Below are 144,179 nucleotides of genomic sequence, written 5' to 3'. Positions count from 1 at the left end.
ATTTGGAATGGTCGAAAACCAAATTGGGTCCAATCAAGACCTTCTTCCAAGAACACGGTAAAAGCGGTGCCGCTATTAACAGCGTATCTGTTTTGTCTTTAGTTGTTGTAGCCTTGATTGCTATGATCTTCCACTAAAGAGATTTTTAGCAAATTATAGGATATTTGAATCCTGTGTGTTTGGGAGAGCAACAGTATTTTTGTTGCTTTTTTACGTCTACAGAAACTGTAGTTAACGTATTGTTATCTAATGTATTATAGTTAATTAATAAATTTACCTAAATATAATATTTAAAAAAAATAATGTTTCTGTTTTACTTTTTTGAAAGCAAGTTGATGAACACCATGAGATGGGCATTGAAAATATTTTAATTTAAAAGTTATGTCCCGTTAAACTTTTAGCAAAAATTGGCTTAAAACTAACCTTATTATGTAAATGCGATTTGTAAGAAATACTTAGTTTCTATTTAGTTTAAAAATTGAACTTGAAATGGAAGTAAATAGTAAAGTATACGATTTAAGATAAACACATATAGAGAAGATATAAAAACTTCTATTTGCCATATCATGGGTTTCTATTTTAAGACCCATATGTGTGTCAATCGTACAATTTTGTCTTTCTATTGTAACGTGCAACTTTAAAGTTCAATAACATAAAAGTTTGTTTGAAGTTTGCAACTGGAAATACGATTTGCTCTAACAGTGCCGAGGATATACCAAATAAGACGTGCTCTTAGGTACACCATAAGCAGCAGAGATGTGTAGAAATTATCGAAATACAAAGCTTGGCTCATAAATTTAGAACTTTTTGGGATAATCTAACCAGTAAGCATTTTTACTGGCATTCAAGTTGAAAACAAGTGCAATTCAAGCCTTAAACCCAGTTTCAAGCAATTGATTTAAAGTTGTGTTACACTTTGTATCAATAGTATTCTCGTGTGAAAGAGAATCATAAGTTCAAGTCACATACTATATATTTTATTGTTTGAATAATATTTATTTTTTCAAATATTTTTCAAGTTTAAAACATAATTATATTTCAATTCAAGTCAAATTCCAACAAAATTTTCAAGTGCTTGAATTTATAGCGCTTTTGTAATTATTAGGTGATTTCATAATAATACGATTACTTTCATACAAACAGGAACTACATATATTTATCGAAAAAGTAAATACACACAGCTTCAAAAGTGAGTAAACACCACAAATTATTTGAAATAAGTTGTTGAAATAAGTCATGAAAAACCTAATTTTTTTACAATCTTGACATAAATCAAGCTAGTGACAATAATAATCTTGACATAAATCAAACTAGTGGCAATAATAAAGGGTGATTCTTAAATTAGACTTTTTCTAGTAAATGATAAATGAGAAAGAACTATGGTCTGTAGGATTTTAATTGTGAAGAGTGATTAACAATTTATATAACTTTTTATAACAAGGTGACCGCATAAAGTCAGCTGTTTCTTAACCCTCCGTTAGTCGCAAACATTTTTTTATTGTAAATCCTCTAAATTTTAACCTATTTTTTATAAAACATATATTTTTACTGAAATTTTATTTTGATTACTCTTTTAAATATTTTAATTTAATATTGATTACTCTTTTAAATATTTAGAATTTAATATTGTTTCTCATGGCAGAACAAGCAAGGTACAATTATTAAAAAGTACGTTCTCAATTATACATTCCCTATAACGTCAAACAAAAGAAAATTAGAAAAAAACAAAACGAAATGTCTAAGACAAAAATAAATTAATTAAACAAATTTTTGTGTATTTATTTTTTTCGTGAAATATTCAATTCAAATTAAATTTTTTCCAAATAAATATGTGTTAGTTTTAATATATCGTGCAAAACATTGCGCAAACTAAATAAAAAGTGATGAGAGTAAATGCGTTATTTGACGTTGTAGGGGTAAATATTGAAAACTCTTCCTAATAATTGTACCTGGTTGGTTCTACCATGATTGTTTCTATGTTTACGAAATAAAAAGTGAAGAGATTATTATTTTCAAACGCGGCTTTTTTTATTGATATCAATTTGATACATTGCGACTAGTCTCAGTTGAAAATGATTGCGGCTAACGGAGGGTTAATGCTCCGTGATTTAATGTAACTCTTCTGTCAAACTTTGTTTATGTTTACACTTGTTATTGTAAATAAAAACAGCAATATTTTAATTCGCCTTGATTTTGACATTTCTTCTACATTTAAACAAAAACAAAATGCCTTTTTTTTCTCATTGTTGTATTTGTTTCCCATTTCAAGGTACACAGTGAGGGAGAATCAAATTTTTTTGGAAATAAATCTGGCATTTCTAAACGACTGGTTCGCTCGGGATAACAATTGACATGAGCGTAGCCAAGGAATATTCGAGTTTAAGTTATTAAAATGGGCTCTACAAATTCTCCAGGGACGTGTTTAAAAAGTTTTACCTATCGAAGGTACTAGGGTGATCGGCCCGGATTTTAATAACCGGTTATAACCGATTTTTCGGTTTTTTTGAAAAGCTCACATTTCGAATATCGAAGAAACCGGATTTTTCTCCTCGAATAAACGGGTTTTTCTAAAAGTGTGTTTTTATGAGTTTTAGTGTATTAAAATCTTTAAAAATATTCAAAATCCAAAAAACTTTTAAAAAAAATACTCCAACTATTTTAGAAGACTTTTTATATTTATAAAAATATCAAAGCTTGAAAACTTACTCAATGCTTTGTTAACTACATATACGTCCTACAAGTGCACTGAGTGAAATATCATTTTCAATGTTTAGCTATGTATATAAAAACAAAGGAAACAATTCGATATAATCCAAAGCATTTAAACTGTGTTTTATTCCTATGAGATTGTTTTAACCTTCATAAGGTCTTATTTTTTCCATTTTTTTTTTATGTGCTGTTTTTCGATAGCGAACGATTGCTTTGAGTGGACGTTTTACATGTATTTTGTTTTTGTTACAATAACAAAACACATGCTAAATTTCCACTCAAAGCACACGTTCGCTATCGAAAAACAGCACATTAAACCAAACGTAGTTGTTGACTTTTGAAATTAAATAAAAGTCGTAAAATATCAACCACTCATTTTAGAAAAAACTCAATTTTAATTTCAAATATCTTAATATAATATCTTAAGAAAACAATAGCTTTGGTATTTACAAGGGGAATCCCAGTTTTCATACAAATATAATGTTCAGCAAGTATGATGAAAAGAGACGGATATATGTTAGTGCTACCAAAGCTCTGAAAACATTTATCTTAATTGTGCGTAACAAAAATTTAAGATTTTAGCTCCAGGTCCAATTTGACCCAATGACCTTAAGTGCAAAAACATTTATAGATATTTATTTGGCAGATTTGTGTTTCTAAAACGCAGTTGAAATTAAATAAAATTCATAAAATTTGATAGATAAACCAATTACTTTTAGAAAAAATTCAATTTTAATACATGTATATTCTTTAACATAAGAATGAGATCTTTAATATAAAATAAAACTTATTTTCTTTATATTTCTAGACGTTTTAATATTTTGCCAAAAAACCGGTTAAACGGTTATTATTAAAAAAGCGAATCCGAAACCGGTTTATATTAAATTGCTATTTTTCGAAGAAACCGAAAACCGGTTTCTAAAAAATGTCGAAGAATCGATCACCCTAGAAGGTACCCTACTTTAAATACTCCTTGGCTATGCTCGCGTCAAATTTTAGAGACGCCAGAATTATTTAAAAAAAATATTGATTCTTCCCCACTGTGCGGTATTTGTGTTCCTAATTTAGTTAAGTGTGTGAACTGTCAATTTATTGTGTAGCACTTTTGGATGAGAGAGAGAGTTACTACTTGTTACACAATAACCTATGCGACTAGAACAAATACATGGGTATTCTAGGCGAAAGTAGACTGTATGATAGCTGATCCAAAGTAGTCAACGCATGACAAATCACATGCCGGAATAAGTTAAAAATCAGTTTCTTGCAAACAACCCATTCTCCGACTATGATTACTATCAATCTTTCGGATAGCAGCCACTATAGATCAGTAAAATAATACAGTTCTAAATCCCTGATTAAATTACTAGATCTTAGCTTAAACTTTAAACATTTTATATACAATACAATGCTTGGTCAACTAGTACGACTATAAGACTGATTTGGCCGAGTAGACTGATAAAAACAATTAAAAAATCTCAAAGTAATATCAAGCGACAATTGATTCGCCAATACATTACTTCCGGTGGATAAAATATTTTTTGTCTAAAGTGCAAAGTTCAAAGTGCCTACACTATAGATTACATACTTAGAAACACTAAAGTGACAATTGATTACAAAGAACTCATGCCTGTCAATTTGACACTGTCATAAGACCCAAAAATATATAAATTGGTTGCAGACAAGTACTTAAACTTTACTATAAATTACTAACGAAATTTAATACATTAACTACTTGAGAACTGCTGGGTCTAGATAAATATGGGGACTTTTTTCATAGTATACAATAAAAGAGTTCAACAAAATAATTTCCTAGTATTACCAAAAAAATTAGCTAAAAAAGTGTTATCGCTTTCAGTACAAATGCATCATAGTCATAACCACCGATAAAATGTCAATTTATTGTAGATTACTAAATGTCATAACCATTTCTATAATCTAAAATAAAAGAGAACAAGTAAAATGTTCACTAGTTCAACTCTTTACACGAATACTAATATCAATTGCAGTGGTGAACTACCATAAAACAGCTAAAACCGTTATCTTTTTTCATACAAACTAACATTTAAAATTATTATTTATGTACTCAGATAATAATTTATTTTATGAATAATTTGTATATGAGCCATTATCAAAAAAAAATTGGGTTAAAAAGTGGACCCACATTTCATGAGTCTCTATAGCGGTTTTAGAGCATATTTTTTAAATTTTAGTGGTTTCAATACTCCCATTTCAGCATAGTTCCGATATCTAGAATTATTACAATTATAAGTAAAAATTAACTGATTTGCTTATATCAGTTAAATATATTCATTAAAGTTAAAAATGTTTGGCAATTGCTCATATAATTTGTATTGCTAAAGTGTTAATTTTCTTATAAATAGAACTTCTGCAGCGACAAAGCATTCAGTAGGCCTACAAATTTCGGCCACTTTGAATACCCAATTCCGTGTTAAATTCAAAAGTGAAAAAAGGTGTGTAAACGTATATAAAAATAATTTAATAATTAAGATATGGCAAATAGCTATATTACACACAAAAGTTAACAAAATAAAGTAATAAAATTAAACAGAAAATTAAATTATATATTACAGAATGTCTCATATATATATCGCTACCATATTGGTAGCATGCTTATGCTTGGCATATGCTGCTCCTTTCGCTGAGGAGGTTGAGACCCCCGTACCTGCCGCTGATGTTAACTATCGTTTACCTTTAAATGTTAAGCCCATCAATTACAAAATAACCCTCCAGCCTTATTTAGACGAAACTCATCCTAAGGCTTTTAAATTCGATGGTGAATGTTACATTGAGCTGCAAGCTCTACAAAACACCAAAGAAGTTCAATTGCACATTAAAAATTTAAATATCACTGTAAGTGAATACTACAAAAAGGATACACCAGCAACGAAAAAAGCTTTGCCCACAGCCACACCCAATAGCTTAACCGATATTGTGGTCTACACCTTAACTGAAGAGCTACAAGCTAATGTATCCTACATTTTCCATTATGTTTATACTGGTAGCATGGATGATGATATGCACGGTTTCTACCGCAGTTCTTATAAAACCGCCAAAAATGTTACCAAGTAAGTGAATAGAGACTCGTAATAACAAACAAATACAACAAGCTAATTCACCACTAAAATTTTCCAGATGGCTTGGTTCTACCCAGTTTCAAACAAATCATGCCCGTCGTGCCTTCCCCTCTTTTGATGAACCCAAATTCAAGGCCACTTACGATCTTTCTTTGACACGACACCGCAGCTTAAAATCTACCGGTCCCACTCGCCTTATTGAAATAAAACCCAATGGGTAAGTACCTGTTTCTCAACCGTTATCCTTTCAAGATGAATCAATGATATAACTTCTTTGCAGTGACTATATAACTGATGTTTATGCCACTACTCCTAAAATGTCTACTTATATTTTGGCCTTCATTGTCTCTGAATTCAATGATCGTTCTGATGGTGAGTTTGGTGTTTTAGCCAGACCTGAATACTACTCTCAAACCGAGTACATTTTTGATGCTGGTAAGAAGCTTCTTAAAGCCATGGACGATTACATGGGAATTCCATACTACTCCATGGGCGATGATAAAATGCATTTGGCTGCTATTCCCGATTTCTCGGCTGGTGCTATGGAGAACTGGGGTCTCTTGACCTTCAGAGAACGTGCTTTACTCTATGACGAAGAACACAGTACCTTGAGTTCGAAACAATATATTGCCTCTGTTGTGGCTCACGAACAGGCGCATATGTGGTATGGTGATTTGGTGACTTGTGATTGGTGGAGTTACACCTGGTTGAATGAAGGCTTTGCCAGTTACTTTGAATATTTCGCTACTCATATGGTAAATTAAGTCTTGAAAGTCTATATCAGTTTAATTGTACTAAAATTTGTCTCCTTTCAATACAAGAGACAAAACTATAGTCATAATAATCCATTCGCTTTAATATATTTTGTTTGCATATTTCTAGGTGGATAGTGATTTGCGTATGGATCAGCAATTCGTTGTCGATTATGTCCAAACTGTTATGGGTATGGATGCCACAAATGCCACCAATCCAATGAGTAACGAAGACACCCACACTCCAACTGATTTAGGTCGTATGTTCAACAGTATTTCATACAATAAGGGTGCCAGTTTCATTCGCATGACCAAATACATTTTGGGAGAAGAGAACTTCCAAAATGCCATGACAGATTATCTTAAAACACAGTAAGTTTAATTTCTGATGCAATCACTTGTTTCCAATTTAATATGTTAAACATTTTAGCTCATTTACCAACACCATTCCCTCGGATCTCTTTACCATTTGGAAAAAGTACTGGCCCAGTAACTATACTCAATACGCTGACAATTACTTTGCCTCTTTCACCACTCAAGTCGGTTACCCCGTTGTCACATTTAATCGCACCAGCCCAAGTTTTATAGAAGTCACTCAGAAGCGTTTCTTGTTGAAGGATTTTGATACAGCCAATTCTAGTTTAACGTACACAGTTCCCATTAGCTTCACAACAAGTGTTAAAAATAATTTCGTAAACGCCAGTCCTAGATTCTTCCTTAGAGAAAATACCTTCACAATTAGAATAAGCCAGGATGTTACATGGATTATTGGCAATGTTCAAGAGACTGGTTACTACCGTGTCAACTATGATACTAAAACATGGCATCATCTACAACGCAACCTCTATACTGAAAACTGGGATGGCATTCATGAATTGAATCGTGCTCAAGTTGTTGATGATCTGCTTAACTTGGCCCGCGCTGGTGAAATCGAATACAGTTTGGCTTTCGATGTCCTTGAATATCTTGAAACCGAAACCAACTACTTGCCCTGGACCGCTGCATTCAATGGCTTCAGTTATCTAACCATTCGTTTGGGCACCGATACACATGACTTTGCTCGCTACATTCGTTACATAAGCAACAAAGCTTACAATAAGTTGGGCTTCGAGGAAAAGAAAGACGATACTACTTTAGATATCTACAATCGTGCTAAGATTCTAGCTTGGTCCTGCAAATTCGGCCACACTGAATGTATCGCCAAGGCTAAGTCATATTTCAATGAAAACTTGAAGGCCAACCCCGTTCCCGTAAATATTCGTTCTGTCGTCTATTGTACTGCCATGCGTGAGGGCAACGAACAAGATTTCAACAAGCTCTACAACAAATTCAAAACCGAAACTGTTGCCACAGAGGAAACTTTGATTTTGAACTCTTTGGGTTGTGTCAAGGATAGCAAATTGGTTTCCAGATTCTTCCATATGATTGCCTCCGATGAGGTGCGTCGCCAAGACAAATCCAAAGCTATGTCCAGCTTGTACACTGAAAACAATGAAAATGTTGAACCCGTCTTTGATTTGGTCGACCAAAATGTTGAAAAGCTAGCCGACTGGTAAGTGTTATTTTTCTTAAAATATGGCATTTTCTTACATTATTTCTTTTCAGTATGGGTGATTATTCTTCTGTTGCTACCGTCGTCTCCAACATTGCTGGACGTTTCACCACCGATGCTCAACTACAAAAACTAAAGGCTTTCAATGCCAAACATAAGGATAAATTCGGCAGTTCAATTTCCACTTTGGAAAATGCAGTGAAGACTGTCGAATTCAATTTGGATTGGTCCAAAACTAAATTGGGTTCAATCAAGAGCTTCTTGCAACAACACGGTAAAAGCGGTGCCGCTATTAACAGCGTATCTGTTTTGTCTTTAGTTGTTGTAGCCTTGATTGCTATGATCTTTCACTAGAGAGATTTTAGCAAATTACAATATATGATATTTGAATTCTGTGTTTTTGAGAGATCTATAGAATTTGCTGTTGGTTTTTTACGTCTACAAAAACTGTAGTAAAAGCATTGTTATCTAATGTATTTTTAGTTAATTAATAAATTTATTTATTTTTTACTTTTTGAAACTAACAGTTTTTAAATAGCAATTTTTTATATGGTCTTACAAATCTTTTTATCAAAGCTCAATAATCACCAATTTTACTGTATTTTATTTCATTATTTGCTTCAGTGTATTTATTGCCCGAACTGGTAATTCTCCCCAAAATCACCACTTGCTTCAGAATAAGCTATGCGACTGGTTATTGTAGCATGACCTTGGCGGAAGTGAACTGACCTTACATAGATTATAAACGAGTTTAATAGCTGATTCAAAGTAGTCAACGCATGTTGAGTAGTTGAGCAGTTGACTCATGCTCAGGGAACTAACGTAGTAGTTATATCCGGTTTCTTGTAAATAATCTAATTTCTGTCGACTTTTTATAGGCTACAAAAAGACAGTTAATTTAAAAATAACAAATAGTCCAATAATTGACAAACATTGGCATACAAGTGCTAAATCTTCCCAGTAGGAAAAATCGTCGTAGTCGACATTGTCTTGGACGATTTATGTAAGACATGTCTTATATCAAAGACAATTGATTACTAGATGAGCGACAATGTCTTGAATGTTGACGAGAAGTTGAGTGACATTGTCTTGAATGTGGTCATCTGTTAACTTATAACCGAACTTTTCATTGTTATTGTGTAAACATCAAACTGAGCTCTCTTTTAGTCGTCCATGATTTTTGTGACATTTATTCGAAAAATTTATCGACGAATATATATGGGGCATTTCATGTCAAGTGAAACAAATTCCGATCGGGATTAAATTTAGACCAAGGTTATTTCTATTGGATAGTAACAGACACAATTTTACAACAAGATTGGTAGAGAACTCTCTGAGTTAGAGGGGCTCAAAATTTGACATTTTGGCCATGCAGGTGTTTTTTCTTATACATGTAACTATTACCTATTGCAAATTTGTCCCAAATAGTTTAGATAGCTCTTTCTTCAATCTTTCGAAAAAAAATTTTTTTAATATTTTTTTCCGAAATCAAAAACTTTTTGACTTTTTTTCAAATAAGCTTTATTTTAAGAAAAGAAAAAAAGTTTTTGATTTCGGAAAAAAAATATTTTACAAAAAAAATTTTGTAACCCATAACCCTGAAAATGAATTTAAATGTAATTGTAGTTCTTCCTAAAAAAATATCAAATGGATGTTGACACGTCAAATTGATCCCTATTTTTAGCACTTTTTTACTAAATCAGAAACCACGATTGGCTTTTCGAACTAGCAATTTTATCTCCGAAGAATGATGATGTCAACAAAATAAACCATCTTCGCTACCCGGCGAAGTCCTCAAGTACAAATAGATTGATACAGTTTTAGATGAGAAACAAGCTATCAACTATCCAATACAGTTTCTTAACTCTTTGGAATCATCTGGAATGTCACGAAACAATTTAACTTTAACATTTGGTTCACCGTTCGCTCATTCGCAACTTAGCCAATTAATAGAAAGCAATTTCAAAAGAGCTTCCAACACAACTGGTAGGAAAGCAGTACTCGGTTAGCTCAGAACTCGGAATATTTGGTACGAAAAGTTAAAGCCAGTGCAGGTTTAAAAACATACAAGGCTCAAAAAGTTCCTGACAGGCACTCTGCTAAAAATTTAGAGGCCAAAGACTGAGCACGGAAATTGAAGTCAAATTTTATAAAAAAAAATATACCTGCTGCATAATGGATGACGAAACGTATGTCTTGGAAAACTTTTCGCAGCTTCCGGGTCAATATTTTTATATTGCTTGTGCTCGAGAGAATGTTGTAGAAAAGTTTAGGACCCAAAAGCAGAAAATTTTTTCAAAAAGTTCTTGGCAAGTAATATGTAGTTGCGGCAAAATAAGCCATAAATTTGTTACAAAGTGCTCTATAAATACTGAAATGTACATCAAGGAATGTTTGCAAAAAAGGATGCTTTTATTCATAAGAGTTCTTAATATGTCCAATTATTTTTGGCCTGATTTGGCATACTGTCACTACGGTATGAAAGTTCTTGAGTGGTACAAGAACCATAATGTGGTATTTGTACCAAGAGAGGCAAATCCTTCAAACTGCCTGGAGCTAAGACCAGTGGAGAGATTTTGGGCTGTTGTTAAAAGATAATTGCAGATCACAAAAATGGTGTCCAAAAGTTTGGTAGATTTTAAACAGAGAAAAACTACCTGTTCGAACAAAATGACAGAAAGCTCTATAATGACAGAAAGCTCTAAAAAAATTAAAACTGTAAGTTTAGTGTTTTCATTTTTATTAACATATGTATGTATATTAAGATTTTTTCGATCTCAGTCCTTAAAAAATTTCGTTTATTTTCGACAAATAAACAAAATATGTTTATTTTTTTAGCATAGTAGCACAGTAGTTGTCTATATTAATAACAAAGTAATCCAGATATAGATCAATAAGAGGTCAGAAATCAAGGTCGTGGTTTTTTGATTATATCTCAGCCTTTTGGATGTCGTTTTTCTCGGTTTTAAATAGCAGCCAAACCGGGACTGAGCTGATATATTGATCTATGAATCATATATGTAAGTTATTTGGGGATTACGAAAAGTTGATTTCAATACACAGACGGACATGGCTAAATCGAATCCGCTAACTATAACGATCCAGAATATATATTATGGGGTCGCAAATGAAAAATGTAGAAATTACAAACGGAATTTCAAACTTATATATACATATCGATGGCTTAATATAAAAAAGGCGTAACTAATTTTTTGTTTTCAAAAATATCAATGTAAAAAGGGTATATTAAATAACTTAATTTAAATAAAAATAAATAAATTTTAAATGAGAAATAAAATGTGAAGTCTCTTCTTTTTAAAAATTATGTACATTGAAACTTTTCTTGAGTTTAAAATTTTATGGATTTTATTAAGTTTTTTCCTTCTCCTGTAAAGTAACAAAAAATCGAGTTACGCCTTTTTTATATTAAGCCATCGATATATACCCTTGTAACTCATGGTGAAGGGTATAAAAATTAAACAGACTTCACTTCAGATCACAAAGGGACACTAAGGACACTAAGCATTGATTCTCCATAACTTGAATACTCTCTAGAGTACTTACTTTTGATTATATGGGATGTATAAGGTAGCCAATTGATTTCTTTTTGATTTACAAAGGGCACATTTATGTGTCAAATGTGCCAAAAATATATATAAAATTGAGTCAGCAAATAATCAATCATTAATGAAATTGATACTGATGGGTGTAGATAAATATCGGGACTTTTTCTATAATCTATAATAAAAGAGAACAATACAATCTTTGCAATAGTATTAGCAGAAATCAGCTTAAAGCCTTATCGTACAAATGCATCATAACCATACTCACAGATAAAAAGTAAATTTATTATAGATTAATAAATATTAGAACCACTTCAATTATCTAAAATAAAAGGGCACAAGCTAAATATAAGAATTGATCAATAGTACAACTCTTTACAATAATACTAACACTTATTGCTGTGTTAAACCTCAAATCAGCTAAAACCGTTATCACTTTTCATAAAACCCAACAATAAAAACTATTATTTATGTATTCAGATAATACTTTCTTATACAAATAATTTATATATGAGCACTTCCCAAAAGTGCTAATGTAGTAATTCAAAATTCCATAAGTTTAACGATTTAAAAAAGAATTTCGAAAATGAAGAGGTTTTTTAAATTTTTTGTTTGTAACACTGTAACTTCCCAAAACTTCCCTTCTTATTCCAATCTAATAGCCTATTTTTCGGGCTTCACCTCGTATTTAATACTCAATTTCCGTAGCGTCGTAGAAAGAGGTATTACTTCTAGTTGCTAATATAAGTTTTTTTTCATTATTGATAAATATTTTTGGGAATTGCCCATATAATTTATATGTAGTGTTGCTAAAGTGTCCATTTTCTTATAAATAGAACTTCTTCAACGGCAAAGCATTCAGTAGGCCCACAACTTTCGGCCACTTTGAATACCGAATTCCGTGTTAAATTCAAAAGTGTAAAAAGGTGTGTAAAAGTGAAACAAAACAATATTTAAAATTGCATAAAAACATATTATAAAAAAGGAGTAAAACTAAAAAAAGTTAATTATATTTTACAGAATGTCTCCTATATATATCGCTACCATATTGGTAGCATGCTTATGCTTGGCATATGCTGCTCCTTTCGCTGAGGAGGTTGAGATCCCCGCACCTGCCGCTGATGTCAATTATCGTTTGCCTTTAAATGTTAATCCCATCAATTATAAAGTAACCCTCAAGCCTTATTTAGACGAAACTCATCCTAAGGCTTTTAAATTCGATGGTGAATGTTACGTTGAGCTGCAAGCTCTACAAAATACCAAAGAAGTTCAATTACACATTAAAAATTTAGAAATCACCTTAAGTGAATACTACAAAAAGGATACACCAGCAACGAAAAAAGCTTTGCCCACAGCCACACCCAATAGCTTAACCGATATTGTGGTCTACACCTTCACTGAAGAGTTACAAGCTAATGTATCCTATATTTTCCATTATGTTTATACTGGTAGCATGGATGATGATATGCACGGTTTCTACCGCAGTTCTTATAAAACCGCTAAAAATGTTACCAAGTAAGTTAATAGAGACTCGTAATAACAAATAACTACCACCAATATAATTAAAATTTTAATACTAATCCACAATTAAAATTTTCCAGATGGCTTGGTTCCACCCAGTTCCAAAGAAATCATGCCCGCCGTGCCTTCCCCTCTTTTGATGAACCCAAATTCAAGGCCACCTACGATCTTTCATTGACACATCACCGTAGCTTAAAGTCTGCCGGTCCTACCCGCCTTATTGAAATCAAACCCGATGGGTAAGTATTTCTTTTTCAGCAGTTACCATGGCAAGATTTATCAATGATATATCATCTTCTTTGCAGTGACTATATAACTGATGTTTATGCCACTACTCCTAAAATGTCTACTTATATTTTGGCCTTCATTGTTTCCGAATTCAATGATCGTTATGATGGTGAGTTTGGTGTTCTAGCCAGACCTGAATACTACTCTCAAACCGAATACAGTTTCGATGCTGGCAAGAAACTTCTTAAGGCCATGGACGAATACATGGGAATTCCATACTACTCAATGGGCGATGATAAAATGCATTTGGCTGCTATACCCGATTTCTCGGCTGGTGCTATGGAGAACTGGGGTCTCTTGACCTTCAGAGAACGTGCTTTACTCTTTGACGAAGAACACAGTACCTTGAGTTCGAAACAATACATTGCTGCTATTGTGGCTCACGAACAGGCCCATATGTGGTATGGTGATTTGGTGACTTGTGATTGGTGGAGTTACACCTGGTTGAATGAAGGTTTTGCCAGTTATTTCCAATATTTTGCTACTCACATGGTAAGTTAAGACTTGAAGGTTTATAACAGTTTATTTGTACTACAACTTGTCTCTCTCCTTGAAACAATGCAGTGCAGAATATATATATTTCTTCCTTAAATCCCTTACCAAACCAAAAACTCAAGATCAAAGATAATTCGGCATTTGAATTATATCTATCTACAAGAGACAAAACTATAGTCGTAATAATCCATTCTTACTTACATATTTACTTTCATATTTATAGGTGGAGAGTGAATTGCGTATGGATCAACAATTCGTTGTCGATTATGTTCAAACTGTCATGGGTATGGATGCCACAAATGCCACCAACCCAATGAGTGACGAAGATACCAACACCCCTGATGAGTTAGGTCGTATGTTCAACAGTATTTCATACAACAAGGGTGCCACTTTTATTCGCATGACTAAATACATTTTGGGAGAAGAGAACTTCCAAAAGGCCATGACTGATTATCTTAAAACACAGTAAGTTTTATTTCTGACTAAGATAGAATTTATAAAATCCCTTTGTGAACTTTATTTCTTTATAAATATATTTATTAATTAATTTACATATTAATTCTATTCAACACTTTAGCTCATTTACCAACACCATTCCCTCGGATCTCTTTACCATTTGGAAAAAGTACTGGCCTAGTAATTATATTCAATACGCTGACAAATACTTTGCCTCCTTCACCACTCAAGTCGGTTATCCAGTTGTAACATTTAATCGCACCAGCGATACCGAAGTTGAAGTCAGTCAGAAGCGTTTCTTATTGAAGGATTTGGATACAGCCAATCCTAATTTGACATACACAGTACCCATTACCTACACAACAAGTGCTGAAAAGGACTTCACAAATGCCAGTCCTAAATTCTTCCTTACTGAAGCTCCCATCAAAGTCACAGTAAACAAGGATGCTACATGGATTATTGGAAATGTTCAAGAGACTGGCTATTACCGTGTCAACTATAATACTAAATCATGGCACCAAATCCATCATAAATTATACTCTGCTAACTGGGATGGTATTCATGAATTGAATCGTGCTCAAATTGTTGACGATCTCCTTAACTTGGCCCGTGCTGGTGAAATCGAATACAGTTTGGCTTTCGATGTTCTGGAATATCTTGAAACCGAAACCCACTACTTGCCCTGGACCTCTGCATTCAAAGGCTTCAGTTATCTATCCATTCGTTTGGGCACCGATACATATGACTTTGCTCGCTACATCCGTTACATCAGCAACAAGGCTTACAACAAGTTGGGTTTCGAGGAAAAGAAAGACGATACTACTTTAGATATTTACAATCGTGCTAAGATTTTGGCTTGGTCCTGCAAATTCGGCCATACTGAATGTATCGCCAAGGCTAAGTCATATTTCAATGAAAACTTGAAGGCCAACCCCGTTCCCGTCAATATTCGTTCTGTTGTCTATTGTACTGCCATGCGTGAAGGCAACGAACAAGATTTCAACAAGCTCTACAACAAATACAAGACCGAAACTGTTGCCACCGAGGAAACTTTGATTTTGAACTCATTGGGTTGTGTCAAGGACAGCAAATTGGTTTCCAGATTCTTCCATATGATCGCCTCCGAAGAGGTGCGTCGCCAAGACAAGTCCAGCGCTATGTCCAGCTTGTACACTGAAAATAATGAAAATGTTGAACCCGTCTTTGATTTGGTCGACCAAAACGTTGAAAAACTAGCTGAATCGTAAGTGCAAATATAATTGCTATTTTTCTTAAAATGTGAAATATGTTTACACAAAATTTCTTTTTCAGTATGGGTGGTTACTCTGCCGTTGCTTCCGTTGTCTCCAACATTGCTGGTCGCTTCACCACTGATGCTCAACTACAAAAACTAAAGGCCTTCAATGCCAAACATACGACCAAATTCGGCAGTTCAATTTCCACTTTGGAAAATGCTGTGAAGACTGTCGAATTCAATTTGGATTGGTCCAAAACTAAATTGGGTTCAATCAAGAGCTTCTTGCAACAACACGGTAAAAGCGGTGCCGCTATTAACAGCGTATCTGTTTTGTCTTTAGTTGTTGTAGCCTTGATTGCTATGATCTTCCAATAAAGAGACTTTAGCTAATTATGGGATATTATGATCGTATTTAAGATAAGTAGTGAGAGAGAGTTAGATAATTTGAAAAATAATTTTGTTGGCTTTTGTTACGTTTACATAAACTGTAGTTAACATGTTGTTATTTAATTAATAAATTAACCTAAATATTATATTAAAAACATTTTCGTATTTGGTTTTATTGGGATAATCATATTGTGCCTAATCATATTGTGGCTGGCGGCAGTTGATATTTAATCGCACTTCAAATATGTTTCGATAACTAGTTTTTTATTGAAACGATAATAATAAATCTAATCTAAATGTGGAATGTCAACAGCTTGTTAATAATACTCGCACACTCTGAAATGATATGAAAAGCAGTTAAAACTCATAAAAAGTAGTTTCTAGACATGATTACAAGAATGAGTGATGAATGAAATTGTATTGTTCTTAGCTGGTTATAATACTTTTCATTTATTGCAATCATAAAATCACTTGTATAGAGTTATTGGCTATATAGTTAGATATAGGTAGTATATGTACATGCGAAAGTTCCTAAATTTATGAAAAGTCATTTAAAAGGAAAAATGAGTTGACAGTTTTTGGTTTCAAATTTAATCGCCGTATTCTTGGTATAGATCTTCTAACAAATATGATAAAACAAAGCAATTTCACCCATAACTATTGAATTTTGTTGTTAAACCTATTTTAATTACGTGAAATTCACTCACCAAAAGACAGGTGTAACATAATTATGTCAATATCTAACATAATTTTTCTTTACCTGCCACTTGAACCTGAAGGTTTTCGGGAAAAACGTAATACATTAAGCGAGTTTAAAGTTCAAATGTTTGAAAATTCCAGAATTTTCATTATTCTACAGAAAAGTGTCATGTATTTGTTTGAGAATCTCGATGAAACTTACATATTTAAAAAACATTGCTAAATTGCTTTTTTTTCCTCTTTAAAAATCCATACTTTAAAACATGTTAATCAGATGGTTTTTTAAAGCCACTTTTGATACTTTAATAATAAGGAGGGGAAATGGTTTATTAATAGAGTGGTACCAAAAGCCTATAGACATAATCATTAATCCTAAAATAATTATTTTTTGTCTAAAAATCTTATAGATAGAATGTCAACAATAAGTGACACTGATTATAAATAAAGAATATTGAAATAATTTAAAATAAATGGGCGATAGATAACACAGGGCAACAAAATCGAAAATTTTTTGCAGACTTTTTAAAGCACTACACAATTTGATGTATTGTGGTTCCAGTAGTAGAAAAATGGTAAAAAAATTTTTTGGAAAAAATATTTTTCTAAAATTCTGAATTTTTTCAAATGTTTCTCCACATAATTTATATTTACTTTAAAATTGTTAGTCCGATATTATTGAAGTAAACTTAAAAATGTTCAAATTTACATAACCTTTAATCCGGTTAATCATGCGTTTTAATCAGCTCAGTAGTTTCGGAGTTATAATAACAAATTGAAGCAAAAATATATTTATTTGAAAATAGCAAGTTTTTGTGTTTTAAAAAACTCATGAAAAATCGAAAACGGCAGAACTTGTTCAGGTTTATTACTTTGTCGCAAAGCCGCATAAATAGCAACAAAATGAAATATCGAAGATAAAAATCGATTAATTCTTTTCGAATTTATTCACAATTAAGTGAATTCGCTCATTTTCACAAAATTTAACTTTTTTGTTTGATATACATAAAATTGAGTAGTTAATGATCTTCTTTCGATTGATTGAATGTTGAAAACATTTTCCCCGTGCTATGTACAATTTTTTACGTATATATTGCGTATTAATCAGATCAGTAGTTTCGGAGTTATAATAACAAATTGAAGCAAAAAATATATTTTTCATGTAGAAATATCCAATTTTTTTGTTTTAAAAAAATCATAAAAAATCGAAAACGGCAGAAATATAAACAGATTCAAGTTATCATAAATTATGTGGAGAAACATCTAAAAAAATTCACAATTTCAGAAAAAAAATTTAAACAAAAATCTATCCATAGAATTAAAAAATTTTACCATTTTTGTACTTAGGTAACCATGATGCATCAAATCTATATAGTGGTTAGTGAAACTTTTTTTTGCAATTGACCTGTGTAATAATTTCCCGATTCACCTACTTGTAAATTAATAAGAAAATACAGCAATTAAAAGCAAAATACAGACACATTTTCTGAACCTAAAATCTATAAATTATTAAGTTATGAAATACCTGAAATATCAAAAAGATTAGAAAAATCTAATATGTTTGATAATAAAAAATATAAAATGGCTCATAAAATGTATAATACAAAAGGTAGATTATTCAGCAAAGTAAAAGATAAAATATATAAGTTAGAAATGTCAAATGTTATTTATAAAATACCATGTAATGGAAATGATAATGGAAACTGTAACAAAATATATGTACAATAGGCATAACAAAGAATTAACTAAGAACTAGAATAGGTGGATACAAATCAGATCAGAAATTCAGAGACATGTCTTCACAAAAAAAACAAGTTTATCATCTCATTGTGCTAATTTAAATAACGCTATGTCATTTTGAAGGGTACATATCTGTCATTTATTCTCACTTAATTATTAAACGTTTTAGTTTAAAAAAAAATATTTTTTTTTTTTGCCTCGATAATGTCGAATTTTGTACCCATGAAAAAAAGTGCAGCTGAAGCTCATAGTGAAAGTGTTCGATCGGTTTCAACGCTCGAGAGATGGTTTGTGGGGTTCAGAAGTGGCAATTTTGGCACAGAAAACAAAAATCGCCCATGCCAACCAAAGAAGTTTGAAGACCAACAATTGGAGGCATTACTCCATGAAGATTGTTGTCAAACTCAATAAGAGCAATGCTATTGGCAGCTACTCAAGCAGCACTTTCAAAACGTTTGCGAACAGCAGGAAAATTGGGTACCATACGAATTGAAGCCGACAGACCTTCAAAGACGATTTTGCATGTCTGAAATGATGCTTAAAAGCTTTAAAAGGAAATTATTTTTGCATCGAATCATTACTTGCGTTTAAAAATGGATAGAAGCGTAAAACATCGTATGTAAAGCCCAGTCTATCAGCCGAATCGACAACAAAGCCAAATATCCATGGCGCTAAGGTAATGCTCTGTATTTGCTGTTACCAATAATATTCCATCAAGTTGCAAAATCTGTTAAAAACTATTTAGAAAAAAGTCGTTTGCCTCACCCGCTTTATAGTCCAGCTCGTGCCCCGTCCGTCTACTATTTGTAGATATCTGGGATACGCTTCACTTCAGACACAGTATTCGAAATTGGCTTGATTCGTTCTTGGCCTCAAAAGATGAGCAGTTCTTTTAGCTAAGTTTGAAAAGGTCATAGCTAACAATGGCCAATGATTTGAATAAATTTATACTGTACAAATGTTTCAAAATAAAAGCTAAAAATTTAAAAAAATTCCGCATTTAATTTTTTTTTTAATTTTAATAATATTGGAAATAAAAACAAAGAATATTTTATAACTGACCTCAAGTTCAATTAAATTAATAAAAAAGGTCGAAAAATGAGACTAAAAATATTTATATGGGGTTTTATGTCAAGTGAACCAACTTTTGAAAACGATTTTGCAAAAAAAATTCAAAAATTGTATGTCTTGACTTACAAAATATATATTTTGATAGATACCCACATCCGACTAAGCGACCAAAAGGGTCTTCAAGAAAAGGCCTAAAAAGGGTCCATTTTGGAAAAAAATCCACTAAAAGCCCACTTTGAAAAAATGTAAAAAAAAGTTTTGGATTTCGGAAAAACAATTTCAAAACTTATTAGTTTTTTTTTAATTTTTTTTCGAAAGGTTGAATCAGGGCACACTTAGAAAGGTGACTGCGATGAAACAGCTGATTATTTTTTTTATTCATTTTGAATTGTCAATTGTTGTGGCGAAAAATACAACAAACCCAAAAGCAAAAACAACAACAGGCAACTTTGACAGTTCACCTACTTTTTAACAAAAACAAAGTACCTGTTGTTTTTGTATTGTTGTAGTGATGCAGTCACCTTTCTAAGTGTGCCCTGGGTTGAATAAATATCTATCTAAACTATTTGAGACATATTTTGCTAAGAACAATATGTAATAAATTACATGGATGAAAAACCCCTCTAACTCAGAGAGTTCTCAATCGATCTTCTTGAATAATTATGTCTGAATTACTATCCAATAGAACTAGAACCTTGCTGCAAATTTCATCCCGATAGGAAGACATCGATTTCAAAAGTTGGTTCACTTGACATGAAACAGTGATTTTGAAACAAAAATTTATTTTTAAAATTCAAAAATATAAAAGTTCAATTGACTAAGATTTATTATTAAAAAAAGTTTGGCAAGCCATTCTCTACGCTATTTTAAATATTTAAAAATGTTTTTGGTAGACAAATTTTCTTCCCAATTGAATAAATTTGCAAGCCTAAAAGTATGCAATATTTATTATATATACAATGCCAAAACAAAGTACCTATTCTCAGTTTCTAAGCACTAAAGTAATAAATAAATTTTTTGATTGCAAACACACTTCGATATTGATTAAGGAATTATAGGAAATTTGCTTAACGCCCCAATAATTTGCACACTTTTCCAATAATTTCAGACATTTTAAATTTTGTACAAAACCATTTACCGATAATGTTATAAAACTTATAATCACACCACGGTGTTTTAATAAAATGATCGCATTGCTTGTCTGCAAAAAAAAAAATAATAAAAATATTTTGTGTATATTTTGAATTTTGAATAATTAAAAGTTTTGAAACAAATTCTAATTACTAGATGCAAATATTCATATTAAGAATGTGATGGAAGAATCTGCAACAAATTCAAGAAATTTTTATAAATTATTTGAAAAGATGATTTGAATTTCAAAAATGATTATTAACTTAAAAAGTGTTTTTAAAATAGATAAATATTGATCATTTTATTTTATGCCGACATCTTGTTTTCTAGCTTTCAAGTGTTTGATTATTTTGTTAAACTTTAATCCCAAAAATAATTGTCGTAAATAATAAGCTAATAAACACAGTATAAATTGGAAAATTAAATATAGAGATTAGATAGATTTAGTACATTTTGTATACATTGATTAACCTGCCTAATATTAAAAATTACTAAAAATTATCACGTCCACATGCCTTGAAGGAATTGAATGAGAAATTTGAGAGTTTCAAAAAAAGTTTATATATATGTATGTAATATAGCTAACAAAAACTTTAATTACTATGTAATGAAACATCACTGAGAAAAAACATGGTTGTGGTAAACATAATCTAAGAGCAACATATTATGATAAGATTTATGACTGTAATCAAACAATATTATTATCATAAACTATCATATTAAGATAAAATATAGATGTAATATGACATCAAAATTAATCATATTATGATCCAAAGTAACCATGTTATCATTAGAAGTTATTTTTGGGAATACAAAATTAAATTTCAATAGGTTTTGTTTTTAATAAATTCCCAATTTAAATATTATTAATAAATAAGACTATAGAGCGTATGAGAATTCGGATAATGTCAACATATAACATCATGAGAATTCGGATAATGTCAACATATAACATCATGGGTACTGAAGATTCGAAAGAGATAATTTTATTTTTTAGGTTTTCGGATAATTCAAAAAGAATTTTCTTTCAAAAAAAAATATAAATTCAAAAATCGGTTGGAGGTACATATTAAAATCTCCTCCAGTCCACATTTAAAGTAAGATTCTATAATTCTTTTTACTATTTACTGAAAAGCGTTGGTCGGACAAAAGTATCCCATCAAGGATATCGATTTTTATACCCTACACCATTATAATGTTTTTGTGCTTATGTTTGTAACGCTCAAAAGTATACCAATCCAAATAACATTTAAAACAAATAAGTTTCATATATTTATGCCACCTTTTTTTATGATAATCGGTCCATAATTAAACATCTTAAAAATATTCGTCATATATAACAGCACACTTCCAATAAAAAGCTAAAGATACACAAATAAAATTATAGAGCGAATGAGAATTATAGACACTCAAACTTTATAAATTTATTCAAAGTATTGGCCATTTTTAGCTATGACCTTTTACCATCTTTTTGGCAACATATGGATTCAGAGCCAAAAGAACTTCTCAACTCTTGAGGCCAAGAACGAATTAAGCCAATATCGGATACTACGTTCCAAAATGAAGTGTATCCCAGAGAGAGCAATCTGCTTCGATCGAATCAAGTAGTCGGATGGTGCAAGTTTTGGACTATAACGCGGATGAGGCAGAACTTCCCAAGCACTTAATTTTAAATAGTTTTTAACAGATATTGGCAACATGTGGCCGAGTGTTGTCATGATGGAATATTACAGTTTCATGTCTGGCAGCATATTCTGTGAGCAATCGGTGTGCTGCAGTGGCACTTTTTTCCAATTAAATAAGTAAAGCAAAACTTCCCACATATGACGCTTTATAGGCAAACAATTCTACAAATAAAACTTTGTTGTTAACATTTCAAAATGACATATAACGCATTTTTAAGTCGTACAGCCAATAGTGAAAATAAAGCCTAGTTTTTTGCATAAAATGGTTAATTTTAAAATTCCTTTTTTTTAAATGGAAAAAAATCCGTAAAGTTCAAATCGTACATAAACATTATAATAGTAATTCTTTTTGGCTTTTATTCTCGTATATGAGGAAAATCTAAATTTTTGGAGAATCGTTGAAACTGAATTCAGATGGATTGTATTTCTTTTGTGTCCCGAATGTGACACATACCGGTAGACCATGAAAAAAACCGTTCGACTCTGAAAGTTATGATTAGGGGCGGATTTTTATGCATTTATTATTGGAAAATATGCGCCTAAAATATGCTTCAAAAAGCTCAAAATATGACCTAAACATTCTATAAATATGCACTTAAATTTTTGTGCAGAAACAAAAAATAATTAACTCTGGAGCGCGCAATGTCCAAAAAATATAAAACAGTACTCCCAGCAGTTAAGACTTTTTAAGTTAAACCAGGAATTATATAGTTAAATATAATAAATAATTGTTCTTCTGTGAAAACAATGGTAATATTAATTATAATTATAATTAATTATAGCTTGGTTTAAGGCTTGTTTAAAGCCATAATCTTTTGATTATCTATCTTACGACTTGACTTTGAAAATCGTTAATATTTAGATCGTGCTGTAAAGTAGCACCCAACCTTAAGTTTCATCTCCAAATAACCAAGCAATTAAGCAAGTAGTAAATTTGTCCCTTATAGACAGTAAATGTTACTAATGTCTGATCCCATCCCATGTATCTAGCGTAAAGACAATTTCTCTTAAGTGTCTCTAAGTAATCTATAGTGTAGTGCAATTGTCCCTAAGAAATCCAAAATGACAGTGTTAAAATAACTAGTCACGTAGCTAGTTTTTTAACTAGTTGTCACCCTAAATGATAAGTAAAATGTTCAGGTCAGTCTCTTAGAACTGCTGGGAAATGTCTGTCAGTAGCGGTAATTTGAAGTTACAAATAACGAAATCACTTATAAATCGAAATTGAAATGAAAACAAATATGAATGTTTTCGACACATTTAATGAATTTTTGATACATAAAAAACTCTAAACTTTTTTGAAGCAACATTTTTTGAAATGATAATTTTCAATTGCTGATAGAGTAATGAAGACGACTTATGTGCTGTTTTTCTATAGCGAATGAGCGTTTTGGGTGAACGTTTTACATGTATTTTGTTTTTGTTACAATAACAAACAACATGTTAAATTTCCACTCAAAGTACTCGTTCGCTATTGAAAAACAGCACAATAATGTCAATTTCTTGAAGTCGAAAGAAGTTATAAGAAAATATGCATTATCAATAAAATATGCAAAAATATGCTGTAACAAATCGATGCCATATTACAGCAAAATGTGCGATTCTGATAGATAATTAGTCTACATTGTATTTGGACGCTCGAGAAAAACCATGCATTTACATATAAATCCGCCCCCTAGTTATGATCATGAAAATTGTATTGTAACTTACTTATTTTTTTTAGATCTATTTTAAAATTAACAAGTATGAAATAGAGTATCATCTCGATCATCCTTGTTGTGTATCATCTTCAGGATAAACAATTTTCAATAATTAAAAATGTTTGTTATATTATTTTAATTATTCAATTACAAAAATTGGAACAAAAGTTTATTAAAAGAAATACAAATATACATATGTAACAAATATGCTTCAAAATGTGCATTGGAAAAAAATTTAAAATTACTACTTAACTGATTTTTAAAAATGGGAAATTTTCTAACAAACAAATCAAAATGGTCCAAATAGAATTTACTTACTCAAAACAGTCTAATCCCAACTTAAACTCAATTAACAAGTAGAATTTAATCCATATTGTTTGAATAAATTGTTTTATAAACAATAAAATTCCCCGTTTTTATTTGATAAGTAAGTTCTTTTTTTATTATTATTGTTTTTATTATTCGAAAAAAACTCAAAATTTCACTCATTTTTATAAACACCAAAAATAAAAACAAATCGAAAACTTTCATGTTTTATGGACTGATTGAGTCATATTAATCTAATCTTATGTTGATTATACTAATATATATAAAACAACAATTTCTTTCTATATTCTTAATTAATTTACTTGGTGAATTTGACAGTGAAACAATATTTAGTTGACTTCATTGTAGCGGAGAGATCGCATGTACTGCTACCAGTCTCTCTCTTTCTCGGTTCTATCGGTTCGCTGCAATGGGGGCCGGTAAATTTTTAATATTATTGTGTCTGCTAACGGGGGGTTCACTAGCCCAAGAATATCGTTTAAATAAAAATATCATACCCGATTTGTATGACATACACATCAAACCTTATCTGCGTTTGGAAGACGCTGACAAACAGTTTACATTTGATGGCGAAGTCAATATAACACTGCACGCAGTTGTAAACAATTTCAAAGAGATTACGCTGCACAAAGATCTCATTGACATACTCGATGTAATATTGTACGATGCAAATGGAAGGATTGTGCAAAACATAGATAATGAATCTATGGTTTATGATAACAAAACACATAAACTTACGATAAAATTATCTACGTCTTTGGTGTTGGATAAAAGTTATACTTTGTACTTTAAGTATCAGGGACAGATACGCAACGGCAAGGCGGGATTTTATAAAGCCAGCTATGATAATGTGAAGTAAGTTAATAACGTTGTTTTATTAAATAATTGGGGTATTCACATGTTCTTCTATTAGTCATAATAGTTGTTGTGTTTTAAACAAAAAAGTATTGTTTTATGATAAAACAATAAACATAGTTCAAATCAAGAGCGAAAACTAGAAAAAAAACTCAAACAAAAAAATTACTCAAAATAATCACACATACGAGTGTTGTTTTTGTTTTCACATAGTTTTTTTACTAATACATTCTGACCACTTAGGTTTCTGACAACTGAGTTAGGTCTTTGACAGGAGAGTTTCCGCTCTGTGTATATTATCTATGGTTCAAATAGTCTTTTTAGTTTAGAACTTTTTTGTTTGAAACACAACCAAAATTTTATTAAACTATCATAATATATAAGGACATTATGACAATATGACCAAATAGTAGACAGTGTGAAATATTTAAACATGTGTAGATAGGTATTTATATTAAAAAAATATTTGTATCAGATATTTAAATTTGCATAGCATACCGGTTTAATGGTAAAACAACAAAACAATGTTTGTAGACCGCAGAGTCTAAATCTCACAATATTTAAAAATGCTATTCCCCTGCATTTTTAAATATTGTGAGATTTTATATTTCGGAATAGAAAAAATCCTAAATCATATTAAGCGAATCTTAATACAAAAAAATCTATACTTGAAGGAAAAAAAATATCCAAAATATGAGCGAGCGATCCTTTTTTAAGGATTTTAATTTTTTGAGTTTTTTTTTATAAAAATTCGATTTTTGGTCAAAAATATGAGTGACCACAGACCGAGCTCCTTTTTTCGATTAAACGCATATTCACAAAGATTTTAAGGATTTTAGATTTTTTTTTTCATATGAAAAATCGTTTTTTTGTCAGAAATATGAGTGATCACAGATCGAACTCCATTTCCCGATTAAACGCTTATTTACAATGTTATTAAGGATTTTAAATTTTTTTGGTTTTTTCATACGTAATATCGATATTTGGTCAAAAATATGAGTGATCTCACATCGAGCTTTTTTTTCATGATTATCCGCTATTTACAATGTTATTAAGTATTTTAGGTCAGACCAAAAATCGATTTTTCATATGAAAAATCCAAATTCCTTAATATCTTTGTAAATATGCGATTAATCGAGAAAAAGAGCTTGATGAGTGATCACAGATCAAGCTCCTTTTCGTGATTAAACGCTTATTTACAATGTTATTGAGGATTTTAGATTTTTTGAGTTTTTTCATCGATTTTTGGTGAGCAACATGAGTGATCACAGATCAAGCTCTTTTTCTCGATTAAAGGCATATTTACAAAGATATTAAGGAATTTGTTTTTTTTTCATATGAAAAATTGATTTTTGGTCAGAAATATAAGTGATCACAGATCAAGCTCCTTTTCGTGATTAAACGCTAATTTACAATTTTATTGAGGATTTTAGATTTTTTGAGTTTTTTCATCACAAATCGAGGTCCTTTTCTCGATTAAACTCATATTTACAAAGATATAAAGGAATTTGGATTTTTTGGTTTTTTTCATATGAAAAATCGATTTTTGTCAGAAATATGAGTGATCACAGATCGAGCTCCTTTTCTCGATTAAACGCTTATTTACATGTTATTAAGGATTTTAGATTTTTTGGCTTTTTCACATAAAAAATTTAAATATGAGTGATCACAGATCGAACTCCTTTTTTCGATTAAACGCATATTTACAAAGATATTAAGGATTTTAGATTTTTTTGTTTTTTCATATGAAAAATCGATTTTGGTCAGAAATATGAGTGATCGCAGATCGAACTTCTTTTCCCTATTAAACGCTTATTTACAATTTTATTAAGGATTTTAGACTTTTTTAATTTTCAATATGAAAAATCGGTATTTGGTCAGAAATATGAGTTATCACAGATTGAGCTCCTTTTCTTGACTAAACGCTAATTTACAATGTTATTAAGGATTTTCGATTTTTTGGTTGAAAAATCGATTTTTGGTCAGAAATATGAGTGATCACAGATCGAGTTCCTTTTCGCGATTAAGCGCTTATTTACAATGTTATTAAGGATTTTAGATTTTTTGTTTTTTTCATATGAAAAATCGATTTTTGGTCAGAAATATGAGTGATCACAGATCGAGCTCCTTTTCGCGATTAAACGCTTATTTACAAAGATATTAAGGATTTTAGATTTTTTGATTTCTTCATATGAAAAATCGATTTTTGGTCAGAAATATGAGTGATCACAGATCGAGCTCCTTTTCGCGATTAAACACTTATTTACAAAGATATTAAGGATTTTAGATTTTTTGGATTTTTCATATGAAAAATTGATTTTTGTCTTATGAGTGATCATAGATCGAGCTCCTTTTTCGATTATATGCTTATTTACAATATTATTAAGAATTTTATATTTTTTGGTTTTTCATATGAAAAATATATTTTTGGTCAGAAATGTGAGTGACTTTTTTCAACTAAACGCATATTTACAAATACAACAAATACAAATAACCGCTTATTTACAATGTTATTAAGGATTTTAGTTTTTTAGAGTTTTTCATATGAAAAATCGATTTTATTATGAAATATGAGTGATCACAGATCGAGCTACTTTTCTCGATCAAACGCTTATTTACAATGTTATTAAGGATTTTAGACTTTTGGTGTTTTTGATATGAAAAATCGATTTTTGGTCAAAAATATGAGTGATCACAGATCGAGCTCCTCTTCTCGATTAAACGCATATTTGCAAAGATATTAAGGAATTTGGATTTTTCATATAAAAAATCGATTTTTTGTCAGAAATATGAGTGATCAGAGATCAAGCTGCTTTTCTTGATTAAACGGTTATTTACAAAGTTATAAGGGATTTTAGATTTTTTAATTATCTCATATTAGAAATCGATTTTTAGTCAGAAAATTTTTAATTATTTTAGATTTTTGAGTTTTTTCATATGAGAGGCTTCCCTTCTTGTTATTCTTTGTTCTTTGATATGAAAAAATAACCTTAATAATACTTTTAAAAATACTTTCAGTTGGTATGGCATAACTCAATTACATAGAATCGATGCACGCACAGTATTTCCTTGCTTTGATGAACCCGAATTTAAGTCCAAATTTCGTATGCATATAAGTAGACCCAATGGATACAATTCAGTCTTCAATACTCGTTTAGAGAAATCTACAAACGATGGGTAAGTAAATTAAATTCCCCTAAATCCTACAAAATACTTTTAAGAAGATTCGTTTTATTTTAAAAATATGTAATTTTATAACTATTCAGCAACGATCGTTCTATTGACCATTTCGAAGAAACTCCTTTAATGTCCACATATTTGGTGGCATTTTTGATCAGTGATTTTGAGTCTCATGGCAATGAGGATTTGAAAATCATAATGCATTCGAAATTTAATAATAAAACCAATTTCGCCTATGAGGTGGGTATGAAAGCTTTGGCGACCTATGATAACTATACACAGTTGCCCTATAAGTCGCTAGGTAATGCAATCATGCAAAAAGTCGGTTCCAATCATTTTCCCCACAGTGGTATGGAGAACTGGGGTTTGGTTATATACAAGTAAGTTTAATATTTAATAAAATATAAAAAGAAAAAATTCTCTACATTCCCTTGTTATAACAGAGATTCAGCTTTGGCTCATGAACCCGGTTATACAGATGGTTGGTCCAATAAGCAATACACCGTAGGTTTGGTGGCCCATGAAACCGCTCATATGTGGTTTGGCAACAGTGTGACTCATAAATGGTGGAGCTATTTTTGGTTAAATGAAGGCTTGCCCAATTATTATCAATATTTTCTGGGTCACGAAGTAAGTTATAGTAGTAGCTGGTACAGATCTAAATAATTTTCATTAATTATTTTCTTATTTTAGATGTATCCAGAATATGAACTAGATAAACAATTTCTTATCAATGAAATTCATTCGGTATTTGATATTGATGCTACTTATAATACTCAACCCATGACTAGTCTGGAAGAATCCATTAATACTCCTTTGGAAATTGGTTCAAAATTTAGCGATATTGCTTATTCTAAAGGTGCAGCTGTTGTGCGCATGATTAGCAATTTAATGGGCAAAGAAAATTTCGATTTGGCCATAAGAGATTATTTAAAGGAAAAGTAAGTTAGAGATGTTAAATTTTAAACATTTAACTTCAAAATTGTTTTTATTACAGCCATTTAAAGACCACTGTGCCCGAAGATCTTTTCAAACATTTCAAAAATCATTGGCCTTCTGGTCATATGGTGGACTTGGATGAATTTTTCAAAGATTGGACTGAACAAGTGGGTTATCCAATGGTTATGGTATCGATTAGCCCCAGTGGTCGTTTTTCAGTAAGACAACAACGATTCTTGTTAGATCCCAGTGATGGTAGTAATGCTTCCTTAAGATATACCATACCTATAACCTTCAACAATGATAGAATGAATGATTTTACAAACCTAGTGCCCAAATTCTATTTAACTAAGGATCAAGATGAAAGATTATTCGGTAACGCTGCCCATCACAAGTGGTTTATAGTCAACACCCAACAATCCAACTACTATAGAGTTTTCTATGACTTGGATATATTGCGAGAAATTTGTAAAGTTTTAAAGGAAAATAATCATTCAGGTATTCATATCAATAATAGAGCCAGCATGGTCGATGATCTGTTTACTTATGGTCGTATTGGTCTTCGTGGATACGATGAAGTTTTGGAATTCATGGAATATTTGGCAACAGAAACAGAGTACTTACCCTGGCAGGCAGCTTTTAAGGGCCTGGATACTGTGCATCAACGTTTGACATTGGCCCAACAAGACAAATTTAGCGGTTACCTGTTTGAACTGCTCGACAATGTGTACAAGAAGTTGAAGTTTGAAAACTCCAATGATACTGTCTTGGATGTGTACAATCGCAATAAGGTTATCAGCTGGCTTTGCAAATATCATCATGAGGATTGTAATAATCAAGCCCAAAGTATATTCCGCTTACATTTATCAGCTAACACCAAGCCAACTCCTGACTTTAGGGAAACTTTATATTGTACGGCTGTACGCAATGATAACTCTACTATTTATGGCAGTTTAAAGGAAATGTTTTTAAAACAAGAACTGGCTAGTGAAAAGGAAAAAATCTTGCGTGCCCTGGGTTGTACAAGATACTTTGTTCAAGCTCAATATGAATTTTTATTGACAAATAATGTTGCTGCAGATTTAAAGGCAATTGGTTTAAAGGGTTTATATAGCCAAACTTCTGAAAATATTATAACAGTATTTCATTTAATGATTGAAAATGTTGAGCAGTTAAAAGAAGCGTAAGTATAACACTTTAATAGAAAATTGTTTTTAAATAAAAATTAATTTTTTGCTTTCCCTAGCTTACAATCTTGGTCCAGTACTGCCAGCGTCATAAGTGATATTGCCAATTATTTAACCACTCAGGAACAATTGACCCTATTAAAACAGTTTACCCAGGACAAAGGCCATCTCTTCGGTACATCCGTTACAATTTTACAAAATGCCATTCAAACAGCCGAAAACAATTTCAAATGGTCTAAAACACATTTGACAAAATTGATCAGTTATCTTACTCTACGTAATGTTGAATATCGTCTAACCAAGGATATTATTCCCGATTTATATGATATTCATCTTAAACCTTATCTCAAGCTGGAAGATGATGTCAAACAATTTACATTCGATGGAGAAGTTAACATTACGCTGCACGCTGTTAAGGGAAATCTTTCAACGATTACTTTGCACACAAATTATATAGACATTTTGGAAGCCTTACTGTATGATGCTGGTGGCAAGATTGTGGAAAATATTAACAGTGGCAATATGCTTTTGGAAACCGTAACCAATAAATTGACTTTATATTTAACCTCTACTCTGGAGGTCAATACAAATTATACTTTGTATTTTAAGTACCAAGGAGAGATCCGCAATGGCACGGAAGGTGTTTTTAAAATTACTTATGATAATGTCAAGTAAGTTTAGGAACTATAGAGCCATAGATCGGAAACTCTCCTGTCAAAGACCTAACTCAGTTGTCAAAAACCTAAGTGGTGAAACTCAACACAACACTCGTATGTGTAATTATTTTGAGTAATTTTTGTGTATGACTTTTTTTATAGTTTCCGATCTATGTGTATTTATCCATGTATAGAACAATATTTATTTCCATAGAGAAATACACATAGAGCGGAAACTAGAAAAAAACTCAATTTAAAAAATTACTCAAAATAATCCCATATACGAGTGTTGTTTGTTTTCACATAGTTTTTTTCACTAATACATTCTCACCCCTTAGATTTCTGACAACTGAATTAGGTCTTTGACAGGAGCGTTTTCGCTCTATGTCTATTCTTTCGGCTATATTTATGACTATGCTGTGTAAGCTTTTTTAATTTTATTATTTCATAACATTTATTATTTCAGTTGGTACGGCATAACTCAGTTACATAGAATTGATGCTCGCACAGCATTTCCCTGTTTCGATGAGCCTGCATTTAAAGCAATATTCCGCATGCACATAAGTCGCCCCAAGGAATATAATTCTGTATTCAATACCAGGCTAATCAAATCCACGATTGAAGGGTAAGTTTACATTTGACACTAAAATACATGTAATTGAGGAGAAAATTTAAAAATTTTGGGAAATTGATTTTTTTCTAGAAGATTTCAACACAAATATTATAAAAATATACAAAAAATAAATTTGTAAAAAAATTCGAAAAAGTACCTTTTGTTATGCGGTTCCTCAATTTATGCATTTAATAATTTTCTTAATTATTATTTCTAGAACCGATCGTTTTGTGGATCATTTCGAAGAAACTCCTTTAATGTCAACATATTTAGTGGCCTTTTTGATCAGTAATTATGAGTCTCATGGCAATGAGGATTTGAAGATCATTATGCATTCGAAATTTAATAATAAAACCAATTTTGCCTTTGATGTGGGCTTAAAGGCTTTGGAAGGATACGATAACTTTACACAATTGCCTTATAAGTCTCTGGGCAATGCGATCATGCAAAAAGTTGGTTCGCCAAATTTCCCCCATAGTGGCATGGAAAACTGGGGTCTGGTTATATACAAGTAAGTTGTTTTAATATTAGCTTTGTTTCACTACTTGCCAGATAGGAATTAAATTTGAAAAATTTAATTTTGTTGTTAATGCAAAATATTAATCGCAAAATTGTCTAGTTTCTGTAGTATTCTAAAAAAACCGTAATTACATTAAGTGCGCTAAAAACTACCTGTACACAGAGAAGACAGATTCGTAGTAGCAACCGAATTTGTTGCCAATCGAATGATTCTGCCTTAGTGACCGAATTTTACAGTTGTGGCTACAAAATTTTAAAAGTGGTAACCAAAGTTTGGTTGCATAATCCGAAATTCTTCTTTGTCCACTGATTTTCTGTTGCTAGAACCGAAAAATTCTATGTGTGCAACCGAATCATTCGATTGGCAACAAATACGGTTGCTATGTATTACGAATCAGTTTTCTCTGTGTATTAATAATTTTCTCAGGCTTATATCTTGCAACCAGTTCGGAATTTTGATTTACTCTCTGAGGCAAAGTTGTAGTCATTGAATTTAAAATGAAAAAAACTTCATCTTTAAGATCAAAATCGCAAAAAACTTTAAACAAAAATCGATTTTTGTTCACCTTTTTCCCCTGTTCAGCTCTATATAGCAAACCGTTCAAAATTCAAGGAAACAATCAACTACAAAAATTTACCTAAGATCTAAATAAACAACTTTCTAGAACATATCAACTTCCTAGGAATGATTCTTAGCACCGTTAAGGTAAATCAATATAGGTTAGATTAGTGTTTTGGGCCATAAACTATTAAATTATTATAAACTATAGCATACTTTTAGGCAGCTTTCTGCGATATTGATTTTGAAGATGAAGTTTTTTTGATTTTATATTGTTACGTTTTAACCTTTTTAAAATGCTGGTTTATTTCCTTTAAATAAACCGGATACTTTTGATTGCAAATAAAAGCCGTTTAGTAGTTTGAAAATTGTAACAACTCTTTATTTATTTAAAATGTACAACAACAGAATTAAATAGTCACTCAATGTTTTTTTATACACGTTTATAAATTCTCAGAAATACAGACACTTTATAATGTATACGAATTCACTTGAAAAATACAGCACACTTTAAGGCACTCAGTTGATGTTTATTCAAATAGCGTCTCTGATAAACTGACTCACGACTGCAACCTCTGCCACTATTTATAACACTGCCATCTGCACTCGAATATTCTAGATCTTACTAATACATACACCATCTGTGGTGTACTTTCTACAATGTTCTCCCTGCAGTTCATTGCACTAGTTCCGCTACGTCGAATTCGTTGGCCACTAAGAACTACTACTAGTGAATTTTCAACCCACTCGCAACGTTATTGACTGGTGAATTTAACACGGGGATGTCATTGCAAGTGGCCGATTGGCACACTCTGCATAACACTTCATTATTAAATTCAATAGTGAAAATACTCCAGCATTTGAGAAAAAAAGAAAAAATAAACTTTTCTGAGAGCGGGGTTGAACACATAACCTCTCGTTTTCTAGTCAAATGCTCTAACCACTAAACCACAGAGCTGTTATTTGTACTGCTCTCTAATTGTTATTAAGAATAACATGTGAGTCTACTCTCTATTTTTGCATTTTCTACATCATCACTGAGAATGAAAACACAAACGGCCACATTCAGCATTACATGTGGCCATCGAAGTGGTATATTTTAGAAGATTTTATTTTTCTTGAATTTATTTTCAAAAACTAAAGACAAATATCTGACTATTGTTTATTACTGAATATGCTGGTGAAATGTAGTGCAAATGATAATCATTTAACTACCACTTTAGCAGCCACATCGAACTAGTTAGTTGTACAAGTAGTAATATAGCTAGTGCAAGGTTTCCAATTGGCACTTTTCAAACTACTGGGCTTTAACTGAATATTCGAATTCGAATACAGCGTTGCCAACTTACAATCAAATCAACTGAAAACTTTTATTTAATAATGCCCACAGATATGTTACAGTTTGCTATTACAGCACTGTTATTTGAAAGCATTATGCTACTTTTAAATCAGCCCTTAAAATCGTTATATTTGAATTCAAGTACAATTTCGTAACAATATGTTCACAATTTTTGTTCTGTATGACAAGGGCTAAAACTTTGCCTCGGAGAGTAAATCAAAATTCCAAACTTTTTGCAAGATATGAGCCTGAGAAAATTATCACTTTTTGCAAAAATGACACCGAGGCCCCAAATCTTTGGGTGCATAATTTTGGCCAAAACTGGGAGACACTGATCTTTTTTTTTTTTGTTGGTATTTTCTTCAAAATTACTATCCGTATATGGTTATTTTTTTCGTGTTAGTAATGAAAACATAAAAGTGGAAAATAGAAGTGCTTTTTGACTGTCAAGTAGTGTTACTCATTTTTTTTTTTTTAAAAAATGCTAATATTTAAATTTTCTGAATATTGCAAAAGGGATTCCGTTTTGGCTCACGAACCCGGCTATACAGACGGCTGGTCCGATAAACAATACACTGTAAGTTTGTTGGTACATGAAACTGCTCATATGTGGTTTGGCAATAGTGTTACTCACAAATGGTGGAGCTATTTTTGGTTAAATGAAGGCTTTGCCCGTTACTATCAATATTTTATGGGTCATGAGGTAAATGCTAGAAAATCACAAAAAAAAAACTAATAATTTTAGTGTTCAACTTAATTTTGTAGCTGTATCCTGAATATGGATTTGATAAACAATTCCTTGTGAATCAAGTTCAAATGATATTTGATGTTGATGCTAACAATAGTTCTCAACCCCTAACAAGTCTAGAGGAATCTATAAATTCTCCCTTGGAAATTGGTGAGAAATTTAGTAATATTGCTTATGCTAAAGGAGCTTCCATTTTGCGTATGTTTGCCAATTTAATGGGTAAAGAAAATTTCGATGCAGCCATTCAGGAATATTTAAAAGAAAAGTGAGTTCAGTTAAACTTGTAAAAAAAACTTTAGTAATATTTACTTAAACTCTTTCCCTATAGCCACTTGAAGAGCACAGTACCCGAAGACTTATTCAAACACTTGAAAAAGCATTGGCCCTCTGGACATAATGTTAATCTGGATGAATTATTCAGAGATTGGACTGAACAAGTTGGTTATCCCATGGTTATGGTATCGGCCATTAATGGTAGATATTCTATAAAACAGCAAAGGTTTTTAATGGATCCCAATGATGGCAGTGATGCTGCCATTAGATATACCGTACCCATCACATTCACCCACGATAAAATGAGCGATTTCTCAAATCTTACACCCAAATTCTATTTGAGTAAAGCACAGCCGGAAAAGGTATTTGGAAATATCAATCCTCATAGATGGATGATGGTTAATATGCAACAGTCAAACTATTATAGAGTTTTCTATGATGATCATTTGTTAGAGAGACTGCGTATCGCTTTTAGAGAGAACAATTACTCACGTATACATGTAAATAATAGAGCCAGTATGGTCGATGATCTTCTTACATTTGCTCGTGCTGGTCTTAGGGGCTACGATGAGGTTTTGAATTTCTTGGAATATTTAGCTAATGAAACGGAATATTTACCCTGGCAAGCAGCCTTTAAGGGTTTTGATACTTTGTACCAACGTTTGACATTGGCTCAACATGATAAATTTGGTGACTATCTATTTGTAATCCTTGACAAAGTATACACAAAGTTGGGCTTTGAAAACCATAATGATACTGTTCTAGATGTGTACAATCGCAATAAAGTTATCAGCTGGCTTTGCAAATATCATCATGAGGATTGTAATAATCAAGCCCAAAGTATATTCCATTCACATTTGTCTGCAAATACCAAGCCAACTCCCGACTTCCGGGAAACTTTATATTGTAGTGCTGTACGCAATGATAACTCTACTATTTATGGAAGTTTGAAGGAAATGTTCTTAAAACAAGAATTGTCTAGTGAAAAGGAAAAGATCTTGCGTGCCCTGGGTTGTAGCAGTTATCATGTAGACAACCACTACTATTTTGTATTGTCTAATAATGTGTCTGTGGACTTGAAAACAATTGGATTGAAAAGTTTATACTCACAGACCCCAGGAAATATTATGACAGTGTTTAAATTAATGACAGAAAATATTGAGCAGTTACAAGAAGCGTAAGTATAAATCTTTAAAAATTTGAAAAATTACAAATATTTAACAAAGTTTTACTTCAAATTTTACTACTAGTTTGCAAAGCTGGTCCACCACTGCCAACGTAATCGCTGAAATTTCTAACTATTTAAGCACACAAGAACAGCTAATTATGTTAAAACAATTTACCCTTGCCAAAGGTTCTCTATTTGGAACATCTGTTAGTATTTTAGAAAATGCCATTAAAACCTCTGAAGGCAATTTGAAATGGTCTAGTGCTCATTTGGACAAATTTGTCGGTTATCTAAGTGATAAGAAACCTGTTTACCGTTTATCTAAAGATGTCATACCAGATCTATATGATATTTACATCAAACCCTATTTTCAACAAGAAGATGCTGCTAAACAATTTACCTTTGAAGGTGAAGTCAATATAACCCTGCATGCTGTGGAAAGAAATATTAGAAAGATAACAGTGCACAAAGACTATATCGATATTTTGGAAACCCAACTATACGATGTCAATGGAAATCTTGTAGAAAAAATACAAAATGAAAATATATTGTACGAAGACATTACTGATAAGCTAACAGTTTATTTGTCCCAGTGTTTGAAGGAGAATGAAAATTATACTTTATACTTTAAATATCAAGGTCAGATACGTAGCGGATTAGCTGGAGTTTTCAGAGCCACTTATGATAATGTCAAGTAAGTTGGAAGATTTGTGAAAGATTCTTATTTATTAAGTTTTTCTTATTATAACTTTTTTGTAACTTTTCAGTTGGTATGTTCTAACCCAATTTCAAAGAATTGATGCTCGCACAGCATTCCCCTGCTTTGATGAACCCGAATTTAAAGCGAAATTCCGCATGCGCATAAGTCGTCCCATAGAATATAGAGCTTTCTTCAATACCAGAGTTATTGGATTAGTTAATGATGGGTAAATACAATTTTTAATTAAAAATTATAAATTATTAAGCATAGATGACCACTGGGTAGCTAACTGAGACACAACTAGATAGAAAACTAACATATATTGCCACATATTTCGTTATTGTATCATCTATGTGTGTGAAAAGTTAGAAATTTTATATAATTTGTATATCCACCATCAACAAAGATGGGAATATATTGATTTTTTCATTCTGTTTGTAATACTATTTTGTCGCAGACCCATTATTTATTATTTATCCTCATACGATTCTAAGGCGATCTAGCTATGTATATCCGGTCGTCCGTTATATGTTTGTTCAAAACACGATAGGTTTGATAAGGTTTGTTTGTTATTGAAAAAGGGCCATATCGGCCCATATACAGTTTGAGGAGTAATAAGTATGTGTGTTGATTATGCGGCTATCCTGATAAAATTTTGCACAAATTAGTTCTAAGTATTCGGAAATTTATACCAAAATCGGTCAACATTTGTCCCTAGTCCACACAAAATATCCCCCTCAGAAAATAACTAGAAGATTCATTATTTCTTAAAATATCGTGATGAAATATTAGACAAAAATAAGTTTTATATGAACCTAAATCTTTGTACCAATTTTTGTGTGGATCGGTCCATAATTGACCCTACCCCCCATGTAACTTCTATATCAGGTTACACCAATTTTGATTAATTATTATTCAAAGTATTGATCATTGTTAACTATGACCTTTTCCCATCTTTGTGGCAACTTATGGATTCCGAGCCAAAAGAACTGCTCATTTTTGAGGCCAAGAAGAAATCAAGCCAATAGCAGATACTCTGATCCAAAGTGAAGCGTATCCCAAAGAGAGCGTTCTGCATCTATCGAAACAAATAGTCTTCAGACCGGGGGTAAGGTCTAGACTATAAGAAGGGATGCAAAACTTTCCAATCACTTCATTTTAAATAGTTTTTAACAGGTATTACACAATGTAGCCGAGCTTTGTCATGATGGAATATAACGGTTTCATGTCTGGCCGTTTTTCTGCAAATGCTCACTTCAAACGAATCAGTTAAGTTCGGTACAGGTTCCCTGTGATGGTCAAAAATTCAGCAGCTCATAATAGATAGGTCCAAATAAAGAGCATTACATTAGCGCCACGGATATTTGGCTTTGGCTGAGCCGATTATTCAGCGCAAGTAATGATTCGGTACAAAATTATTTTTTTTATGGCAACATAAATGAACATTTTATGGCAGCATTTCGGAAATGTAAAATCCCCTTTAAAGGTCACTCGGCTTTAATTCGTATGGTACTCAATTTCCATGCTTTGGATGAATACTGCTGCTCGCAAACGTTTTGAAATTGCTGCTTGTGTAGCTTCCAATGGCTTTTGTAGAGTTTGACAACAATCTTCATGGAGTACTGCCAATTGTTGGTCTTCAAACTTGGCTGGCCTGGGCGATCTTTGTCTTTCGCATCAAAATCACCACTTCTGAACCGCACAAACCATCTCTCGCTTGTAAGTTATGTACTTATGTACAATTTTGTGAAAATGAGCGAATTCACTTAATTGTGAATAAATTCGAATAGAATCCATCGATTTTTATGATCGATATCACATTTTGTTCCCATTACATAGGGCTTTGCGATAATTCAATAAATCTGAACAATTTATGCTATTTTCGATTTTTCATGAGTTTTTAAAACACAAAAATTTGCTATTTTCACGTAAAAAATATATTTTTTGCTTCAATTTTTTATTATAACTCTGAAACTACTGAGCCGATTGAAACGCAATATTTATGTGAAAATTATATAGTATATAGCATGGGGAAAATGTTTTTATAATTCAATCAATCGAAAGAAGAACATTAACTACTCAATTTTATGTATATCAAACAAAAAAGTAAAATTTTATGAAAATTAGCGAATTCACTTAATTGTGAATAAATTCGAATAGAATCAATCGATTTTAATAACAGATATCTCATTTTGTTGTTATTATATGTGGCTTTGATATAAAGTAATAAACCTGAACAGTTTCTGCAGTTTTCAATTTTTCATGAGTTTTTAAAACACAAAAATTTTATATTTTCACGTACAAAATATATTTTTTGATTCAATTTGTTATTATAACTCCGAAACTACTGAGCCGATTAAATCAATATATAAACGTATTAAAGGTTATGTAAATCTAAACTTTTCTATATATATTTTAATAATATCGGACTAACCCTTTTTGGAAACGTCTAAAAAATTCACAATTTTACAAACAAAAACTTTAAAAAAAGTTCTCCTAAGAATTTAAATTTTGGACCATATTTGTACTTGTGGAACCACAATACATCAAAATTGTGTAGTGGTTTAAAAAGCCTCTAAAATTTTTTCTCGATTTTGTTATTTATTATTAATACTTATTTGACCATAATTTACTCTCCCTTTTCTAGAAACGGCCGTTACACTGATTATTTCGAAGAGACTCCACTCATGTCAACATATTTGGTGGCATTTTTAATTAGTGATTTTGATTACTTCGGTTCCAAGGACTTTAAAATTATAATGCATCCGAAATTAATTGGTAAAATCAGTTTTGCCTTCAGGGTGGGTGAAATAACCTTACATGCCTATAAAACATACACCCAAATCCCTTATAAGTCCCTAGGCAACTCGATAATGCAAATGGCTGGTTCTACACGTTTCCCGCACAATGGCATGGAGAATTGGGGCTTACTAATATACCAGTAAGTTGAAATAATTGATATTTATGAACATGAATTTAATTGCAATTTCTTATAGTGATACTGTTTTGGCTCAAGAACCCGGCTACACAGATGGTTGGTCGGATAAACAATACACCATAACTATTTTGGCACATGAAATTTCCCACATGTGGTTCGGCAATAGTGTGACATTTAAATGGTGGAACTATTTCTGGTTAAATGAAGCCTTTGCCCGCTACTATGAGTATTTTATGGCCCATGAGGTAAATTAAAATAAATTGTAAATTTTGTGATAATTTTTGTAAAAATTTAAACTGTTTTTAGATGTATCCCGAATATGAATTAGATAAACAATTTACTGTCAAACAAGTTCAACTTATATTTGATAAAGATGCAACAAATGATACCCAGCCCTTGACTAGTTTGGAAGAGACGATAAATACACCTGCAGAAATAGGTTATAAATTCAGTGGTATTACTTATGCCAAGGGAGCTGCCGTTGTGCGCATGTTTGCCAATTTAATGGGTAAAGAGAATTTCGATCAAGCCATCAGAGAGTATTTAAAGGAAAAGTAAGTACTAATTTAGCAGTAAATTTCTTATGAAATGATTTAATTTCTTTCAAGTTTTCAAAATATTCTCTAACAAAACTGATTAATTTCCTTCTCTCCACAGCCACTTAAAGAACACTGTGCCCGAGGATTTATTCAAATCTTTGAAAAACCATTGGCCCAAAGATCATAAGGTAGACTTGGATGAACTATTCACAGATTGGACAGAGCAAGTGGGTTATCCCGTGGTCACGGTATCCACCAGTCCTAGTGGTAGATTTACTTTAACACAAAAACGATTTTTATTGGATCCCAATGATGGCAGTGATGCCTCCTTAAGATACACCATACCAATCACTTTCAACAACGATATGAGAACTAATTACACTGATTTTACACCCAAATTCTACTTCAATAAAACACTTGAGGAAGTGTCATTTGGTAATACGGCCCATCATGATTGGGTCATCATGAATACACAGCAATCCAACTATTTTAGAGTTTTCTACGAACCTAACCTTCAAAAACAATTGCGCATAGCTTTCGAACAAGATAAACATTCGGGCATACATGTCAGCAATCGAGCCAGTGTGATTGATGATCTGTTTACATTTGGTCTGGTCGGTCTTAAAGGTTATGATGAAGTTTTCGAATTTATGGAATATTTGGCTACAGAAACTGAATACACAGCCTGGTATGCTGCTTTCAAGGGTATTAATACTGTGTATGTACGCTTGACTTTGGAACAACACCAAGAATTTGGCATATTCTTATACGAAATGCTCGACAAGGTTTATAAGAAGCTGGGCTTTGAAAATTCCCATGACACTATTTTGGATGTCTATAATCGCAACAAAGTTATCAGTTGGCTTTGTAGATATCATCATGAGGATTGTAATACTCAGGCCAAACATATATTCCACTCCCACTTGTCCGCTAATACCAAACCATCACCCGATTTCCGCGAGGCTCTATACTGTGCTGCTTGTCGCAATGACAGGGATGCTATATATGGCAATTTGCGGGAAATGTTTGAGAAAGAACAGTTAGTCAGTGAAAAGGAAAAAATCTTGCGGGCCATGGGTTGTACACGTTACAATGTAGAGACACACTATGCATTTATATTGTCAAATACAGTGCCCCTAGACCTAAAGGCTACAGGTTTAAACAGTTTATACAGCCAAACACCAGAAAATATAATGACAGTATTCAAGTTGATGACCGAAAATGTTGAGGAATTAGCAAAAGCGTAAGTATAATTTAAAAGCTTTAATTTTATACCTAAATTATTATGTCATTTCTCAATTCTTTCTAGTTTGCAAAGCTGGTCCACCACAGCTTCTGTTATCAGCGGTATCTCCAACTATTTGACCACCCCGGAACAATTAAATATGCTGGAACAATTTACCAAAGAAAAAGGTCATCTCTTTGGCACTTCTGTTATAACATTAGAAAATTCCATTAGCTCAACAGAAGTTAATCTTAAATGGGCTGGCGCAAATTTGGATAAACTATTCAATTATCTCAAACAACGCCACAACAGTGCAGCCACTATGAGTGCAGCCTTATTTTTAATACCCCTCTCGTTGATAACATTACAAATGTTTATGTAAATTAAACCAAAAAAAAAATTTAAAACGAACTCAATTGAAACTGCTGCAATTATGCAAAGTAATGTAATTAAAATGAAACTGTATTGTAACGAAGTGCCATAGAAATATTTCGTATAACGTAATGTAATTATTATTTAAATGAAAATGTATTGTAAATTTTTTTAAAAAAAAGTGCCATATTTTTAAAGAAATAAATATATTAAGGGTTTAATTTGTAGGGATAAAATATATAAAAATAAAAAAATTAACTAGAAATATTCAAAAATAAACTTAATAAAGGATGTTTTTAAAGGATAATAGAACTTATAATAGGGTTAACTGTCAAACGAACTGTCATACTGCGCTCACTTTTTGGCATTTATGATCAGTATACTCTGGCCTATCATCATGAATTGATTGACGCTTGAACAAAGCTTCCAAATTATCCAAATTTACTTTGAAAATTACTCATCAAGTCGCGCAAGTTATAGACGACTTGAACAACGTTTCCAAATTATCCAAATTTACTTTGAAAATTAGTCATCGAGTCGCGCAAGTTATAGACGACTGTTTTATCGCAATATTGTTTCCAGCGATGATGCTCATTTTTCGATTAATATTGCCATATTGCCGCATATGGAGTGACACCAATCCACAGCACACCCTACAGACTCCATTACATCCAGAAAAACTAACCTCTTGGTGCGGTTTACCCGCTGGTGACATCATCAGACAATATTTCTTCAAAAATTATGCCATAGCTTGCGTTATGGTCAATAGAGATCGTTACCGCACCATGATCAATGATTTTTTTGTTTGAAACTATGGATGTGGTTTCAACAGGATGGCGCTACGTGCCAGCCATCGATTTATTGAAATCAAAATTTGACGATAACTTGAAATGGACTTTTCACTTGGCCTCCAAGGTCGTGAGATTTGACATCCCCCGATTATTTCAAGTTATTCGTGATCGAAAATTGGCCCAAGATTTTACGCGCAGAACAGACGTGGTGGTCATATTCCCCTATAGACGCTTCCACAGACAGAAGGGTAAGGACCCAGAATACACTGCATACTTTTTGGTTCTACGAACAATATTTCGATATGTTACAAACGGAATAACAAAATCAATATTGGTTGTATTTATATATAATTTTGTCATTTATTCTCATTAAGTTATTGAACATTATAGTGTAAGAACAAAGTTTTTTTTTTGCTTCGAAAATATCGAATCTTTTACCAAGGAATCGTCCTATGCGGGAAGTTTTGCATTATTTGTTTTATTTAAAAAAAGTGCCGCTTAAGCACACCAATTGCTCTATGGTGAATGTGTTCCAATGGTTTCAACGTTTTTGCGGTTCAGAAGTTGACACGAAAAATAAAGATCGCCCAGGCCACCTAAAAAAGTTCGAAGACCAGTAATTGGAGGCATTACTCCATGAAGATTGTCGTAAAACTCAACAAGCGCTTGCAAAATCATTGGGAGCTATTAAAGCTGCAATTTCAAAACGTTTGCGAGAAGCAGGATTTATCCAAAAGCAGGGAAATTGGTACCATAAGAATTGAAGCCGAACGACTTTGAAAGACGATTTTGCATGTCTGTAATGTTTTTTGAACGCTATAAAAGAAAATCATTTTTGCATTGCAAAATGGATCCATTACAATAACCCGAAGCGTAGGAGATCGTATGTGAAGCCCGGTCAACCAGCCGAATCGACACCAAAGCCAAATATGCATGACACTAAGGTAATTCACTGTATTTGGTGGGACCAAAAGGGTCCAATCTATCATGAACTGCTGGAATATGGCCAGACCATCACATTACTTTGTCTACCATATTCGCGTTGTATAGAGCGTGTTGCTTTAACAAATCAATGATATTGTAGTACAAAATATTTGATATCCCTTTTTAATTCATCTGATTTTGAATTTTTGAAACGTCAAATTTGACAACTGTATACTTTGTGAGGATTGGTCACATGTTGCAATACCTGAATAAAGTGGTTGCGAAGTTTTGCCTCATCTGCTTTGTAGTCCAGACCGTGCCCGTACGACTACTATTTATTTCGATCGACGCAGAACGCTATTTGGGAATACGCTTCACTTTGGAACTTGTTCCTTCTTGGCCTAAAGAGATGAGCAGATCTTTTGGGTCGGAATCCATATGTTGCCAGAAAGATGGGAAAAGGTCATAACTAACAATGTTTTCAAATAAAAGCTAAAAAATTAAAAAAAATCCGAATTTTTAAGTCATACACCCAATTAATATAGATATTGTTACGTTTTTACCTTTTAAAAACTGGGGTTTATTTCCTTTAAAATTTAAATATATTTAAAGTTTAAATATACCGGATACTTTGGTTTCAAATAAAAACAGTTTAGTAGTTTAAAATTGTAACAACTCTTTATTTATTAAAATTTACAACAAGAGAATTAAATAGTCACTCCCAGAAATTCAGAGAGACTTTATAATGTACAATACAGTTGATTATAACTCTAACAGCGCTTATAATAAGCTCATTGACGACAGCATAGGTTGTTATATACACGCCATCTTTCGTGAACTTTCCACAATGATCTTAACGGACAACTACTATATTCGAATTCTAGAACTTTCGAAGTTAATATTCAAAGCTTAAACATTCAGTGTTGCCATACTTTCAATGCTAACAACCGCATGCTATCAACATTGTTGATATGTAGAAGCTTCTACTTATGGAAATGTTTATACACACGATGAATGTTGCTGGCCGTTAAATTCAAATCGCTAATACAAATTCGTAACAGTATTTCATTATCCTAATTGTAACTGATTTGTATTATACACAATTTGAATAATTCTATAAAGTCATTCTCTTTTAAGGAATGAATTTAATAGTTTTGAATTACAAAAATGAAATATTATTAATATAAATAATACTTGGAATAGTTGATTAAAATATCAAATTTGGTTTTGAAAATTGAGTTAAGAAATAACTCTTTCAAACTTTTGAAAAAAAAATCAGGAGAAAGTTCAAAAATGTCTTACGACCCAGTATTTAAAAAATCAAATTATATTACATTTATTGAAACAGGCAAGGCGAATAAACTTTTAATTCAATAAAATATATTTCTAAAAATCTCGATCTCATTGGAATTTAATATAACCCATTTTTATTATATACAAGAGTCGCGTAAAAATCTTAGCAAAATAACTTATGTGGTTTCGTTTTATATTACCAATTCTTGTGTTAATAATTGTTGCTATCTCAATATTATTTATTACCTTAAAATCCACTGCAAATTATCGTTTAAATAAAAATGTAAAGCCTCTTAAATACGACATACAAATTCAACCTTATTTACTATCAACAGATGGTCCCAAACTATTTACATTTGAAGGCGAAGTGAATATAACTTTACAGGCCACAAAGGATCTGATTAAACAATTTTCTGTGCACACAAATGAAATTAATATTAAATCTATAAGATTATATGACAAATTCCAAAATGAAATTCAAAATTTTAAAGACAAAGAAATGATTTACAATTCCTTAAATAAACAATTGCACTTAAATTTGTTGGAGCCTCTGCAGTGGGATAGAAATTACACTCTATATATCAAATACTCGGGAGGCATACGTAATGATTCCTATGGACTTTTTAGATTTTCTTATGATAATCTGAGGTAAGTATGTTGAGTAGGAGGTTTATATTTAATAAAAAATATTTACTTATTTGCTTTTAAAGCTGTCAGGCTTTAACATTATTCCAGCCCCTTGGAGCTCGTTTGGTGTTGCCATGTTTTGATGAGCCCGAATTTAAAGCGAAATTTGGCATGAGTATCATACGACCTCGAAACTACAAAAGCTATTTTAATACTAAATTGTTAAGAACAGTAAGGAAAGGGTGGGTAATTAAATTATTCAAAATCTATAAATGTATTAAATATTAAAAATTATTCCTCTTGTTTAGCATTGATTATGAAATGGATTTATTTGATTATACCCCTTTAATGTCTTCCTATTTGTTGGCCTTTATGATCACTAATTATATATCCTATGGTGATAATGAGATACAAATGATTACTGCAACTGAGCTGATCAATGAAACCTACTTCTCTTATAAGGTGGCTAAGAGGTCAATACAATTTTATAATAAATATTTCGCAGTACAATATAAGCAGCTGGGCAATTCCTTAATGCAAATATCATTTACAAATAAATATAAGTATTTAGCCTTGGAAAACTGGGGTCTTATAGTGTTTCGGTAAGCTCATTACTTATCTTAGTTTTTTTTTTATTTTAAACCAATCTCTCTCTCTTAGGGATTCTATAATTCTACAAGTTCCTGATTATACAGATGGCTGGATTGACAAGCAAAAATGTATTGGCACCATAATACATGAAATGGCGCATATGTGGTTTGGCAATAGCGTAACACTTAAATGGTGGAGCTATTTTTGGTTAAACGAAGCATTTGCTCGTTACTATGAAATTGTTATAGCAGATCTAGTAAGTTTAAAACTTAGTATAAACATTTCTGTTATTATTCATTTGTGAAGTTTTTAAAAATTTTAGTTATATCCCTCTTATGAATTTGAACAACAATTTGTCGTAAATAAATTGCATTCGATACTTGATATTGATGCTACATCCGATAGTCTACCTATGACCAGTAATGAAGAGAGTGTAAATACTCCATCTGAAATTGCCTCGAAATTAAATCGTATCACTTACGATAAAGGAGCTTCCGTATTACGCATGTTTAGTAATGCAATGGGCAGAGATAATTTCAATATGGCCATGAGAGATTATCTTAAAGAGAAGTGAGTATAGTTAAGATAATCTGTAATTGTGAAATGGTAGACGATAGAAGATGTGTTAAACTTTAGAATTGTGACCTTATAGACATATGTAGGATGAATCAGGGTTACAAGGCCCCAAATCAGGGAATCTACTACACCATTTTCAATTGTATTTCAGAAATTCCAAATATATTTCAAAAATGTTTAATTGTATTTCAGTAATTACGAATTGGACTTCAGAGATTTATAATTGATGTACTAATGGAGCCTTTTGAAATATTGGCGTCGATTCGGTTTATTCATTTTCTTCGCATGTAATGATTCGTTGCGAAAATGATTTTCTTTTATAGCATTCATGAATTATTTCGGACATTCAAAATCGTCTTTCGGCTTCAATTTGTAGGGTACCAAATTTCCCTGTTTTTGGATGAATCTGTTTTGAAATTTCTGCTTGAGTTTTATTTTTAGAAAATTGATTTCAACAGACAGACGGACATGGATTAATCGACTCCGCTATCTATAAGGATCCAGAATATATATACTTTATAGGGTCGGAAATGAAAAATGTAGAAATTACAAACGGAATGACAAACTTATATATACCCTTTTCACGAAGGTGAAGGGTATAAAAAGTATTCACCAACCACTTTTTCCGCCAATTTTTCATCAGTGACAAATAAGATTTGTCGAGGTCATCGAAATTGATATTTTTTGTGATGAATTTATATAAAACAAGTATTAGAGCAATATTCGGCTGTGCCGAATCTTATATACCCTTCACCAAATTATACTTTAAAATAAATTTGTTTAAATATTTTTGGCAAACTAAATTTAATTTTTTTTTAATTGTTTTTCAAAAATTTTTTTTTTAAATTGTTTTTTAATTTTTTTTAAAAAAGTTTTTTCCAAATTTTTTTAAAATTTATTTTTTTTAGTTTTTTTTTTTTTTTTAAAAAATGTATGACAAATAATATTTTTTGATGAAAAAAAAATTCAGGTTAAAAAATATTTTTCCCGATTTTGACCCATTGTAGGTCCAACTTACTATAGCCTTATCTACATCGTTGCAATGGACTTTGAAATATCTATCATTAGATATCCATATTGTCTATATTAATGACTTAGTAATCCAGATATAGATCAAAAATGGGTCAAAAATCGAGGTTTCCCGGTTTTTTGCTCATATCTCCGTTATTTATGGACCGATTTTGTTGATTTTAAATAGCAAACTTCTCGAAAGCATGTCTGACAGAATTATTGAAGATTTGGATCCCGAAGATATCTGGGGTCTTCAGAAAACTGATTTCAACAGACGGACAGACGGACATGGCTTTATCGACTCAGCTATCTATATACATTTAAGTTGAAGTAAATGTTTTTGATTCTGCTTCATTTATACAGATAAATCAATTGCTATAACAATTATTTTTCATTTTAATTCCTACAAGTCACCTAAAAAATACTATACCCAAAGATGTATTCAAATATTTAAGACGCTATTGGCCCAAAACCCACAAGGTAAATTTGGAAATATTCTTTCAAGATTGGACACAACAATCCGGTTATCCTATGCTTATAATATCCACAACTAACCAAGGTGAATATCTCTTAAAACAACAACGTTTTCTAAAAAATAACAGAAATCTAAAGCATTCATCTTTAACCTACACCATACCAATAACCTATGCTACTGATAAGGAAAAGAATTTTGAAAATTTAACACCTAAATTCTATTTTAATAAAACTGTTTCACAACTAAAATTTGGCAATGTAAACCAAAACAAATGGTTGATATTAAATCTACAACAATCAAATTATTGCAGAGTCTTCTATTCTTCCCTATTGTTGGAAAAACTGCGTGAAGCTCTCATGGCTCACAATCACTCGGATATACATGTAATTAATCGAGCCAGTTTGATCGATGATCTTTTCTCGTTTGCCAATATAGGCCTAGTGAGTTATAATAAAGTCTTTTACTTTATGGAATATTTAGCTAAAGAAACTGAATATTTACCTTGGAGAGCAGCATTTAAAGGATTTAATAGTATCTGTAAAAGATTTAGTGCTGAGCAGCATAAACATTTTACTGTATTTTTATTTAAACTTCTCGATCTTGTTTATGGAAAACTGGGTTTTGAGAGTAACAATGATTCAGTTTTGGATGTCTATAAACGCAATCACATTATACAATGGCTTTGTAAATACCATCACCATGATTGTAACATCAAAGCCCAATATATATTTCGCTTACATTTATTGGCAAATACCAAACCTAATCCTGATTTTAGAGAAACTTTATATTGTGCTGCCTGCCGCAAAGGTAACTCTGAGATTTATGAAAATCTAACCCGAATGTTCCTGAATTATAGTTTAATTAGTGAAAAAGAAAAGGTTTTGCAAGCCATGGCTTGCTCTCAGCACAATGTTAAAATGTTCTATAAATTTCTATTGTCAAATAATGTTGCTTTAAACTTGAAGATCATTGGCTTGAGAGGTTTGTTTAGCCAAAATTTTGAAAATATTTTGCCTGTATTTCAACTAATGATTGAAAATATTGAACAGTTAGCAAAGGCGTAAGTAAAAAGTTATAATATTTATTTTAATTGAAATTTTTCGTAATAAAAAATAAATCTTTTAGTTTACAGGAATGGAGAGTGGCAGCTTCAGTTATTTGTGACATTTCCAGTTATTTAACTACTAAAGATCAATTGTCTATGTTAAAGGATTTTGTTAAATACAAAGGAAGTTTGTTTGGTAAATCTCTCAAAATTTTAAAGCAATGTATTATAACTGCCGAAAAGAATTTAAACTGGTCCAATAAATATTTGTTAGAACTATTCACTTAAATAAATTATCTTTAAAGTAACCCCCTGTCTATACTTGACAAATTTTTATCATGATAAACGTCAAAATGGTTGTCAAGATAAAAAATTATAAGGTATTAGTATTATTGCTTCGTTATGACAAAATTGTTAGTGCTTTTGCTAACCCTAGGTCTCCACGTAGCAATATTTATTGCTGCAATTGTCAAATTTGATTGCGTCAATGAAATTTGCGAGTGTAGACCGCAAATTGCCATACGTAGCAATCCATTGCGCAATGATTGCTCTACTGATTGCCTGAGTAAAATTTCTTCTTTCTATGATTCGGTGCGATTAATTTATACATATTTAATTTATTTAAGTACCAAAAGTAAAAAAACAAAGAAATTAGTGAAAAAAAATCATGCAATACAAAATATAAGCAAAATACACTAAAGTTTTTCATAGAACTTTTCGCGTTGAAAATGTTGTATTTGTGACGAACGTTTTCTCCACCTAAAGCAATCAGCAATCACTCTGCTGTTGTTCTGCCGACGTTATTGCTTGAGCTTAGCAATAAATATTGCTACGTGGAGACATGGGGTAAGACAACTTTGTCTTGGCAACAAATGTCATTTATTGTTATGATAAATATTTGTCAAGTATAGACAGGGGGTAAGAAGCGATATCAACTGATTTTGAAGCAATATTGATTATTTACATACGTTATTTAATAAAAAAACGATGACAATCTGATAATTTTGATCCGTTTATGTAAAATTGTTACATTTTGTGGGCTGCTTTCAAATCAGCCCCCAAAACTAGTTCTCTAGGTTTTATTTCTTTCTTATGCAGTTAATAATATTAATCCAAATATCTTTAAGTTTTGACCTTTTATTACAATTATCATGTTTCAACATGCTTGAACAAACAAGCACTTACATATAAATCTAAACTCTATTCTATGTTCCTACTAATGTGTGATATTTTGCAACACAGCAGCATGTCCTACTCGTACTCGAATGTAATGTCATTTTCTTGTACGTAATTAGAGAAACTGGGGAGGAAAGGGTGGAGAAAAAGAACGAATATTGGCATTAATGTAGATTGAATATCACACAGTGATTTCATTCAAAAATAACTTGAATTAAAAGTCCTCCAAAAACTTTATATATTCAAAAACAAACTTTCCAAAACCCACAAAAATGTGTTATAAAATTCAAGCAAGATTTGAATTTGTCATCCAAAAAAAAAACAGTATTGGGCCGCCTAGATCACGAGATTTAACACCATTTATAACTTACGGAATTTTATCAAGCAAATATTATGAGATCAAACAACGTCAAGGAATAGCTCTATGGAAATCTGTCATTACTTATTTGTTTAATTCAAATTCAGTTATTCTTATTTAACTCCAAGTTATATTAAGGGTTAATTTTAATTTTTGTGCTTTTATTGCAAATACTAGACTTTTTGTTGTACTTTTCTTAAGTTTCACCAAAATCGGGTCGAAAATAACATTTCGCTATCTTTCCATTAGAAATTCCAAATATTGAAAAATTTTACCTTCACAATTTAAGTTTTAACGATTTCCAATTTTAGTAAAACTTTCAGAGTTTATTTTGAGTTATCTGGACTATAATATTCTGAATAAGTTCTACTTAAAATTCCTAACAGTAAGGAAATTGATCTCATTCGCCAAAATATGGTCAAATAATTTGTTTTTTTTTCGAACATTGCTAAATTTAAATCGCAGGTACGGAAGAACTATAGGAGATATTTTCATAATTTTATATATTTTTATTCCCTATTATATTCTCAATAAATCCCAAATGAGATGATCAAAAAATTCTGAAATTTTTAAAAATTTGAAAATGGAGTTTTGAAACTGCCGTTAAAAACAAATAAATTTGTTTGGTCATTTTAATATTTCTCAAAATATGTCAATTTTGTTCCTATATTTCATGTTCTAGTGTCCTGAGACACGTTAATGGCCTGGGGAATTTTTAATAACTTTAACATTTTTAACCAATTTAGAAATAAACCTTATTAGAAACAAACCTTATCAAGAGAGAGTATTTGTGGGAAATGTCTGAAGAAACAAAACCAAAACGTTACGATTGGAACATACTGTTACGAAATTGCACTATCAATTTGAATTTAACGATTTTAAGACGTGGTAACCTTAAGTGGAACCTTCTAGTTTTGTCGGTTAGATAATTCATGTAGCTTCTAGAATGTGGCGATGTGTGTATAAATAGGTACAGCAAGTTGCAGTCAGTTTTTAGTTTATCATAGGCGCTGTTAAAGTAGACATCAACTGCATTATAAAGTGTGTAATATAAGTGTGTATTAAAATAGTGATTATTTTATAATTGTTGTATAAATTTAAATAAAGATTTGTTACAATTTTAAACTACTAAACTGCGTTTATTTGCAATCAAAAGAATCAGGTTTATTTAAAGGAAATAAATCAAAGTTTTTAAAAGGTGAAAACGTAACAATACAATTATTTCCACTTTCGTATAAATTCTATGACAGATCTGGGACCGTATTATCTCATTCGTGATCGAATGAGCAGCTATCGTATCGAAAAACAACTTCTATATCGAAATTATAGTAAAATGTACTAATTTTCTTGCTCGTTATCCAATGCCATTATCTAAAATAATAAAATTAGGACCAGTTTTACTCGATATCGAATGCGGTAATTCGGCCCCTGTATATTTTTATTCCAAATTGGAACATTTTATTAAAAAATAATTTCTGCATTCATTTCTAGAACATTGTGAAACTCAACTTAAAACGAAAACCTTTTAACTACTAAAGATCTAGGAAATAGTATATGCAATAGAGTTAGAATGATTTTCCAATAAATAATAAGTCCCCTTTTACAATGCAGAAATTGAAAGGCAGACATTTTTCTCATTCTCTTTTGAACTAACCTAAACCTGTGTAAAACACACTTTACCTCTTCAACCCCTTGCCGACAAACTTCGTCTGTCTGCCTTTCAATTTCTGCATTGTAAAATGGGTCTAAGAACAAGTTAGAAAGTATAGTCGTTCAAGTCCAACCGTTTTCTTTTAATTAAATTAAAATGTCGTTGGCGATTGAGCACATAAGTTATAGCGCTTTTAAGAAGCGTCTTCTGACATTATTTCGAAATAATGAAGACTAAAAGTCATTTTCAGCGATTTGACATTTTTTGTGCGATGTATTAGAGCTATGGCCTATCAAGGACCGATTGTCAAACAAATTTAGTAACATAATTACATATTTGATGTAAAAATAATTTTCGGAAGTTCTATTACTGGTGACATTTGTATGGGGGCTAGGTGAAAAAATTGGCCAATTTCAACAGGTTTCGTCCCTTGGTCGAAAAAACGCATTTACCAAATTTTATCGAAATATAAATCGTCTCAGAAAGTGATTCTGAGTCGATCGGTACACTTTAAGGTGGCTCTAGGGTGTGTAGGGTATAAAAAATGGAAATGTGAAAATTACTCTGAAGATTTGACAACCAAATCACTGTACAGCAAAACTTGCAATATGCTTAAAATCACAACCAACACTCTTGGAATACAAACACTAATAAGGGTGATCATTTTTTATTAACACAAAAAACATGTTGTCCATTAGTTTTAAGTTTGTTCGGTTGTTTGTTCCTCATGTCCTGTGAGTGTGTATGAGCCGGAATGAGTGTGTTTGACCATAGTTAGTCCCTAAACACTTTTAGGATATAAAAGGCTTAAAATGGCCAATGAAGTTTCTTTATTCGTCTCAGATTGTGAACTAAAGTCAAGTTGTTGTGGCGGTGTGTGTATGAAAATTTGAACAAAATTAACAAAAAAAAAAAGCTTGTGATTAGTTTAAGGACAAAATAAAATAGTCCCTTATTTTACTAGCAACCAAAAGTAAAAAACAACATGTTAACAGCTTTCGGTTTAGATGCTGATGGAAGATTTTTTATCTGTGTCTGTTGCTCCTTGCTGGTACTCATGCTGCAGTACAACGTTGCAAAAGTCTCGGGAGACAATGCGGTGGCAACTGTTAATGGTAATTAGTTTACAGAAAGAACATTTTTATTGTATTTAATTAAATCTAGGCTATTCTAAAGATATTTCCCATATTGGTGATGATTGTCAAGTGACGCCTGTTATACATGTGTTACAATATCCCGGTTGTGTGCCCAAACCCATACCATCATTCGCCTGTGTAGGACGTTGTGCCAGTTACATACAGGTGAAGAATACTTAAAAACTATGAATTAATTTGGGAACTCTAATCCTTAATTTCCTTCACAGGTCTCCGGCAGTAAAATCTGGCAAATGGAACGTTCTTGTATGTGCTGTCAGGAATCTGGCGAACGTGAAGCCGCCGTTTCTTTATTCTGTCCCAAGGCTAAACATGGTGAGCGTAAATTTAAAAAGGTCTTAACTAAAGCTCCCTTGGAGTGTATGTGCCGGCCTTGCACCTCCATTGAGGAATCCGGCATTGTGCCACAGGAAATTGCTGGCTATTCCGATGAAGGACCTTTAAATAATCATTTCCGTCGCATTGCGTTGCAGTAAAATCTATAACAGATATTTGTCTGTTCTTCTCCTTTAAAAAAATTGCCTTAACTATAAAACTTCTGTTTGGGGATGAGTTTTTATGTTTAATTTTTTTTATATTTTTAAGAATACAGAAAAAACAACTGTAGAAGAATTATGTTTAAATTAAATAAAAATTACATTTATAATTGATTTGATAAAGTGATGATTTGTTTATGTCAACCAACTAAAAAAGTTTTAGAGCGAAAATAATGAAAATATATGATACCACCATACGTAGATGACAACTAGATAGCTAACTGATACATGCTAGTCAATAGGTACTTTCCAGTAAGAAATATCAAGTGACTTTATTTAAGAGAGTAAAAATAAATTACTCTAAATCTGAAAAATAACCAAAAAAAATACGCGAACAACAATTTGTAAAATTGAGTTGTATTTTATTTACAAATCAATTTAAAACGTTAGTTTTGGGTTATTTTACTTATTTTCTTTGCAAAACTTGTAAATTGAATTAATTTAAAATTTTTATTTTAGTTTACATTTGCAACCATATGTTTTAAACATATTTTTTATGTTGATATTTTTTACTGGACAAAAAATGTCTAGTAAAAAATATCATGTTATCTATCTACGAACTGTCACTTTTAACACTATCTTGCTCTCTCGTTACAAGTTTTTAAAAGTAAACGAACGGAATCCCGTAACTTCCAGTGATATTTTGTACAAATTATTAGAAATTATCAAGTACGCGAACACAACTAATGTTTTTTCTTATTTGTTTTGTTGTATTTTTGTTTGACAATTTGTCTCGTCTCTATGTATAATTCTCTATGGTTTTTAATGTTCTATAAGCGTTGTACCAATATCCATTAAAAACTCAATTTTTTTGGTCGTTACGTCCTTTTCCATTTCAGGTGACGATATGATTAATTTTGTAAACACATTTTACCCTACTTCAATGTTTAGGTGTGTGTGATGAATAAATTTGATTAAAAAAAAACTAAATACCCTGAAAGAAACCTGGGGACAAGTGTCTCCAAGTCACCAGTTTTGTCGACTATTTTGGAAGACGACTCTTCCATCTGTTATGAATTCATACCATTTCGTTTTTTAATTTGTTTAATACAACGTCAAATGTTAACAAAATTTGCAGTTTCATTATTTACATCTACTTTAGAAAAGTACCAAAAGTGTAGATTAGAATTACTAAAATGTACTAGTGAATAAGTACCTAGTCAATAGTAATATCGTCAGCAGTAGACTTCCAATGACACGCACATGTTAAATGTCTATTACTACGTTTATACGCACGGCTTATTCGCAAATAAAAATATTGCAATTAGAAAAAAATGCCGCATAAACAGTGAATTAATTTTTTATTTGCGAATAGCTAACTCACGAAAACAACTGATTAACGACACTATTTGCAAATAAGATTTTAAGCATTGCCATATGTTTTAACGCTTTTAGTTTATTAAGACGATTTTTAAATATTTCATTGCGTTTTTGAATTACTTGGATTGCAAGACGGACAAGAGTTTTTGATTCTATAATTTTTACATTTAAAAAAATAAAAAATGTATCATATTTTATTCAATAAAAGAGCTACCAAATAATTAAATTTTACCATCCGGCATCTCATAAAAACAAGAATTTTCCGTAACTAATGTGACATATAAACAGTGAGTTAGTTACTTGCAAATAATTTTTATTTGCGAATAGGCTACGTATAAACGTAGTATATAGTAAATAACATTGGGGTAAAATAAGTCACTAGTACTGGCTATTGACACAGTCACCAGTACTAGTGGAAGAGTCGTCTTCGTTGACAATGTCGCTAAAAAGTCACCAAAATAGTCGACAAAACTGGTGACTTGGAGACACTTGTCCCCAGGTTTCCTTCAGGGTAACCACAAACAACTTTTACTTTTGCTATAACTGGAACTGACTCGACGCAATGCTAAAACAAATTTAACTCAATCAGTCCGTTAGCAACTCATGTTTATCATACGTTTTCATACTTCAAAGTTAAAAATAACCCAACTTTTGTACTTTGCGCTGAAGTTGGATGTACTGATTGTAATAATCTGAATATACATACATGTATTTATCTGCGGCTGCCCGTTCGCCAAAAAAAAACATACATCAACACATCAACTACGTTGTTCATGGAAAAATCGTTTTTTTTCAAATTTTGTAGACAGTGAGATTTCTTTTTGTTTTTTTTCACTTATCCGCTTAACATTAGCTAGACGGGTGCTGCCACCTACCGGTAGTTTTTGAAACAACGTTTAAAACATAAAGTTGCAACCCTGTCTGTGGATGATGTACGTTCAGTGAAACTGCCAGCAGCTGTTTAGTACAACCAAAGGAGTTGCCATAACAATAACGGATAAGGTAATTATTTTGAATACTTTCTTTTTTATGTCCACAACAAAATGTTTATATATCTCGTATATATTTCTAGACGAATTCGGCATTTCAAAATTTAAATATTATTTACATACAGTATGTTATTTAAAATAATATACAGTGCATTCGCGATAATATTAACTAATTAAAACCAGGCCAGTTCACTTTTCCAAGACTGTTCATATTTGTTAATGGCATCTAATTCCCATCTACATCTAGGGAAGTCCAAAAATTATTAATCAGTTGAATTAGAATTTAGCCACTACCCTGTTGATTTATATTTCAACTCTGTGTAGATAAATAAAATACGTTAAACAGACAAAAATAAGATGTTCATATTTTATTAAAAAAAAGCTCTAAAATATGAGTAGCTTAGTTCACTAAGTTCATATTTTAGAGTACCCTATGGAAGTAAAATAATAAATAAAATAGTCTTTCCAAAGAAAACAATTTCATGAACTAAATAATTTATTACCAATATGATAATCAGAAGAAAATTTCGTCAAAATACCCACCAATATTAATTGTTTGGATTAATATTTACCGCCTTATTCATAATCAATTTATATAATGTTTATTAGCAAAAAAGTAAGGTAGCCGTTACTCCTAAAATATCTTTCAGCGCAACTACCGTTACCGATCGTAAATTCTATAAGTAGTTTATTATATAAAAATACATATTTTTATTTTAATAATTAGGTTTATTGATATTGACAACATTTCAAAATATCGTCATGTCAACTTATTTTTAATTTTTCAAAATTTTATTAATAATTTAATTTAAGATGAAATTGCCGTTATAATTAAAATACCGTTATAAAAATAAGAACAAAAACCGTTAGCCACAGTTTATTAAGATATGCAACAAATGACAGTTGTCAGAAAAGTTTTAAATGGTTTCAATCATAGGGTAACATAGAGACGAGACGTAATTGTCAAAAACCTATCTCTCACAACAACAAAATAGATTCTAGTCAATGTATTTTGTTGTTGTATCAAACATATTTTTTGTTGTGTTTTTGTTTGACAAATCGTAGTGTCTCGTCTCTATGTATAATTCTCTATGGTTTCAATATTCAACGAGTGTGAAATATATTTGTCTGTCTTTTCAAACCACAAACATTTTCAAATTTTCTTTTGTTATTTTTCTATTTTCATAATGCTGAAACCAGCTGATTCATATCTGTATAATTTTTGCCGTTAGCGCTAAATTACCGTTACCGAAATAACTGCAAACTTTAAAATGAATAAATTTAAAATTTCATTAGCACAATGGTAACACTGCTGATATACAACCTTGTGTTTGTTTGTATAGTTTTCGCAAACAAATAAAAAAATTTTGTTGTTTTTTTCATCATTTGTTTATGAATCGTGAATGAAAACGGACGTGTGTTTGTTTAATAAGATTAAAAATTTCAATAAGAAATTAAAACATTTCGATTAAACTGGAAAAAAGTGCAAAGCATAATAAGAAAATATATAAACAAATCCAGAGGCGGCCTGTTAAGCAAAATCGTTTAATTTGTTGTTAATGTAAATATTTTACAGCTGTGTGTGAGTGCTGCAGCGAGCGGGTGTTTTTTCGTCGTGCAATCCCAGTCGCCAACGTCGTAGTCGTCGCTGCTCTTGTCTTGTTGGTCGTTTATGTTGTGTGTAGTTTTTTATTGTTGCCGGAGTTCATGTGAATGTGACATTTAATAAATAAAACAAGAAAAATTAAAATAAAAAAAAAATAGAATTCAGTTTAATGTATATTATATTGTTGGTGTAATTACATATTTTTTGTACGTTATCATTGTTGTTATTGTTACCAACTTTGGTGGTGGTGTGAAGCGTTTTTGTTTGTTTATAAAGAGCTAGAAAATCTTACAGCTGTCACCAAGATATACTATTTTTCTACTAAATAATAATTATTGTTTGAGATGCAGCCGCTGCATAAAATATAAAGCAGTTAGTGGTTGTTACACGCACCTTAAGTGAAAAATTAACTAAATGTTATACAAAATCAATTTTGATTAGAATAGAACAAAATTACAAAATAATGAAAATAAAATATAAACATTACAAAATCTTGGCCCTATGTATTTTCCGGTAACTTTGTTTCCATAAAATAAATAAAGAAAAATAATACTTGGAAGCTTTAAAAATCACAAAGCAAAACGAAGAAGGAAAGAACGAAAAAATGTGCCAACAACTTTACCTGCCTCAAATACAACAGCAAGAACAAAATACGACACCACCACCATCAACTACTCTAGGCCAGTTAAAACAGGTTAGTCGTTGCCGCAGTCATCAAGAACACCATTATTACAACAATCATCACCGTCACCATGCACAGACGTTGTTACACAAATCTCAAGAGTTCATTTCGTCAAATGACCAACATCACAAACACCACCTACGCACACTTCTATTGAGGAATATCGGAAACATGATAGCAGTACCTGTCCGCTGGCCGTCTCATTTGTCATTTATGTTGTCCAGTGTTTTGCTACTGTTATTGATAAATTCCATTCATGTTGTCCAGTCACACAATTGTCAACATCTTCATCCCAAGGCTCATGAGGTACGTTTTTTTATTAGAATTTGTGTGTGTATCTTAAGAATGGTTAAATCAGTAAACAATCTATTGCTACTTACTAACCCACCACCACCCAACCCATAACGGTAAAATGTCAACTAGAGTTGCCAAATGCTTTTTAGCCATGAGATGGATTTCGAACATGTTTTAGAGAAATTTGAGTATAACATTATATTTTGATTTAAAAAGAACAGGAATATATTTGAAAAACCAATTTATTGATATCTATACCAACCGCTCATATTTATATAAAATTTTATACAATACCTATGTCAAATGCTAGATAAATATAATTTTAAATTCCACCGTTTGTACCGTTACAACGAATGTACGATTACATAGTTGATATTAGAAAATTTCACTTACCGCTTTAGAGTCGTTAGCTGAAATTAAAAAGAAAATAGAAAATTATTTCAAATTAACTCTGCAAAAAATAAGTACAAACTATATAGTCAAGAAGTTAGAAAGTTGAATCGGCAAATATAGGCCCTTCAAAAAACTTAGACGGGACATTTTTCTTTACCACTTTATGTAAATTAAACGTAAATACACAAAAATGTATAATTTATTTGTATAAAGATATTTTTCAAAATAGCGAAATAAGTAAAAACCGGTCAAAACTAACGCAACTTTTGTTCTTGTGTCACAAAAGTTTATCTTTAGAAATTTTGTTCCATGCGTCCAGAATACTATTAAAAATTGTATTTTTGTTCGTCCTAGAATTCCTTTTTATCTTGCGATCAATGATGCTCTAAAGATTTGCAATAGAGTTAAGGTCAGGCAATTGAGCTGGTCACGCATTACTATAACTATTGATTCCTTAGCAAGTTTCGAAATATGATTTGGGTCATTGTCATGTTGAAAAACCCAAACTAGAGGCATGATTTCTTTTGAAAAAGGCAGCATTACAAACTTGTATAAATATATAGATAAATTTTCTGTTATTTGGTGAATTGATCCAACTCCAGCGTATGCAAAACAGCTCCACACCATTATGGAGACTCCATCTGTTGCTGTACCTTTGCAAAAGCTAACCTGGCCTTGCCAATTTTTGGAGAAATAAACGGCTTCTTTGATGGTTTCCGAACACATAAACCTGCTTCTACAGCTTGTGATAACTCTCTTATTTTACCGAATTATTATTCTAGAAATCACCGATTTGCATATTGAAAACTTTTCGGAAATTTGTTTTTGTGATAAACCCTTTTGATACTCATTTATTATTTAAGAAAAAGTAGAGTACTTGTATCTAGCCATTTTACCTTGTATCAGGCCATAGCTACCCCTGTCATAGTAAAATACAAAAAAAATTTAAAAGGATTTTATAAACAAAATAAATGAATATCATTAATAACGGAATTTCTTAGTAGAGAAAAGGAGGCAGTAAAATTTAGTTCTTCTAAATTAGTTTTCCTATAATTTTCTCATACGATATTAAAATAATTTCAAACCTTACTTCAAATATTTATTAAAAATAAAATAAAAATTTGAATTATACTATTTTAGAGGTTAACGTAAATGTTTTCTGGAATAACAAATTATTTGCAAAATTTTGTTTAAATATAATTTTTTAAAACAAATAAGTTTTCTTTTCTTAACCCATTTTTTTTAATACATGCTACAGTATGCATTTTTCAATTTAAATTCAATATTTTATGTAAATTTTAGTAATCCAACTTGTTTATAATTTCATCACGCTCATTTAAAATTGCAAAATATATTAATATTAATAACTTATAATTATGCGAAATATTGTATAAATATTAAGTGTATTCATAATAGTATGAAAAGAGGGCTAACATTGGAAACTGCATAAAACGCCTTCAATATTTATATGCAGGGTTTGTAGTCAATTCGACTAAACAATTACTTTTCCAAATCAAAAGATTTGCTCCAAATTGTCATCGATTTGATGTTGCATATTTTTTAATATTTTACAAATTGTATATTTTTGTATATTATGGATTTATGCGCATATAATTTGCATATTTTAAGATTTTTCAAGTTTAATAAAAAAATTTGGCAAATTAAAAAAAAATAATAAATATTTATGTACATATGTATACAAATTAAAATTTAATTCATAAAAATATGTATTATTTTTGTAAATATATTACATTTTAAAACCCATTTATTTCTATATTTACGCATTTATACGAAAAAATGCAATTCCTTATATTTTTGAGCATATGTATGTATTTTTCGATTTACAGTGCATTCCTTTTTTTAGTGCATGAGAATCTCAGTCCTGATTTTAAGCAAATAAAGATCAGCTATTTTCTTTCTGATTTCAAAATTTTTTTAATTTTCTTAAAATAATTTATTTTTTATTGGGTGTATGACTTAAACATGTGGGATTTACCAAATATAGCGTTTGAATACGGTTTTGTGTAAAAGAACTTACCAACAATGAATCATATGCGGGAAGTTTTCTTCAATTTGAAAAAAAAGTGCCGCAGAGTTGAGTTCCATCCAGCGATTCAGAATTAGTTATTTTAACAAGAAAGTTAAAGTAGCCCTGTTCAGCCAAAAAAAATTGGAGGCATTACTCCATGAAGATTGTTGTCAAACTCAAAAAGAGCTTGCAAAATCATTCGGAGTTCCTGAAGCTGCAATTTTAAAAAGTTTCTGAGCAGCAGGATTCACCCAAAAGCAGGGAAATTTGATACTATACGAATTAAAGTGTAATGAAAGTGAAAGACGATATTGAAATGATGTTTGAATGTTATAAAACAAAATAATTTTGGCACCGAATCATTACTTGCGATGAAAAATGGATCCATTATGATAACCCAAAGCGTATGTGAAGACTGGCCAAACAATATCCATGGCGCTAAGGTAATACTGTGAATTTGGTGGGACTAAAATGGTCCTATTATTTATGAGCGGTTAAAATCTAGACCAGACCATCACAGGGAACCTATACCAGAATACCGTAATATTCCATCATGACAACGATATGTTGCAATACCTGTTAAAACTATTTAGAATGAAGTGGTTGGGAAGTTTTGCCTCAAACGCTTCATAGTCCAGACCTTCCCCCTCCGGATTCTATTTTGATAAATGCAGAACGTACGCTTCACTTTGGAACAGAGTATCTGATATTAGCTTGATTCGTTGATACTTTGAATAAATTTATATTGTGCAAATGTTTCAAAATAAAACCTAAAAATTTGAATTTTTAAATGTTTTCTCAAAGAAAAGTGGGGAAATTTTTTTTTTTTAAACTTGTCTTCCAATGAAAGAAAACTCTTTCATTTTAGGTTTAGGGAATTCTATAGAATTTTAGGATTGAATTTAAAACTTCAATAACTTGTTGGCAACTTTGATAAATGCAAATTGCAGTAACCTTAAACCAGTGATGTTCATCCCATACAACAATTGTTTAAAAAATTTAAACACATTTGTTACGCTCTTTTAAAGAGCGTAATAAATGTCTCATTTTTTCAGAAATTCAATAAGCATTGTTGTTGGTTGGTTTTTGGATGAAGCATAGCAAACACACGCGTTTCAATTACAATTGAACACAAAAAAACAAAGTTAAAAATAAATAAAAAATTTTAGAGTATTTCGGCCGTATAATGTATATTCTTTCATTTCCATAAAATTTAAATTATATTCATTTAATAAATTGGTTTTATTTGACAAAAATTCTAAATTCAAACTTTCTTCATTTTGTTGTTATTTTAAGTGTTTGACATTATGTTTGCTGGGTAGCTCTCTCCCCAAATATCTTCATTTTTATTTTTGAACATCACTGCCTTAAACAAGTTGTTAATGATTTAGTAGAATAATGACATTTAAAAGGAAAATTATTATAAGGACCTTTTATTTAAAAAATATAAGTAAATATTTTTTAAAGTTAATCTGAAACTCTTTGAATTTTTTAATTAAAAGACTGATAAAATTTTTCTAAAAAAGCAGGGGGATCTAAATAAATAATGTTCTTAGAACCTATCAAAAATGCTTAACAAAAATTTAAAAAAAAAAATGAAACTAACAGAGTAATACATATTATATTTTGTTGGTTGTTGTGGGATTTTATTTTTGTGATTAACCAAAAAATATACAAAAAATTAGATAATTAAAACCATATTTTGTTTGTGGGCAACAAAATAAATCAAATGAACTGAAGGAGAATGTAATACAAAGCTATTTTTTGATATCCATCTGCTAAATGATTTGTATGATTATAATTTTGTGCGAGTCGTATTTCTATAAAGAAATAATAGATGTCATTAGACTATCATTATTGCTAAATTATCTTGGGTTTATCTTCAATTTTAGAATTATTTATTTTAGTTTCTTCTCAAATTTTGTAATTTTATGACGACAGCAACGCGACGTGTTTGCTTTTATTTATTTTTATTATATTTTTTTTTTGTTTGTTTGTTTTACTTGTTTTATGTAATTTGTGCCTGTTGTTGTTCTTGTCGTTGGAGTTTTTGTATTGTATTTATTCACGTATTGTATGTACTTTGTGTAACATTAATATTACAACAATTGTGTAGTTTCGTTGTTGTTTTTGCTGCTGGGAAGGAGTGTTATGAATTTACTTAGTTTGCTGTAAATCATCAAAATCCAAAAAACCAACCGATCAAGTTGGAGTATAAAAACCAGTTTCTTTTTTTCTAACTGACTCCTCGTATACAAGTCTGCCAGAGACGTGAGTGAATATTGTACATTTATATGCTGATTTAAGTACAAGTAATTAATTTTCAGAAAAAAAAAAATAAAATAAAAAAATTGTATATAGTATGTAATTTTATGCGATTTTGTTTCTACAACATGTACTTATTTTAGTTACTGCCAATAAACCGCAACAAAATAAACTCTTTTTTTACTATTATTTTTTAAATTTTTTAAACGGGCAAAACCAATCAATGCAAAATACTATTCATACTTGGTATTCTATAAAGTCATTGAAAAACTATTAATGTTTTTTATATATATTTCTTCTTTTGTTTTCTTCTAAAGGTCTTTCTATGTCTGTATGTATATACCAGTTTAGAGATAACAAAATGAATAAAATCAGAAAATTATAAAAATATTTAAATGACAAATTCTATTGTTCAAATAACAAAAAAGGAAAAAATGCATTATTGGTGTCGAATTTGAAAAATAATAGTGATTATTCGATTTTATATTTTTAACCAAAATTATTATTCTCAAATATTTAAATTAAAACCTTAGTTGGATGTTTTAATTTTATTTATGTTAGAAATTTCCGTTTTAGATAAAACAGCTGATATTGTATAATTACACTTGTTTGTGTTTCTGCCAAATGTCAAAACATAGGTGTAACTTCAGAGCAGTTTTTTTTGTTATTATTCTGTTTACATAAATATAGAGATAATGATCAAATTGTTTTGAATTTTCATCTCGTTGTTTATGGTTTTTTAAGAGTGTTTATAAAAAAAAGTTTGAAATTTCGGTTTTTTGTGAACCGTTTAATTTAAATTGTTGATTTTTAATTAACTGATTAATCCCGGTTTTATCACTCGGTTAACCGGTTTTTAAAATTTTATAATAAAATGAATAAATTTTTGCTGTGATTTAAAATCTAAAATCTTTCGATTCAAATTGTATAAAGGTTAGCGAAAAAGATATTAAACGATCATATAGACTCTCTAACGAGTGCAGTGTCTTTCAGGCAGAGATCATCCCGATCTGCAAAGCCACAGAGTGTATAGCACAAGTCACTCTGTAGTGATTATTTATTTGGAGAGTCTGGCAGAAGTTAGGGTTTTGAAATGTCATTTAATACATTCTAGCTTAGTGGAAGTCTGCAGGAGAGCTTTCGAAGAGTTGTTGGGTACCAGGACACTGTAACATCCAGGGTAATTAGGATCAGATGAACTGGCTTGTCATGGATCTGACATAAACCATGGTACTAGGGATCGGGGTGTATAACCTCCAATATGTCACTACTACAGGCTAATATTTGAAAGATTCCGTGACTCCACCAACCAATCCTAGAATAGTAGGACGGATTGTCAAGTGTACAAGGCCTTTTGGTGAAAACTGGATGCAAAGGCAACCAAAACGCTAATTGGGTTGAATAGGTGAATGGAATTCGAGTTGGAGTGATAACCTTTCACTGCTCAATTGGTTAATGAGATAATGGCACACAAGATTTTTGTAGGATGTGTGGGAATGTAGGGGAGTTGGAGACAGTAAAGCACATTACGTGCAACTGCCCGAGACTATACAGACATAAACGTAAATGGCTAGGTAACAGATTTTTGGATAAATTTTGAGAGTGTTGCTGGCTGTAAATTGAGAGACATACTAGGTTTTATCTGGGTAATATTTTGGCTATTCAAAATACGAATTCAAATCCATTTGAATTTGTTTTTTCCTCTTCATGCTGATTTGGATTTTTCTCTTTTTGTTTCTCCTTTTGTTATCTCTAAAACACTAAATTTCTTTTTCCCTCTTTCAGGAAGGGCACACTTTTTCTCTTAATAAGACTCTACAAGGGAATCACAATGGACCTTATGGTCTCCGAGTGGTCATATTGACTGATTCGTCAGTAGTGTCCATATCAATCGATTGATCTTCTGGATTACACCAGACTTAAAGAAAACACATGATTGTGGTGACCATAAATAGCGTCATATTGTGATTGCATTTTATGGATGCTGTCAAATTTCGTATATGACCATAATATTACTAATGTGTATCATCAAATATCATAATATCATCCTATCTAACCACAGTTTTATAATACAATACCATATTATAATACAAGAAAAACCATAAAATGATTGCACCACAATATTTTAATTTCACCTCAGGCATAATATGGTTATGTTGAAACATGATAACTGATATGATTGTTGTAGCACAACCATAACATGGTGGTATCAAAACAACCGTAATATGATTAAGCCTAACCATATCGTGATTGCAGATCATCCATAACTTGTTTATGTAAAAACATAATAGGGGACCAGGGTTTTTATTCCGGGAATTCCGGGGACAAATTTCCCGAAAATTTTGCCAATTTTTCACTACCCGATTCCCGGGATTTTTAGTCTGGATTCCCGGGAATTAAAAACTGACGAAACTACAAAGAAAACAAGTTAAAAAAATGTTTTTTTTTACAGTTTTTCGTTTATATCGGGGGTTTTCGAATGAATTTTCGAAAAAGCATATGTAAAACTGCGCGAACTAGAAATAAAGGTGAATAATCTTCAATGTCAAGATTGACCGGTGCGAATTATTCCAGAAAACACTAGTAGAACAAAGGTATTATAAAAATTCACCTTTGAATCCAATAATATGGAAATTTTCGAGATCAACATAAATTTTATCTCTTAACTATTCAGTTAAATGTATTGAATTCATTCCTTTTACAAGAAGGCTTAAGCAATTTTTTTCAATTCATTTTGAAAATGATTAAAAGCTAAATAAAACTGAATGAAGCAAAAACATTTAACTCAATTTGAATCAACCAAAAATTTAATCATTCAAAGTTTGAATAAATTCTGATTAATTAACTTCAAAATTAATTTAATTTAAATGAAGCTTAGATAGGGAATGGATTTATGAAATAAAAGGCTGACATTTTTTAATTACGGATTAAAATTTTAGTGAATTAAGCTCAAATTGAATTAATTAATACGAAGCTCTATATATAATGATTATAACACTAAATTTGTATATGAAATTTTGCTATAATATTCATAGATTACATTATTATATATTTCGGGAATATTCGGGTACCCGGGAATGTATAGAAAAATTTTACCGATTTCCGGGAATCAAAATAGGTCGGGAAATTCAAAACCCTATAGGCGACCCATAAAATTATTGGGCCCAACCATATTGTAATTGAAGCTCAACCATAATACGGTTATAAAAAAACAAGTTATGACCATATTATGGTTGTAGCCTCATGACAGTGTGATCATGTCTTTTCTCTGCTTGCAGTCCCAGTTAACATTATTAACTGTCCCTTCAGTGTCCTGAAATGCCACTAATGAATACGATCTATAGCTGGTCATATTACAACAGAGAATTATAGTGAATAGCATGTTTTATATTTATGCCAACCACTGCTCTAGATCATCAAGTCAATACTTAGGCAATATTTAAGTAAATAGTAGAGTAAGATAACTAAATTTGTGAAAACAAGAACCACTTAGACCACAGCTAGCTGCGCCACTGTACACGTATGAAATGTTACAACAGTAAATCCAGCCCTATAATACTCAATTAAGTTCACATTTGACCTTTGTGGCCATTATCAATTTGTAAAAATGCCAATTAAACATGATTTCTCAGGCAATTAGCAGTTTTTATACATTTCCTGCTGGCCTTTCCTTTTTCCCACCAGCAAAACTTTTTAATGTGTTAAAGTTAATTTGAAATAATTCCAGGCCATAAAACTATAATTTTTATATAAAAACTAGAAAAACATAACAAAAAACTATCAAACAAACAATTCATTTCATATTTTACACTTTTTGAATAAAATATTAAACAATAAAAATAAATAGATAAAATAACATTGTATCTGCACTTTCATTACCTGTATGATTTTTATATCCTCGTTGTGAATGAATTTCTTTTAAATGGCTTTCATAATTAAATAAAACCTGTTGCATCGTTTTGAACATTGAGACAATAAATATTTTGCTACGTTTTTTTCATCTGTTTGCATTTTTTAAAATACAATATAATCACTGATGTTAAAGCATTTGTTTGTTTGGCTAAATGAAAACGAACAAAATAATTGTTAAATCAAATGTTGCTTTAACAGAGCAAATTAAAAAAAAAAAATCAAAATCATGGCAAATGTGTATATTTGCACTATTTAACCTGCAGGTTCTATATATCAAGGTAGTGTTTTATAATTTAAACATAATTACGATTAAAAATTAAATTTAAATTGAAATTAGATGAAATTGTAGTCATTAAAATGAAGAGTTAAGATGTTGCCCTTGAAACAGATACATTGTACATAAATTGTGTGTAAAACAGAATTTGTTAAGAATTTCTGCTTGCAAATGCCATCTGCAGAAGTTGTTGATAAATAGTTGCACCCTAAATTAATAGTTACAAAATTTAAAGTTATTTTTTTTACTATTACAATATTAAAGTACAATATTAAAGTTCAATCAATAAAATTATTGAAAAGCAGGTCTGTTTGATTTCTTTTTATCGTTCTATCTCTTATATATAATAAAAAAAATATGCTTCTATCTTAAAATGAATAATACAATGTATGTATAATGAAACGTATAAAATAATGTTCGAAAACAAACAACAAAACTCAAACAAGAAACAATTTTATTGAAATATTTATTAACAATCTCACCTTAACAATCAATATATTTCATATTAGACACTTTTGGGATTTACTGTCAATAAAAGAAATTGTTTGTTAAAAATTTGCATCTAAATGAACATTAAATTTAATGTTTGTTTCTAAAGAAAAGATGAATTTAAGTAGAAAGTTGTTCTACTAGTTTATGTGTAGCAATTTAAACATTTCGAAAACAAATATTTGGGTGATTCAAATGGTCTGCTATTAGGTTGTATTGTCATAATGTCCTAAAATATTATGTTAGTTTAAACAAATTGTTGTTGTGATTGCTTATTTTATAACAAAACCATGAACATAGTTCAACAAGTTTTATTAGTTTTTATAACTTTTTTGTTTGAAACACAACAAAAATTTGTTTATACTAAAAAAATATTTTAGGACATTATGACAATACGACCTAATAGCAGACCTTTTGAATCCGCCAATTGTAAATATTTTTAAAATAAATAAACAAATAAATTTATTTATTTATTTAGTTTTAAATAATAAAAGAAAAATTACAATTGTATTGTACACAGAATTTGTAAGATTAATTAATGTAAAAAACAGCTTTTTATAAATAAACTATTGGACGTTAGAAACGTTTGTAGTTTTCAGTTGCAAGGGGGACAGATTGTTAGAGAAGGGAAACATTTGTTTGCACTTCAACTCAAAATAATTTATAAAAATAAATTTTATTTTTTAATCTTGTTGTACATATAAATGTAATAGTAATTTGTTTTGCTTGAATATTAAGTAAATTATTTAGTATTTGTGACTTTTAAAATTATATTCAAAGAATAACAAGTAGTCCGACTCTTTGACAACAGTACGTAACTCTATATATGTGTTAGTAAAAAAGTACCTAACTCTAAACATGTGTTAGTAACTTGTTGGTACCTTTTAAATTTTCTCCAGGCAACAGAGTTTTATAAAAATGTACTCTGAGCTGTACTTTAAATTCTACAATGACAAAAGGTTACATGACAGAAATTCCAAAAATAGTTTTTCTTGATTTGTGCAAAATATAAACTTTTTAACAATGAAAGTGTGCTAAAAGTGTTTTAAAACAAGTAAGAGAAATATATTCGTCTGTGCCGAATCTTATATACCCTTCAAATTATTCTTTAAAATACAAATTTTAAATATTTTTATGTAAAAAAAAATTTGAATTTTTTAAAAAAAATTTTTTTTAAATTTATTAGTGAAAAAATTCTCACTTAGTTATTGAACATTATAGTTTAGACTACAAAGTTTTTTCTTGCTTCGAAAATTTTGAATTTTGTACCAACAAAACTTCTTTAATTTAAAAAAAAGTGCCGCTGAAGCACACCCATTGCTCACCAAAACTTTTGGTCAATGTGTTCCATCGGTTTTTATCATGAGGTCCACAAAAAAGTTTGTTCTAGGTATATTTATCACCTGAAAACAGTTTCCTATATGTTTCTTTCAAAAGGAACCTGTCATTAAAGCACCATTATGATGGCTAAATCAAGTGTCTCAGACTTTCAACTTTATGCTTCAGTGTATCTTAGTTGAAACAACAATAGTTTTCGATGCCTAAAGAAGATATTGAATTTCCTGATGGAGAATGCTTACAGCTACCTCGTGTGGAGAGTATTTTGAAAAATAAGTTAATATTGATGACGATTTAAATTAAAATGGTAGAAATCCTAAAATTCATTAAAAACTCAAAATCACTTTTAAGTTCTTTTATCTTGATTAAATTAAGTTTCATAACCAAATACTTATTCATAAAAAAAACTATTGAAGCTGGAATATATGTATGTACATCAAGGCAAATTTTCCATGGAACACTTAGACTACGTTCAACTTTGCGGTTAAACAATTTATAATGTTCAATTCTTTTCAAGTGTTAAATGACTACATTTGTCATTTATCTCTATTATGAGATTAACTTTAATAAATGTTCATTTAATTCATTTAAGCTTTTTTTTCGTCTTTTCATACAACTACATTAATACTTGAATATTCTTCACAGCCCCACTTTTCCCTTCATACTTTCTGTCCCTAAACTCTTTTAGTATCATTTACTTGTAGACAAGACAGTTTTGTACGAGTATTTATTTATTGTTATTTAGTAGATTTATTATCTTTATCTTTAATTCATAAGTTTGTGTTGTGTGTTTGTTATCATTGTGTTGAATTTTATTTTATAATTTTTGTCATCTTGATTACTTGATGAACTCTAAGTTTTTTTTTGTTTTGTTTATTATCAGGGCTGAGATTTTCATGCACTAATAAAAATATGCAGAAATATACGCTAAAATGTAAAATATTCTCAAAAATATGCATTAATAGAGAATTATACACTGAAACTGGAAAAGAGAAGAGAGCGTTCTGCATAGAGTTGCGGTTTCGGTTTTAATCGAAACCGAAACCGCGGTTTTTCAAGGCCTAAAACCGACAATTATTCTTCGGTTTTTACTTTTAATTTATTTTCAGTAGAAGAATTAAAAATTTAGAAATGAAAAACAAACTTTTTCATCCAAGTATTTCCTGAAAAAAAAGAATGCAAAGTGTTTTTAACAAAGACTTTGTTATTTTCAAATATCCAATAAAAGTATGGAGTACTGGCTGACCCGGTGCGCTTCGCCACCCCAATTAGAAAAAAGAAATAGTACTATTAAGTCTCCTTTTGTGAATTAATAATAATTCAGGATAACATGTCTCTAGTTTCAAGTTTATTGGTTCATTGTAATGTGGATACTAGCTCATTCGAAACGTATTATTAGAATTAAATAATAACTAATTTATTAAAAGATAAAGTACCAATTTTCCACAATTGAACCCCCGTCATGTTTGAAATCAATATTATAGAAAATTCAAAAAGTACCATTTTGAAGAACGAAAAAGTACTCCTTAGTTTGGTTTAGTTCTGCTTTTTTGGTATCATAATACCATTGAGACCCTATTCTTGATTATTTCTTTATTGAGAAGGATATTAGCCAACTTTAATGTATATAAGCTAACTAATTTAATATATTAAAAAAGTACAATTAAAAGAAAATGTAACAATTTTCCTTTAACCTCTTGGACACCCATCAAGTTTGAATTTCAAATTTGTTAGCTTTTCCCATATTATCCACTGATTTTGTTTCAATAACACTTGATATTTAATATTTTCAATTTTTTAAAACCGCGATTTCGCGAAATCGCGGTTTTTAAATTCTTTGGTTTTTTGGAAACTCTAGTTCTGCATCGATCGAAACATATTGTAGTCTAACGAGGCAAGGTCTGGACTATAAGGAGGGTGAATTTTTTTTATCACTAATCAGTAGCATTCGGTGCTGGTTCCCTGTGGCTGACTATCATGGTCTGGCCAGATGCCAGCAGTTCATAATTGATCCCAATTCAGAGCATTACCTTAGCGCCATGGATATTTGGCTTTGCTGTCGATTCGTAATGAATAAATTTTTCATCGCAGGTAATAATTTGATGCAAAACTTATTTTCTTTTATGCCGTTCAAGCATCATTTCGAACATGCTTATTCTGGGCGTTTTTCTGCCAATGCTCGAATTTGTTGCGTTCGGTACAGATTCCCTGTGATGGACTGTCAAGATTGCAGCAGCTCATAATAGGCCCTTTTGGTGCCACCAAATAAAGAGTATTCACCCTTATTCTACTTGGCGTCGTCGACATCGTCGTCAATATTGAGTCAAAAAATGGTATATGTTACGCCGATATCGATAACAATTGGTAACTTTTGACAGCGTTTTGTACTTTAACCCGACTTATAAAAGTATAAAATTCTGTCAAAATTTACCAATTGTTATCGATTTCGGAGAAACACATACCATTTTTTGACTCAATATTGACGACGATGTCGACGACGCCAAGTAGATTAAGGGTGATTATTTGGCTTTGTTGTGGATTCAGCTCGCATAGGATCTCTTACGCTTCGGTTATCAAAATGGATCCATTTTTCATCGCAATTAATGATTTGGTTCACAAATTATTTTCTTTTCTAGCCTTCAAGCAGCATTTCAGACTTTCAAGGTCTTTTAGCTTCAATTCAATTCAAATGAATCCTGCTGCTCGTAAACGTTTTGAAATTGCTGCTTGAGTAACTCCCAATGATTTTTGAGTAACTCCCAATGTTGAGTTTGACATCAATCTCCATGTAGTAATGCCTCCAATTCATGATCTTCACTTCTGAACCGAGCAAACCACCGAGCATGAAAATCGCAGCCCTGTTCATTATAAAAGAATACGTGAATTCAAACAAATCAAATGAAAAGAACAGAACAGAACAAAACAGAAAAAAAAAATACAAGTCTCTCCCTGTCTCACAATCAAGCAAACGAAATTGAAACTGAAATTGTATACATATTTAAATTATTACTTATAACTTTTTGTATTCTTCATGTGGTTGGATGCAAATGCAAATCAGAATGTGGATAGATGTTCTTTTAAATTGATAGTGGGTTGGAAGAATTCAATTAAGCCACAGAGATTGGACATCTAAACATTTCTATTGCAAAAAAAAAAAACAAATTCATGACAATAAAGATACATATTTATTGTATCAAAAACAAAACAAAGAAATAGTTTAAATGTAAATATGTAGCCAACTGTTTGTATAAACTTTCAATTTTACTTAATTGATTTTTCCATAAAAAAGTGCTTTAAAATTCCATTCAATAAACTCGTTTGGCATAATAAATCACTAAACTATTTTTAATGCGGAAAAAAATGTTAAAAGTAAATTTTGGTATTAACGCCGTTAGCGCCTCTTTATCCGGAGATATTTTGTTTAGAGTAAAAAAAGCAATTTATATTTAAAACATGTAAACACTTTTGGTTTTGTTTTTATTTAGGTTCCCTAATAAGTTCTATTTCTTAAATTATAAGTAAAATGTATGATTTCTTCTTAAAACTAATTAATAAAAAGCAAGGCAACGTTAGCGCTAATTCGAAGTAGCTTATTAACGTTAATTGCAAATTTTTTAGTAACGGTAGCTTAGCGGTGACGGTATTTGAGCTGAAAGAGTATTTTAGAGGTATCTGTAGCAAACCCTGATAAAAATTGTGTGAAATTTAATTTAGAGCAAATTCCTCACAACATCTTAATTGGTTGTTAACTTAATATGTTATCTCTTAAAAATCTGTGCCACTTACTAATAGTTACACTAGACTTTTGTTTTTTTTTTTTTTAATTTCCTTAATCCGTAATTGTGTTAAATTACTTTAAACATTTATATCCCACATATATTTTATTACAAACAAGACACATTCATTGGTATCTTCTTTTAATGGTTGATTTATGTAATATGGTGATACATACTCATGTCCGTACAGTCATGGCCATATAAATAGCACACACATTTATAAAAGTTTAATATAATTATTCAAAACTGAAAAATATATATGTATAAGCTTTCAAAAAGTTTATTACAAATACTTTAGTTCTGTTGTTTAAATTATTGAAAATATTGTAGTTGAAAAAGTTTAAATTAATTATATAAGTAGAAATAGAAAAAGACTTAGAGCATATTAAGGGAAGTTGAATTAATTTTGCGTCCAACCATTATCTAAAAACATAACAGCTGATATGATCATATTGTGGAAGTAGCACAATCATATTACGGAAAATTTGTGATCATTTCATGATTATAAATATGAAAATATCTTGTCATAGTTATCATAATTTAATTGTAGTTAGAATTTTCACAAACACATCTTTCAATATCAATGATATTGCTAATCATATAGCGACAACCATGTAGGGTAAAAGGGGGATCATTCGCCATAAGGGCACATCTACCAACACCGAATAACTTAAAAACCGAGTAATCGATTTGGTTACATTATCAAATTATGTTTTCGTTAACCGATTATTTATCATCCCTGAAAGTTGGAAAGTTTAATTTTACATATGATGTAAGGTAGACGCTATTAATGGCTTTTCAACAATCTTTGAAAATATTTCAGCGTGTGAATTTTTTGTGCTAACTTCTTTAGTTTTTGTGATACAAAAAAGATATTGTTTGGTGATAGCATGTCAATAATAGTGAACAATAAGTGACAATAGGTTTTTCGACAATTTAATTTAAAGTACGAAAAAAATTTATATTAAACATCATAACTTCCCCTGGGGCACATTCGGCAGATACAAGGAATCCCTTTGATGTAGAGCAAAATTTTAATAAAATATAGAAAAATTCAGTCACAATTTCTTTAATTTTTTTTGTTAAGTTATATGAAATAAACAATAAATATCTAGTTTATTAACTTTGATTTGTGAATTAAAGAATAAAACAGTAAATTACGTTTATATTTTTTGATTTATTTTACAAATGACAAATCTGCCCCACCCCTTTGACGTATTTACCTCATGCGTGGGGTGGTTTCGCCGTTATTGGTCAGTGTAGAAATGTTAAAAAAATATGTATATTAAGATGAGATAGGCGAGATTGAAATGATCAAAACTAAAGCCAACATATCTAAGTATCCGAAACAGAAACAAAAGGACCATACGCCTCAAAAATAAAGTGGCGTATGGTCCCCCTTCTACCCTACATAATTATAATAATATTAATTAAAACATTATTGGGATTTTTGTCAGTGCCGGATCTTATAAACCCTTCACCAAAATATATGTTAAGATAAAAATAGAAAATTTTTGTTTAAAAAAAAAATTATTGGTAAACAAAAAATGTGGACAAAAAATTTAAGTTTAAAATTATTTCTACCGATTTTGATATACATGGGACTTTTGAAAATCTGAGTATTTTTTTACCCAACAATGTAAATAAATTTTTTAAAAACTGGAAATTCTCGAATACCTCTTTTAAAGTATAAGATTCGGTATAGCCCAATATAGTACTCTTTTAGTTTTCAAAATTTTATTATCCCGGTCCTGAGTGGTTTCTAAATATTTCTATAATATCTAAAGTTATTATTTTGTTTATTAATTACAATTCAAATCAAATGGAATCTTAAACAAAATCAATCGAATAAATATAAAGGGCCTTAAATTTTTCGCTCCCGTTCCTGTACTTGCAAAAAGCTAAAATACCAAAATGTCAAGCGGGTCACCCGGCGGATTAAACTAACTCGAGTACGTGTTAACCGTTTTTTAGGTTAGCTCTTGTTTTCGAGATATACCGATATTTCGAAAATGGATGGACTCAAAAACGGTATAGCTTATAGAAAATCGTATTCTAGAGATCAAAATAAAAAACTTTGCCCAAGTAACCATCCATACCTCTAAAATTAATTCTGATGTTATTATTTTATTTTGACCCAAATTTCAAATTTTGAAAAATCCAACTTTAATATGAAAATGAGCGAATTCACTTAATTAAATTCGAAAAGAATCAATCGATTTTTATGATCGATATCTCACTTTGTTGCCGTTTTCGATTTTTCATGAGTTTTATAAAACAAAAAATTTGCTATTTTCACGTAAAAAATATATTTTTTGCTTCAATTTGTTATTATAACTTCGAAACTACTAAGCCGATTGAAACGCTATATATAAACGTATTAAAGGTTATGTAAATCTCAATCTTTCCGTCACATATACAATGAACGGAACTACATGTTCAATTGCTAGCTAGCGTTTCCAAACGAGTTATACCAGAAAATGTAGACCTTGTTATGACGACATCATAGAGCCGTGCGAAATTGCTCAGACTTGAGAGCAATAAAGATTTCAAAGAATAATTTTTTTCAGTTTCTTTTCTATTATTAAGTTGTATTAAAAAAAAATAAACTCCAAAACGACCATTTCGCTGATTGTTTCATGTAAAGTTCCAAAAATGATTATGATTTTTTTTAAATTTTTGTATGGGGACCCCCCAGTAAAGGCAAAGTTTCTTATTTTGATCCCTAGAATACGATTTTCCTTGTCACTTGGGCGATTTTTTGCGTCCCTACAAATCGACTCGCCCTAGTATACATTTGTCATTCCGTTTGATAGCGAAGTCGATGTAGTCATGTCCGTCTGTCCTTCTGCATGTTGAAATCAACTTTCCGTAGCCCCCAAATAACTTATATACATGATTCATATGCCAATATATCGGGAATTTCCCGGCTCGGTTGCTATTTAAAATCGAGACAATCGGCCCATAAATGGCAAATTTTTTTTTTATAAAATTTTGTTCACTAATAAATTTAATTTATTTTTTTAAGTTAAAGAAAAATTTTGCCATAAAATTTTTTTCACTAATAAATTTAAAAAAAATATCATTTTGAAAATTTTTTTTTATATTTTGAATTTTTTTTTTTAAATTTTTTTTACCTAAATATGTAAAACATTCCTATGGAATTTTCTAGTAAAATAAAAATTGGATAACAGTAGCTACTGCCAATAATATGACGAATGTTAATGTTTGAATTTGAAATTATATCTAGGAAAAAACTAATCATTCGAAAATTCTTTAAAAATATTGGATGTAACTTTGTAATGCTGTGGAAAACTAATTAAATAATTTAACAAAATAGCTAAATATTTGGAATCTACATAAAAGCAATAATTTAAAACATTAATTCTATTTCCGGTTTCCCTGCTTTTCTCAGCTGTCATCGTAGCTGATTACAAAACAAATTATAATTTGCAATTACGTATTACTAATAAGTATTTCATAAAGTGTCTTCAATGTGTACTATTTTTATATATTCATTGATTAATTGCAGTGTGTATAATGTTTAATAATTAATTACGTATGTATATTAATATGTTAAATGCAATAGTAATGAATGATGTTGACACATGTTTTAAATAATTGTGCTATCTATATTATCAAGGCTGTTGCGCTTGTTCATAAATAACTATGCCTACAGTTGTACATATTTATAAACACAGGTAAATGTTTATCATTAAGAAATTAACTATCCAACTAATTAAATTGAAATTTTGTTCAGAAAACAAACAAAAATATTAATTATCATAATTTAGTCATACTCTTTGAATGTCCGTCAGCCAAACGCACATAAAATTAAAATATGTAATGACAAATTTTTAGTCTCAATTGTGTTGACTTTTCAAACTTGTATGTAGGTAGGTATGACTCTGAGTGTGTTATGGGATGATGCAGTTGTTGCTAAAATTGTTTGCTGTAGCTGTATGAAGTAACACTAACCAAATTATGTAGCCAACGGCAACGGCAACAGCCCAACTGGCAATGAGGTAACAATTTGACAATAATATCATAATAATATAGTCTATCTCTCCATAACCATGCACAGTCGCAGTCTCAGTCACATGTACGTACTACACAACCCATATAAATGAAAGTTTAACTGTGACGAACTAAAGACTCAAACTAAACTGGCTAAAACACATCGAGCAACAAGAAACATAACAGCGGCAGCAGCTACTAACTGAAGTAAGGCGGTGTTGAACTTGTGCTCTAAACAATAAAATTGAAACCTAAACAACATAAATACAACCCGATACCATGCGGCCATATCAATCTACACCGCAACACTTTATACCCCACATACACGAAACAACAAAACAGCTGACGGTATTTCAAGTTTTTCTACTATTATTTATAATTTATTTTGTTGTTGCACTTACTTAGTTTATTAACTATGGATTGACGGCAGTAGCAGCAGCAACCGTAACAACAATAACGAAGAAACAAACTTGGCAGGCAGCAAGTTTTAGCAGCAGCTGCGGCTTTTAAAGTTTGAATATAAAATTAGTATCGAAGTCGTATGAAAACGAAAGTGAAAGCATTGTTGTTTGTTTTCAGAGTGTTGATCGGTTATTGGCAATGATTTAAAGGAATTGATTCTTTGAAATTTATAAATTACACCAAAAACAAAAGTTTTACATCAACCTAATTCTCCAGATCAGACTTTCAGTGAATAGTTTTTGTTCTGATATATTCAGACGTTATATATCTACACCTAATGGTTATATCCTTCAATATAGGTAGGAAATACTAGCTGTAATTGGACATTCTAAGTCATACATTCCATTCGGAATGTATTTCGATTCCGAGTTAATATTCCGATCAATTTTGCTTTAACATCTTCAGATTCTACTAAATTTTGTTAACGCTAACATTTTTATCATTCTGTTTTTCCATTTTTAATTTGACAACTTTTTGTTTATAAAAACCCAAACTGTATTTTAGGAAACGAAATTAATTAAGCAATTTAGAAAATTCAAAAAATACAAACTAATATTACTTTGAAAAGTAAAAGGAATTCATTAAGAAACAAATTTTGTTTCGGTTTTCTGAAGAACCGAAATTCATAATTTCTTTCGATCGAAATTTAGTGCTGCCTTCCAGACGAGAAAGATTGGTTTAACACATGGATTTTACACCAAGATCTAATAGGAGCTGTAGTGTAGTTTCTGGCGTCTTCTCAGAGGATTATGAAAGGGTTTACTAATGATGTTTCAGATGGAGATAATAACGATCATTATAACATACATGTTGTACAACAGATATATTCTCGTGAATAAAAATATTGTTCTTAGTCAAGCGTCACACTTCTGTAGTTTAACTCGAATTTTGTATCAACGAATCGAATGATCTTAGTCAAGCGTCATATTTCCGTAGCTTAACTCGAATTTTGTACCAACGAATCGAATGATCACCAAAGCTTATGGTGAATATGTTCCATCTGTTCCATCCAAAAGCAGGGAAATTTGGTACCATACGTATTGAATCCGAGAGACCTTGAAAGACGATTTTGCATTGTCAGTAATGATGCTGGAATGCTATAAAAGAAAATCATTTTTGCACCGTATCATTACTTGCGATAAAAATGGATTCATTACGATAACACAAATAGTAAAAGATCCTATCTGAACCCGGTCCACCAGCCGAATCGACATCAAAGCCAAATATCCATGGCATTAAGATAATGCTCTCTGTATTTAGTGGGACCGAAAGGGTCCTATCTGTTATGAGCTCTCTCTTGGATACGCTTTACTTTGGAACAGAGTATCTGCTATTGGCTTGATTCGTTCTTGGCCTTAAAATATGTTCAGTTCAGAATCCAAAAATCCTCTAAAGGAGTATTCTGAATTTCATGAACCAACATTATTTTTTTGAGTTATAATATAGTTAAAAGTATTTAAATAAATCTTAAGAAATTGTACATAATTTCATTCATCTAATTCTGCTCTCACTATATTAAAGTTGAAAAACGGAAAATCATTTTAAAGAATCCATTACTTGCTGCTACTGTCTGTCAGTTGTTTGATTGGTCGGTATTGTTTGCTCGTTGCATGTATGTGCTTAGCTCTGCTTACAAATAAACAATTGTAACCAAATAAATAAAAAGAAATATTAAAACTGAATTAAAAAAAATTCAAGCAGCAAAAAAAACAGTTAGGTGGAAATTTGTAGTAGAGTTTATTAAAACGCAATCAAACAACAAACATGCAATATGGAAATCCATACCACATTCATATTTTTTTTTATTTATTTGTTTACTGATGATTTGTTTTCTTTCTTGTTTTCTTACAAATTAATGTGGTTACTTTTTTAAATCGTATTTTACACACTTTTTTTAATTTACTGACTGAATAACAGAGTGACTCACTGAATTGTACAAGAGTTACATCTTTTGCAATTTTTTGTTTCATACCTGAAAAAAATGGAACATGACAATTTCCGATTTTCAAACGAGTGAGTATTTGTGTGTCATTGTGTTGTGTTGTGGACTAATAATCCTAATTAAGCGAGAAAAACAAAAATTATCCTTTAGGCCTCCATATATAGAAAATACTGGTTGAGAATTTATGTAAACATAAAGTAAACTATTTACATGTACGAGAGTAGACGTATAAGTAAAGGAAACAATAATTCTTAATCAAAATATAGGGTTTCGCAAATTTACGCAGGATTTAAATCAAATATATATGATTTGATGATGAAGAAATTAGGAAATATGACCTTAAAATAAAATTGACTGTAGAAATCATTATTATGAACCGAAATAACAATGTGACTTTTACTTTTTAAACATAATTTCATTCAAAAGTTGGCTGCGCCTACACTGTACACGGTCCATTCGTAATCGGAGAGACATTTCAAAGGTAATGAAAGTGTTCACAGTCCATTGCTCTTAAATGAATATTTTTAGATATATTGGAATATTGAAAAATATAGAACAGTTTTTTGTTTTTTTCTCCATTACCCGTCTTGGGAGCACAAAGCATCTCCATATTATACGATTAGTTTTTTATCTCATAATTCCCATGTAAGATTGCACTCCTAGTTATTGGAGTATCGCGCGTCTCCATGTACGATGTTCAAATTAGATTCAGTTTTATTGTTATTTTATATCAGATTCGTTAAACGGTTGTTGTTCCAGCTATGTAGATAATTGGTCTGCTGTAGCGGGTCCTGCGATACATGTACTATGTAGCCATAATATCCAGTCTGTTGTTATTTTTGCCTAGTATCAGATTGGTCTGCTGTAGCTGGTCTAGGATAATGGGGCTGCCATCTGTCGTTGCCTAGAAACAACGCCCTTTTGTGTATTTGGTGTAGTGGTGGGGAACCTTGCTAATCTTTGATTCCTAAAAGAAATAATCTCTTGGGGCTAAATCCGGAGAATAGGGCGGACGGGGAAGCATTTCGTAGCAAAATCCATGAATTAGACTACGCAGCCATCTTTTGGAAAGCTTTCTCATACCCAAGTGATCATTGAAAATTTAAACCACTGAGATGCCTATGGCTTCCACAATATCTCTGCACTTTCAATCTCCTATCAACACCATATCGTGATATTTTTCATTATTTCGGGTGTACGAAATAACGTTCTGGGCGTCCAGAACGTTCGGCATCTTCCGCGCTTGTACGGTCTCAACGTAAACGACTTTTTTACCATTGAAATTGATGGTGCACAGTTCCTATAGTATTTATCAAGCTTAGCTTTTATTTGATTGGAGGTTTTTTCCGCAAAAAATATTGCTTAATGAGCAGATGAAATTCACCTTTTTCCAATTTCTCCTCAAGTTACCTCATAACTGCTATTAGAGTATCCAAAACCGAAAACCGGTCAACCGATTTTTTCATCTTGGTAAACTCCACCGGTTTCGTTTTTTTTAACTTTTCGGTTATTTGACAAACCGGTTTTTGTAAGAGGGTTAACGGTTTTAATGAAATATATTTTCTAAAGCTCATTCAAACATATTTATGAAAAACTTTGATACCATTTTTAAAAGTATTGATTCATTTTATTGAAAATTATAGCATTTGACAATATTTCGTAAAAGATATATTATAATTGCATAAAGATAGAGCCTTAAGAATTCAGAAATCTTAAATTTCCGAAGATTAAATACACAATTCTTAACACATTTCCTATTAGCGTCCACAAATAAAAATAAATTTAAGGAGACCTATTTCATATTAAAAAAAAATTAATATAAACCGGTTAACCGGTTTTGTGGAAGACAGACCCCGAAACCGTTTAACCGGTTTTTTTTAAAAGACAATAATCAAAACCGGTTTTTTCAAAAACACACTTTTTCGGTTAAACTGGAAACCGGTTTTGTAAATTTGCCGGTTTATTTTTGGACACTCTTTCTGCTATCAATGGCTCTCAAACACAAATGTTCAAATTTTGCCAGGAGTCAACTGACAAATGCCTGTTGACAGTGCAGTTAAGAGCGGACTTATTGACACACCCTCCATCATTACCGCAAATTTAAATTTCGATGGTGAAAATGCAGTGTAATGGTTATGTTTCAGAAACGATTTAGAGTTTCGCTATTGCTTTATTTCAAAGAAGATGTATTCTAAAATATTCCTCGAATTATTGTAAGAGGTTCTAGTAACAAAATTTGATGAAAGATGAACGAGAACTACCATTTACATGTAGCCTAATGGGCTAATAAACAAGGTATAGATTGATTTTCTGACAAAAAAATCACTATTTCTTCAATGGCCAGTTTTTATTACAGAATGTTATACCATCGAAAATTTATATTTACTTCTCGCTAATAAGAATTATGAAAATGGATGACAAAAATTCGAATTCAAACGCTCCAAAATATTAGTAAACACAATAAATAACATAAATTCTTCAGTCATAGAAATAAGAAAGGAAGAATAAAGTTTTTTATAATTAATTTGTACGTTTTTTAATAAATTAAAAAAAAGTGCGTACAAACGAATGTCTGGCCAAAATTTTTTAATTATAATGCTGTCAAATGGTTTTTTATAAAAAATTATGCAGAAGTCCGTCCTTATAGTTTCTTTAAAAATAAGATAAAACATGTATATACAGATCACTGTATATTTTGTAAATCTTTACGAATGAATTTAATAAGAATTGTTTAATACATTATTTAATAATTTCTGACTGGTCATAATTATTACTTTGAGTTTAATATACCAATTTAAATAAATAATTTAAATTACACAATTAATTAGTCATTTACTCACAATAAACCTAAAATTTTAGTTTAAAACCTTGTTAAACAGATTAAACACTTGAATAAATAATTGCCAATTTACTTGGCAAACTCAGAAAACTTTTTTTTTAGATTATCTAATAATTAAACAAAATTTTTAAGTAGAAAATTGTAACTAAATAGTTGCAAAATAATTTAATTGTTTTTTAACTTAATTTTCAAACATCCTACAAAAAACACATCTATCTCATTTATTTGATCAATTAAAAATAACAATCATTAGATGTGTCATTATTGTGTTACAATTACATTCACTAGGCGGTATATGAGTTTAAACTTTAAAGTATAAATAAATATGCTTTCAAAAACACTTACATATTTGTGTCTGAATTTGTTTAAAAATAAATTATAATGTCATGTTAAATTATAATTTTTTCCATATTATTATTATTTTATTCACTCACTGACAAGACAATTTAAAGAAATTAGCACCCTCTTTTTTTGAGTCAAATAATAATCGTGTCGTATGTGTACGTCTGTCTGCAAGTGGTAAGAAAAAAAAACCCATTTGCGGTTTTTGGCCCGCATTCAAAATTGTTGAAATATGAAGAGAAATGCCTGTATGACTGTTAACAATTTCATATTTACAAATTCATTAATTTTTTTTTGTATGTTAAATTATGAAATATGTTTGTAGCGCCTGTAGAGCATAACTAAGCATAGCTTTAGCTATTTTTTTTGTTCACATTCATAAATATATTCAGTTTTATATTTTTATGTATTGTTTGTAAATCACAAATTCATAAAATAATTTGACCCATTATCTGGTTTGTTGCTCATGTAATAATAGTGATTTTTTTAATTTTTGTTTTTACCTTTAGTTATTTTGTAAGACATTTGATCAAAAAAAAGGTTTCTATTATTTCTATTATTGGTATGCAAGTACAATTTTCAATTATTTTTGCACTCTATAGTATGAAATGAATAAATAAATATTTATTTAGATTGTATTTTCTCTATGGTTAATATGTATGTATTTACCTTTTTGATTGTGTATAGCGAAAATATTATTTGCAAATAATGATATATATTTCTGTGATGAGGTTTGTACAACCGCTCTATAATGATCACATTGATCATTTCCCATAAACCTATCTATAAATAACGTACAATCTCTGTGATGTCATCGTCTCCTAAAAGATTTGACACTTTCAATAGTGCACAAAGCTCATAAACTCGATTTATGTTCTATATTAGGTCGAATGTGTTTGCAGGAAATGCTTTTGGGCAACATTCATGCAAACGTCGCTTTGTATCTGGTACCTAATACAGTGCACTCGCGATAATATGAATTAAAACCAGGCAATTTCACTTTTGCAAGATCGTTCATATTTACGAATGGCATCTAATTCCCATCTACAGCTAGGGAAATCCCCAAATTATTATGCAGTTGAATTAGAATTTAGCCACTACCCTGTTGATTTAGATTTCAACTCTGTGTAGATAGATAAAATACGTTAAAAAAAACAAAAATAAGCTGTTCATATTTTAAAGCTTTTGTTCATATTTTAGAGTAGCCAATGGAAGTAAAAAGTGTTCATATTTTGGGGTGTTCATATTATCGCGAGTGCACTGTATTGCTATTTTTACATTTAAAATATGACAAATCAAAGATGTTTGATTCTTTGGCATTAACTTTACTCTTAAGATGATATGAATAGAATTCTAAGTAATTTAAAAACAGACAGAAGAAAACCATATCTATGGAATACTTGAACACAGTGCAAAGTTCCTGAAAAAATCCATCCGATGCAACCCTTATGGTCAGGAAAGAAACTCAAACGTAAATTCTCACCAAATCCAAAACGAAATTAGCTTCGAAACTACTACAAGACAAATGTCTTGAACACGTCAAGAGCAAGCGCTCTGTTGCTCTTGAAAATCATTCTTTGGATTAACAAACTAACGACATTGGAATGATGTAAAGAGAACTCAAAATTTTCAGCATTTACCCTAGAGTTTCCAAAAAAAAAACCGAAGAATTTCAAAACCGCGGTTTCGGTTCCCTAATTTCATCAGAACACTTTTCCTTGTGGTACCGAAAGAACAGTGAGACGCAGCTCGCATTGCTACGATGCTCCAGCGAATCAATAGAGTTGGATAGCCTACTGTCACCAATAATGACATTCGCCCTCTACTGTACGCGATCGAGAAGCTCCAAAATAGACTTTGGTGATTGTGGGAGTTGTATTCGATTTTCGGTTGGATATACATTAGAGTGACAGCCGATTTTTTTTTTTTAGATTTCAAAGAGTGCCGGGTGGAATATTGTGACACTAGGCCTAAATGTTAAGTGCTGAAAATTTGAGCCAAATCGAGCAACGATTTCTGGACGCGCATCGAGGTCAAAGTTCAGATATATGCAAAATTGTACTGTTAATATGGAATAAATAGGTGAAACTCGTTAGTTTTCTGCATTGTTTTCTAGAAATATGTAGATTTATTTATATTAATGAATATTACATTAAAAAAAAAGTTTTGGAAATTAACCCTGTATCTCCTTTGGTTCAAAATGACCCAAAAACTGTATTATCGCCAAAATTAGAGAAAAATGCAAATTTTTCAGTTTTTGAAAAAAATTTGCTACTAAATAAATACTTTTGCAATTGAATGCAAAAGAATCGAAATATGTACGTAATTATCGTTGTAATGAGATATAAATGACAAAATTTGATTAAAAAATGTTAAAGTTATTACAAATTCGCCAGACCATTATCGTGTTTCAGACCACTTGAACAAAAAATTTAGAAACAAAATTTAGATATTTCGAGAAAAATTAAAATAAAAGCTCATTTTTACTTAAAATATGTCCATATTTACTTGTATATGAGTTTTTGTCTTCGTAGGATACCGTTAACCTATTCGCAGGTATGGCCAAAAAAAATAATTTTTTTAACGGCTGTTTCAAAACTCCATTTTCAAATTTTTAAAAATTTTGTTAAACAAATTTCAGTTTTTTTCGATCATCACATTGGGGTTTATTGAGATCAAAATAGGGAATAAAAATATGAAAAAATTATGTCAATACCTCTTACAGTTTTTCCGTACCTGCGATTGAAATTTTGCGTTTTTCAAGAAAAACTAATTTTTTGTCCATATTTAGGCGAATGAGTCCAATTTCCTTACTGTTATAAATTTTAAGTAAAACCTATTCATAATATTATAGTCCTTGTAATTTTAAATATGTTCTGAAAGTTTTACTAAAATCGGAAAACGATAACCTTTGAATCGTGAAGGTCAAATGCCAAATTTTTCAATATTTGGAATTTCTAATGAAAAGATAGCGAAATGTTACATATTTTTGGGCCGATTTTCATGAAACTTGAGGAAAATATATATTGGGGTCTAGCATTTACAACAACAGTGCAAAAATGAATTTTAACCTTTAAGAGGACTTGGGGTCAAAACGGTTGTGTTTTTCTTGATTTTAAAAGTTGAGAATAATTTGGACCCCAAGTGCTGCTAAGGGTTAATTTCCATTTTAGTGCTGTTATTTTAAATTCTGGACTTTATGTTATATTTTCCTTAAGTTGCATTAAAATCGGCCCAAAAATATATAACATTTCGCTATCTTTTCATTAGAAATTCCAAATATTGAAAAATTTGACCTTTGACCTTCACGATTTTAAGGTTAACGTTTTCCGATTTTAGTAAAACTTTCAGACCATATTTAAAATTACCAGGATTATAATACTGTGAATAAGTTTTACTTAAAATTTATAACAGTAAGGAAATTGGACTCATTCGCCTAAATATGGACAAAAAATTAGTTTTTCTTGAAAAACGCAATATTTCAATCGCAGGTACGGAAAAACTGTAAGAGGTATTGACATAATTTTTTCATATTTTTATTCCCTATTTTGATCTCAATAAACCCCAATGTGATGATCGAAAAAAACTGAAATTTGTTTAACAAAATTTTTAAAAATTTGAAAATGGAGTTTTGAAACAGCCGTTAAAAAAATTATTTTTTTTGGCCATACCTGCGAATAGGTTAACGGTATCCTACGAAGACAAAAACTCATATACAAGTAAATATGGACATATTTTAAGTAAAAATGAGCTTTTATTTTAATTTTTCTCGAAATATCTAAATTTTGTTTCTAAATTTTTTGTTCAAGTGGTCTGAAACACGATAATGGTCTGGCGAATTTGTAATAACTTTAACATTTTTTAATCAAATTTTGTCATTTATATCTCATTACAACGATAATTACGTACATATTTCGATTCTTTTGCATTCAATTGCAAAAGTATTTATTTAGTAGCAAATTTTTTTCAAAAACTGAAAAATTTGCATTTTTCTCTAATTTTGGCGATAATACAGTTTTTGGGTCATTTTGAACCAAAGGAGATACAGGGTTAATTTCCAAAACTTTTTTTTAATGTAATATTCATTAATATAAATAAATCTACATATTTCTAGAAAACAATGCAGAAAGTTAACGAGTTTCACCTATTTATTCCATATTAACAGTAAAATTTTGCATATATCTGAACTTTGACCTCGATGCGCGTCCAGAAATCGTTGCCCGATTTGGCTCAAATTTTCAGCACTTAACATTTAGGCCTAGTGTCACAATATTCCACCCGGCACTCTTCAAAATTTTAACAAAAAATTTTTTCCATACAACTGATTGTCACTCTAATATACATAGGTAGTGTAAATAGTAAGGAGATCAGATGGAGTGAAGTAATTCCTACACCGTTTCAGAAAACCGAGGCACATGCATGCTTCTTTCGACACTTGAAAAATGTATTTAGACCAATTTAGACGGAAATCACATTTTATTACAATGGCAAGAACATAAAGAGCGTCTGATTACACAATACAGATGAAGCAAAATGGTCTGTCGTTCGTTTTTGTGTCTTGCGAGCGTTAAAAGCGACCCTATTCGCACGAAACCATTGAAAGATTGTCACAAGGTCCCGATTAAGGGAATCATTCAGGTTCTTCCTCGTTGCTCCAATCTCCAAAAGCCTTTGTCTATAACTGATTGACTATGAAATGTTGCTATCATCTGCAAAAGATTAGATAGGGATGGAAGTTTGACGTAGCAGGTCGTTTAGAAAAATAAGGAATAGAGTAGGAGTAGGAACGGAGCCTTGCGGTACCCCTGAATTTATATTGAACTCGTTTGATGAGATCCTATCCATTACAAATCGTATAGTGCGATCTCTGAGAAAGCTCGATATAGCTACGATGGGATGGGCGACATCTGCGGAATCTGGTAGCTGGAAATCTAGATCACTGCTTGTTCGAAATCCAGGAGATTAAATTCCACATATAAAGATTTCTATAAAAGTTGTTATAATGAGGGGCAAGTGGAAATTATTGGTAGTATTCTCTGCACCTGTACGCCTTAACGGATCAGATATTCGAGATCAGTGGTTGACATAAAGAGAACGTATAACTTGGTTTATAATATAATTTTATTCACTTTCTTTCTCTGTTGTAATCTAACAAGGTATTGATTGTGATTTTTGTTTCGTTTTTTTATAATTTTTATGAACTTTATTGTTCAGCTATGAGTGCCGATCACTGCTCTAGAAGTATGAATATTTTCGTTCTTACAATGGAATGGTTGACTAGTGACACCCATCCATCATCGACACTATAATATTTTCCAATAAATCAGATTGATCTCAAACCTTACCAATCCTCCGCTCTGATAAAAATATTGTTCTTGGCTAAAGGTTTGGCAGTGCGACCATAAAAAACTACTTAAGACATTACACGATTTTCCAATAAATCATATCAATCTCTAATCACCTCCCATAGTACGAACTATTGAACGTTTTAAAATATACTACGGAATGCCAAACGATCGAGTAATCGATAAAGTACACTTTGTTATAACAATACAAAGAATTTTTACTCTCTAAATAATTTAAAAAAACTGATATAATCTGCTACTAACAAATAGATCTCAGAAGACACAATCTGAATCACCTTTAAATTCAAACTGAAGGGTGTAATTATGGTCGCTATTATCCACTCATTATTATACCACAAATTGCTTTAATTTAATTCCGTATACACTTTGATTAAAATTATATTGCAAATAACTTTAGATACAAAATTAAACTATAAAAAAAAACTAAATTAAGTTGAAAAAAAATCCACTCATTATTTTAATGTTTATCAAGTCGGTATCATTCAATTGTGCGATTTTTTTTGTTGTTATTGTTTGTTTATAAACTTTATTTGATCATTATTGTTGTTTATATTTCTAGGTTATTCATGGTGTACGAATTGAAACAGTTGAGACGACAACGAATACATTGGATCATGCGCCGGAGCAACAGCAAAACTCGTTAAAAAATGAAGTGGATGCTCAGACGCATCAGCATCATTCAAGACGGAAAAAACGCAGCACGGTTGAAAGACCACTGCGAATTTCTTTAGTCTACGATGAATCTGTTCTTGGGTGAGTATTTTAATTACAAGTTACCGTTACAGCAAAAACAAATAAATTTATTAGATTATGATATTGTAATGCAAAAAAAAACGTATTTATGTAGACAATTTTGAAAACAATTTAGATTAACTGAAAAAAAGCCTTGAACACATTTTTTTGCAAGTAAGTTTTGTAAAATTTAATAAATCACTTTTACAATTTGACGTAGGTATGAGTTTTTTGATAGATGCCTTAATTCTGCTAACTCATTGTGATCATTAGGTGGTTTTTATTAATTCGCACGTTTCGGGTAATAAAGTTAAAAAAAATTGTTTTACAATTTAAAAGGAGAAATAAATTACTGACAGTTTTTTTTAGTGAAAATGTGAATAGTTTATGAGAAATTTAAAATTTTAAATCAACTAAGGAGTGCGAACGACAAAAGTGTGAAAGAAGGCCAATTCCTGGTGATCTTTTTACAAAAATCGATATTGTAATTTTTCGCTACATTGAAAATATGACGATTCAAAGATGTTTGATATTTTACCGTTACTTTACTCTTAAAAACATATCAGTCAGCCCTATATAAATCATTTCATGCAAATATCTTCGAAAGGTCGGTATTAAGAGAGTCGTTCATATTCAATATTGGACTGTAGTCAAATGAATACGAGTTACAAATATTGCTGACATCTGCATAATAACAGATAGAATTCGAAGTAACTTAAAAACAAGAACGGATAAATTCAAGCCCAATTCGAAACGAATTTAGCTTCAAAACTACTACATCTAGCCACACTCGAAAAATGAGTTGAAAATGTCAAGAGCAACCTTCAACTCTCCCACGTGAGGTGTTTAAATTTACAATGTTGGAGTAACAAATTAACGACATTGGAATGATCTAAAAATAATGCACATTGATCAGATGTTGTTAAAGCACGACTTGGACAATATTCAAGTAGCATGAGGAGGGTGCCTTATTTTATGTTTCAAGCTTCATTAAATTAATTTCACTTTTGTGTAAAAAAAGTACCATCAGAAGAACGAAAAAGTACCTATATTTTGGTACATAAATATTATCCCTTATTCCTAACTCGTAACTTCACTCAGATACATATCGGCTAACTTTAATGTTGATAAGTTAAATAAATTAAAATATTAAAAAAGTACCCTTAGGGGGAAAGTACCAATTTTCATTTTCCTTCTTGAACATCCGTCAAGTTTGAAATTTAAAAATCCTCCATTCTGACGAAATTGTTTGTGCTACAGAGGTGCCCCAAACGATTAAAATCTGTGTTAATGTGCTCAAGAAAAATATTGTTACGTTTTTACCATTTAAAAACGGTGGTTTATTTCCTTTAAGTAAACCGAATACTTTTGATTGCAAATAAAAGCAGTTTATTAGTTTAAAATTTCTAACAACTCTTTATTTATTTAAATTTATACAAAAATTCAAATAGTCATTATTTAAATACTCACACTCTAAAAACACACTTTATAATGTACATGAATACACTGGTAATGCAGTTGATTTTTACTCTAACAGCGTCTATGATAAAACTGACTAACTACTGCAACCGCAACCACTATTTATACACAGTGCCATCTTCATTCGTGTAGCCTCATATTTGTTCTTAACAGACAAAACTAGAATATTCGAATGCTAGAGCATGTTAGCAGCTTAAACATTTAGTGTCGCCATACTTAAAAACAATGCTAATGATTGCATGCTATCAACATTGTTGAAAAGTAGAAGCTTCTTCTGATGGACATGTTTATAAACATGATGAATATTGCAGGCAGTAGTTACTAGGGTATTCAATCGATTAACTGTTCGAATAATTTAAAATTTACGATTTTCAAATAACAAATAAACCGATTCATTTGTGTCGGTTAACCGATTAACCGAAATTTTTTTTTGCACTTTATATAGAAATAAAGTTTAAAAAAACACACAAATTTTATTTCTTAACTCGTGAACATTTCCTTCTAGCAATAGTTGTTTGTAGTATTGTACGAAAACTGAAACTAAAGAACTTGGAAATGACTTTTTTATATAGAATGCTTCTATGATGAACTTTGTCCTAATGAGTCCGAGGACGACATGGTAATAGACGAAAGAAACTGAAGACATTACTGAAACGAGTCTTTTATCAGAACTTGACGAAACTAATAAAGTATTCAAAATCTAAAAAAAATCAAAAAAGAACTCCAATGGTATGATTGAGGATTTTATATGCTTAGAGAAAACTAAAAATAGAACTAAGAAATTGGAGAGAGTTTTGTCCAAGTCCAGTTTTATTAAAAAGTAAAACAAAATCGTTTAAATGGAAAACATTTAAATTATATTCTTTTTTTAAAAGATTATTTCAGAAGATTCCCTATTTATTGTTTTATTGAATTGTTATGTTTTGTTTGGTTTTTATGTTTTTGTTTTTTATTAACGAAATGCTTATAAGAGTACACAAAATTCGTGTTTCTCCTTCCAATATAAAATTAAAATACAAATTATTCGGCTAATCGAATAATTTAAAATTAACCGATTATTAACCGATTAAATCTAAACCCCGATTAATTATTTGCTCGATTACCGATTAAACCATGAACCCGATTAATTGAATACCCTAGTAGTTGCATACCGTTAAATTCAAATCGCTAATGCAAATTCGTAACAATATGTTTTAAAAAAAGTACCAAACTGTTTACCCGTATATACACCTTGACACTCTAGTTCCAAATAACACTCTGTTAGTTATTTTTTTGTATGAATCCAGGAACCAATGCTAAAAAGTTTATCAAAATTGGCTTAATAATTTCAAATAAAATGTATTTTTTCTTTTTGGTACCTTTTTTATCCCCATTTTTTTTGTATTGTGGTGGGAGCTCATACCCAAAAATATTCATATGACTATGTCAATTTTTAGAAAATCATATTTTATGAAAAAAGTACCAAATATGTGTCCCTTATTGGTTCGAAAAGTACCAAATTCATATTTGTTATTTTTTGGTAAGTAAGATTTAAAATTTGTTTCAATGTTTATTGGTGTAAAAGATACATAGGGTACCAAATTCCACTAAAAGGTTCGAATTTCGAAAAAGTACCAAACACCTGTCAGTTTTTTTTATGTTTATTTTATGTTTTTTTTTTGTAAAAAAAACTAATAAAAGTTTTGGTTACCGAATTTACTCTTTTTACCCCCTTAAGGTTCGAATTTTTAATAAATTCCCTTCTTAGTGGATCGTTTTGGGGAGAGAGGAGTTTAAATTTTATTACAGTAAACGTAATCACCATTTTTTTTCTTGCGCACTCCTTACATTACTCGTAGTTAGGTACAATGATAAAAGTTAATTTTTGTTTTTAGTTTCAAATTTGTTTAATATGTAATATCTTTAAAACAACCAGCTTAAAAACTCACTTATAACAACCTGTAATTATTTATTAAATTTGGCTATTAATTTTTTAGAAGAGTTCTAATCAGCTTACAATTAATTTTGTCTGCAGCTTTAATACATGCAACAAAGTTTCCAATGAAGGTCATTTCATGATATTGGGAATAAAATGAGAAAAAAAATAAAAATAAGACGAAATAAACTTAATAAAGCCCACTGTTAGCAATTAAGCAAGAATTTATTTATTAAGAATATAAAAATACAAGTACAAAAAGACTAAAGAAAAGAAAACAAACATGAATATTTGCTGAATGATCATTGTAGCCATTGACTACTTGTCTCCAAGGTCATCTAATCAAATGCAACTAGTTTATAGCTGGCAATCGTTACAGCATCGTTCACAATAAAAATCGTATCTACTACTACTACTACATAGAGTAAATATTTTATAATATTAATAAATAAATATATAAATATTTATACAATTCATACTGCTCTTAATGTTCGTTCTAACAGTTGCATGCTTTGATCAATATTAAATAAATTACACAAATAATACACGAATGTATAAATGGAAAAGAAAATTTATTAAAAAAAAACAAGTAATAATATGTATAATACCTGCAGTAGTTGTTAATCACATTAATAATAAATTTAAAAAAAAGCGAAACAACTAATTATCGCTTTTAAGTCCCGCTTCCTACATTACACTTTTAATAATTCTAACAGAATTGTTTTAACTTTTTATATTTCTGTACTACTAACTTTACCGTTAAGTTTCTTTTTAATTAAATCGTCGTTTTTTTAATGAAATATTAATAATTGTTCTATTATTTTCTATTACAGTCTGGACACTGACAAATTCATTTTAATAAATGTAAGTAATTGCGGAGTAATTTTATAAATTTCTTAAGCTTAAGTACAGTGGGAATGTTGAAATAAATGCGTTTTAGAACAGGTATATGTCTGCAAGGCCCAGGAATGTTTAATATTTGTTTGCTTTTTGTTATTTAATAATGTTTTTAGTAATATTTTTACCGATAAGTTTACTTTTTTCTAGTTTTTGATAAACTCAGTTTTTTATTAAATTTTATTTTATTGGAATATCACTTAGTAGGATCACCCCTAGGTTGTGGGATGGATGATAGAGAGAGTAGTGTTTGCGAACATTCGATTTACATTTTTCTACAATTAAAGTGACAGGAAATACTTCTGCAGGAGATTTATTCCACATACAGCGATGGCTAAAAAAACTAATTTTCCACTTAAAATCACGAATGGATGAGATCTTGTTGAAGTACGTGTATTACGTAAGAAACTGTGGGTATCAGCAACAAATTTCCTATTTTCTGCAGAACACATTCCACTGTAGATAGAACAATGAACAGAACTCATTTTGCAGCGATGCACCAGAATTGAATATAAATCAATATTGATTTTGAATTAAATCAATCGATTTAGATACTCTTTTGTCGCCGATAAGTAAGTTCGCCGTCTCTTGTATGCCGTCGACTGTAATGCAGTTTAATTTTCCAGCTGAGGTATGACTCAGTCAGAGACCTACGCCCAATGGCTGTAAGCCGAGCTGCCGATAAGTTTTAATAACCGTCGCCGGCAAAATTTTTGCGGCTTTGATTGAAGTTCCTTTGAATTTTTACAATTTGAGTAATTATTCTTTAATCGGCTGATAGCCGGCTTTGAGCCGTCGTCGACATTTTTTTTGGTAGCCGCCGTCGCCGTGAAATTTAGTCGGCGCAGGGCTTTGGACTCAGTCTGTCCAGGTTCGATTCATATTTGAAGCGTTGGGATGAAAAACGGTTGATCCTCGGCTTAGTGCAAAGGGAAAACAAACAAGAGTATGTATGGAATATTAAAAATAGTTCGGGTTATTTAGTAGTCTAATATCTCCAATCGGCTTAACTTGACTTCGTTAAGAAGAATTGGGGAGTTCTTACAATCGGCTACGGGAATCGAACCTGGACAGACTGAGTCATACCGCAGCTGGAAAATAAAGACCGACAAACTTACAAGACAAAACCGAAAACAAAAACCGGTCAACCGGGTTTTTCATCTCATCACTCCACCGGTTTCGGTTTTTTTAACTTTTCTGTTTTTTGTCAACCCGGTTTTTGTAAGACGGTTAACCGGTTATAATTAAATATATTGTCTAAAGCTCATTCAAACATATTTATGAAAAACTTTGATACCATTTTCAAAAATATTTATTTATTTAATACAAAATTACAGCATTTGCAAAATTTTTGGTAAAAGATATAATATAATTGCATAAAGATAGAGCCTTAAAAATTCAAAATGCTAAATTTCCGAAGATTTAGTACACAATTCTTAACAGAATTCCTATTTGCGTCCACAAATAAAAATAATTTTAAATAAAAATTTAATATAAACCGGTTAACCGGTTTTTTTAAGATAAAAACCGGAACCGTTTAACCGGTTTTTTTAAAAGACACACTTTTTCGGTTAAACCCTAATCCGGTTTTTCAAATTTGCCGGTTTTTTTGGACACTCTACTCTAGACGTACCAAGCTAAAAATATTCAACTGGTCTATGCAGTTCGCTGTGATCTCAAAGCAATGCAAGTTATCAACAACCGTTATCTCTGCCGAATCCTAACAGTTTTCAGGCCACGAACAACTTTGGGTATAGACCGGACACCAGTTTTATGCATAATCAGAAGGCTAAAATGACGATGAATCTGACATCTCCAGAAATGTAATAGACTGGAATCAACAAGTCTGCAGTAGAAGGACAGTATGATATAGAAGCAGTTAACCCATAAAACGAGCTAAAGAATTTCCTTGAAAGAGCCACTACTTTACTTTTGCCTAAACGGTGAATGAAACGACATCATATTTCCGTTAAGAAGTAAAGAAAAAAAATATTTCTATTAGACACTAAAATTACTAAGAAATCAAGAGAAATCTCGGGTCGTGAAAAGTAAAGTGTAGAAATCCTAGTTGCAAAAAACTGCATTTTTAGATCGGAGGATCGTAAAAATCTAAATTTTCCAGAAACATTCCATAAAATATTGCCAAGAACTTAAACTTAGAGTAAAAATATCTGTAATAGAAAATTAAAGAAAGCAAGTAAGATACTGATTAAAAATATATTTGTTAAAAAAAAATATTGTTTTCATTAGGCCCATTGTATATCGTCGTTGGAAAGGTCTTTGACTTATCTATCATTAAATATCCATGTTGTCTATATTAATGACTTAGTAATCCAGATAAAGATAAAAAATAGGTCAATAATCGTTTGTGGGCCGATTTCTAGATTTTCCCTCTAGCGGATATATTGATGTATGAATCATGTATTTAAGTTATTTGGGGACTACCGAAAGTTGATTTCAACATTCAGACGGGCATGCTATATCGACTCTTTCTATAACGATACAGAATATATATATTTTATGGGGTCGCAAATGAAAACTGTTGAAATTACAAAAGGATTGACAAACTTATAGCTACCCTTGCCACTCATGGTGAAGGGTATAAACATCGGGCATATGTTTAGCAAATACTTTATTCCTAATTGTAAATCCTGTATATCTATGCAGGAATGAGTTCTTACATAGCCTGTGTAAAGGGGTTTCCATTAAGAACATAACGCTAACAGTATAGCTGATGAATTGGCTATGGTGGTCGATTGACGTCAGAACCTAGTGTCACGAGCAATGTTATTGGAAATTGATTCATAGGAAAACATGCTAGGTGGCGCAAAAGTAATCCTTCTATCAGAAAATGCTATAAATTTTGCGATTGGCCCCTAATGTGAGTTCTGTTTTGACATTTGTGTAGTAAACACATGCGAAAAACACGTTAATAAACAATGTTACGCTACACTGCTCCAGAACGCGGAATATTGCCATCCTTAATCACCACCAAGAGGAAGATGATTTTTCATCAAAAATAATCAGGGTACGTAAATAAGCAAAATTTACGCTTCTGGGGCACTAAAAATCCGCGTGTAACCCACGAAGAGCCATTACACACTCTCAAAGTCAAAAAAGGTCATCGGACCTTTTTTCTTCGAAGACGTCGCGGGCCAAATGGTTACTGTGAATGGTGAGCGCTACTTGATGAATTGGGATTGGAAAACATGTGGTTCCAACAGGACGGTGCAACGGCACACACAGCACGTGCCACAACCGATATCCGTTTTGGCGATTTGCACTGGCCAGCAAGATCGCCTGATATGACCGCTACAGACTTCTCTTTGTGAAGCTTTTTGAAGTCGCGGGTTTATGTCAACAAGCCTCAGACTCTTGAAGCTCTTAAAGAAAATATCCTTCAAGAATGTGAGGACCTATCGCCGGAAGTTTTGCCCAAAGTGATGGAAAATTACATAAAAAGGGCTCAAATGACAATCAACTGTGGCGGCGGCCATTTACATGAAATCATATTAGACCAAATAAAAATAATTTTTTTTAATTACAGCCAAAAAAAACATCGGAAGTTTACTTTTGCGCCACCTTGTACTTCAGATGTTGTCGGTAAGGAAGAAAAAGAAACGACGTCTGACATATTGCGTCAATGGCATATATTTATTGACTTGACTAACTCTCATTCTTGGAAAAGATGTCTGTCAGTGATGCATTTCAGATAAATTACTCATTTGATTGGCTTGATATGACACAATGCGTGTTGAATGAGCGATTCAACGGGATTAGTTTTTAATGATGATATTAAAAAACATTGCGATTTTCTTAACCTTTCAACTCTGTGGTAGAGTAAAATTTTTAATGTTTCTTTTATTTATTGGTGGAATTTGATCAAACGTGAGCATAATATTCCCTAAGGCATATGGTAGAACTAGAGGCGCAACTGAGAGTACAAATAATTACTCTCTCTCAAAATTAATGGCTGACACAACAAAATTATACGATTTCATTAAAATGTTTAAATTCTATTTCAAAAATTTTACAGAAATCGGATAATTTTGTTGTGTCAGTCATAAAATTTTGGGAGAGTGTAATTATTTGTGGAATCCAAAATTACAAATATTACTTTGGCGAACTTAATACTAAATCATGACACAATTATTTATACAGTTACGAACAAGAAAATAGCAGTACCACTAGGAAATTTTTTTGAAACGGCGTACAACGTCTTTAAAAATGTTAAACTTAAAATTTTGTTTATACCCATAATCGGTCAATCCTGTACATTTTTTGTGATGTAATCTTTTTGTAAAAATAATGATAACTTTGGAAATAAAGGCTCTTATATATGACAATATGTATTTTTTTATTAACATTGAAATAGCAGTGCCGGATTATTGAATTAATTTTTTTGAATTTTTTTTTAAAGAAGTCAAATATTTTTTAAGATTAAAGTACAATTTAGTTAAATATGCTGAATTTATTGTATATTTAAGATTAAAAACAGTTCTTTTTTATATAATTCCTGTTTTAGTGGGTCGCGCAATACATTGCACTATTGCTTAGGGAAAATTAATTTTAAAGTTGAAAAAATAAGGAAAATCTTTTCAACATATTCAACTTTATATCAAACGCTATTGAATAGAAAGAAAAAAATAAAAAAAGGGACTGCAAACGGAAAACTACACCTCAGGACGATCGAAATATCGTCAGAATTATCAAATGCAATCCATTTAATCTGTCAAGCAAATAAAAACCGAATGAAATTTAGAAGTTATTGGTATGAGAGTAAGGAGATGATTTCTAGATGCAAACTTCACAGAACGAAGTCCAAGGAAAAAGCCACTATTAACAAAATTACATAGTGGTACTCGTTTGGAGTACGCTGAATGCCGACTGGTTTGCAAGCAAATATCGCAATATTTTGTGAACTGGCGGGTCTAAACTGGTTTTATTTGGAAGCTCAGGCTGTAGTCAATATATTCGACGTCCATCCTCTTCTGTATGTCAATCACAGTACACTGTGAACAAAGTTAAAATATTTCAAAATTTCGTGGTACTGCTATTATCTTGTTCGCAACTGTAAAACAAAGCTTCATCCTGCTTTTATTAAATAAATACAATTAACAAGCAAAAGCCACGAAAATAATTAAATATTTATCTATATATGTAAGTATAAATAATGAAAATCAAACAGCAAGTCAACAGATTGATTAATTCCCACTGTACTTGTATTAATCTTTAATATTCTTACGTAGAAATAATTACATTTACAATAGACTCCTTAACAAAATGACATACAAAAACACACACGCATGTTAAACTTAAAGCTCCAAAGAACACTATAATCTATTATTAATACATTTTCTCTTATTTCTCCCATTCGCACCCAAAAACAGGATACAGTACTACCAGAGGCAATACAATTTTGGGAGCAGGCATTAATGGTGCGGCAAACCAAAGGTCCCATACGGCTTAACAGGTATTATTATTGCAATGGGACAATCTTATATTTCCCCAGAAAATTAATTTCATTGATTTATAATCGTATTACTTTTACACTTTACCTTCTCATACATAATACGTGCGTTTAATTATTTAATAGGAAATGCAACAGCACTAAAGTTTTTGTTAAAAATGGTCTGACACATTGTATTGATAATTGCAAATCGATAACAATGTGTGGTGAGGTGGAAGTGCCCGAAGGACACTTGGATGTAAGTTAATTCCTCAAATTTGGTAAGAAAGACTAATTAAAGAAGACATTATTTTCAAGGTGTGCCGTATTTGTAATGCCACTGGACAGAACTGTCGTGTTGAAGAATCCACACAAGCTGGCGATGGTATTGAGGAGGCTGATTTTGTATTTTATGTCTCAGCTCGACAAACAGAACGTTGTCACAAGGGTTTGACGGTGGCCTATGCCGCCCATTGCCAACAAGAGGCTACTTTGGATCGTCCCATAGCGGGTCATGCGAATTTATGTCCTAATAGTATAAGCACTAAACCTCAGGAATTACACACTCTTATATCAACAGTTAAGCATGAGATATTACATGCCTTGGGCTTCTCGGTAAGTCTATTTGCCTTCTTTCGTGACGATGAGGGTAAGCCAAGAACGCCGAGAATACCGGACACCGGTAAACCACATTTAAATGAAATGTAAGTTACTTTTTAAGGCTATTAAACTAAATTAAAAATTGTTTATATAAAATCTTGTTTTTTTAGCCTACAAATTCATCAATGGAGTAATGACACCATACGCAAAGTGGTTAGAGATAATTGGTCGGTACGCAATGGTCATGTGCGTAAAGAAATCGATATGATGGTGACACCCAGAGTAGTGCAGGAAGTACGCAAACATTTCAATTGTGATCTATTAGAGGGCGCTGAGCTAGAGGATCAGGGAGGTGAGGGTACCGCTTTGACTCACTGGGAGAAACGTATTTTAGAGGTGGGTTTTCTAGTTTCAAATCGGTTGGCTGAGGTAAATTTTTGTTGTTTTGTATTTTTTATTTTATTTCAGAATGAGGCAATGACAGGCACTCATACTCAATCTCCTGTGTTTTCTCGCATTACCTTAGCTTTAATGGAAGACTCGGGCTGGTATCGAGCCAACTATAGCATGGCAAGCCCCTTGTCATGGGGTCGTGGTTTGGGCTGCAATTTCGTTATGCGCAGCTGCAAAGATTGGATTCAGTTAAATAATGCCAAGTGAGATTTTGATTAGCTTGTTTAGTTTAATACAATTATGTTAAATTTTGTGTTTTGTTTTTAGGGGCCGTTCCATACATCCATTTTGTTCCAAGGTGAAACAGGATCCTCTTCAAACTGAATGCACCGATGATCGTAATTCTGTGGCATTGTGCAATTTAATTAGACATAATTTTAGGTTACCAGAACAGTATCAGGTGGGTTAATAAGAAATTATGTATGTACAAATGCATTTTTTCCTAACATCTAACATTGTGTTTCAGAGATTTTTTCTAATGTATGTCAAACTTCTTTGTTGCCACATCTTTGAAAGATCTTCATTTTATTAGTTTTACTATTTCTCCTTTGAAATGCTTTAAAATATATTGGGTGTATGACTTTAAAAATGCGGGTAACTGTGGGTGATAACTTTTTTTTAATATTTTATTCAACAACAAGTTTTACTAAAATATGAATTTTTTTGAAGAACTGTGTTTTAAAAGTGGCTATTTTTGAGTCTAACTTTGTTGACTTGAATTTATTTTTGTAAGACCAAAAATTAACTTATCTAATGAATAAATGTGGATAAAATTTTTCCTAATATTTGCAATCCTATTAAATTTTTGATACAAATTTTAGTTTTAGAAACTCAAAAAATATGTAATAAAAACTTTATTTATTAATAAAACTCAATGAAATTTTCAAAATTTTTTAAGTTTGTAATCCTAAATAACAAAATGTAAAAAAACTTGTCAAAAGGTCAAAGGGAATCATGAAATTCCTAAAAATTGGAGCAAAAATTCCAAAAATGGTATTTTTTACAAATTTGTTTATAGGGTCCACATTTCCTTCGGGGCTGGGAAAATACTTTGGGGATAAATAGGGAAGACATCAAGGTTTCTATAGCTGAACCCAGCTTTGGGATTTTGGCCCAAAGTTGAAATTTTGATAAAAAAAAATAGGTCAAATTCCGAAGTACGTAGAGGCGACATATTCGAAAAATAGGATATTTTATTTATACCAAAATATTCTCCATAAAGATACCTTACATAAGAACAGAAAATTGTTATGTGTTCTTAAAGAAATATTTTTTTTAAAACAGCAAAAATCTACTATTTTTTGAATTTTTAAGTTGAAAATCGTTTATTTTTCGATTCATAATTGATATTGCTCTGAAATCTTTTGTATAATATTGGTAATTTAGTTGTCTAACTAACAAATAAAAATTGAGTCCATTCGGTCCAAAAGTACGCCCTATATTTTTTAAAAAATCGGACTAAGGTATGGCAAAATTTTAAAATTTCAATTTTGAAATGCCTATAACTCGGAAATTGTAAGAGATAAATAGCACACACAAGACATAGCCTAGCGTTTTCCAAAAGGACGTGTCGATGGTACCCCACTTTGAACCCCATAGTCATTGAAGTCATTTTAATAACATAAATACTCCTTGGCTACGCCCACGTCAGATTTTATACCGATGGGACCAGACGTTTAGAAATTCCAGATTTATTTCCAAAAAATTTCGATTATGCCCCACTGTGCAACGCTCGTCACATGTTGCAATACATGTTAAAAAGTATTTAGAATGAAGTGGTTGAGAAGTTTTTTCTCACTCGCTTTATATTCCAGGCCGTGTCCCGTCCGACTATTATTTGTTTCGATAGACTTTGGCACATAGTATCAGAGTATTGGCTTGATTCGTTCTTGGCCTCGAAAGATAAGCAATTCTTTTGACTCGGAATCCATATGTTGCCAGAAAGTTGGGAAAAGGTCATAGCCATTGCCAATCCATTTATATTATACAATTGTTTCAAAATAAAAGCTAAAAATTTTAAAAAATTCCGCATTATTTATATAATAAAATTATTAAATATGGAATATATTTTTTAACACACGCTGATAGTTCCTAGAGAGTTCCTTGAATTGGTCATTTTAATCAAGCCAAAGCTGTATTTTTAAGATTTTCTTTTAAATTTTATCTTTAACCCAACAAAATTTTGAATTTTCCTCATGTTCCATGTGCATTCCATTATATACGCAAAAACGTTGTAGGCACAATTTGAATAGTTCCTGGTCTTTCGATACACCGAATGCCCTGTGAATTCTACACTCAAAATTTGTTGGCAATATCGTTTGGAACTCTTCACTAAAGTGGCTAATCTATGTCCTTATTACTCATCCACAAATCCAAATGGATTAGTTATCACTTAAAATTTTTTTTTTATGTCTTCACATGTTCATTGTTTGCTTTAATTTGCCAATTATTTATATTTAATCACAATAAAGTCCCTAAATTGATATCAACAATCAGATGCGTAGTGATCAGTTAAATCTGTAAAAAGTCATATTTAACATCATAAATTTAAACCATTTCTATTTACAGAATTTCGATAGTATAAACAACATTAAAGACGGTGATGAAGTTTTCTATGGAGGATCAGTTTCATTGGCAGATCATTGTCCCTATATACAAGAATTTACTTGGCGCAATAATAACATTACCATTCGGGGATCACACTGTCATTTTGTAGAAAATAATCCCAGTAAGTAAATGACAACAAATTTATTAAGCATACAACTACTTAAACTCAAACTTTTTAGAACCAACTAAAAACTATGCTTTGGAAAATTATGGCCAAGGATCGAAGTGTTTCGATCATGGTGGTGCCATGTGGGAGGAACGCACTTGCCATCATACACGCGAATGGCAACACTGGGGTTCTGGCTGTTATAAATACAACTGCAGTGATGGCAGACTGCATATACAAGTAGCAAATTATACCTATACTTGCTATTTTCCGGGACAAAGACTGTCCATAAGTATTTCGGCCAATGGCTGGCTGCATCGTGGCGCCCTCATATGTCCCTCCTGTGACGAATTGTGTGGTGAATACTTTGGTGCCAGAGACGAACAATGCCGTTTGAGAGAGGAGGCACCACCATTAAATAAATATCCACAAGATCATTTACGCTGTGGAGCTTGGAGTTTGCAGGCGACACTCCCTCAATATTTGCCATTAACTCTTGCTGTGTTAAGTCTGCTCATGCATAATGGAATTGTAAATGCAATACGACAACGATAGGTGTAGATACAATAAACAAAAAAGTATGGTATAGAAAATAGTTTATAAACATAGTTATAGAAATGTGTATATAGATTTTAGCCTAGTTAAATAGTTAAATATTACTCGTATACTATTATATTTTTGACTACTTTTATTTTCGAGAAGAAAAAAAAACAAACCATCATTTTAAACTGTGCTGTGGTTCTCAACCTATTTTACATGTAACTAACAAGCTGCATGTGTTGAACATTTTTGAGATTTATTTAACAAAAACGAAAAACCTAAAAAAGCATACGCTTACCACATTCTTGAACAATGACAAAAGTATTCATATTGTATTGTAGGCGCATTTAAATAAGCTCAATAATTGTAATTTATTTTAGTAAAAACATTATATTTGTTCATTATGTATACTCTTGTCTATGCTGTAAATTAAATTATACAAATTTTAGTTGTTTAAGTACCTACTATATATTCGCAAAGGAAACAAAATAATACTGGAATCTGCCAATTCAATTCCTCAATATTTTATTAACTCATTAAGCATTAAAACTTGATTTTAAGGTTTCACTTTTTTGCTGCTCTCATTTACATTCCTTGTGTTTTTATTTGCATAAATAATATAAAACATTTCAACCAATAATTTCGTCCTCTATTAAGTGATTAATCAAACAAACAATATTCAAGTTTATATGCAATTTTATTTTATAAATCAAACAATATTTATGTGTATTTTTATGATGTATTTAATAGAAAATGTGTATGTATCTTTATATACAATTAATTATATTATAAAAATAATGAAATGAAAAACAATTACCGTTAAAAAAAAAAATAAAAAGAAGAAATAAACAAAAAAATTCAAATGCATTTTAAATTTATAGCCTAGAGAAGTGTCTAACTAAGACCAATATAAACTAGTAGGGAAATACACCATAATAGATGTTTTTAGTTTAATGACGCACAAGTTATATGTACTGCTAAAAATCTTCGAAAAACCACTAAATCATTATAGAAGTTTTAATGATCTCACACTTTTGTAAAATAAGATTATGATCAATCTGCAGGATCATGTAATTTTACTATGTATTCCTACAGACAATTTTCTTATGAATATTGTTTATTCTATTTTGAATTGAAGTACGAAGTATTTTGAATTTCCATTAAAACAGCCAGTAAACCTTTTTTAAATCGCATAAATATGAACTTTTTTGTTTAAAATCCGTAATAATTTTAATATCATAACTAACAGAAATGTCTTCCAAAACATCTATTTAAAATTAAATTAAAACTTAAACTAATAAGAAACACAAAATAAACCGCCGTAAGATATGCTATACATTTCAGGTAAACTACTCTACAAATTACCACTGGTGTTAAATATGGCAGCACTATAAATGTTAGAGATGAACATCTGGATTAGAAAAAATAAAACAATTTCGTCTGTCAATACAAACAGCCCAATTATGAAAAAAATTCCCCGGGAGAATTTGAATAGGAAAAATGAGAAAAGGGATATTTAGTTTTTCAGAGAAAATATTGATTTTTTGTCACAAATATGATGATCGCAGATCGAGCTCCTCCTCAATTAAACGCTTTATAATAAAGTTACATATTAACAATTTTATATTTTTCGAGTTTTTCATAGTTATCATAGATCTTGCTCTTTTTCTCAGTTAACAAAGTGTTTAACGATTTTGTAAATTTAGAGTTTTTCATAGAAAATATCGTTTTTTGGTCTGAAATATGAGTGATCAGAAATCGAGCTTCTTTGCTCAATAACAAAGTTATTAAAGATTTTAGTTTCTTGAGTTTTTTCATATGAAAAATTAATTTTTGGTAAGAAATATGAGTGATCACAGATCGAGCTCCTTTTCTTGATTAAACGCTAATTCACAATGTTATTAAAGATTTTAGATTTTTTGCGTTTTTCATATGAAAAACCAATTTTTGGTCATAAATATGCAAAAATCGGTATTTGGTCAGAAATATGAGTGATCACAGATCAAGCTCCTTTTCTTGATTAAACGCTAATTTACAATGTTATTAAGGATTTTCGATTTTTTGTTTGATAAATCAATTTTTGGTCATAAATATGAGTGATCACAGATCGAGCTTCTTTTCTCGATTAAACGATTATTTACAATATTATTAAAGATTTTAGATTTTTTTAATTTTCAATATGAAAAATATATTTTTGGTAAAAAATATGAGTGATCATAAATCGAGCTCCTTTTCTTAATTAAACGCTTTTTTACAATATATTTTAGATTTTATATGAGTGATCATAGATCGATCTCCTTTTCTCAATTAAACCCTTGTTTACAATGTTATTAAGGATTTTTGGTCATAAATATGAGTGATCTCAGATCGAGCTCAGTTTTTCAATAAACGATTTAACATATTTTGAATTTTTCATATAAAGTATCGATATATGTATGAGTGATTACAAATCGTGATTTAACGCTTATTTACAATGTTATTAGCGAATTAACAATTTCTTAATTTTATTATTATTTGTTAAGATGGATAAAATTAAATGAATAAGATGAAAATTGCGTAAAAGCACTTACCCCATCCACATTTAGATGTCTTAAAGGATTTGAATTTTTGCCATTTGATGTAATTTAATTTTGTGCATATAATTTATTTGTTTTTTTTACTTTTTTATGTATGTATATCGATGCCTTAATATTAAACGGCCCTAGCTCGTGTTTATTTAAATCGAGATTTTTTGTCTTTGTATATTCGCAAATAACTAGAATTTAAATTTAAAAATACATAAAGAAATTCATGTTCCACAAATATGTGATATCAATTGTGATATGATAACAAAAACATAACAGCAGTAATTATAAACCGAAACATCTCTTGAGAGAATTGATTTTAAAATTAGTTACCTACGTTAATATTTTGAAATTGTTTCAAACTAATTAATAATGCCCGAGGTTGGATAATTTTTTACATTGTATAAAATATTTATAGTCACACTTTTTGTTAAACATTGTATTATGAAGATTTTATTAATGAATTTCACAACTAAACGCAAATTATTATTAATGACATTGCAGATTTTTATACTTTTACATAGAATTTGCCAATTTTTCTCTCTATTTGTTGTTTTAATTAATTTTTGCTGCCACAACTAAAAAACCACAAAAATTATTTCACTACTTGCACACACTATACTTTATGATGATATTAACATGCACATTACTTTTATTATATGTTATTATAGAATTTTAACACTTCTATCAATAACTATTTATAAGATTTTATTATGTATTTATCACATTTAATTAATTTATTTATCAATTAACACATTTATTAACTTGGGATTTTAGAATTTTAGTGCGATCACTCCAAACACCAACAATTAACTAAATAATTGATGAGTAATGTTTATCATTTACAATTGCACATGTTATTATGGTTGTTGTTGTAGAGTGCAGTTTAGAGTGCATGCAAATTGTGTGTGGGAGAGAGCGAAAAACCAATAAAACGATTACGGTTATGTCTTGTTATTTATTTGATGTAAACAAAAAACGTGACAGCAATAAGAGGAATTGTGAACAGTGTTGCTGTAAGTAGGCAGTCAATATTACTTTGTCTATTTTCGCTATTCTATTTATCTTACTTATTCTTAATTTGATCGTAATTGTTGTTATTATTATTTTAACGTCTATTACATTGATTTATAACACAGGGCAACAAAATCAAAAAAAATTTGGGGGCTTTTTAAACCAATACACAATTTTGATGTATTGTGGTTCCAGTAGTACAAAAATGGTAAAATTTTTAAATTCTATTCCTTTTTGAGTTATCATAAATTATGTGGAGAAACATCTAAAAAAAATCACAATTTTAGAAAAAAAATTTAAAAAAAATCTATCCATAGTATTGAAAAATTTTACCATTTTTGTACTTAGATAACCATGATGCATCAAATCTATATATTGGTTAGTGCATCCTTTTTTGCTGTTGACCTGTGTAATTTATTGTGTTTTTTAAATATTACTAGTGGTAACAATGATGAAAATCTGAATAACTGCTAAGCAGTTAAAAAGGATTAAATGATAACAGCTATTTCTTAGGTACAGCTTATCCATGTACGCCATCACTGCAGGGATCCTAAGCTCATACACAAGCGTGTACCCATCAGAATATGCTCCATATAGGTCAGAAATATGTTCCTTATAGATGGCCGAATTCCCCGTGAGACTCCTTAATATCAGTAGTCTACAAAAACAGGAGAATTTAAAGAAGAAAGATTCCTTTTGGGACAAAGTGTTATTTAGTGATTTATGTGGAAGCATTGGTATCTTTGTCGAAAGTCAGGTGGCACTTTTGTCACTGAACAACGCTTTCTTTCGAAGGAGGATAAATTTCGCACTATACAACTTTAACTTGAAACCGGAAGGATATTTTGTGGCAGTGAGCGGTCCATTGATAGTTAGAACTTCTGTATATTGCCGGTTCCGGATTGTGAAATACTTGTTCATCTTCTTGAAATATGGAACAGAATCCTGAATGAAGCAATACTGAATGATCTGTTAGATATGTCGGGAAATAGACTATGTTGATATCAATAGTATCTGATCGGAAAACAATATTTCATAAAAATAAGTGGTTTTAAATACTTTTAAAGTTGTTCAACGTAAAATTAACGTTGAAAGGCTTAGAGTTGAAAAAATTGTAAATTCAAAAATGATAAGCTTCGATTTTAAAATGTGGTTTTTCTCTGTATGATTTAAAAATGCGGGATTTACAATAGGTGGCGTATCTTCCATCGACAGATAGTTTGTGCAGTTTAAAAGTGGTGATTTTGACACCGAAGATAAAGATCGCCCAGACCAGCCAAAAAGGTCTGAAGACCAAGAATTTGAGGCAATTGACAATTGTTGTAAAACTCAACAAGAGCTTGGAAAATCATTGAAAGCTACTGAAGCATCAATTTCAAAATGTTTGCCAACAGCAGGATTCATCCAAAAGCAGGGAAATTGTGTACCATACATATTGAAGCTGAGACCCTGTAAGACGATTTTGCATGTCCGAAATGATGGTTGATCGCTATAAAAGAAAATCATTTTTGCACCGAATCATTACTTGCGATGAAAAATTTATCCATTATGATAACCCGAAGCTTAAGAGATCGTATGTGAAATCCGACCAACCAGCCGAATCGATACCAAAGCCAAATATCCATGGCGCTAATGTAATTCTCTGTATTTGGTGAGAGCAAAAGGGTCCTATCTATTATGAACTACTAAAATCTGACCAGACCATCACAGTGAACCTGTATCGAATGCAACTGATTCATTTGAAGCAAGCATTGGCCGAAAAGAGACCAGAATATGCGTCCACATTATGCAATATCTGTTAAACACTATTTCGAATGAAGTGGGTGAGAAGTTTTGCGTCACCCGCTTTACAGTCCAGAACTTGTCCCGTCCGAATATTATTTGTTTCGATCGATGCAGAAGGCATCACTTTGGAACAGAGTATCCGATATTGGCTTGATTCGTTCTTGTCCTCAAAAGATGAGCAGTTCTTTTGTCTCGGAATCCATATATTGCGAAAAAGATGGGAAAAGGTCATAACAATGGCCAATACTGTATTAATGTTTCAAAATAAAAGCTAAATATTTGAAAAAATACCGAATTTTTAAGTCGTACATCCAATACATAGAGCGGAAACTACATACATAATACATTCTCACCACATAGGTTTTTGAGAATTGGGTTGGGTGTTTGATAGGAGAGTTTCCGATCTATGTGTAGTTATGTTACGATATGGATACAAATTTAGAACCGGGCTCTGTACTTCAACATTAAACCATCTAACCAAAAATCTCATTCATTAAATATTTCTCAAAATTTCGAACGGAGTAAATACAAATTATCACTAAAAACTAATGAGCTTATGCGATTTACAATTCTCCCTAACTTTAAATAAGAACGCTTTTTAAATTTTATTGTTTTTTTTCTTTATAATTTTTATATTTAGTTTAAATTTATTATATTTTTATAAAACATTATAATATTGTTGTAAAAAATACAATTCAAACCGTTTATAATAAAAACAAATACAATATATATCAATAATAATAATACAAATAATAATAATAATAAGAGTTTACTAATTTTATAAACATAACTAAATAAAAGTATCAAAAATATTTAAATTTTTTTTAAACACACATACTAAATACATACACACAAACATTCACACAGGCATACATACATACATATTTATAAATTATTATTCGATTATTTATTTAAATATTTAAGAAAAAATTAAACATTAATTTATATACAAAATTCATTATACAAAAGATCAAAATAGAGGATTTTTAAATATTATGGTTTAAAAAAAAATAAATTAAATTAACATTTATTTTATATACAGATAAAAAAAATTAATTATACAATACAAAAAAATATAACTAAATTTTATACACCTTGATTGGGATTATTTATTATTTATTAATAATAGATTCAGTCACTTACACATATACAATACGTTTAAATACATACATACATGTAATTACATACAATATTTACAGAGAAATTATTTTTTTAAAAATATTTTTGGGTTTGAAATTTTGTTTGGAAAAATAATCGTTTGTTTAAATTGAAGTTACATATTTTTAATTTGTTGTGGCATTTTATATACACAATTTGGATGCTTTGTTCAAATTTTTAGGGAACTTGTTCAATATTTTTTTGTTTTAGAAAGAATTTCAATTGTTTTTGTTTTATAAATATGTTTAAATAAACTTATAATTATGATTGCGCATGCGCAAGTTCAATTTAATTCGTTTGATTTTATTTTGTTTGATAAATACATATAACAGGTAATTTCTTAATATTACAAATAATAAAATAAGTTAATAATATTTGCAAAAACATTGCATTAGATTGCCTACTTAGTAACTAAAGACGACGATGGCGAAGCAGAACAAAGTCATGGAAATATTTTCCAGCTTCCATTATAACATTTAACATTTTGTTCTTTTTTCCACTCGTTCACTGTCCCCGCTCTTCTACTAGTGTCTCCAAGATTTGGGTAAAATATAATTCTTAATGGAGTACAAGGTTTTGGCATACCAATGCACACCATTTTGTAATTGAGCTGTTGAAGCCTGCTGACTCTTGGCCAATGATGATGATGATGATGAGGAGGCTGAAAATCTCTCCTTAAGAGCTGACCAGACACGCATGGGAGCCAAACTCCAATGAGCCAATGACTGACTATTAACTATGGCATAACAGGAGGCGGCCACAGAGTTAACCACTATGGTACCTTCTTGGGTCAAAGGAGCCACCACACCTTTTCTCAAAACAGCTTTGAGATCCACCACTTTTTGTGGCCTCAATAAACCGGTATTGTCAAAAACAAATACTTGATCTCCCTCCTCCACACGATCGGCAAACACATAATCAGCCAATTGTTTCTCAGAATTCCAAACCATAACCAAATGGGCTGGGGTTACAGTAAGTTGTACTCCAGTTTCGGTGGTTAATTGCACAAATTCTTGAGCCAATTCTAAATTACGATCCATAAACAATATGATCTCACTAAAGATGGCCTCACCCTTGCTATTCATGCTAAGAACTTGATCTCCTATAACAAGATCACTCATAGCCTTGCTTTCTCCGCTTTGTAGTAAAACCGTACTGTCTTTGGTAAAACAACCACTATCATGAGGGGTATGAGAAGAATCTGCAAAAAGAAGAGGGAAACAAAAATTAAAATCATATTTAAATTTTCAATTAAAGAAAAGAATAGAAATAACATAAAATTGCAAAAAGAAAAAAGTCAAGCAAGTCAAGTCACTGGCCCGTTTGTGATTTAAGCCACAAAATCCCTAAACCTTTTGTCAAAAGCTAAAGTAAGCAGCAAAGAGGTATGTAGAGAGCTAAAGAATACCTGTTTTTAAGCCTGTTTAGGGTTCGCTACATCTTCTAATCTAATTTGGCGTTAATAATACCTTACCACAAAATGTTCTTCTTTGTTTGGCACTGCTTATATTGGATTAAAACAAACCCTATTAAGAGTCAAAAAGGTGTTCACAGTTGTTCATCTTGTTTTCAGCCTCTATGGTCAGTCCTTTTTCATTTCATTTTTATTTTTTTTTGTTGGGTACAGGGTGGTTAACAATCCGGCATCTGCCAAACAGAGTATCAATAACATTTTTATTGTTTAAAAACATCAAAAGATTTTTGGGTTTTTGCTTTTGCCAAAATTTGATCTTGTTTTTTCAAGAGATTAATTTTAGTTGTTGTATAAATAACAAGAAAGAAATGAAAAAAAAAACGAAGACTCGAGCCAAAATAGATTAATGTAATTTTTATCCCCTTAAATAAACAAAGAGCTGTACAAAATCTTTTGAAGGGTTTTTTCCCTAACACACTTCAGTGTACATATCTACAAATTTACCTGTTGTTGCAAAATTGAGTTGGGAATTTTGTTTTCGGGGAAAAAAAGGTAATGTTTCATAATATTGTGTGTTTTTTGTAATCATTATAAAAAGGGGCGTTTTTTATTGGATATAGAACATCAATACTCTAATTAAAATTGTATAAATGGTAACAAAATTTCCCACAATTTCCCAAGGACCACCTAAATTGAAATTAATGAAATTTAATAAGAGTTTAACAATAATTATAAGAAATTTGAACATGATCTGATAACTCCCCTTTTGGAAAAAGTATACAAATGGTTTTGAAGGTTTGCAAATAAAAAAACAACAACTAAAATATGGTCCATTGTAACAAATAACTGTTTTTCTTTGTTTATCTTATTTCACTTTCTTTATAATTTTAATTGCGCCATATTGGAAATGAGAAAGGGGGAGATAGCGAAAGAGTGATGCCAACGCAATATTTGTATAATTGCAAAAATTGAAAACAATACGTTTTCAATGTTACAATTGGCATTCTATGAATTATGTTGTTGCATTTAACTATTTCAAACACTAAAATTTCAATTCATGATACCTTTTGTCAACCATTAACTTTCTCATTACAAAAGAGAAATGCTGCAGTTTAAAAGCCTCGCATTCGCCTGTCTTTTATAAGTTTTTTTTTTAAGAAAATACCAGAAAAAAGGAAGGAGGCTTTACAAAAAGACCGCAAACTGTGCGCTTTATTATAATTAGTGTCATAAAGATACAGCATTCATAAAAAAATATAATGAAATTTTCTTAGGAAAAAAAATTTCATTAAAGTTTGTAAAGAATTTGTTAATGCAGTTAATGCGTTTAAGGTTAGAAACAATAAAAATCCGTTTAAATTATATTGACTACCTTAACGTGTTTTTTTTTCTCTCTCGCTCTCTAAAGGTATAATGACATGATAATGCTTTTACATACAAAATATTCCGTATAAACATTTATGTACAAGATTTTTTTATATATATTTTGTTTGGTTTAACCCCTTGTTGAGTTTTATATACATACTTAACCTAACTTAACTGATTGAATTTTTTTTTTATTTGTTTCAATATTGTTTTCGTTGTTGTTGCTGCCATAAACACATTTTTGGTTTTGTTGAAATGGTTAATAAACCATTTAAACCATATAGTTTAAAAGACTGGTTCTGTATGTGGTGAAAAAACTTTAAAAAAAATTGTAATTTTCTCTAATCGGTCAAGATACACGATACCAAATTGGTGTGAAATACATGTCGGTTAAAACAAAAACAACTATTATAACAATAACAACAACAAAATACCTAACCTAACAAGATTGTATGTGTTTTTTTTTCAGCACATAACCTTACAAAAAATCAAAATAAACCAAAAGAGAGAAAAAAGATCATTGCATAGTTTCAAAACCATTAGTTGTAGGAAAATCTACACTGAGAACTCTTTAAAAAAGATTATACAAAAATAATAGAAATTTTCAAAATTTAATTTTTTGAGGTTAATTTGAAAAGCTGAAAATTAGTTTTAAAATCTTTAACTTTAAAATAAGCTTACAATCGTAAAATTTTTCTAATTCAGAAACTATAAAAATCTTTGAAAATTTCGAATTTAACCTCAAAAGTTTATATTTTAAAATACACAAGTTTTAAAGAAAAATTAAAGCTTTCATTGGAAACCTTATTTTAATTAGTCTATTTTAATAAAAATCAACAAGTTCCCTCAAATTTTCTTATAAATATGACAGAATAAAAAAATATATAAAATTTTTGAGGTTAGTTTTTAATTTGTTTTAAAATTTGGTTATTATTAAACAGATTTTAGTTATTTTTAATAGAAATATTTTGAAAACTTCTATTCTCTAAAACTTTTTACATAAAAAGTTAGAAAAATAAAAAAATTTCAAAATTTTGAGGTTAGTTTTCAAGTTGTTTATTTTTCAAGTTAGTTAGATTTAATAAAAACCTTGTTTTAAACTAATATTTTCACTAAATGTTAGAAAAAATAAAAATGTTCAAAATTTTGAGATTAGTTTTCAAGTCTTTGTAAAATTATGTCATTTCTATAACGATTTCAGCTAGTTTTAATAAAAAACCTTCCTTTTAACTAAACAATTCCTTTCAAGAAAGACCTTTCAATCGAGGCCTAAGTTTATTGAACGTATAGTTATGTGTGTTAACATATTTCTTACAATATATGTAGTATGTAGATCTATTGGGTTGGCTGGCTGGTGAGACTTGAAGGGTCATAAATTAATAAACCATTAAAGTGGTTAAAAAATTATCGTTAATTTTATCTCGCTTTGACGCTGACGACTAAACTGATAAATTATTACAAAACAGAAGACAACCACCAACCAGCCGACCAACCATCTAACCATTTGGCCATTTACTATAAGCCACACACACAGCTAGCCATTTAGCCACTCACTCATTCAGTCAGTCAGTCATTCATTTGGTCGGTCATTCATTTGGTATTGTGTGGTGTGGTGTGGCTGTGTGATCCGTTTTGGGAAAGTGTGACTTGGATCAAAACACAAGTGAGTAAATGACGTACTGATAGGTTTGAATGAACGAACATGAACATGGTATTAATGTGGTGGCTTGACAACATTTCAAACAAAAAAAAGAAACATATTTTTGTTTGTTGGTAATTTGTTTAGGAATTTTTTTTTGTTTAAAAAAGGGTTTTATAGTTTGGTCATTAATTGGTTGTCACAGAGTCTTGTAAGTATAGTTATTTGTGACTGCCAAAGTAGTCGTTTAACTGTCACTTTTTCTTTTTTTTTTTTTGTCATGATTTTTAACCATTTGTACAATTTTGTGATAATACGGGATAATACCAAAAATATTTTAAAGAATTATAAAATTTTCTCTCTGTGTAATATTCCACAAATTGATAAATTGTTTTTTAAATAAACATTAAATCACTTGGTCGCAATAAAAATGCAACCAATGTAACAATATATCATGACTAAAATGTTTATTTTCTTTTCCTTGTAATATCTGTCATTAAAAGAAATAAAAATTTAAAATAAAAAATACTCCAGCACAAGATGATGTTTGAAAAAAAGTGTTCATATTTCACACATTCCTGGCGAGTTAAAGTGGGTTTTTAACACAGGAGAGAGCGAAGAGTATGAAAAAAAGGCACAGAATATTTAAATCAGGCATCATATTACAAGGTCTTCTTCTTCTTTGCTTTTCCAATGTTTTCTTATACAACAAGAAAAAAAATCATAAAAAAATAGCGGCATCTTTTTAATCTGTGTTTTGTTTATGCTATTCTCACCACTTTCCAGACCACTCTCCCAGCACTTGAGTTTCAAGCCAAGAAAAAGAAGAAGACAAAAGAATACACATAACAACAAAAAAAGCCGCAAAAATTACAAAAAAAGAGAATGTATCAACATATTTTGACTTTAATGTGACATCAGAAACCACCGACAATGACAATTTGTAAATTATTGATCCTTACTAGAGCACAAAGGCAATAAAAAAATAACAACAACAACAACTAAAGGACAAACTTAACCACATGGGTTTGAAAGAAAAAAAAACAACTCACGCACACACACATTAATAACCCTAGAAATCATCAAAAAGTGTAGATTTTTTTGTAACAACTAATGTGTGGTCCTTGTTTTGAAAACAAGATCCTGCTGTGTTATAGGCCACAATTATTTAATTGAAAATCCTGTAAACATCTATTATAGTTTTTTATTTATATCTTAGCCATAATATTTTTCTTGTGTTTAAGCCAAAGTAGCCGCCTATTTATTTTTATTGTTGTTATTATTTTATCGTCAAGATCTTTTAAGGTTTATTGTTAACGATTTGTTGCTCTTGCTCTCCTTGTCACTCTCTTTTTTTTATTCGTTGTAATATAAGCCCTTTTGTTATTATTTTTGTTCTTTTTTTTCTTTTTTGTTGTAATTTTTCTTTGATTGATGGTTTGTATAGAAAAAAAATCCTATAATAAAATTAAATATGTATTTTTGTGTGTGTGTTATATTTTGATATATGAACAGTATGTGGTCTTATATAAATTATAACATGTTTGGTTTTGCTTGTTAGGAATTTTTGATTTGTTGTTGATAGAAAACCGTTAAATTTTAGCAATAACGGTTGATATATGCTTTGGCTTTGTGAATGATTTATAGCAAATTATAATAAAATTAAGGCTAAAATAATAAATTTGTAATAGACAAATTTTGTTTTTATAAAGATTATCTTTTTAATAAGCTATTTGAGAAATAATTTGAAATAAAATTTTTAAGCGAGATAACAAATTGGTTTATTACAAAAATATGTAGCTTGAAATTTATTTTTTTTAAACATATTTCCAAAAACCAGAAAATAATGTTTTTCCCCAATTAAACTAATTTGTCTGTATCTTGAATATTTTCTAAAATTTTTTCAGATTTTATGGTTGGTCTCTAATTTGCATATTAAAAATTTTCTAAACAAAAATTTAAAAAATAAAAAAAAAAATTCTAAATTTTGAGTTTAGTTTTCAAGTTGTTGTAAAATTTGGTTATTTCTAAAATAATTTTAGTTAGTTTTAATAAAAACCGTTTAAAACCTATTATACATAATAAACTTTAAACTAAAAATTAAAAATTTAAAAAAATTTTCAAAAAAAACTTTCTAACGAGGTTTTTTGGAAAATGTAAATAAATTTTTCAGATTTTCTTTCCCTCAATTTGAACCTAATCCTTTTTTATTCCTCTGATTTTATATTTAGACTCTAATTGAAACTTTCCTTATAAAAAACTCAAATTTTTTAACAAATGGTGGCTTCTTTTATTAAAAAAAATAATACATATTCTGTTGTTTTTGTTGCTGGTTAAAACAGGCTTTTCTTGTTGTCTGTGTTGTTGTTGCAGTAGTAGTTGTTGTTGTTGTTGGAAATTAATTTTTAATGTGTTTTAGTTGGTGGAGCCACGCGAGTTAAAAGTTTGTTGTTCGTTCGTTCTTGTTTTTATTATTCTTCCTGTTGAAATTGAAATAAAAGCCCAGTAACTAATGGGAAGGTGACCCCAATAAAATGTAAAAAAAATCAAATTTCCAAAATTGAATTTTTTAGAAAAATATTTTTACAGTACAAAAACCTTAGGATCATTTTCTATACATTTAACAAGATTCGAAATTAAACATCGAATTTTTAATTTATTTTCGAATATTAAAAAAATTTCTCAAAATGGAAAATAAACGAAAAAATTCATATTTTTACAATATATAACCTTTAAATAAATTTTCTATACATTTTACTAGATTCGAACTCTACTTCGAATTTCAAAATTCTTTTTCGAATATTGAAAAATAGCTTGAAAATGGAAAAACTAACGAAAAGAACCATATTTTTACAGTACACAAACCTTAGGATAATTTTCTATACATTTAACAAGATTCGAAATTAAACATCGAATTTTTAATTTATTTTCGAATATTAAAAAAATTTCTCAAAATGGAAAACAAACGAAAAAATTCATATTTTTACAATATATAACCTTCAAAATCGTTTTCTATACATTTTACAAGTTTCGAACTTAACTTCGAATTTCAAAATTTTTTTTCGAATTTTGAAAAATAGCTTGGAAATGGAAAAACTAACGAAAATAAATATATTTTTACAATACACAAACTTCAGCATTATTTTGTATACATTTCATAAGATTCAAATTCAAACTTCGAATTTTCAATTTATTTTCGAATATTGAAAAATTGTCTCAAAATGGAAAACAAATCAAAAAAATTAAATTTTTACAATAAACAAACTGAAAAAAACTTTTTTTAAGATATAATTAAAAAAAAAAATAACTTCGAATTTTCGAACATGGACAAAAAACATTTATTATGTAAATAAATTGGATTTAATATCTAAAAGCTTTAGATTTTACAGATTTAAACAATTTACTTATTTATCAAGAAACTTAGTTTCAGTTCTGTGGGTCACCTTCCCCTCTTTCTTAGGTTGAGCTGATCTTAGCCCAGCAGCAGCATCTTTTACCAGTAGTACATTCAAGTAAGCAGTAGTGGTGATGGTGGTGGTATTAGTATATAAATGGTAGTTTAAGAAACAGGTATTTCTCTTTTTTTATATACATACCTATATTTACTATATATTGTATATATTTTTTTAATGAAACATGTTGATAACATAGTAAGAAAGAGTATATTTTCCAAGCTGGATTCTAAGTTGGTGAACTCTTCAAAACCAAACGAAAAACAACAAAAAAAACATGGTGGCTGCCAGGTTAAGGTGGGATTTTTATGAAGTATGTAGTAAAGGTTCCGGTTATTTTTTTTTTTTTGTTGGTTTGCCATTTTTGCTATGGTTTAAAGCTTTTGGCCCAAAACAACAACCTTTTGGTCTTTTGGATGATTCGTGAGCTTGAAAACAGAAGATATTGAAGCATGTTGTGTTTAACATGAGTGTGTTTTTTTATTTTGTTAATACTATTAACATTAACTACCATTTGCTACCACAACAACAAAAACAACAACTAAAAAAGCTGCCGTTCAATTTAAAGCTTAAAAAATCGTATTGCTTTTTTTGGTATTTTTTTTTAACATGGATCTGAAGCTGCTGTTTAAATGATGCTGATGAGACTTGTTTTTGGTTTTCTTAAAACTTCTTTGGAATTTGTGTCGTATTACTGCTTGTAGTTTTCAGATTTTTTTCCAGTTGCTTCTTTAAATTTTGTTTCTTAACAAAAATTAAAGAAAATACACTTTGAGACATTTAAAGATGTTAAGAATTTTGAAATATTTTTTTTATAAATATTATTAAAACGGCTTTATGAAATCACAAGAACTTTGAATTTGGGAATTATAAAGTGGTTTATATTGCAAAAAAATATTTCAATATTTTTTAATTTCAAACAAAATTTAATTTTTTTTTTCAAAATTTCAAAATTTAATGATATGAATGAAATATCAAGTTTTTTTTAAATTTTCCTTAATCATTTGTTGTTTAGTATAAATACTGGTTATCTTTCTTTTCTTTCCAGAAATATTTTATGTTTTATGAGAGCCATGAGAAACTCATTGGGTGTCGTATCATCAATTCGTTTAATTTGACAGGCGCAAACCTAAACATGTCAAAACAACATACCCACAAAATATTATAACAGCCACACAGACCAGACAGACACACACACATTTCTACAAAAAAAAAAAACTGTGCAACAATTTTGTGGTTGGATATTGTTGCAATTGACCAAGTCTTAAGGAAAAGGAAACAACAAACGAACTTGTTTAAAACAGGCAGGCTCAAGCAGACTCTCTAACTAAATGCACTAAATGACGATCTGTCTGTTGTTGTTTTGTTCAATGAGCTGTAACTGCCATAAAATGAAAAGTTGTAGTTATTTATCTAGCCTGCTAGCCAGCTAGCTGTCTGTCTATTAACCAAGTTAGCAGCAGCAGTAGTGCGTGTTTAAAACAGATTTTTGACCATTTCCAATTCGATTTGATTTGGGTAGACACAAACACTACTACACGCACACAAATCTAATTTATAAAATGAAGAACAACAAGAAAAAAACATAAGAAACACCTAAATACAAAGAAAGTTTGAAACAAATTGCCTACGCTTGTCATGTTTTTAACAGCTACAACATTAGCAACAGACAGTACCAGCCGGCAGGAGAAACAACAAAAAAAAAAAAACTAAGCATAGATAGATACTTATACCAAGAATCACAAGTTATTTCTGGCCAAAGTCATAATTGACGTTAAACATGCAAAATTAAAACTCGTTAGTGTCAATTCCTAAGAAAATTCACAAGTTTTTCTTTATTTTTTTTTTCTTCTAAAGCTGTCAATTTTGTTGGCTGTTTGCTGTAACACAGGGAATTTTTCGCTTTTTGCAATTTTGTTTTAAAAAATTAAAATAAAGTAAAAATAAAAAAATAAAACTTACCCGATTTAACTGAACAGTGGATATGAGCTCTGGTTTCATAGTAGACCCAATCGAAACCAGCCTCCACAGCCAAACGTGCCAACATGCCATATTTGCTGCGATCACGATCTGAGGTGGTAATATCGACAGCTCTGCCCTCATAATGCAAAGAATTGGCATCGTGTAAATATTCCTCATCCCAACTTTCGGTAACACGTAATCTTACACCCGGCCATTGATTCATAACCGAAATGGCCAAAGTATTAAGTTTTTCTTTGCAGCGCTGAAAAGTTAAAAATAAATTATTAAAAATTAATTATAATTAAAAAAAAAAATAACAAGAATATTCCAAAAATAGTTATAATGTTTAGGTATTTGTGGTCTTAAGTGATTGCTCTGGCTGTAGTGGTGTTAAAAAATGAAGATGCTCTTTTATTTTCTCTTTAACAATTTTGTATGTCAGAGTAGTGGTTAATATAGGGTTCATCTTCTTTTATGGCTGCTTGTTTTCTTGTTGTTGTTTTTTTTGTTATTATGATTGTTTTTGTTTGTGTTTTATATATTCAACTCCCTCACTCTTCTGTTTTCGTTTAAATGAAATTAATGTTTTCTTATATTGTTGCTGGTTTTATTTTTTTTTGCTTTTGGAGGAAATAGGCGTGGTAAAGTGTGTATGTTTAGTTATTTCATTTAGAAATTCATTATTAGTTCATTTTATTCATTTAGAAAATGAATAAAAATTTTAGAATTTAAATAAAATGAATAAAAGAATTTGAAAATACATACTAAAATTTATTAAAAAAAAAATAATTTAAAATTAAGCAGAAAATAAAAGTATAAGAAAAACTTAATATTTTTGGAATATTTTAAAAATTCAAATATGAATTAAAAAATGTCACACTGAATTTTGAAACATAAATCGATTAATATAAGTATTTTTGTCAAATATTTAAATTTGTAACAAAAATTTTAAATATTTTGGTACTTTTTTATAAAATTATAAATTGTGAAATGTTTTAAAATAGCATGTAAATATGTACAAACATTTCATTAACGATTTTTACATTTTTGGAATTTTAATTTTGAATTAAAAAATTTCAGACTGAATTGTCTAACATCAAAAAAAAAAAATCTCTAATTTTTCATATAAAAATATCTTCATTTTAAAGTCAAACAATAAATTTCAAAAATGTAGTTTTGAGGTGCTAAAACCATTTGGGTACCTTTTGCAGCGAATTGTTTCATGGGAAATACATACTTTTTCAAAAAAGATAAGGAAATTTTACAAATGGCTTAAGATCTAATACAAATCTAACGATTAATTTCAATTATATAGGCTGATTTAAATCAAATTTCATCAAATTCGGTTTTAGGTACTTTTTGCAAACACAATATTAGTATTGAAATTTCAGACTAAGTTCTGAAAAGATTTCAAAACCAGTAGCACCATTCGAGGGCCCATACAAAAATCTAAAGACAACAATTGATTTGAAATTTGTAAAAGGAATCATTTTGAAGGAAATTATGCAAACGTTTTGGTACTTTTTGTAAAAAATTAAAAATTTTAAAATTTTTTTTTACGATTTTCTTAGCTATTTTATCAAAACCAGACAAACATTGAAGACCATACAAAAATCTAAAGACAAAAATTGATTTAAAATTTTAACAAATTTTAATTTGTTACAAAAAGTACCAAAACGTTTGTATATTACTTTTTGGTACTTTTTGTAAACAAATTAAAATTTGGAATATTTTTACGATTTACTTATACATTTAAGCGAAACTAGAAACATTAAACAAAAAATGTTCTGTGATTTTGTAGCAAAAAATATTTCTGTTTTTTTATTTTTTTAATTTTAAATTTAGATTTTTTTTAGATTTCCTTATCTATTTAAGCTAAACTAGAAAACATTTTGTCTTCCATCACACATTAATTAGTAAAATAATTTTTTTTTTTTGATTTTGTACCAAAAATATTTCAGTTTTGGTACTTATTGAAAAAAATTTTATAACAAACCTTTCAAAAATAAAAAAAAAAAACAGTTTTACAAAATTCTTACATTTTAGCGTTTTGTCTTCCAGTATTTTTTTTTTATCAAAATCTAAAAATTTTCTTTGATTTTGTACCAAAATTTGTTCTCTTTGTTTTGTAATTTTCATAAAAAAGTTATTTATTTAAAATTTCCATTACTCACTTGCACACACACACTAATACAATATTTACTTTGGCCAAAAAACGAAAGACCCAAACAACAAACCTGTTAAGATCTGTTAAGAAAAAAATGAAGAAAAACTCTTTGAACCTGTTGCGCGCACATTTAATAAGTAAATAGAAACCTTTACTTAAACTAACAAACTAAAATCCTTTTTTTTTTGAAACCTTTGTATGTAGCTATGCTTAAAAATATATTTGCATTTGTTAAACAAATAAAGAAATTTATAAAATTTCTGGCTGGGTCAAAGTAAATATTTAATAAGTCTGATGAAACTCTTTTTAAAAAGGTTTTTTGGTTAAATTTATTAAAATAAATAAAAAACTAAATATTTGAAAAGACTCCAAAGGATTTTTTTTAACAGCCGCCATTTGTTAAACTCAAATATCTAATATTTGTTTATGTCATTTAAAATTCAAAAAAAAAACTTGAAAATTTTCTTAGAAAATTGTTTTCTCAAATTTCGAAATTTTTCCACATTTTAACCACAGAAGCGCAATTGCCAACCACAAAATCAATTATTAACGGCCTTGGTTTTTGCTTTAACCAAAAAAAAAATTCATTTAAATGCTTACAAAACATCCTTGGGTGCAACGAATTGTAGCGTTAGTTTTGCTTACAATTTGTGTACAAACATTACAGCCTTTGATAGTTTTATGGCTGCTTGTACAGGATGCCAGCCAGGCAGGCTGGCAGTTAGGCGTAAAATTGATTTTCATTTAACAATAACCATACAACATAAGTAGACAAGATATTTGTTGCTTTTTAAACTCTATGAAGAATAAGCAACCAACTATGGTGGTTTTATATATAGTCAAATGTTTTATTAGTCTTCACAGAAATTTGTCACACTTGCAATAATGATTTTTCTTGAAGAAATTTTAGTTTTTCCATTGAGTTTTATTTAGAGATTGTTTTGTATTACAAATAAGCGCTTTAATAAGCGTTGTAAATTGTTTATTTTCTAGTGTTTTTACAAAAAATAAAACAGTTTTATTTACACCAAATATTTAAAAGTATGCATCTTGAATCTTTTGTTTTCAATACCCCCTATACATTTCATTTTTTTTTTGTCTTTGTTTATTTGTGTTTACATAATTGTTTACTTTCTGTTGCTGTTGTTGTAAAATGCTAATTTTTCTTGTAGTTATTTTTGTTGTTGTTGTTGTAAGTTTACTTTATTAAAAGGCTTAAAACTTGAAGTATGTGTGTTTTAAAAGAAATAGAGACTGTTGATTCATGCATGAATTCCAACAATGTTAAGCAAACACTTTAAATTGCTGTTAAGAGAACATTACAAAAATCCTCCTGGCTTCACTAATGACTTAACACCCTCTCCCCCTCCACTAAACCTTATATATAGAAAACTCCGTTTTAAATTGATTATTTCATCACCTGTCCCCGAGAGTAAGAGAAATAAAAAAAACTTAAAGACAATTTCCAATTCACACATTTGTCCAGAGCCAGGCCATTAATGCTCCATGTTAACACTCATAATTAAGGTAATTTTTAAACTCTATGTTTCTCTACTATTTGTTCATCATCAGGGCTTTGATGGTTAAATAAATATTTATCATAAATTTACCTCTTTCTTTTAACTCTAGTAATAATTCCCTAATACAAATGAGCCTGGTCTTGGCAGGTTTTGTTTTGTTTTCTTTTCGATTCTTTCAGTGCTCAGTGTTTAAATATTATTTAAATTGGTTGTTGTCTTTAGTTTTTGTCTGAGTTATAAAAGAACATTAACAAAAAAAGAAATAAAAAAGACTAAATGCCGACGGGTGCGTAAAATAAACAAGCGTTTTTTTTTAGATTCTCTCAAAATATTCGTGTATGCTGTTGTTATTATTATTGTTAATGCTGATGTATGTTGATTAAATATAAAAATTTAAGTATTGAAATGTAATGAACACTCAACTTTAATCATACAAATGAAAAGAAAAGAAACTAAAATGCTAGCAACAATACCGCCACCAAAGACGCTAAATGCAAAATAATGTATTTGTTCACAAAAATCATTCAAGCACTGAAATTGTTGTCTTAACAAAGATGCACTGAAAGAGGTATATATTGAACATACAATACATATTTAGTTAATGATCATTCACTGATCTCCACTAACGTATCTAAGCTAATGCGGAGATTGTGGCTGTTAGTTGTTATACAAATAATCATCATCTGTGTAGTAAGTTTGTATTTGAATTTTTGTTTTTGTTTGTAAGTAAATAACATTAAATATCAATTGTATTTGTAATAAAGACCCTGTTTAATATAAATTTGTTGGTTTTGTCTTATTTCTTGTTTTTTTTTTTGTTTTCAGAATTAATTAAATATACTGTGAACACCGAAATCATGTAGATTTTGTTGTTAAAAAGGTGTGAAATTTTTGTTAGAATTGTTAGAAGTATGCATAGAAATAAATACTTAATGAAAATTTAAGTTTAGAAAATTTTACTTTTAAATCGATGTATAATTAACTGAAATATGAGGAAAAGTTTACAATTGCTTTTTAGTCGTTTCAAAAATCCTTTTTTAGAAGACTTTAGCACTTGTACAACCAAAAACATTAAATAAATCTAAGCAAATTCAGATAAAAACAACTAATTCTTAATAGGCGTTTTTAAAAGCACGAATTTTAAATAAGCGATTTTTCTTAATATTTATACAATAATTAATTTAAAATGAAAAAATAAGCAAAATAAAGAATTTTTAAGAAATGTTGTTAAAAATCGCTAATTTAATTTAAGCGTTTTTAAAAACGCAAATTGGAAATAAGCAATTTATCCTAAAATGTTTGCTATAATAAACTTTAAATTATAAACTAAGCAAAATTATCTATTTAAAAAAAATTTGTGTTAAAAATCGCCTATTTAATTTAGGCCTTTTTAAAAACGCAATTTGAAATACGCTAATTTTTTTAAAAATTGGAGCAATCGAATATGTCCAGTTAAAAAATAACAAAATTAAACAATTTTTTAAATATATAAAGTTACAAAAGAAATGGTGTGTAAAATCGCTTTTTAAAACGCTTATATGAAGCGTTTTAAAAAGCTCTAATTTGAAATAAGTAATTTTTCATGAAATTTTTATAAAAATAATTTTTTTTATAAAACAAGCTAAATAAACAATTTTAAGCAAATTTCTTAAAAAAATCGCTAATTTAAAATAAGTGCTTTTAAAAACCCCAATTTTATATTAGTAATTTTTCTTCAAATATTTACAAAAATAAATTTAAAATTGCAAAATAAACTATTTAAAAAACATTTTATTAAAAATCTTCAATTTATTAAAAGCGTTTTTAAAAACGCTAATTTCAAATAAGCGACTTTTTTCAGAATTTTTTAAATAATGTGCTAATAAACAATTTCCAACAAAAAAATTTTGATAAAAACTGCTAATTTAATATAAGCGTTTTTAAAAACACCAATTTGAAAAATTACATTTTTTTGAAATTTTCACAATAATAAATTTAGAATTGTAAAATAAGCAAAATAAACAATTAAAAAAAAAAATTTTTTAAAATCGCCAATTTATTATAAAAGTTATTAAAAACGTTACTTTCAAATAAGCAATTATTTTCAAGATTTGATACAATCATAAATTTTAAGTAAGAAAAAAACAAAAATTATAAGCAAATTTAATATAAAATCGCCATATAATATTTAACTAAGAGAACTAATTTCAAGACAATTCGAAGCTATTATTTTTCTAAATTTATCTTTCAGTTTAATGAGTTTTCGTTTTTCATAATTCTAAGCTTATACATTAATAAAGCAATTACATTAATAATTAAAAACAATTACTTTTAGGATTTCTCTGTAGAACTCTGTAAATAACTAAAGCTTAATGATTTTCTAGCTTAATTATTTTTTTTCAAAATTAAATTTTTAGTTTAGCTTGACTAATTTGAATGTTTGTTTTAAAGCATAAAGCACCTCAGTTTAATTTTTATATAGTAAAAGTCATCAGAATGCTAAAAAAAAACAAAAAACACAAACTATATAATTGTTTACAGGCCTGGCTTAGTTTTACTGTGTTATTATGGTCATCATCATTAAGCGATTGGTGGCAAAAGGAGCAAAACTCAAAGCTTAAATTGGCATATTTAAATAAATTGAAAGAAATCTTAATAAAAAGAAAAGAAAAAAAATTCCAAAAAAAAATAAGAAAAACAAAAATGATATGTAGTTAAATTAAAATGATGTTTGTTTTAATAAAACGACAAACATTATGTGAGTATGAACAACAACAACAAAAAAAGCACTTCATAATGTTGTAAACCACTTGAAGTGCAATTCAAAACATTACAGTGCCTGCAGTACGAGAAATCGTTTTTCTTAATCGTTTACAACATTTACAATCATTCACAATAATGCAGGAAACTCAACTCAATGCACTTGTGCTATTAACACACGCCAATGTGTTTAACATTTAGTATCTATAGATGTTTATGTATCTATCTCTGTGTGTAGTTGCTGCATGGAAAACATTTCCATGCCACACACATACCAAGCGGCTTTACTACAAAGCAATAGTGCTGAGTGATCGCTTAAAATCTAACAAATTGATAGTAAAATGCACAAAATTGTAATGCCTGGGTAGAGAGCCAGAAAATGTCTAATAAGTGTTTTGTTAAAAAACACAAAACATTACCAAATGGTGGTGATTACTTATTAAGTAAATCCAAACTAAAAACATGCCACCCATTCTCTACATTCTAGAGAGCACCATAGCAACATCTAGGGGAGTCAAGCTTTATTACAGTAAATATCAAGCATTTGTGTTAAGTATGTGTAATCAAAGACACTGATGACACATTTACGTGTAGATACATACATACATACATATTTCCATATGTATTACACTTGTACTTGTATCGATATCAAGTTATTGATCTAAATTAGTTTGTGTTTTTTCATGTTAAACAATAATATTAAAATCAAAAGAGCTGGGGTAAATAAAATTTAGTTGTTAAGCAGCAGCAGCAGTATTACCAGTTTTTCTTAAACAGTTAAAATTGTCAACTTCCGTAATTGTAAGTTTTCGCTTCCGTTTGCAAAAAAATCAAAACAAATTGTTTTAAAAAGGATATTAAGTATCTGATTACTTAACAGATTATTTAACTTCTTGCTAGTCAAAAAATCCTCATTAAATGATTTATTAAAGTTTAGCGTTTACCCCTACAAAATCACAAGACATTAACAAAAAAAATACACTTGATTTAAACAAAAAATCTAAAGCCATGCACCCCTGTTTAAACTGACTACATTAAAAACTTAAACTGTGATTTACTTTGGTTGCTAGTGGTTGTAATTCTATACTTTATATTCAGTTTTTTACAAAAATTGTGTCATACTCATAAAAAAACCCACAAAATAAGGGCGCTAAATTCATTTTTTTTAATATGTGGTTTTTGTGGTAATATTGTTGTTTTTAACAAATAAACAAATGTTTATTTTTTTTGCTTTAAATTGAAATTTACTTCATCATGATTTTTCCTCACTATTAGGTCAAGTGTAAATAAACACAAAATATTAATCAATTCTAAACCAAACAATCAATTTTTTATTATTATTATTATTAAAGTCACAAATTGCCATTACTATAAAAATTGTTTATTATTTTAACAGTTTTCATTAGAATTTATGAAAAAAAAAATATATTGTTTATAAACAAACTCTAAGATTTATGATGAAAATAATGATGACAAATTATGAAAAAATATAATATTCCATAGATTTTTTTAAAGCGCAAAAAAATCCAGCTATCGATTGTTTGTTTTCAATAAAAAAAATCCCGGGAATTTTTGCAATTGAAATCAAAATGTCGTTAGATTTAAATAACAAATATTCTATGTGTTCATTTAGCTGCTAGTTTTACTATTTTATAATATTTTGTTTACTTTTTGCCATGAAAATTTCCAAAGCTAGTAAAAAAGCAGCAAGTAAATGAACAAAATAATATATTCATTCCTCATTACACATTTTTACTGGAATTCAAGTGGAAAACAAGTGCAATTCAAGCCTTGAATTATAGTCAAGCAATTGAATTATAGTTGTATTACACTTTATATCAATAGCATTCTCCAGTAAAAAGGAAATATAAATACAAATGATATGTTTAATAATTATCATAATTATATTTGCATTCAAGTCAAATTCCAACATAATGTTCAAGTGCTTGAATTTTTGGTGCTTTGGTGCTAATTGGGTTTCAATTATTAAATTATTAAAACTTTTTCAATAACAAAACTAAACAATTTCAAGTAAATTCTGTTAAAAATCGTCAATTTAATAAAAGCGTTTTTAAAAGCACTAATTTTAAATAAGCGGTTTTATATAAAAAAAATAACAATAATAAATTTAAAATTGTAAAATAAGCTAAATAAGCAATTTTGTTAAAATACTTTTATTAATTATAAGCGTTTTTAAAAACGCTAGTTTCAAATAAGTGATTTTTCATAAAAATTATAATATTGAATAAGCGATTTTTGCTTAAAATGCTAACAATTAAAAATTTGAATTACAAAATAAGCCAAATAAATAATTTTTAGTAAATTTTTTTTCAAAATCGCCAATTAAATATAAGCGTTTTTAAAAACGCTAGTTTCAAATAAGCGATTTTTCTAAAAAAAAATTTACAATTATAAATTGGAATTACAAAATAAGCAAATTATTTGATTTCAAGTACATTTTGTTCAAAATCGCCAATTAAATAAAAGCGTTTTTAAAAACGCTAGTTTCAAATAAGCGATTTTTTCTAAATATTTGTATAATAATAAATTTTAAATTATAAAATGAAATAAAAATATGACAGTACTAAGATATATTTTTGGAATTTTCATTAAAATATGGATATTTTTGATTTCTATAAATTTTGAAAGAATTTTTTAAAACCAATCATATTTTATATATAAATTTCTTTGATTTTTAAATAATTTTTTATTCACAATTCTCATAATTTATCATTGGAAAACAGCTCTGGCAATTTCAAATACATTTAATTAATAGCCTCATATTAAAACAATGACAAACAAAATTTGTTACCCAAAACAATTTGATAATAAATGATGTTTGACAAACAAAACACATTTCAAAACGATACAATATCTGCATAAACGTTTAAATTCTTAAGCCAAGAGAAAGACGAACAAAAAAAAAAAAGAGGATCAAAATGTGCAATAAAATAATGATCAACACCATAATGACAACGATTTATGATGCAGCCATAAAACGGATTTTTCTTTTCTCTTTTTTTGTAGGTTCTTGACCAAGCTAAATGAATGAGTGTGGTAGTGGATTTTTGCACATAAGCATAAATTTTACACTTCTAAGGAATTCTTATTCCTGGCAACAACAGTAAGCTAAAAATGATGCAGGTAATATTTATTTATAACCCAAACAATTTGTTAATGAATATTTGTATAATAAATCATGAATGAGTAGTGAAACGAGTGGAGTGGAGTGGCAGAGTAAGACTAAATAAAGAATTTTTCACATTAATCCGCTGGTCTTGTGCAAGCAGCAGTATTAAATGGAAAAAAGAAAAATATCTTAAATTTCATAAATTACATTGAACATGGTATTTAATGTAATACGATATTTAAACTGTTATAATTTTTTTGTTGTCTTCTGCTCCTAATAATAACTAATACAAAACAGATTTCATTGTTTAGAGGCTTTCAATCAAATTTCAAATCAAAAATGTTTATGAATTATGAAATCCTATTAAAATAAACAAAAAGATGTTAGAGATTCCAACATACATATGCATGTATGCATGTATATCTTTTATATTGAAAGATGTTTAACTGATGATAAGCTTAAATGTTGATGATGTCACTCTTAATTTGTCTACCAAGATCTTGACATCTTTTGCCACAATATATGTATAAAATACCCAGGAAAAGATAAGCAGCCCTCAGCTTTAACAGTTTTAACTATGTGTAGAGGTATAAATCACCCAACGTGGGAACTCTGTCTTAAGCTTGACTTGACTTGCTACAATTTCAATTTCCTTTAGATTCCAGTTCATCTTATAAAAATAAACACAACATTTTTAAACATTTTTTGTTTTTGTTGGAAAATAAACAAAAAGGGGCAATAAAAACAAAAATTTCAAATTAATTTTTGCCAATAAAAATATACAATTTATCATCACTAGTCCATCAACCATCAATATCAATTTATGTGTATAAAGACGAAATAAACTAAATTAAGCGCAAAAAATAAAACTAAAAATCTAAACAAATTGCTCAGATTTGCATAATGGGATCCCTTATCTAAGATGTCATCGTGCATATGAAATATTTTCTAACACTCAACTTAAGGGATATCAATGGTTTTTTGATGGGTTTATTTATTTATTAGTTTTTTTTTATTACAAATTTGATACTTTTTTTATTCGTCTAATTTAAGTATTACCGACAAGCGGCTCTTAAATAAACTCTAAACTTTTATGATCAATTTTATATGGCTAGTAATACTAATGCAAATATAATAAACTGAATATTAAATAAAAAAATAAAATATAAGCGTATCATATTGCATACCTACAAATTGTTAACCCATTAGGAGATGGAAACGAAATAGTTTTTATAATTTTATAAAGAAATATAAAACAACATTATTGAAATTTGTATAAAAGCTTAATTTTTAAGCTTTATTATCAATAAAAAGCTTTAGATTTAAAAAAAATTCTATGACATATTTTTAAAACTTTATAAAATATGTAATTATAAAGCTGAAGATGGTATTACGTCTCTATTAAAAAGTTTAACACTTTAATTTATTATAAAACTGAAAATCTTCAAATTCGTAACAAAACTAAAATTTTGGCAAAATTTTGAAATTCATACAATTTAGGTATGAAGTGAAAAACAGAATTATGCCTGCAATAAGTAAAAAATAACAAAGAAATATATGTAAATAATCAATTTTAAGCAAATTTAAGAAAAAAAAACGTAAATTTTATATAAGCGTTTTTAAAAACGCTAATTTGAAATAAGCGATTTTACTTAAAATTTATACAATAATAAATTTGGAATTGTAAAATAACTAATATAAAAGATTTTAAGCAATTTTGGACAAAATCACCAATTTAAAATAAGCGATTTTTAAAATTTTAGTTTTAATAAGCAAAAATTTTCTTAAAATTTTTAAATAATAATTTTAAAACTATAAAATAAACAATTATAAGCTAATTCATTAAATTTTTTAAGCAAATTTGGTAAAAATCAGCAATTTAAAATGAACGTTTTTTAAAAACGCCAATTTGAAATAAGCGATTTTTCTTAAAATGTTTACAATAATAAATTTAGAATTTTAAAATAACTAAAATAAGAAATTTTATGCCAATTTGATAAAAATCGCCAAATTTAAAATAAGCGTTTTTAAAAACGCTAGTTTCAAATAAGCGATTTTTCTTTAAATGTTAACAATAATAAATTTAGAATTGTAAAATTAGCAAAATAAACCATTATAAGCTAATTTGCTTAAAAATCGCAAATTTTATATAAGCGTTTTTAAAAACGTTAAATTGAAATAAGCGATTTTTGTTTAAATGTTTACAATAATTAGTTTACAATTGTAAAATAACCAAAATTAATGAAAAATTTTGTTCAATTTAAATTAATTAAGCACCAAATCCCCATAAATTCAATCATTTTTATGGAATTTGACTTAAAAGCAAATGCAATTACACTTTAAACTTGACAAATATTTGAAAAAATTAATATTTTTCAAACAAAAACATATGACTTGAACTTATGTTTCCTTTTTACTACAGAATGCTATAGAAATAAAGTGTAATTCAATTGCTTGACTATAATTCAAGCTTTCAACTTGAATTCCAGTAAAAATTCTTATTGGAATTAATATTTAACAAGAAATTAAATTTCACCTGAGTTACTAAAATTATAAATTGTTTGTTAGTTAATAATTAAACTATCATTTAAACTTAACTATAGTTTAAATACTGAAATGATAACAGTCCTTAAAGGCATAATATTTTGACTAGGTAGACACACATATGTCTGCGATATAAAAAAAAAATTATTCTTAATATCTGCCAAAATATTAAAGCAACAACCAGCCAAATACCAGCAAGTCATTGTAGCAAATTTAATTTGCAGTTTCAATCGCGCCTTAAACGCCAAACAACCAAAAAAAAATATACATATAAACAAAATTTTAATCACACATCAGGGATTATGGCGCTTATCGTTTCAATTTCAAATGAAACACTACAAAAAAAACATATAGAGGATTAAAAACGCAACACAAAGGCTTTTGAACAAAAAAAAAATACAAATTTGCTGTATACAAAAACTTAATAGATCTTTATTAATGTCATTAAAATGACGCCTTGTGACAGTTGAAGATCATTTTGATGAGTAATAGAATAAAAATAAGAAAATTGAATTTATTTTTTTTTATTTTTGTAACTAAAACAATTAATTTAAAAAAAAAAAAACACAAAAATAACAAACACATATTTTGTCCTCTTAAATGAAAGATAATTTTTGAGAACAAACACAAACTCCAATTCTTAAAAAAATTAACCGAAATGATAGACGGTCAGTCAGTGAGGTTTGTTAAGGTGCAATACCCATTCATTCTTTCATTCAGTTTTTGTGTATTTCTTTGTAGTGATGTTTTGTTGCATGTTTATAATTAATAATCAACATGCTTCTTTAAAAAGTCACACAAAAAAAAAATAATAATAAACCCAGTAAAAGCGCCAACAAGCGTCAAAATATTGTTCAAAAAGTGATGGTGGTGGTCGTGGGTAAGCATTATGATGGACTAAGTGGTCCCCATTAAGGTAGAGATTAAATTATAAGAAGAACGAAATAAAAAAACATACAAATCTGTTGGTTATTGTGTGATTTTTTTAATAACCATAGATGTTTGTGCTGGACCAAAGATCCGTCAACACGGCCAACAAAAACAGACAGCCAGCCAGCAAGCATCAAAATAAAATCATGTTCAAATGCCCAGTGTATAAAAATTAAATAAGATTAAAATTGTTGTACCCCCGAAAAAAAAACAGTAAGAAAGAAAAGAAAAATGACAACATGCAATCTAAAGCAGATAATACTAACAAAAACAACCATCTACTACCAAAAAAAAAACAATCTGGGAATGTATAAAAAACCAGCTTAAATGCATATGAGCCCAGGTTGTGGAGTAGTCCGCCTAAAAGCATTTAAGATTTTAGCTAAACAGTTGATATTGAAAAGAACTGTTTGCTTTTTTTTTGAGCTTGTTTTTTTCTGTGTTGTAGCTTTAATCTGTTAAATCAAACAAATAAAATTCCTAAGAACTTGAAAAGACTTTATGTCAAAAAAATTAACAAAAAAAATTGGTTTAATAAATAGAGAATTTATAAGCACCACATATCACTCATCTTTTTAAGGTTATGACAAATTTCAATTAAGCAAACTGCCAAAATACAGGCAGTGATCTACTTTGATGTTTTGGCAAAGCTTAATTTGAAATAAAACCTTTCGAAATACAAAACAAATAAAAATATGAAAAAATTTTGAAAACAAAAAATCAAGCAATTTCTTTTAATATAGGAAAACTGCTCAGCTTAATTAGGACAAGCTTAAAAAAGCTTTTTCTAAGGCTCTAAAATAATTTTTTTGAAATTATACAGAAAAAACTGAAATTTATAAATTTAAATGTCTTATTTGTTTTATAAAATATGAAAAAATAAAGTTAGAGCTTTGAAATTTTTATATTTTATAAATATCTATTTCATAATGTTATAAAATTAAATTTACATACTTTCTACAAATTTTGAAATTTTGCTGAATTTTTGAAAATTAATAAAAATTATTAAAAAAAAAATTTAAGTATATTTGCATTTATCTATATAAAATTACAAAGAAACTTAAACTTCATTATAAAAATAAAATTCAGTTGATTTGCGTAAGATTTTGAATTTTAAAGATTTTTGGAAAATCATAAAATATTTTCAAAATACTTTATCTTTTATATATTTAAGTACATTTGTATTTTTCTTTATAACTTTAAAACGAATCAAATGAGTCTTTAGATATTTATTATTTAAATAGAAAACTGTTTATTTTATTTATAAAAATTTAATTTAATTTCTTTGGTTAAGATTTTGAATTTTAACGATTTTTTGAAAATCATAAATTTTTTTCGAAAAAATATTTTTGAAATTTTTTGAACACAGAGCAAAAAAAAAATTTTAGATATGTTGCTGATAAATAGACATGATTTTATTAAAGTTATAAAAATAAATTCAGCTTGTTTTGAAAACGTTTAAATTTTTAGTGATTTTTTAAATCATATTTTTTTTTTTTTTTTGGAAAATTTTAACATAATTTTCAACTTTGATTTATAAAATATGAAATCATACAGTTAGGGCTTTGAAATTTATTAAGTTAAAAGACATCATATTAAAAATTTAAACAAAATAGAATTCAATTTCTTTCAAACAAAAGACGTTTTCAAAAAAATCCAAATTATTACTTCAAAATTTGTTATAAATGCTTCCTAAGTAAAATTTAACAAATAGGCAGAATTCTAGCGATTTGTAAAAGTTAACATTTTACTGTTTTATATTAAACAATATTAAATTTGCTTCTACTGCTGAAAATTGTTTACTTTAGTATTTCCTTTTTTTTTTGTATTTTCTTAGATTTTTATTATTTTCACCCAAAACTTCAGTTCGTTGCGCTGTGAGTTTGTTTTATGGCAATTTCCCTTCTTCAAAACCAATGTCAAATATGTAGTAGTTTAAACAACGACTAGTAGTAGTCGGCAGTAGTCACAACAAAAGCAGTTAAAATGTTTGTAGTGACGTTTCTTTTCTCCCATTTTTTTGTTTTTTTGTTTTGTACATACAAGAAAAATCCTTGACATTAAAGTGTGTGAATGTCCTTGCTGGCAAATATACTATGCCAACATAAAATGTATATTATGCCTTTTGAATAAATAAATAAGAAGGTTACAGAATGTTTTCCAAATATTTTACTTACAAAGACACATGAGTAGTAGTTGTGTGTGACCCTGAAAATTGGCGACCTCGAAATGTAGTTAATGAAACGAAACTAAACGCGATTTGTTACACATTCTGCTACTATTTTATGTCATTTCTTTAACAAATATTTAAACTGGAAGCCTGACTTATGACCTTGGTTAAAGGATGCTTAATAAAAATACAAAAAAAAATTAAACAAATAGTAGTAGTGTTTGACAACAAACAATCTTTATTGGATATCTTTACAAAATAACCTTGACTATTTGTCGGGGTGTTTATAGTTTTGGCGCATTTCAAATAGAAACTTTTCAAACTGTGTTAACCGTTTCACACTGGGAAAAATGTCTAGGTTATATAAATATTTCAAGGTTTTGGCAACTTGTTTAAATACTACTGTTTTTCTAATAAAATAAGAATTTAAAGTCAAATAAATTGAAGGTTATTTTGCGAGACACGCGTCTGCTTTTATTTTCTATCCTTTTCAAAGACATAAATATTTAATGTATAGTTATAAATATTTTTAGAAATTTTTATTGACAGCTGTTTATGAAATATTGCCAATTAATTTTTGTAATTATTGTGTTTCATAAATTATTAGAAAACAACTGTTTTTTTTTTTTTTGTTTAAAGTTCCTATGAAAAAGGGGTTAAGTGCCATTTTTCAATATATTTTATATTTGTATTTAGTTGTTAATATGTCTTTTTTGCTTGCTTTTCATCCATTTGTTTGTACTTTTGTATTGTATCTATTTAGCGCTTTAACTTTCCTACCTGGTTTTGTCAAAATGATAAGATAAGTTTCTTAAAAGCTTTTTTTATTTTATTTTTACACTTACACTTAAAGAAGTTTTGAAGTAGAGATCTTTTAAATCAAAATCATTTTAAAAAACTATTCGATATTTGTATTTCAAATAATTCAAACAGTTAATTTTTTTCTAGAATAGTTTAAATATTTCATAAATTTTTGTTTTTTGGTTTGAAAACATTCTTTAGGATTTTGCGCAGTGTATATCATTAGCTGGTAATTATTTAGTAGTTCATAAAAATATGTTTATGAACGTCTGTCATGTTTGCTAATAACTGGTAATATTATTTTATGGCTGTATTTCATAGAAAAACAGTTGTAAATCGTTTTTTTTACAATTTATTTTATCACCCGCGATAAAAAGTGCCGGTTTTTTTTTGCAGTTCAGCCAAGAAACACTAGTAATTTTGTTTATAGCTAGGAAAATTGCAATAAACATTTTCATTAATAAATTTATTTGCGCTAAACAGCTGTACAAACTTTAGATTTTAAATTAAGCAGTTTAACAATGAATTAAACTTTATTTAAACTCTTAAATTGAAAGATTTTTACAGTTTAATCATTTAAATAAAACGTTAAACTTGAGTTTAAACTTTGCAGTAATAAACTAATTTATTACAGCTTTTACAGTTTAATCATAATTTAACTAAAGTTATATTAAATAACTAGAGTTTAAACTTAGTCGAATTATAATTCAATTGCAACAAATTTATTTGGAAAGGTTTAGAATTTTGTTCAAACCATCTTGCAACAAATTAAACGTCATTTAAACTAGAGTTTAAACTATAATTAATAAATATTAATTTAACTTAAGTTATACTTAGTTTAAATAGAATTTTGTTTAAAAAGTGTTGCAACAAATTAAACTTAATTTAACAAAAGTTTATATTTAGTTTAATCACATTTGGTAGCAAAATTTGCTTGTGTATTAATCACAGTTTAATCTAAGTCTAATTTCAATTTATTGTAGGTTTAATATTTGCAGTTTAAATTGTTTGACCAGATTTTTTAAAACTTAGTTTAACTAAACTTGATAATTAAGCATAGTTTGAACTAAGTTTAATTTCAAATTGTTTTTATTAAATTGGATTATTTTTAAAATTAATTTTTATAAACTTAGTTTAACTAAGCTTGAGAATTAGGTTATTAAAAGTTTTCATTAAATTAATCTAAGTTTAATTTCAAGCTTAATACTTGAAGTTTAAATTGTTTGATCAAATTTTGTTAAACCTAGTTTAACTAAACTTGATAATTAAACAGAGTTTAAACTAAGTTTAATTTAAAATTGTTTTAATTAAATTGGAACCTTTATAAAATTAATTTTTTATTAACTTAGTTTAACTGACTTTGTTAAACTAAGTTTAACTATAGTTTAAACTAAGTTTAACTATAGTTTAAACTTAGTTCAAATTTTATGTTGTGTTATTGAAAATAAATAAATATTTGGTGGCAAAATATGTTTATATCATTATTTAAACTTAGTTTAACTGTAGATTAGTTAGCAAATTTGAAAAATTTGCGTTCAATTCAAAGACCAGGTAAAAAATAAAACGTCTATAATAGTCATTTAATGGAACTTTAAACCAAGTTAAAGTTTCTACTAATAAAGCAGTAAATATATTCGGTATTTTAAAAGAATTTTGGTAAAGATTTTCTAAAATTGTCAGTTAAACTTAGTTTAACTCAAAAATTCATTAAAACTCAATTTAAATTTTATGAAAGTAGAAACAGAATCCTATTCCTTTTGAATTGTAATTAAACTTTCCATCTAAATAATCAAATATTTTTATTTTAATGCTTAAATTTGCTAAAACAAAACGTTTTTATTTAGTTAAATCCAAATTTTTATTAACAATTCTGTATATTTATAAATATATATGATTGTAAACAATAATTTTAATTAAACAAATATCAAATGTATCTGTTTTACACAATATATCATATCGGTATTTTAAAGGCACCCAGGCATGGAGACACACATTTGTTGTTATAAGAGAGAAATGTATAAATTGCAATTGGATCAAACAGCTTATAAAAATGATAATTGTTTAGATTAAAAGTTTATTGCACCGTTTAAATAAAAAACAAAAATTTAGATCCCACTCACTCGCACTCTTAGTAAATGAATCATGGCGACAAACAGTAAATATTGCAACAACAACTATAATAATATTTATATTGAAATTAAAATGTTAAAATAAACTTAGCTGCTTATTATTGTTTATCAATTGTATTAACAAATAATTAAGATCAATACAAGCAAATAATAATAAAAAAAATATTACTATAATTTTTTGCACTGGGAGAAACAAAATCAAAACTTGAAACTTAAGACTTTTAAATTCAAGCAATTTGAAAACGTAAGAAAACACATTAAATATTTACAAATACAATAATCGATTGAAATCTGAAAGATTTCAATTGAAAACTTAATATTTTTTACTGTGTACAATAGTGCCACCACTTGACAGCAAGTATTTATTGTTAATCCCTAATAGCATTTTTTTCCCGGTCATTTATTGTTTAAGTATGCGATAAGATAATAACAATATTAATAAAATTCCTGTACTTACCCTAGTCATAACATGATCGGCACCGGTTCCCTCCTCATCCTTAAATATAATATCTCGATTATTGTTAAATTCCAATTTTTTAAATTTAGCCGAATCACGATTGATGGCACCTTCGCTAATACCCGAAGCTCCCAATGTCTGTTCGGACATATTTGGTACATGCTGTTTAAATACTAAAGGTGTTAATTTACGTTTTGGTCTGGGACCGCCTATACCCCGACCGGGACCACAGCCAGCGGCTGTTGAAAATAGATTCAACAGCAGCAGAAAAGTGCACAGGCGACGCAAGGTCAAAGTGGCCGAGGTCGAGCTAGTTGTGGTCACTGTTGAAGAGGCTGTATTGCTAATTTTGGACTGCTGCGTGGTATAGCGTTGGTGTGTAGAGCTGCTGCTGCTGCTACTGCTGGATGTTAAGGCCGTTGAGGAGTTGAGGCAGATGTGACAATTTTTGCAAGACATATCGGTATTGCCTTCTAGGCAGGGTACTCGTAATACAAATTCCATTTTGTTTAATTATGTGTTTAAATATTGAAATTGTTGTTTAAATGTAAGAAAATGTATAATCCCCGGGATTTGTTTTCTATATTTAGTTTTTGATTTTAAAAACACTTAACCAAATAAGAGCATTTTTTTCTTGCTTTATAAACTTTATTTAAATTTTAATAAATATTAAATTTCATTAGGCTCTTTTTTATTTAATTTTTATATTAATACACAACATAAATTCTTTTACAAAATCTCAAATTGATTTTTTTTTTGCAAATTTCTCTTTAAAAGCCAGAAAAACACTTTTTTATTAAACTTTTTTGCCGTACGTTTTAATATTTTCTTTCATAAAAACATTTAAATTTTTAAAAACTGTTATTTTTTTTTGTTTTGCTTTTTTGAACACGCTCAGAACGACCGTTGCGCTCGCTTACTGATTGACAAATGACATTACTAAACGAGGGTGCTTTCAAGAACCCCGTACGCAACGATTTTTCGTTTAAATTGTTTGTGTAATTTGTGCTGTTTATCCTACTCTGCTGGCTATTACTGTTATCTGCTTAAACATTTTCATATACCAATACAAACCAAACCAAGTTACTTGCTTGCTTACCTTGTATCATCTATCCACATACAACTCAAGTCCACTCAAAACATTAAATGAATCGTATCGCGTTAAATCTCAAGTAATGAACTCTCACAACTGTTCACTCATTTAAATATTTACCACCAACCAACAACGAAACTAACATAAAAATCCCCTAATAGTTCATTCAGTCTCAACTGCAGATTCATTCAATCTTCGTCATGCCTGTGCGTAACTCTCTTAGAAAACACTCATCAGTCTGAGTTCATTTGTGTGTAGTTTTCACCCATAAATGAATGAATGCAGAAAAATGAACTCATTTGCTGCTGCACAAAAAAGAGTAGAAAAATACCTATACAAAAGCAACCAACAAGAAAGAGACAACTATCTCTCAATACTTGCATACATTTTTATCAAATACTCAATAGTTTACCTTTACAACTACAAGGAAAAATAACAATAAATCGATTGTACTCTCTCTTCTAAGGTATATTGTTATCTGTATGTGTTTCAGTTTATTTGTATTGGTCAAAACGAGCAGCAAACTTGGTAGTACGTAGAGTAGTAGTAGTATTAGTTCAATTTAGTTTTTTTTTTCATATAAATATCATTTAGTTTTCGGTATTTTTGCTTACATCTTCTTTTATATTATTTTTTTTGTGGTTTTGCCAATTGGATATGCGATTCTTTTTACCGATTTTTTTTATATTTCTTTTCATTTAACTGTTTTTTAGTTGTTATCAGTTTCTAATTGTTCATAATGTTTGTTACATTGTCACATTTATGTTGTCTGAATGTGTAGTTCCTCTTTTTGGTTGGGGGAATTTCTTAAATTTTTTTAAGTGAATGAACTATGAACGAACATCTTGTTTTCTGTATTAAAATTAACGGTTTATTTTTGTTGACATATTTTGTTGTTTACATGAATTCTTAGTGTTTTGAATAGAACCGATTTGTTCTAATTTCTTATTAACATAAATTTGTGTTTTGACGCTTTTTTCAAAAACAGAAAAATATACAAATTATGGGGGATTTCAATGAAAGTGAACCAACTTTTGAAATCGATGTCTTCCGATCGGGATGAAATTTGCATCAAGGTTAGTTCAATTGGACAGTAATTCAGACACAATTTTTCAATAAGATCGCTCGAGAACTCTCTAGAACTCTTATTTGTATTTCAAATGAAATCTAAGCATACAAAATATAAAGTAGAAAACCTAGTCATTAGTTTAGTGATCGAAAAATTAAAATGCTTGATATCTATAACAAATGCAAATATCTAAAGAAAATCTGAAATAATCTAAGCATATATTATTTTAATAGTCAGTTCCAAAGAAAATCTTATGTAACAACTGAAATTTGTTCATTATTAATATTATTGAATTGAATCATTCTTTAATATGCCAATAGTTGGAACTACAGAAAGAGCAGGATTGAATTGACGATTTCTTATTAATAAAAATCGACGATAGTTTTGAAATCGAAGAAAAATATATTGCTCATTTGCTACAAGATGGTCATAAATAAAAAAAACATAGTTTCGAGTAAAATTTTTGAATGTTTTGAATGTTGGACGTGATTTTGTTAATATTTAAATAATGTTTATCAAAATAGTGAATAAAACAATAATGCATCGATTTTATTGGGTGTTAGGATAATTCAAAACTAAAAAAATTAGTTTTATTTTATTTGATGCTGTTTGATCTTACAAAACACTTGTAAGAGTAAACACATCAAACAAATTTGTGCTAAAAGAAGTGGTTACGCTTTTTTGGCAAATATTTGCCATGTGTGACCCTTAGGGTGGCCCTTAATAAACGAAAGTTGGGTTTTGGCCATTCTCATCCAACCAGTTTGGTGAACATTAGTAATAAAAAACCATTCTGAAAAAATTTTAAGTAAATCGGTTGGGGGTAAGACAAGCAAGCCCTCTCATGTTTTGAGATGCATTTACAAGGGGGAAAAATGCATTTCTTTCAGTTTTTGTAAAAATGTTTGCCATTAAAAAATTACTTTTGCAATTTAATTTAAAATAATTGAAATGTGAACGCAATTGTCGTTCTAATTAGAAATAAAAAGCAGAAATTGGTTAAAAAATGTTAAAGTTATTAAAAATTCGTCTCAGGCAACTAGAACAAGAAATGTAGGAACAAAATTAAAATATTTTGATAAATATTAAAATAAAAGCTCATTTTTACTTAAAATATATCCATATTTACTTGTATATGAGTTTTTGTCTTCGTAGGATACCGTTAACGTATTCGCAGGTATGACTAAAAAAATAAAATTTTAATTTAAATTTAAAACTCCATTTTCATATTTTTAAAAATTTTGTTAAACAAATTTCAGAATTTTTTAATCATCTCATTGGGATTTATTAAGAATATAATAGGGAATAAAAATGTGAAAAAATTATGTCAATATCTCATATAGTTTTTCCATAACTGCGATTTAAATTTTGAAATTTTCGAGAAAAAACAATTATTTGGCCATTTTTTGAATGAGCTTTATTTCCTTACTGTTAGGAATTTAAGTAAAACCTATTTAGAATATTATAATCTAGATAATTCTAAATATACTCTGAATGGTTTACTAAAATTGGAAAACGTTAAACCTAAATCGTGAAGGTCAAAAGTCAAGATTTTCAATTTGGAAAATTTAGAATTTCTCTTGGAAAGATAGCGAAATGTTGTACATTTTTGGGCCGATTTTGATGAAACTTAACAAAAATATTACACAAAGCCTATTATTAACAAAAACAGCAGACAAATTAAAATTAACCCTATATAGCACTTGGGGTTAAAATGACCCCAAACTTTTAAAACCTTAAACCAATGTCTATGCTTGACAAATATTTATCGTAACAATTGATGACGTTTATTGTCAAGACAAAATTGTCTGAGCAAAAGCACTAACAATTTTGTCATAACGAAGCAATAATACTAATAAATGGAGACTATACCATATAATTTGTTATCTTGACAACCATTTTGAAGTTTATCATGATAAAAATGTATCAGGTATAGACAGGGGGTAAGACTAAAAAATGCAAGATTTTTTTAAAATTTTTAGCTTTTTTAAGAATTTTGTACAAAGTATTGGCCATTGTTGGCTATGATATTTTCTCATCATGCTGGCAACATAAGAATTCCGCGCCAAAACAACAGCTCATCTTTTGAGACCAAGAAAGAATAAAGCCAATATCGGAACTATGTTTTGAAGTTCAGCGTATCCCAATGAGAACGTTCTATATCGATCGAGAAAAATAATAGTAGGACGGGCCAAGGTCTGGACCATTTATAAAGAGGGTGATGAAAAACTTCCCACACACTTCTTTCTAAATAGTTTTTTAACAGGTATTGCAGCATGTTGCCGATCGTTGTCATGATAGAATATTACGGTTTCATGTTTGGCCGTAGTTCTGATCAGATTTCAGCAGCTCATAATAGATAGAACCCTTTTGCTCCTACCAAATACAGAGCATTACCCTAGCATCAATGGATATTTGGCTTTGGTGACGATTCGGCTTCATGTACGACTTCTTATGCTTTGGGTTATCATAATGGATCCAATTGGTGCAAAAACTAGTTTCTTTTATAGCGCCCAAGCTGCATTTCAGACATACAAAATCGTATTTCAAGGTCTCTCAGCTTAAATTCATATGGTACCCAATTTCCATACTTTTGGATGAATCCTGCTACTCGAAAACGTTTTGAAATTGCTGCTTAAGTAACTCCCAATTAATTTGCAAGCTCTTGTTGAGTTTGACAACGATCTTCATGGAGTAATGACTCCAATTCTTGGTCTTCAAGCTCTGTACTCTGTCCACCTGAAGGGCATTATTTAAAAAAAGTATTTGAAAAGCACTTAAGTGACAGTTAAAATTGTGAAAGGGATTCGGAAAACAATAAACTTATTAGATTAAATTTTTTTACGATAAACATTTTCAAATGAATGGTTCAATAACATTTCCAACTTGGAAAACAAGGGAGAGAAATACATAACCGGGAAAATAATGTTCCATATATATCGATGTGATTCTTTAAATGAATACACCATTTAAAGGATCAAACATTAAAGTTCGGATAAGAGGAAATGTGCCATACAACGTTTCAAGGAAACCCCAGTACATGAAGCTTACTTTCAGCCTACAATTTCATTGCATGCTTATATCGAATGCCAGTGGTAAACTTACGTGTTGTTTATTAGTCTTAACAGCATTAATATCATTCCTGTTTAATTTACTCCAAGCAGACAGAAAGTCTGACTTTTAAATGACCCGTTCAAATGAGTACGAATGGCAAATGATGCTGTCATTCCTAAATTAATAGCTTCAATTGAATGTAATCCCCATGTAATTCTTCCAGAGAGAAAATATTACCGATATTTATATGGCGTACCGTAAAGAAACACCATCAAAGAAGCGCAAGAATTCATCATTAATCCGAAAGGACATTAGTTTCAGTGATATTCTAATATTTAAGTTAATCTCGTTCTTATACTAAGAAATGGTTAGAACAACACTTTACTCTCCACCATGCAGAATAACTAAATTAGTTTTCTTAATCCTCTATTAGTTGAAGCAACCGAAAATTTGGTTGCTTCAACCGAAATTCTTCTTTATCAACTGA

At 29.7% G+C, this 144,179-nt stretch overlaps 8 protein-coding genes across 8 annotated transcripts in view; 7 read left to right on the top strand and 1 right to left on the bottom strand.

Moving 5' to 3' along the window:
* Positions 1-303, top strand: part of LOC135964257 (membrane alanyl aminopeptidase) — a 3,558-nt gene extending 3,255 nt beyond the window's left edge. Inside the window, exon 7 of the mRNA XM_065516442.1 lies at positions 1-303. This exon is cut by the window's left edge and continues 164 nt beyond it. Coding sequence (XP_065372514.1) covers positions 1-137 — 137 coding nt within the window. The 3' untranslated portion in view covers positions 138-303.
* A 4,827-nt stretch (positions 304-5,130) lies between these two features.
* LOC135964258 (membrane alanyl aminopeptidase-like) lies at positions 5,131-8,474 on the top strand. Its single transcript, XM_065516443.1, has 7 exons — positions 5,131-5,180; positions 5,301-5,795; positions 5,863-6,021; positions 6,085-6,559; positions 6,687-6,928; positions 6,987-8,108; positions 8,162-8,474. Exons 2-7 carry the CDS (start codon positions 5,302-5,304, stop codon positions 8,460-8,462), a joined length of 2,793 nt encoding a protein of 930 aa, XP_065372515.1. The 5' UTR covers positions 5,131-5,180; position 5,301; the 3' UTR covers positions 8,463-8,474.
* Positions 8,475-12,504: 4,030 nt separating this feature from the next.
* LOC135964256 (membrane alanyl aminopeptidase-like) lies at positions 12,505-16,126 on the top strand. Its single transcript, XM_065516441.1, has 7 exons — positions 12,505-12,597; positions 12,692-13,186; positions 13,273-13,431; positions 13,498-13,972; positions 14,199-14,440; positions 14,553-15,674; positions 15,743-16,126. The coding sequence occupies exons 2-7, from the start codon at positions 12,693-12,695 to the stop codon at positions 16,041-16,043; spliced, it is 2,793 nt and encodes a 930-aa protein (XP_065372513.1). The 5' UTR covers positions 12,505-12,597; position 12,692; the 3' UTR covers positions 16,044-16,126.
* Positions 16,127-24,760: 8,634 nt separating this feature from the next.
* LOC135964254 (uncharacterized) lies at positions 24,761-42,503 on the top strand. Its single transcript, XM_065516439.1, has 19 exons — positions 24,761-25,260; positions 28,279-28,437; positions 28,527-28,820; positions 28,884-29,070; positions 29,134-29,381; positions 29,438-30,562; positions 30,626-31,237; positions 31,689-31,847; positions 32,053-32,346; positions 34,769-34,955; positions 35,018-35,265; positions 35,329-36,450; positions 36,524-37,135; positions 37,209-37,367; positions 39,789-40,082; positions 40,138-40,324; positions 40,386-40,633; positions 40,737-41,861; positions 41,928-42,503. Exons 1-19 carry the CDS (start codon positions 24,815-24,817, stop codon positions 42,223-42,225), a joined length of 8,004 nt encoding a protein of 2,667 aa, XP_065372511.1. The 5' UTR covers positions 24,761-24,814; the 3' UTR covers positions 42,226-42,503.
* A 2,842-nt stretch (positions 42,504-45,345) lies between these two features.
* Positions 45,346-49,836, top strand: LOC135953853 (membrane alanyl aminopeptidase-like). The gene is made up of 7 exons (XM_065503870.1): positions 45,346-45,871; positions 45,934-46,092; positions 46,159-46,452; positions 46,511-46,697; positions 46,764-47,011; positions 48,439-49,563; positions 49,629-49,836. Exons 1-7 carry the CDS (start codon positions 45,402-45,404, stop codon positions 49,834-49,836), a joined length of 2,691 nt encoding a protein of 896 aa, XP_065359942.1. The 5' UTR covers positions 45,346-45,401.
* Positions 49,837-53,661: 3,825 nt separating this feature from the next.
* On the top strand, positions 53,662-54,384 carry Burs (Bursicon). The gene is made up of 3 exons (XM_065516440.1): positions 53,662-53,848; positions 53,910-54,034; positions 54,097-54,384. Exons 1-3 carry the CDS (start codon positions 53,719-53,721, stop codon positions 54,361-54,363), a joined length of 522 nt encoding a protein of 173 aa, XP_065372512.1. The 5' UTR covers positions 53,662-53,718; the 3' UTR covers positions 54,364-54,384.
* A 3,751-nt stretch (positions 54,385-58,135) lies between these two features.
* Invadolysin (leishmanolysin-like peptidase, invadolysin) lies at positions 58,136-104,393 on the top strand. The gene is made up of 11 exons (XM_065516438.1): positions 58,136-59,326; positions 89,318-89,511; positions 93,718-93,748; positions 99,172-99,254; positions 99,378-99,489; positions 99,549-99,934; positions 100,001-100,226; positions 100,299-100,486; positions 100,551-100,683; positions 102,852-103,011; positions 103,070-104,393. The coding sequence occupies exons 1-11, from the start codon at positions 58,943-58,945 to the stop codon at positions 103,549-103,551; spliced, it is 2,379 nt and encodes a 792-aa protein (XP_065372510.1). The 5' UTR covers positions 58,136-58,942; the 3' UTR covers positions 103,552-104,393.
* Positions 104,394-110,214: 5,821 nt separating this feature from the next.
* On the bottom strand, positions 110,215-139,146 carry hh (sonic hedgehog signaling molecule). Its single transcript, XM_065510914.1, has 3 exons — positions 138,477-139,146; positions 119,890-120,151; positions 110,215-111,258 (listed from the first exon to the last, which is right to left on the bottom strand). The coding sequence occupies exons 1-3, from the start codon at positions 138,978-138,980 to the stop codon at positions 110,582-110,584; spliced, it is 1,443 nt and encodes a 480-aa protein (XP_065366986.1). The 5' UTR covers positions 138,981-139,146; the 3' UTR covers positions 110,215-110,581.
* Positions 139,147-144,179: the final 5,033 nt, after the last annotated feature.

This window comes from Calliphora vicina, chromosome 1 (assembly GCF_958450345.1).
Source record: "Calliphora vicina chromosome 1, idCalVici1.1, whole genome shotgun sequence".
NCBI classification, from domain to species: domain Eukaryota; kingdom Metazoa; phylum Arthropoda; class Insecta; order Diptera; family Calliphoridae; genus Calliphora; species Calliphora vicina.
This window is presented reverse-complemented; position numbering and strand designations above follow the sequence as displayed.

Coding starts and splice junctions, on each gene's coding strand:
- LOC135964256 (XM_065516441.1), top strand. CDS start 12,693: ATGTCTCCTATATATATCGCTACCATATTGGTAGCATGCTTATGCTTG. Junction 13,187..13,272: donor ACCGCTAAAAATGTTACCAA/GTAAGTTAATAG, acceptor AAAATTTTCCAG/ATGGCTTGGTTCCACCCAGT. Junction 15,675..15,742: donor GTTGAAAAACTAGCTGAATC/GTAAGTGCAAAT, acceptor TTTCTTTTTCAG/TATGGGTGGTTACTCTGCCG.
- LOC135964258 (XM_065516443.1), top strand. CDS start 5,302: ATGTCTCATATATATATCGCTACCATATTGGTAGCATGCTTATGCTTG. Junction 6,560..6,686: donor AATATTTCGCTACTCATATG/GTAAATTAAGTC, acceptor GCATATTTCTAG/GTGGATAGTGATTTGCGTAT. Junction 8,109..8,161: donor GTTGAAAAGCTAGCCGACTG/GTAAGTGTTATT, acceptor ATTTCTTTTCAG/TATGGGTGATTATTCTTCTG.
- LOC135964254 (XM_065516439.1), top strand. CDS start 24,815: ATGGGGGCCGGTAAATTTTTAATATTATTGTGTCTGCTAACGGGGGGT. Junction 31,848..32,052: donor ATCAAATCCACGATTGAAGG/GTAAGTTTACAT, acceptor TATTATTTCTAG/AACCGATCGTTTTGTGGATC. Junction 40,325..40,385: donor AGTATTTTATGGCCCATGAG/GTAAATTAAAAT, acceptor AACTGTTTTTAG/ATGTATCCCGAATATGAATT.
- Invadolysin (XM_065516438.1), top strand. CDS start 58,943: ATGTGCCAACAACTTTACCTGCCTCAAATACAACAGCAAGAACAAAAT. Junction 93,749..99,171: donor ACAAATTCATTTTAATAAAT/GTAAGTAATTGC, acceptor ACCCAAAAACAG/GATACAGTACTACCAGAGGC. Junction 100,227..100,298: donor GGGAGAAACGTATTTTAGAG/GTGGGTTTTCTA, acceptor ATTTTATTTCAG/AATGAGGCAATGACAGGCAC.
- hh (XM_065510914.1), bottom strand. CDS start 138,980: ATGGAATTTGTATTACGAGTACCCTGCCTAGAAGGCAATACCGATATG. Junction 120,152..138,476: donor CCGATCATGTTATGACTAGG/GTAAGTACAGGA, acceptor TTAACTTTTCAG/CGCTGCAAAGAAAAACTTAA. Junction 111,259..119,889: donor CCACTGTTCAGTTAAATCGG/GTAAGTTTTATT, acceptor TTCTTTTTGCAG/ATTCTTCTCATACCCCTCAT.
- Burs (XM_065516440.1), top strand. CDS start 53,719: ATGTTAACAGCTTTCGGTTTAGATGCTGATGGAAGATTTTTTATCTGT. Junction 53,849..53,909: donor TGCGGTGGCAACTGTTAATG/GTAATTAGTTTA, acceptor GCTATTCTAAAG/ATATTTCCCATATTGGTGAT. Junction 54,035..54,096: donor GTTGTGCCAGTTACATACAG/GTGAAGAATACT, acceptor TTTCCTTCACAG/GTCTCCGGCAGTAAAATCTG.
- LOC135953853 (XM_065503870.1), top strand. CDS start 45,402: ATGTGGTTTCGTTTTATATTACCAATTCTTGTGTTAATAATTGTTGCT. Junction 45,872..45,933: donor TTTTCTTATGATAATCTGAG/GTAAGTATGTTG, acceptor TTGCTTTTAAAG/CTGTCAGGCTTTAACATTAT. Junction 46,093..46,158: donor TTAAGAACAGTAAGGAAAGG/GTGGGTAATTAA, acceptor CCTCTTGTTTAG/CATTGATTATGAAATGGATT.